Below are 144,179 nucleotides of genomic sequence, written 5' to 3'. Positions count from 1 at the left end.
CTCTTATATTGTAATCTAAGAAAATCTTTAGTGTGCATATGTTACCGGTAAAGTATGAAATCCGACATTGTATAGAATGACAAGGCATTGTATAGAATGCCTAAAATTAGCCGGCAAAGTATGAAATGATTTATATTTCACACATTGCCTAGGTATTCTATAGAATGCCAAATTAGAAACCGGCAAAGTATAAAATTCGTCTCCGATTCGTCAAAATGTTATTCAAAAATGACATATTCAAAACGTCATCCAATTTTATATTAATTTAGTCGTGGATATATTTACATTTATTCGTTATTTTAATACTTACTGACGATAGATTAGAAGAAACATCAGTGTTTGGAGTATCGGACAAATATATACCGGGCAATGGCACTTGACCTTAAAAAATATCAGTGTAAGGTATACCGGGCAGTGGCACTGAACCTTTAAAAAAACCCTCAGTGTAGGGTAAACCGGGCAAATGTATACCGGGCAATTGCACCGCACCGAACCTTAAAAAAACATCAGTGTAGGGTATACCGTGCAGTGGCACTTAACTAGACCTACTATATATTTCGGACATTTACCAAAGGCCTAGTCATACTAAGTCTAGTTAAGTGCAATTGCCCGGTATACATTTGCCCGGTATACCCTACACTGATGTTTTTTTAAGGTCAAGTGCCGCTGCCCGGTATACCCTACACTGGTGTTTTTTTAAGGTTCAGTGCCACTGCCCGGTATACATATGCCCAGTATACCCTACACTGATGTTTTTTTAAGACCAAGTGCCATTGCCCGGTTATATTTGCCCGATGCTCCAAACACTGATGTTTCTTCTAATCTATCGTCAGAAAGTATTAAAATATCGAATAAATGTAATTATATCCACGAATAAATTAATCTGAAATTGGATGTAATAAATATTTCCGACATTCACCAAAGCGACTATGCGATTGTCAACATTCACCGGAGAAAGTCAACAATCACCGATTTCGCTCATTCACAGTAACATGCACATCATTTACATAATAACCTCATCATGACGTTTATTTCATACTATGCTATTTAGGGCATCCAGCATTGTATAGAATGCCTAAGCATACTATCCAATGCCTAGGCAAAGTATGTAATACTTCTCACATTTCATACTTTGCCTAAAAACTTCAGGCATTCTATACAATGCCTAGTCATTCTATACAATGCCGGCGTTTCACACTTTGCCGATAACATGTACACTAAGATTCATTTTCACGTTAATTATTTTTTCATATTTTCTGTCTTTATTTAATTTTTTGCATTTGCTTTCATCTCTCTAATATGATGATAAAAAAGATCCCAATTTATTGCTTTCATAATTAAATTTGTTACAAATATTTTATATTGTAGCAAATCTAATTTTGCATCAAAATATAAATTAATGATATCGGAAACAATTTTCTTTTAACATTGACGTTCAACAATATCTCATGTATGATATTACTTATGGTGTTTTCCACACTAGAACGCTGCAAGCTCGGTACCGCCTAAATTTCCAGGTTACTGTTTCCGTTGTATTTTAAAGCCATTTGGCATCATTGTGTTTTGAGATTCTTGCAAACAATGTATTTGATTACTTATTACTTGTGTTTGCAATGCTTATGGAAAGAGGCCAAATCAAGACTGCCAAAAAAGCGAGTTATTCAAAATCTAGCAACCATGTCACCTTTTTTAACAATATATCTTTAAATAACTAAAATAAATTTTCACTTCAAACTCACCAGAATTACACAATAACATTAATATCTTATGAAATACGGCTGATTTGAGCTCAGAAATTATCTAATCCATTTCTTTTATTGAAAACAAAATTATCCGTTTGAAAATATCGCCTCGCAGAATAACATGTAGTAAGCAGCAGCAAACTTTCTAACCGGAACTAGAGCAGGCATACAGCTCGAGATTGTTATTGTTTACATTTCTACTGAAAACACCATCCATATGATTAGCATTGTGTTTATTGCATTTATTCTAAATTATACGGTTAAAATTTGAGACAAGAAATTGACACTCTAAAACATTGTGGAAAAGAACCACTATAGTCGAGGTAGTCTGATGTTCTTGGACACGATTCACGACTCGACTTTCATGCGTTCGATAGATGTACTCTGATATATAAGCGGTAAATGTGACGAGACTCTTTCCATCTGTATGAGACTTTTCGGTGAAGCATAGAGACAGAATTTCATCTTTATAAACGATGACGCCGTCTACACAGGGTTCAGTTGTCAGACAAATACCTCCATTCCGAAGATATTCAACATCTGGAGTTGTCTGCAATGTTCCCTGACTTTAATCCCATCGAAATTTTATGGGAAGCTCTTGGACACTCAATTGCAGCAGCTCTATAACCAGCTCCAATGACCATCGATAAGCTCAAGGGTACCTTGCTGAAAGAGTTGGTGTGGTTGCTACATGGATTGATGAAGACTATGGTAAACAGTATAAAACGCTAATGCGAGAGTCGTGTATACTAAACTGCAATGTTTCTTGACAATGGAGAAATATGCTGAGGGCAAACGAAGAAAATAGTTCCCGGCGCGATGTCTGTATTTCGAGGTAAATTACGCATTTCACAATAGAAATATGATAAGTTACCCACACATATATAGCGTTAATTTGCTATAATTTTCTTAAAATTTTATATATTTTCAAATTTACGAGCGGCGCATCGCGGAATGGTATCTTTATTTAGAATTGAAGGCATTAGCCAATGAGAGCTCACGATCAACAGATCCCGCCAAAGCGCTTTTAGGGAGAGCTTTTGGCGTGTAATTTCGCGCGTGCTTTATTGTATATTATCTTCAATCTTTTGCTGTGCTGTAGTTTATTTTTTATCGTTTGAGAAACCAGCTTTTTTAAAAGCTAATATATCGTTATTATTCTACCTATTCGTTATTAATAAAATAATGGAATCTACTCCTAAGTTGAACTACGTCTTTCAAATCCACAAGAAAGGCAGCGCTTTGAAAAGCTCTGAAAAGACAATTGTTATGAATGTATTTCATAAATTGCGAGAAGGGAATCCCAGCGATTCTATGAATGATGTGCTGTGTAAAACTTCGGACTTAACTGGCGTATCTACCAGCAGCATCTCACGGATGCAAAAAGAATATGGCGTTAATGGCTCATTTTCTACTCCTGGGAAAAAAAGACCTGCAAGAAAATGCAAAGGAACTAGACTACAAAAGTTTGATGACTTTACTTTGTGTGCCATTCGTCGGAAGGTGCATTTGTTTTTTAAAAGAAATGAAATTCCAACCGTGGCTAAAGTTATGAAAATAATCAATGAGGATTCTGACCTTCCGAACTTGACTGTTGACACAACCAGGAGGCTAATACTCGATTTAGGATTTGTATATAAGAAGCGATCCCGCAATTCAATGCTGATAGAAAGGGAAGATATATAAGTGTGGCGACGTCAATTTTTAAGACAAATTCGTCGGTACCGAAATGAAGGAAGGAACATAATTTACACCGATGAAACCTGGGTGAATTTTGGTCACACAAAAGAAGCAGTTTGGCAAGACACATTTATAAAGAGACCGAAAGATGCATTTATGTCAGGCCTCTCAACTGGACTAAAAGCGCCTTCCGGAAAAGGATCCAGGTTGATCATTACCCATGCTGGAGGTGAGAATGGTTTTGTCAAGGAAGCTGAAGATATCTTTAAAGGAAAAAAAGGTAAAGGTGATTACCATGAAGAAATAAATGGTGATTACTATGAAAATTGGTTTCAAAATAAGTTACTCCCCAACCTTGCTGCCAATAGCATTATTGTGATGGACAATGCATCATACCACAGTGTTTTTGTGGAAAACATTCCTAACTCTTCCACCAAAAAGGATGACATTCGACAATGGCTGACATCGAAAAACATTTCCTGGAGCTTTGACATGCTAAAAGCTGAACTTCTGCTCCTCGTGTCTAATGTCCGTAACAAATATGAGGGCTATCGGGTTGATAGACTAGCCGAGCTTCAAGGGCATACTGTTTTGAGACTGCCACCTTACCACTGTGAACTTAATCCAATTGAACATATTTGGAGTATTGTGAAAGGTAAAGTTGCAGCCGAAAATAAAACATTTAAAGAGAATGAAGTGAAACAGATCACGAAAGAAGCAATTCAAAATATTTCTACTGAAACATGGAAGAACTGTGTTAGCCATGTTATTAAAGAGGAAGAACTAATGTGGGAACTTGACGGAATGTGTGATTTTACCGTTGAAAGTTTGGTTATTAATGTTGATCCTGAATCAACTGAGACTGCTTCCGAAGGAGACACCAGTACTGATGAAGTTGTGTGTATGTCATCATAAATGATACATGAATTAATTTTTTTATTTTTAAGGAATAAATCTTGCAGTGTGTCATCCTTAATACCTACTAAGCTAAACAACTAACTACTAAGTTTAACAACTAAAAACACAATAAAAAGAGCTAGTAAATAACTTGTTTTTAATAGTATTAATCTGTAAAAAAAAACTATCGAAAAAAATAATTCCTTTAAGCATATTTTGTTTCAAGTGGACACATTTAAAAGTAAAAATAGGTACTATTTAGCTTTTTTTCTAAAGTGTAATAGAACAGTAACAATGTAAAGGGGAAATTTAAGAGACTGTGTATACAAAAATGAATTGGTCAAATAAGAATAGAATATTCTAATGTAAATATAAAGAAAGGTTGTGGTGTAAAAATACTGTTGAAAGGCTGAAGAAAATGATAGACTGTTGGGAGCTTAAATAAATATTTAAAAAAAAGATTTTTTTAAAATAAATAATTGAAATTGTGATTTTATTTAAAAAATACTTGAAATTGAGATTTTTTTAAAAGTGATATAAATCAAAAATTTTTTTTTAAAATCTATTTATTTAAATCATTGACACCCTGATATTTAGGTTGAGAAAAATATTGATCAATTGAAAAAAAAATTACACAATAATATCAGATTTATTTATTCAAACATTTGAGTATTGTTTTGAAATAATTTGTTAAAAATTAAATTTTTAAATATATAAAATTATGTAAAAATTAAAATAACAAACTCATAAATCGAATATATTAAAATTCTATATTTTTTAATTTATAAAATTTCAGAATATAAAGTTTACATATATTTATTATACTAGATTACTTAATTATGATTACGTAAAATGAATCTTTAAATTTATTATAAGTGTTTCTGATAATTTGACCAATGATTTTCTAACAATCAAAGCGCCAAACAAAATGCTTAATCCGATTATTGCGCCAAATTGGAAGCTAGAAGAGTGTGACGTCATTTCGATCCTGCTCCTTACAACCCTACGGCTAAACTTATTTCTCCTTCTTCCTTCGCCAGCCGTGACGTCATTGTCAAGAAACTTTGCATTCTAGTATAGCAGTGAGAAGCTACCACACACCCTATTAGGCATACTTTATTTGACTGACAGGGTATCGATTAACTGATGTGCTGGACAAATGACCAGTTTCTTTATTTAGGGTACATATTACACCCATTTCTGTTTTCCCATGTATTGGTCTAATATCGGATGGTATTTTGGCCAGATATGGTATTTCGGACGCTATCTTAATGGCTCAAGAGGGTGACCTCAAATAAGCTAATTATTAAATGCAGAAGATATTTTAAGTTACAAAATCAGACAAAAAAATGGATTTTCTCTGAATAAACATACCTACTTTTCGATGAATTCGGATTTCCGACTCCCAAAATATAGGGGGTAGCCACAATCTGGGAAATATGGTCCCAATAGTTTGGTCAGAATAGAACTCTAAAGTTTGAACCCCGTTATGTTAATTTCACTTTTTGTGCATTTCGCTATATTTCGAGAACTTTTTAAGCGAATTGAAACATTTTTGCACATATCTATAAAATTCGTTCATCCAAAGATAATTAAGCGCAAAAAATAATTTTTCGTGAATATTTATCATTGTTTATTTATTATTGTTTATTATTTTTAATAATGGTCGAAATTTTTTAAAATTTCGACCAAGTGTAGTGTGTCTACCACTACAAAAATACAATTCCAATCCAATAGTATATAAGACATGTTAACTCGAATCTTTGTTGGGGTATCTTTTCATACATGAAGGTTATAACTTACTCCCCACATTGGTGACCCGAATGTGATGTGAACATGCCTATCTCGACTCGACAGTAACACCCACTTCGATTTGAACAAGCCTACTTCGATGGATGGTTCACCTTGAACAGTTGATTTGCTACTTGCGACATTATCCACCTCCTCGAGCTGTTGCTACTCAGTCTCGATCAAACACAGCGTCGGCCTGCATACACTCGCCTGTTCCTGTTAATGTCAACATATGAGCAACGACGACAGTGAACTTAATACAGCTCTCACGGTCAACAAAAGTACGGTGATTTTAATACAGCTCTCCCGTATTCTCACAAAACAGCAATGAACCAACTAGTGGTATCGAATTCTATCACTGATATTAATTCTGGAGGAGGAGTACTGTAGTGTGTCTACCACTACAAAAATACAATTCCAATTCACTAATTTATAAGACATTTTAACTCAATCATATGCTGGGTACCTTTTCATAGAAGAAGGTTGAAATGGTCGATAACTCACTCCCCACAGTAAGGAATACAAATTTTTGCATCATTTCAAAGATTGGCGATCGAAATGGGCTGCAGGTGGCGTAGAGCAGAACTCTTTTCCTATGGCAACACTTCACATGCTTTCCCCATTAGCGTGTGGAAAGTCATAGAGGAAGGAAGTACGTTAGTTTCTCTCTTGATTTTCATATAGATTAAAATCTTTCAACTTGAAACACTATATGAAACTGAAAACTGCATTAAACATAGTTCTAAAGAAAAGTATCATGGAAATTTTAAAAAATAATTTGATTAAGGTGGTCCTAAAGCCGTATACCTGTAATGTTAAAAACCGCCGAACAGTTACACAGATTAAATAGCGTACTAAGGGTCTCGAAATTTTTCACGACATTTAAAAATCTTGTTCGCCAGAACCTAAAATGTTTATTTTTGGAAAATTAGGTTGTGAATTATTTTTAAAAGCATATAAAAATTTTGTTACATTTGATTTTGTAGTTCTGGTTCTGGAAATTAGATGGCGCTACAAGGCTACGAGAAATGTGAATTTACCGCTAGTGAGGACAATTTGCGAAAAAAAGCATGAAATACTTATTTATATTCTCATTAATTGCAAATTCTTTTTGTTTTAGGTATTAATACAGATTGTTAGCTTTATTCCAATAGCAGTTTTAAATCATTTTATTCAGTATTTAATTTGTTTAACTGTTCGGGAGAAAAGTCACTAATTAATAATTTTTCCAGCATCGAAAATCAGAATATTTTGTTTTTTCAGTTGTTTACGAACGCGCTTGAAAGAGAGTTATTCAGGATTTAGCGACTAGCATCAGCAATTTTAATGTTTACATTGATATCACGTATCATTTATGTTGTTTCTTCACATTTAAATTCGAAATAAACTTGAAAGTTGAACCAAAGAAAAATCGTTGGAAATCTAGATGCAAAGGTGTTAAAACATCGTATTTCTTATGTTAAAACTTAGAGACATAAGAATAATTTAATCTACATACTCTGTTGAAATTTCTGACAAATGTCTCAAAATAAAATTATCTGCTAGTTAGTTTTACTAATATTTATACGCTACTAAAATATTTCTATTAAAATCGTTATATTTTCTAAACGAATAAGAGCTCAATATTTTTTTGTTTTCTCAAGAATCGGAAGTTTAAAAAATTGTATTTAATGTTAGTACGTACACAAAAAATCAATTTCAATCTTGCATTATTTGGAAATTATTATTATCAAATAAAATAGATGATCCTGTTAATTAATGACCTATTATTAATAATTTTTTAAAAATATATATATAACGATTAAAGTGTTAAATTCACTTTTTGTGTATTAAGTGTTGATGGCACTGGAATTTCTCAAAAGAATTTTAAAATTTGCAAGCATTTTTTCTTCAAAAGCATCTACTAGAGTTTTTAGTACGGATAATTTAATTAAAAAATATAGCTTTACTTTTGAGTATTTTATTTATTCAAAAAGCAGTATTGTGATGGCAAATTTTTCAATTTGAGAGAACTAAAATTTACAAATTTTATAAATATGATCTTTCTTTTTTTTTCTTCTGAAAATAGCATATTGAACTTTTGCAATTTATTTTAACTGCAACTAATTTTAACTAGAACCTGGTTACAGTGGTTTCACTCTTTTTATTTATTTGTTTATTTTATAACATAATTTAAAGTTTATTATAATAATAAAGAGTTGTTACCTTATGCATACACATACATTTATTAATTTTTTGCCCATTTAAATTTTATTATATTTAAATTATATTATATAGATGAATATTGATAAAAATATAAGCAATTTTGCATTAATAAAAAATGCTTAATTTATGATTATCATAACAAAAACAATCAAACGACAGTATGCCATGCTCCTGTATACATTCCTACTGCACCCTATTAAAAGAAATTTTCTACATAAGCAAGGTATACACACTTCCTGTGAAATAATGGCATTGCACTGTGTGATTTTTGTTTTTTCAGCCCTTGGTTTTTCAAATTAACCATGTTTATGATTATAAAAAAATATTTGAAAGTATTTACATTTTTAAATGTAATATAGAAGATTTTTGTATTAGTATATCCTTCAAAATAAGTGACATTAAAGCAGTAGCATTTAATTGAATGTATTAAAAATTTCTGATTATTCTGTTTGCGCTTTTGAAATTCGAATAATACTTTTATTTTCGTCCAACTAAGATTATTAAAACCCTTTTATATAAGATAGGTTAAATTTAATTATGTCAAATTATAATTTGAATACCTTCAGTTTGAAAGCCTTTGTTTTTTATTAATATCAATTAATATTAAAACATGCAGTCTATAAATGTTGATTATTGCTTCACTTTTAAAATATCAGTTTTTAAAGGAAACACAATTGTCTAATAATGACTGATGTTTTATAGTTTTGCTAAATGGTAGAATAGAATTGTATTACCAGTGCTTTTGCAGATGACTTTTTTACCTTTTTTTTCATTCCATCTGATTAAGAAAATGTTTAAAAAAAGTTTATCTATTTTCGATAGTTTCGATTATATAACTTCAGTTTTATCCAGGATTGGCATGATTCTTTTTTTTCTTGAGACATTCATTTAAGAAAAAAGAAAAATTTTAATGCGGAATTTATCCCTATATTCACAGTGTTGTTAAGTTTTTTTAAATTTTGATTTTATCAATATTAAAAGTCGTATCTAAAGTAACAAAAAGGAAAGAAATGTATGTAAATTATTTGATGTCAAAAATTAACTGATAAGTGTAAAAAGATACTAGTATTTGTTAATAAAAGCTCCATGAAACCTTCAAATTGTACCATATATAAATAATAATGTTAAATAATTTGTTGTTTAATAACCATTATACATATTTAGTGTTGTTTATCTGATAGCAAAAACTTTAAAAATTCTGCAGCAGTTCGATCAAAGCCTAAGAGGTTTAAATTAACACTCTTTGCATTAGAATTCTGCAAATATTCTTTACTACTCTTTTCAAAGTAATTTTATATAGTGATATGGTTGAATGAAATGACCAATCTAAATCCTGTAAATGTTATTATACAAATAGTGACGAAAGTTAGGTTTTGTGTTCGAACTACGAAATTCTTTTTCAGTCTTCCTGTTTTTATATAATTTAAAATTTTACTTCCTTTGGCAATTTTTTTACGTTTTTATTTAAAAAAAAAAAAAACTTTATTCTTTTAAATGTAACAAAAGTTTTAAATGTAACCACTAATTAAGAAATGCAGTCCAGAAATATAGTTGACTTTTTTTTTTTTTTTGTATTAGCTCAATTGACCATCAGAAACATTTTATTAAAATTATTTGCCATGGTAGATTGTTTTTTCCTCTTATTCAAAATATTTACCTTATTTTTACCCAAAATGATGAGTTAAATTAAAATGTTTTCCTTAAATTAAAGGAATTGAGACCAAAAATATATGTTGGTTATGAAAATCATATTTCTAATCTCATTTCTTAGGATGTACTTTTTATGTCTTGATCAAAGTTGTAACAATTGAACTGAAATTGTTGAAATTTTTTTTTTTGATATTTAAATTGAATATTTTTTTTTTTTTTTTTTTTGTGAAATGATAATTTTTTAGCTTTGATGGATTCCCTCTCCATGAAATCTTCACTATATTAGGAAACTTTTCTCTATTTATATTTTTACCTTAGGTTATGCAATTTGGAACTAAAATTATAAATATTATTTTGGTGTGTTTAATAACAGACTTAAATCACAAAATTTATTAAAAACATGTGGTGTAACTACCAATATGATTATTAAACATCGATTCACTACACATAGTCATGAACTTAATACAACTCTCATGGCTAAAGCTCAAAACCTGGTGACCTTAATCCAGCTCTCCTGGTCTTTCACAAATACAGAGGGGATGAATTGTGGCGTAACTACCACTACTATTTTTTAACATCAATTCACTTATATATAAGACATGATAACTTGATTCAATTTTGAGATACCTTTTGATAGATGAAGGTTGGCATTGTCTAATGGCTCGTTCACTGCAAAGTCTCTCTTTTCTTTTCTTTATTTATGGGGTACTCAAACCCAGTAAAATTTTAGGATATGGTACAACTCTAATTCAAACATTCGTTACATCAGTAATAATCTTTTATTCCAGCTCAACATCGAAAATAAAAGTGGACCTCAAATTTATATTAATATAGTAATTATTAAGATAAGTTTTGACTTTGATACTTTTTATACAATCCAAAAAGAGTTTTATTTTATTTTTCTTTAAGTAAAGAAAAATTGGTACTTTAAAAAAAATTAGGACACGAAACAAACATATTGTTTTATTGATTTTCCGAATAATTTATTCCGTATTCGACGACATTTGCTGATCACCTAATTATTTATTTGGTTCACATAATTGTGAGTAGTAACTTGTTGCGAAATGAATCGTTTAAAATAAATTGAAGTTTAAAAAAAAAAAAGAGAAGATTTGTTAGTTTCACAAACTGATAATTTTTTCATATTTTAATATCTTTAATTTAATAATTTTTTAAGTTACTTTAATAGTGATGCTTTCTGTATTTATCTTTTAAATAATAAGTATAAAAAACAAAAAAACGAAATATTCATAATATTGAATAATGGAATATGCTGTTACAAGAAATAATAAGCAGCTTTCGTTAAAAATATGAAATAATACAGTAATGCATTAGCTTAATGTTTTAAAACATTTCTAATTTAATTGCTAATCTCCTAACAAAAAAAGAAAGAAACAGACTGGACATCATTTACCAAGGCCGGATTTACGTATAAGCTGTAGCTTGGGGCCCCGAGATGACAAGGGCCCTCAGAAGCCCAAAATGCTTCTTTTCTGCATTATCGGACATAATAAATATAAATAAATGACTGAATAAAACAAAAAACTTCATTGTCATTAGAATGAAACATATCATCTTTCAAGCAATTTAAGTATTAATAAATTATTTATAAATAAATTTTTTAGTTTAAAAGATAAAAAAGTTTTTTTTTTTAACCCCTTCATTCGATCATTAGACTATTTAATATCTGTTTCTAAGGATCAGAATTTTCCTTTTGTTTTACTTTAAAAGTGTACAAATTATATATTCAATGCTTTCATGTGATATGCAGCAGTTTTAAATAGCACTTAAAAATATCTAAAATGACTGAAATTGTCAATTCAAAAAACAATTACTTTTGAATATGAAATTAAATAACTACACACATTTGTTTTGCAATCTCATTTTATATAGCATTATTTAGAGGAGACAGTTGCGTGTGGATGTGATGATGACGTAATGAAAGAGGCATACAAAAAAAGCAAATTTCAGTTAAAATCCTCAATATTTTATTTTTAAACTCCTCGAAAAATGTAGTAAAAGAGGTATGCAAATTAACTGTCGCAATCATATTAATATTAAGTAAGAACGAAACAGAAATGATAATGTTGAATCACAAATGAGACAGGTGGTATGAAAGACATCGAAACCTATTTGATTGGTTTAGGCGTTTCTAAAATTCTGAAATCTATCAGGCTTTAATTTTTTTTTCTGTCACAAAATTTATCAGTAATTAAAAATAATACATTTATTCCCAATATTGGTTCTGTTTTTTCGTTGATTAAAATGTTTAACATTAACAGATAGTTGTCTTTTAAAACATTCCATTCCATAATAAAATTCATTCCATATTCTACAATTGTAATTATCTAAAACTAATTGATATAAAGCATTAGTGTGTTTCATTGATATGTTGAATGCTCGTTTTGACTGGATGCTGCTCTTGCACATCCTAGCCACTATACACAAAGAGACGAGCTGATACTTCAAACCCGTATTACATTTATTCTCTCTGATATTTAATAGACCCTTTAATAAATCCTTAAAAATATAAGCCAAAAATTTACATAAATAATGACAATTTTTATTCTTGCACTAAAATTTAACAAATGTACTTGAAACAATTAAAAAGAAAGCAAAAGTAATGAAGAAATATTTTTAATGTAAACATCAATTAAATAATATCAGCTTACGAAATGTTCTTTTTATTTTTACAAACAGTATTAATATAACGGCCCTCAACTGCTCCAGGGTGTAGGGACTGCTGGATTGGGAATTGACAAGGCTACTGATTTGAATATTAGTAGTCGTATCGTAAACTCGAAACTGGGTTGGCTGTGCAATGACTGTTATAAAATAAATTAAAAATGTGGGCGGGATAGCCTGGTTGATGGGGCTCTTGACTCGTGTTCGTGAGAATTGGAGTTTGAATCCAGCCGGCAAAAGAATACCCATGTATAAAATGGTGACTGACGCATTTTAAATCTGTTGGGGTCACAAAGTCCTCCAAGTTCTCATAAGAAATACCTCTGGGTACTGATCCAGCAGTTCCCTTGTCTTCTGGCTTCGGTTCAAAATTACAAGGCTACCGAGTTAAACATTGGTAGTCGTGAACAATTGAGAATCGTAAAGAAAAAACAATTGAGAAAAAATTAGCAAAAAATCATTAAAAATTGCAAATAAAATATATTCAAAATGAAATTTAAAAAAACTCTGTTAAATATATAGTGGCCCTTCCAGCATGCCAAATTTTTACTCTGTGCTTAAAATTTGTTTCTGTTGTAACTTTCTTCTATCGTTCAAAAAATATGTGCAATAAAAGAAAGGTTCTACATTATAGTCTCATCACAATTAATATATTTAACAATAAAGTAATATCAAATTTTAAAAAAAATTTAATGTTAATACTCAACAATAAAAAATAATGACAGTTTACTTTAGGTGTACAGAAATAGAATTGAACTTATAAGGGCTCCACCAAGCTTAAATCCGGACCTGTCATTTACTGATGAGATTTGAGATTAAACCTTACTAAACTGATGCCAAATGTTGATAATTACTTATTGAAGTATCAGGTTCATCCCTCCCTCTAAAAGCATTTATTTATTGCTTAGTTATTTTATATAACAGATAATAAATTTTAATTTGACTCGTTTTAATTTGAATTTAATTAATAAATGTATAAAATTAACATGTGTTTTTTCTTAAGTTTTTCACACTACTCTTCTCTACAGTTAAAAATTTATATCTGTCACAGTAAGAAGCACTATACCAGCTGTCAAAAATACATTTGAAGTTGATGAATTTACAAAAAATTAATATCAGGTAAGCAGGGGTCTACGAGACAAAAAAGTTTGGGAACCAATGATCTACTGGGAGATAACGCAGCTTGTTTTGTCAATAGAATAATGGTTGCATTTAGAGCACTTTGGTTCTCAGAAGGAGTTCAAGATATTTAGTGGTGATTGTTCTATTTGCGGATAAAATGGTAATAAACTCTGCTGTGATCAGGGAACGATTTGTGTTGTCAATTAGCTCAGGAGCTCCGGAAGAGATACGAGTACTGTAGCTAGTCGGAAAGTAGTATAAATTTCGATCGCAATTTAATTCAGTTATTAATAATAATAAACCTTTCGGTGATAAAAGAAAAGAGTTGTTTTTTTTTTCATTGATAATTAATTCCGTTTTTATACTTAATCGAGATTTTGTACGTTATTGTATTTTTTATAAAAATTCGATACTTTTTTTTAAAACATGAATATTAACTTCAAATCCACAATAAAAATATCTTTTTTACTTAATTTTTAGCAAACATTAGTACATTAGAAAACATCAAAGAACACCCAGAAAGTTTGAATAAAAATATATTTTACAGAATTTAAATGAAAATAACTTGTGAGCTAGAGATTTTCTTAAAAAATTAAACACTAGAATTGGCAAAATTATTTTAGCTCGGAAGCTAAGGATACATAATATGTGATTAGCGTTGAAAACTCTAAAGCAGTGTTTCTTAACCTTTTTGGTATAATGGACCCTTTTTAATAATTTTTAAGAAGTCACAGACCCTGTAAAAAAATTATTGCAAAAATCATTAATTATTTTTACTTTACTTTATTTTCAATTGAAATAAAATTCGAAGGCTACTTTGTGTTTTTGAAAATGTTAAATTTTTTTATGGTTTGCGAATGTTCTTATCCTCACATTATGGAGGATTGCTGGCATATCTAAGAGAAAAGAGCAAAGGGACGGCTCATAAAAAATGAGGGGTTGATAGAGGATTATAAAAATAACAAATCGGACGTAATCAGGGGGTTGCCCTGCTGCTGCAAACTGAAAGTCGGTTGGTGGAGAATGTTAAAAATATGACAGAGATATTAGAGGGTCCGCACTGAATTTGGGGTATCTCAATCACCTAGTTTCAAATATGTATGTATTTTCATCTTTTGGAAGAAAAAAAAAAGATCAATGTTATTTAAATATTACTGATCCAATCGTCTTAAAAATAGTCGGCGGACCCCCAAAGTATGACGCATGGACCCCTAAGGGGTCCATGAACCACAGGTTAAGAAACCCTGCTCTAAAGCGTTACATGAAAAATTAATTTCCATTACAGATTATTTGCAAAAACCGTTTAATTTGGCAGTTTATAAATTCATTTTTGTTAAATTTGCTTTAATTTAATTTTTAAAAATAGTGTGTACACACAGATATATATATAAATATTTGGATTGTAATTTTTACAGCAGCAAATAGCATTATTAAAATTTATAATAAAATAATGCCACGTCAAAAATTTAAATGCATTTTTAGCGTGAATGAAATAAAATTTTATTTATTATCTTTACTTCATGTAGAAATTACGGCTTGAGCAAAATTTGATTTTGTATCTTTTATTCCGAAAAATCTAAATACATAATAAAAGATTTTCTCGGCTGTACGCAAGCTAGTTTCAATGAGTCATATGATTTTGTGAAATTAATAAAATACCAGCGTATGAACTTTTACTAACTGGGCATCCAAGGCCAAATTAAGTTTTTGCTCTACTTATGGTTAAAACTTAAATAAAACACAATTGTAATTATTTTTTAAATTTTTCTTTGAATAAAATGTTGCAGCTTTACACAGTGATTCTTAAGTAACTTTATCAATTTTAATTCGATTTAGTTTAAAATTTAACAGTGTATATTATACTGATGTAGTTCTTATATTATACTTTGATATTTTTATTTTTTATTGAACGATATGCGGTTTTCCTAAAGACATTTTCCATTGAATATATTACCAATTTGTAAAAAATAATAATAGAAAATGCTCTTCATGCAAAATAAACATCAATAATAATAAACATCTTGTTCAATTTTTTGGTAAAGAAAATAGAAATTTGAAGAAGTTATGAGGCTTATAATTAGCAAATTAAACTTTTAAAAAAGAGCATTTTAGTCTATAATTTAATTTTAATCATTTTCAAGATATTGGTGCTCAGGGATAGGTGTCCTATCTTGTTCTCCACTAGTTAGTTACGCCACCGATTAGCATTGGAACTAAAAGACACAGAAACTTTAAGTTATATATCGATTTGAAAAATATTAGAAGTTCTAAATTATAAGGATTTGCAAAAAATTTTGTACTTGACTTATTAAAACCCTAACACTCAATTATTAAGATAGTTTATTTAATTGTTTTTACAAAAATTATTATATTTTCTATTAAAGTTTTATTGGAAAAAAATTGTGTAAAGAAAGAATCGTTTATTTATTGAAAACTTTCACGCGAATAATCTAAGTTCTAGGTACTTTTAGGTAGCTTTATGTTCAACACAGGAACGAAAAGAATATGAGCCTTGCTTGAGGTAAATTTCTTGGTAAGTAGCATCCTCGAGGTCAGAGGAAGTGGGGTGGAATGTCTGTAAAAAAACCTGTTTTTGAACAATAACACTGAGGGAGAAGTGTATTTAAATTCCATTCATAGACGATGTGTAATTATGTCCCTATTCCCTGAAACTAGAAATTATTCTTTCAACCCATTTGCACAATAAATTTAATTTGAAACGAATTATCCTATTTTTGTTTAATTTGAATGTAACGTATGATTTATTTGACAAGTTGTAATAGAGTGTGTTAATAGCGTCCATTGGCTCACAATTAGATGATTAAATAACAAATATTTTAGTGGTTGACGCGATTCCTTTAAATTATTCAGAAAAAAATTATAATTTCTTTAAGTTCTTTTAAGTTTTAGGAGCTCTAGCCGAAGCGATTACATTTCTACTTCCAAACTTAGCCTAATTAATCTATGTTTTCTATATATTTAGTAATAATCAGAACTGTGTTAGATTTTGAACAACTTTTCAATCAAACTAATGAGTTATAAAATTTCTAGAAGAGAATCCAAAAAAATAACTTAAAAATTTTAAATAAATAATTTACAACTTGGAAAATAAAGTAAATATCTTAAAAACAATTAGGCTAAAAATGGGAAAATATATTTAATCAGATCTAAAATAAAAAATGTGGGGCGAATCGTTTTTAAAAATTGTGGGATAAATGTTCGCCGTTAATAGAAATATATTACGAAAGTGGTTTGTTCGAAGTGAGTGACTAACGTCTAAAAGAATAAATTTTTTTCTTTCTTTTTTTTTGACTACTTGTACTACATAGTTTATAAAATTAATAAATGAGAAACATAACTTTTCATTTCTTTTATTTTTGTAGAAACTGATATGCACTTAATTCGGTGTCAGTTTTTAAATTGAAAATTTAAGGGTACAATTACGCATTAAAAATTAAAAAAAAAAAACATAATTTCTATTCAACTTATGTGCACACTAGGTTTAAAAGTACAACTATAAATCAATTTAATTTTTTGATTACAAATCAGTGTATCAATTTTAAGAAAAACCAAAAACCTGTAAAGAAGAACTTTTTTAAAGAACTGATAACGTGTACGCTTTTGCATATTTTATCTGTCAAAAGACTTATATATGGCTTCTCGCAATCGGAATTCCTATCACTTTCCCTGTAGCTAGAGTTCAGAAATTTTATTAGATGATAATACAAGTATTCTTCGTTTTCTGACCGTTACAATCAGAATCCTTCTCTCAGTTGATATTTATGGTAAATCGAAATTTAAGACCACACATTTAAGACAAGCTAAAATGCCCATATTGTATAATTATTTCAAAATGCCTCGAGCACAATTTATCTACATTCTGTTGTTAATTGAAATATAACCTATTTCCTTCATGAACGACCTATCAGATACAAAACTGAAAAAGAAATAAATAAAATATTCTTTAAAAAAGTTTTTTTTTTTTAAACCGAAGGAAATAATTCAATTTTTGGTACACAAAAAAACAGGGCGTACCACTTTCGTAAATAACTTTGATCTCCACCGAAAATCCCTCAACCTTACTTCTTTCGATAAACTTCATCAACGAACGTTCCTCGCATTTCTAATAATATATGTGGGAATTAAGTTTCTTATCTTACGAGGGTCAAAAATAGGCATTTATTCTACTTTTATGTCCACATGAAAATAAAATAGTATGAAATTAGAATGGTTTTTTATGATTAAACGAGGAAAATATTTTTTATTTAAGAAAAATCAGATTTTTTTTCATTTATAACAGTTTAATTACTTGAAATCTCTAAAACAGCCTCGTTGATTTGTTAATGACACCGACTGGAAAATATTAGTTTTATTAACCTAACTGATTTTAAGGGTTGAAAAACTTAATGATTTTTTGAGACAGTGTCCTTATACTTTCTATTATTTGAATAAATTTTAAAAATTTTCCTTTTTGAAACTCATATAGAGTTCGATTGTTAACTTATGTAATTTTCATTTTTTTTCTTCTTTTTTTGAAAGGGTGATTATTTTAGATTAAAATATGAAACTCTTTTATAAAAAAACCACAGGAAAAAAAGATGTTGAAGTTCACCACTTGTAATACTTGTGTACTTTTGTGATCAACAGATAGCCAACTAACTGAAAAATATGATTCTTTTTTTTTTCCATATCTTAAAAATTACTTTTTACAGATATGTGTAATGTAATCTTAATTTATTGTGTAATTAAATTTTTTTTTAGAATTTTTTTTTCTTCATCAAAATAAAGATGAATCTTATGAAATTTTGTCGATATGACTATGGCTTTAAAATTTTATTTAAATAACCCATATATCTTAGGAAAGGAGAGTGGTTACGGCATGAAACATAATTTTTTATGTAAATTTAATGTTATCTAGCTTAGTTTAAAAAATGCATCATTTGTTATTTATGCATGCAAGCGATTTTTCAAAAATAATCTATTAAGGTATTAGAGTATTTATACAGTTACAAAAAATAACATTATATTATTCATTTCAACCATTAAATGAACAAACTTGTGTTTTACATATTTATTACAAAAGCACCTAATAGATTTTTTTACATTTAATTACATTTTGTAAGGCTACTTTTTATTATATTCTTAAATTTAATTACATTCTATTAGGTTACTTAGGTGAAAAATTTATATTATTTATTAAATCTGTAACAAAGAAGTTTGATTAAAAAATATAAAAATATGTGTAATTGCCTGAAAAAATTAAAGGGTAATTATTTCTCAAATGCCATACATTTGGTCCTTAAGCCATAAATTTGTTGTCGAACAATGCTTAAAAGTAGTAGAACTAAAACCGCTTAAAAAGGAGACACTCTGTACTTAATATATTCCTTTACTTAACATGAGTACAAATACTTTTAAAGTTTATAACAAATGTTCAAAAAATAAATAAAAATTTATTGCATTGCATCATTTGGTTCATAAGATAGTTTTTTTCATTAAAAAGAAAGAAAATATAAGCAATTATCTACACAATCTATTTTAAAGAAATTTATTTTATAATTACCAAAGACTAAAATAATCAGCATATTTTATTCATTATGTGGTGCCCTAACACAAACATTAAGAAAAATATATTAGCATAAAGCTCTTTTTTCGTCAACTTTTATTTGCAAGATGCAATTTTATTTATTGCGCATTGATGTAGGGAGAGCAAGATTCTGTGCAGATGCATGGTTCAGAGCAGTATTGACCATATGAAGTTTTTACGGTTCTAGGAAAAACCATGTTTTCGTATAGTTTTTTCACTCTATAAAAAAGTAAGATTTCCCATAGTTTTTGTTGTTTTGTAAAATAAATCATTTTCTTATGGTTTTTACCATCTTCAGAACAAAGTCTTATTGTTTATGCCACTTTTGTGAACATCTCCTTGTATGTATCATTGGACACTATAACTTTATTGCAGCTGCACAATATACACAAAAACACTCAAATAGCAGAAAAGCTTTAATAAGCAGAATTTTTTTTAAAAAAACTAAATATCAAAAAATTTTCTTTTCATGAAAGACTGATAAGGACATGCAAAAATATTAAATAATATTACCAATAAATTGAGTAGTTATTTATTCAATAAATGATACGTAGAAAGAAATCATATCTACAATATAGAAATCATATATTCCAATCAGTTATAAATAACAAACCACTACCTGTCAATAAACATGGGTTAACAATATTTACCTAATTTTTATAGGGAAAAAACAGAGATCTTAAGTAATGTACTACAAGTAGTGAAACTATGTACAATAATTGCTACTTTTTGTGTACTTTGTAGCATAATGTGTTTTTTCAAAAGAAAAAAAAAAGAGTAGTGCAAAAAAAAAAAACAGTAGTCTGTAGAAATTCCGCAATTATTTTTAACAATTACTTTATATAGAATAGAAACGTTTGTTCTAAAGTTAAAAGATCTCTGTAGCTGCAGCTGAGCATAAACAAGAGTTATGTATTTATACTAGTCATTATGAATAAGAGATATCAATTTGACCATATATTCATGCCCAGACAATGTCAGCAATCAATTTAAACATATATTCAAGTGTGAATGTTCACTTATGAAAAACATTGAAGTTATTTCAAAGGAAAGAAACATATATCCGATGTATTTAATTTCTTAAGCACATAAAATTGCAAATATTAGATAACTTCCTCGCATTTTTCAAACTGAATATTTGTTGTCGAATAAAGCATAAAAAATTGTTGTTTTAGGATAATGTTTTACAATTACAAACTGGTTCATGCAAACATGAATAAATAATTACTAATAATTTATGGTGTTTCAGCTCATATTTTATTAAAAATAATTTTAAACTTAAGTGTAAATTAAATTCTCCAGTTAAATTCATTTCATTTATTAATCTAAGATTATTTGTTTTACGATACTAGAAGTCGTTCTTTACATATTTACATCAATATACATCATTGCGATACATTGATTTATTTACATCTAGAAACTGTTAAAAGGTAGAATAGCTCTTTTTGAGGTAGCCAATCAACTATGAGTTAGAATCTTTTTGGGAAAGGCTAAACTAGATCTTAGCCTGAGGCGGGGTGTGATTTTCAGCGCCATCTAGTTTTCAAGTTTGAGGCTAGAATCCACTTTAGGACCGCCTTAAATAAAAAGGAAAAATATTAAGAAAAGGGAAAATATCGTAGTACATTCCTATACAACTGAAAAGAGGAGGAGAGGGAAGGGAGAAGGGCTAAAAGCATGAAACCGGTCTCTCCCCAGATGGCGTATTCGAGTGTTGCGATCGCGAATTATAATTTTGCAATGCAAAATACAAAATTTGAGCGAAATCGGTTGAATGGTTCTTGAGAAATTGAATTTCAAAGAAGATATTTAAAATTTGATTCTCAGAAACGATTCCACAGATTTTGTATTTTGCCTTGTAAAATTATATTCTTTAAAATGATACAAAAATTTGTAATCCTTACAATTCAAAATTTTTTCGACCAATATTAAATAAAATAATAAATATTTGCTAAAGATTACTTTTAGCATGGAATTATCTTTGGATAAATGAATTTCATTTCCCAGAAAATTCCTACACTAACATAAAAAATTTTACGAGTTAAAAACTAGTAATATTTTAATATATCCATTTTTAACTGGTCCTAATTGCAACAGTAAGCTCATAGAATGTCAAGCACTTCTCTGAATACTTAGTAGAAACATAAAAGTTGGGTTAAAAACAAAAGAAACAGCCGTTATCCTATGTAATTATTAATACTTCGGATGACTAGTGATTTAAATTTAAAAAAATTACGTGATATAATTGATGTAAATCAGATGAACTTACATTATTCGTGAACGCAACGACCTATAGGGGACGTTGTTTTTTGAGGTGAATGACTGCTAGTAGAACAACACGATCATCAGTTGCACTGGAGATTTCTTCAGTATTGCATGGTAACGTTCCTGCCTTATTTTGGCTTATTAAATTTGAAAAAGAAAAATGTTTGATATTCTTTCTTATGCAAGCGAGTACAAAATGAATCGCTTTTTTTAGAGCAAAGAAAAAAGTTTATTGATACAATTTTTATCAAAAAATTTAAAGTTTCAATTAAAAAAATCATTATTTGTAAACCAAAAAACGTAAAATAAAAAATTCTTAAGATATGAAAAAGAAGAAAAAAAAATTCTAAAAATTCTCCATGATGAAATAAAAAATTTTCACGAGGATTTTTTTTTTTGTCTCTAAATTCTTAATCAGACGTAGAAAATCATTTTTTTAGACTTTCCTGAAATTAGAAAAAAAACAACAATTATTTACAATTAAATTTCTTATTATAAAAATCATAACATTTACCTCCTTCATAAATCCGAAGAACTCCAAAATAAAATGTTCTTCGTTTGAAAATTTTATTCTTAAATAATACATACATAGATTATCACTTCATTACTTTATTATTCACTATTTGGCCAGTTGGCAAGTGCCTATTATAAATGTCGCCAAACTGTTTAAAGAAAGGTAACCTTTTTGATATTGCCAACAGATAAAGTAGCATTTCACTTTCTCTCCGCTGGCTCTTATTTTCTATAAAATTTAAAAATGAAGCAAAAATAATTGGATTAAGTGAGCTATATGCTGAATTCTGTAAGCATCATAATCTTTTTACAGTGATAAACAATCACAACACATTTAATGAAAATTTCATTAACGGATTTATTTACGTTTAATTTTCTTATTTTCGAAATTTTTAATTGCGTATTGTATACTATATTACACTTAAAAGCATGGATGAAGAAGATTCAAATATCTCTATAAAAATGGAGAGTGATTTGAACTGCTTCGACTTCATCCGTGTAAAAAACGTTTATTCAGTAAGTTATCCAACAAGCTCCAAAAGTTCTTATGAAAATTCATCTGCTGATAGTGAATCAGGCAATAGCAATGACCACATTGTACACCAACAAATTGATCACGCAACTGTTTTGGATGAAATGAACTCTAATGATGACGATTTAAACATGGAGCATATCTTGACACCAATTCAAAGCATTTCTAGAAATAATACTAAATCTTATGACCTTGCTGATAAAAGCATGTCACGTTTCACAAATTTTGTAGAAAGTTCTGGACATATCGTTAAAATACGAAATGCTGAAACTACAGATAGTGGAAAAGAATGTTATGTTTGTGATGTATGTAGAAAGCAATTTACTTCTAAGAGTAGTTTAAGTGTTCATTATGGATGCCATCCTCAAACTAGTATTCATAAATGTTCAATATGTGATGAAACTTTCGTCCAAGCAGCAGATTTTGCAGATCATTATGCTCAACATTGCATACAAGAAGAATATGATTGCATCACATGCGATGAAACATTTACTGAAAAATCAGAATTTGATGCACATACACAAATTCATATAAGTGAAACAAAAGAGTTGGAATGTAATATGTGTCATTCAGTGTTTAAAACAAAATGTGAATTAGCTGAACATAATAAACAGCATACTGTGAAACCTTATCAGTGTGCAATTTGTGATAAAACATTTAGGCTAAAAAGCAGCTTAAATCGACATGTTTTAGTGCACGGAGATAAGAAACCTTTTCAGTGTGAGATTTGTCATAAAGGATTCACACAAAAAATTACACTCAATAAACATTATCTAAGTCATGAAAAAATTAAACCGTATAATTGTGAAATATGCCCAAGATCATTCACCTCTAAGCCTAGTTTAGAATTACATTATGTGAATCATACAGGAGAGAAGCCATTTATATGCCTTATTTGTGATCGGGGTTTCACGAGCAAAAGAAATTTGAAACGGCATGGTTTGGAGCATATGCCAGGCCAACAAAGTGCTTGTGACATATGCGGTAAAGTTTTCAACACAAAGACCAAGCTCAACCTTCACACATTAGTGCATACAAATGACCGTCCTTTTAAATGCAAAATTTGTAATCGGGGATTTACATACAGCAGCCACTTAAAGCGACATCTTATGTGGCACAATAATGAGCGTCCTTTTGTGTGTGAGATTTGTGGTGATGATTTTCCTTCTAGGTTTCGTCTCAAAGGTCATCTAGAAAAGCATAAAGCGAGGTTAAATCGTGAGCCTCTTGATAGAGAGAATTTCATTGATGTAGCAAATGTTGTTGACATTGTGGACAATTACGTGGTTGTTGAAGCGCCTGAAGGGGATAATATAGAATTAATATTAGATGGCGATGTGGAAGTGATATATACCGATAATGTGGAATAATAAAATGATAAATGTGTAGCAAATATGATTGTAATTAATTTAAAAGTTATTTTTTGTAAATATTTAATCATAACTTTGTTTTGAACCTGTTAAAAAAGATATGTAATTGTTTTTCATGTTGAAAGATTTTATTTTAATCAGAAATAAATAGATAAAACAAAAAAATTTTTTGTCTTATTAATAAATTGTCCTATTAATTTAAGGATGTTAAAAATTTTATTCTTTTACCCTTCCTTCTCGCTCCTGTGAAAATGACGGAGTAAGGTTTCGCCCTCTATCTCTCGCTTCCGCGATATTTCCGGGCTGAAGTATTAGTAGTAACACGCCAATACGAATAAAACTAATTCCTTTCTTTTGCTGGGAAACATTTTATTTCTCATTTTAGACACCAGATGGCAGTACAAGGATATCTTTAAGGTAATTGTAGATAGTTAGTTTATTTTAAACTAGATGTCAGCACTAATCAAATATGTGTATAACAAAAATAGGCACTTTTATGTTTTCTTGAAAATTAACTGATCGTTAAGGGGTTAAGAAATAAATTATTAGGTAAAAATCAGATAACTTTTTAGAAATCATGTATGATTTTTAAAAAGTTATCTGATTTTTACCTAATAATTTATTTATTACATTTTAGAAGATGATTTTAAAGCAACAATACAGTTTTTTGTAAATAGGTTTATTTAACAGATAGTCTTAGATAAGACGTAGAATTCATATATTTTACTGATATCTGTTTAGAGAGTCATATCTGCATCTGTTACAGCTGCATTTCTCCTATAACTCCAGTAGAGCTTATAACAGAATACAAGAGTTTCATTATTAATGGGTTTCACTATAAGTATGCAATTTATGTGGTGATCAATTGGCGATCAAAATGGGCTGCAGGTGGCGCTGAGCAGAACTCTTTTCCTATGGCAACACTTCACATGCTTTCTTCATTAGCGTGTGGAAAGTCATAGAGGAAGGAAGTACGTTAGTTTCTCTCTTGATTTTCATATAGATTAAAATCTTTCAACTTGAAACACTATATGAAACTGAAAACTGCATTAAACTTAGTTCTAAAGAAAAGTATCATGGAAATTTTAAAAAATATTTTGATTAAATAAAAAGGAAAAATATTAAGAAAAGGGAAAATATCGTAGTACATTCCTATACAACTGAAAAGAGGAGGAGAGGGAAGGGAGAAGGGCTAAAGGCATGAAACCGGTCTCTCCCCAGATGGCGTATTCGAGTGTTGCGATCGCGAATGGCCAGTAAAAAAAAATTGGTGATTACTGTCTGTGTAAAAGTAGAAAAATGTAATAATTTTGTTCTAAGAGAGAGAGAGAGTTAAAAATAAGTTTTATGAGTTTATAAAGAGATTTTTATTGTATAGAATATGATATCACTACTGTAGGTCTGATTTCAAAATGAAGAACATTTGTAACCAAGCAAATAACTATAACCTTTAAGAAACAAATATTATACACAGTAGTTATTACAAATAGGAATACAGTATTTTTTCTTTCAAAATTGCCTTAACATGGTAAATAATATTTTTAAAGGAAATAATTACCCATAAAAATACTTTTAGAACAAAAAAATTATACATAAAGCAAGATTTTAGAATTTTTTTTTTAACTTTCAGTTTTAGAATAAATGGTTAGTATGCTTAATTTTTGCATTCTATTCTATTAGACCTTGTTTTTTTTTGCATTTGATTTGTCATATAGCTTTTAGTCTTTTGTTTTAATTATTTGCATCTTTTTTTTGTATTATTATTATTTAGCTACCTTCCTTAGAAATTGAATTAGTAAATCTTATCATCAAAATAAGTAGAATGTATCTAAGGTCAAATGGATGTTCCTTTTTTTACTACTACTTTCTGCAAAGAAAACAAAACAATACATTATCCTCTTGGAGAAGTTTTTTTTTCAATTTATAGTTAATTAAACTTTACCGTGTCAGATTTAATTAAATTTGGAAATGTTTTTATAACTGTTGCAATGTTTATAAATAAATTGTTTGTCAAAGGTAAGTGGGAGCCGAGGGGCAATTCCATGGTTACTTTTGTTACTTGCATTTACTTAACTATGGTTACTTTTGTTACATAGATGTTTTTTAATTTTATTTTAGTACATAAATAAACAGAAAATAAATGAACTAAAATGCAGTTTCCATTAAAAGGAAAACTAAAATGTGCAAAAATAAATGTTGCGAATGGTTATCTGAGAAATGTATGTATTTCTTTATTATTGAATTTGGTTATTTTTATACGGTGTGAAATGCTTATGCAAAATTTCATAAATAAATATCCTTTTCATAATTCATTCAAAATATTTTTACCAGAAAAGACATTGTTTTGAATCTCTTTTCTTCACAAACATTTTAATTAAATAATTAACGGATAATAAATTTAATTACATGTTTCGGATATCATAACTAGTTAAAAAAAGGTGCTAAGTCTAGTAATCCATGTGACTTTTCCACCAAATGCTAGGGTTCTGCAGAACGCCATTTGGGTATTGCTGTTCTAAACCATGTAATAAAATCTTCTTATTTTAAAGGAAGGTCAAATTATTAAATAATAGCTATAAAAAAGTTTTAAATACAAACATATTATTTATTATGAAAAAAATTCCTGGTTGTTACATTTCTTTTAGAAAATTTGATAAGAAATTTGCAAAGGACATTATGAGAGTAAATAAGTTTATATTAGTATATTTATTTAGTTTCTTTAAAGCAAAAATGTTTTTTAGAATTAATAACAGATTGAAAACTGAATTTTTTTTTGCAATTTCATCTTTTTGTAAAATAAACTCATGTTTGTGAAAATTGCAACACCATGAAGGACTTACGCGAGTGAGCTGAAGTTTTCAGGAAATGCAAAGTAGAGCATGATATGCAAATGATTAGAGTTTCAGACCCGTAACGCATGCGTATGCTGAGCATCGCCCTCTGAACGGCGGATGGATCCGAATAAATAGACGGCTGTAGCGAAGCGTGTATGGTTATCGGTGGTTATCTGCTAGTTGTAAACGTTAGCTCAGACGTTACTTATGCCTCTTCGTCGAAAGAAAGCGAGATTTCAACAACTTACCGAGTTTGAAAGGGGGAGAATCATCAGCCTTCGTGAAGCTGGATTGTCTCATCGTGCAGTAGCCGCTCGTGTGCAGCGTAACAGCAGCACAGTGATGTGTGTTTGGAAGCAGTGGACGGACGAGTGTCAGACAACTCAAAAACCCGGGAGTGGACCCCGAAATGTCACGTCAACTCGCGATGATAGACACCTGGTCCGTATGGCGCTGACAGATCGTACGGCTCCCTCCAGACAACTGGCAGTACAGTGGTCCATAGCTACAGGTGTTTCATTGTGTGCTTCATCAATTCGTAGACGTCAACTGCAGCGTGAACTTCGCGCAAGGACTCCTTTATACAGGATCACCCTCACGCTAAACCATAGCCGCTTGCGGCTACAATGGGCCAATCAGCATGAGGACTGGCGTGCTGATTGGCAGCATATCGTGTTTTCTGACGAATCCCGCTTTAATTTGTGGTACCATAATGGCCGCATTCGTGTCAGACGCTATGCCTGCGAACGCCATCTTTCGGAGTGCATTATCGAAAGCCACAGTGGACAAACACCCTGAGTTATGGTCTGGGGTGCCATAGCATATCATGGACGATCTCAATTGCTACGAATTGTGGGTAATCTGAACAACAACCGGTAGATCAGTGAAGTTTTACAGCCCCAATCTGTTCCCTTCGTTCAAGCCTTGCCAGGGACTGAATTTCAACAAGACAATGCCCGCCCTCATATTGCTAGGACTGTTCAATCCTTCCTTGCATTGCGGCAGGTACAGCTTCTTCCTTGGCCTGCGTATTCCCCAGATACGTCACCAATTGAACATGTGTGTCATTTCGTTGGTCGGTGTCTCGCTCGTGATCCTCGTCCTGTTGCTTCTACAGACGAACTTTGGGTACGCATACTAACTATACGGAAAGTTCTTCCTCAGACAGACATTCAAAATTTACCTGACTCCTTACCACGTCGTGTAACAGCGCTTATTGCGGTGCGTGGTGGCTACACAAAATACTGATTTCGATCTCTTGTTATTGTTTGTTTGCTTTAAAAGTTTAATAATTTATTTTTACCACTACCACTCAACCCTGTAGTAAATTTCATTCAATTATGACGATTCCTTCATGGTGTTGCAATTTTCACAAACAGTAGTTTATTTCGTCTAGATTTTAAGACCATTTTCAGTATGTTTTCTGAAATCATTGCATTTACACAGTTTTCAAATTATAAAAAATTCGCATGTTTAAAATTTGTTTTTTCGTGAACTATTCTAGCAACTTCATTCAACTTTTGTATTTTGTGATATAAAATTACATTTTTTAAAACAATATAAAAATTTGTATTCTTCACAATTAAACTTTTTTCAGCTATTTTTAAATAAAATAACTGTAAGTAACCATTAAAGATTATTTTTTGCTTTGAAAATTAAATTCGACAATTGTATACAAAAATTTTTCGATTAGCTTAGAAACATCTCGAGATATGGGGAGTTACGCAAAAAGAAAAATTAACATTAAGGGGCCCAAATTTTCATTTACTCTCCTGAAAAACTATTGAAGCCATATTTTCCACAGTGCGACTACCCTTTATATTTTAAGGATCAAGAATCTAAATCTGTTGAAGAAAAAGTATGTTAACTCAGAGAAAAATAACTCTGTGTCTGATTTAGTTAATTAAAATAGTGACTGCACTAAGTAATTGGAATGTTTGGGGACACCCCTTTATATCATTAAGATTGAGTTTAAGTGTGTGAAGATACAATTACTATGCCAAAAACAATCACAATATCAAAAAATAGTTTGGGTGTAAAGTTTTGTTTTTGTTGACTGTACTTACCAAATTAAGTAGTTTGGTGCTTTTACATTTGCTTTTAGCGAAGAGTATTTCTATAAAATTATTATCTGCAGGATCCTGTTTTGTTCTGGTCTATAAATTTTGTTAATTTGATGAGATGTAGATTTACTGAGTTTGAGTTTAGCTATTTCAATAAAACTTTCAATCTTTTTGTTGTTATTGCCTGTTAGTTAAAGTGTCAAAATAATTCAATAAACAAAAAAGTTTGTAGTTATTTTTGTTACAAAATTTAATTTAAAATAACTGCAGATAAATTGTATGGATTAGTTTCAATAGATATTGTATAAATACACTGAATATTTGTTTTAAAAAAAATATTGCTTATCTAGGATAATAGGTTTTCGTTACTCTTGTTACATTTCAGAGAACAGTTTAATTAACTTTTTTTTTATCACAGGAGTTAGTACTTCTTAATAATTTTTTTTTAATATTTGTAACTAAAAAAGGAAATTTAAAAATTATGTAAAAATTATACTCCTAACAAAATTACTAAATGAATTGGTATTTAGAAATTTGAATCGAAATTCATAAATTTTTGGTTACTGCAAATAAATTGTAAGGATTAGTTTCAATAGATATTGTATAAATAAATTGAATATTGTGTAAATACAGGTAAGAAGCACATCCATATGGATATTTTTGATTTTAAAAAAATATTGCTGATTTAGGATAAATTTTTATAAGTTTTCATTACTTTTGTTACAACTCGGAGAACAATTTAATTGACCTTTTTTTTCACAGTGTAAGTACTTTTTATCATTTTTTTAAAAAAATATTTGTAACTAAATAAGGAAATTTAAAATTTTTGTAAAAAAATTATAAAAAGCAAACAAAGTTACTAAGTGAATTGGTATTTGGAAATTTACTAAAAATTTTTGAATAAAACAAATATTCTTTATATTTACCAAAAAAATAATAAATACCGAGAAATATGAAAAATTCCTCCAATTTAGTCTTCTTTGTACTTGTAATTAAAAAAAATATAGGATGCGTCAATTTAATATGGATAAAAAAATTCATCCACTATGTTTTACTTTCTATGGAATTACTCTGATCAAAACACTAACTATGGTAAAAAAAATCTTTAAAAAAAATTATTGAAACAAAAAAAATAAAAAATGTTTTCCAAATAAATATGAAGAAAGAAATTTTTTTTAAAAATATTAATGAACAGAGTCGCCTTGACCTCACAAACATTATCACTATTCAGCACATATTTTGTCCATTCGGCATATTTATGATAAGTCATTTTCTCTTAATTTAATTAGAAAACATATTAAATTATAAACAACGCGTGTTAATTTGATGTTTAATTTATTTGAAGTAATGAAAATGTGAAGCTCCGTGGATTGGTGAGCGATAAATAGAAGAGGGTATAACCTTTAATGTAATTAAAATAAACTATTAAAAAAATATCAAGGCATAAAAATAGGAGTATTAAATAAAACTTGGAAAAAGAATGAGAAGATTGCTCGTAAGGAACTGCATCAGAATTTCCGGGATTGGGAGCGATTAGTAATTTTAAAATAATAATTTTTATTTCATCTGTTTGTATGCTGGTTTTATTTTATTTAATGACTGGAAAAAAAAAATAGGCACAAAGTAACATTTTCTATATCTGTATCTACTTTTTTTTTTTTTTTTTTTTTTTTTTACTTTTGAAACTCAACACATAAATGAATTTTTAATAAGTTCAATAAATTTTTCTAAAATTTTTAACCGCTAAAACTATATTTTCATTTTAAAGCACGATTCATTTCTATCAGATATTTGACGAAATTTGCCGATTACTAAATTATTTATTATTCGTTTCGTGGGATAGAGAAAAATTATATCTTAATGTTAGCTGCAAATTATTTTCTTTCTTTTATTATACATATTTATCAAATGATTCATTATTTATTTATTTCGATTCAAATAAAATTAAAGCATTCCCACAAGAGCCCATTGTCCATGGAGGTTAAAGATTATAATCTCTTTTCAATGCCAACCCGATTGACATTCGCCATTCAGGTATCAGTAGGGCAGATTTATTGACCACTCTTTCAGGGGCACCATATTAGGTGGGTCAACGTTGCTCCCACAGTAAGGACAGATAGTTCTGAGGGGTCGCATTCTTTTCTGTGACAATCACTTCAGCGACAGATCATTTCAGCGACTAGGCCATTTCGTCGACAGGGTCGTTTCGTCGACGTGGTATTTTTTCGACAAAGTCGTTTCGTCGACGGGGTATTTTTTTCGACAAAGTCGTTTCGTCGACAATCACTACATCGACTAGTCATTTCCTCGGCACCACTTCTACCGATCATTTAATTGACAGAGTCATTTCATCGTAAGGCTGTTTCGTCAACAATACTATTTCGTCAATAGGGTTGTTTCGTCGACTGGGTATTTTCTCCGACAAAGTCTTTACGTCATCTGCATTTCTTCGTGATTTAGTAAATTTTTGCGAGTCTAAATTTTTTAAATTTAGCTTAAAGTAAACTTTGTGCCCTATGTTGTAATTGTCAGAAACTATGTATTTTTTAATTTGAAATGGATTACTGTTTTTGTTGTACTATGTTAGGTTGCAAAAACTGAGCCTTAGTTCAATTGGCATTTTAGTGGTATTTTATTCGTATTTGTTTCCAAGATTGTTTAAGTTTTGAAGATTATATATTGTAGATTAACACCACAAAGCAATTACTATAATTACTTTTAATGACTCTTGATATAGAAAGTAAAAGAAAGTACTCGGAGAAAAAAGGCTGAATTTTTCATTTCTCGGTCATTTTTCTTTTCAAAGAAACATTGAATCCTGTATTAATTGAGATTGAAGTAATTTTAGAGCTGAAAATTGTTTTTTAATTTCCCTTTTTTTACATAAATTGATAGTTAGTTGGATAGAGTTTAAGAGTGATCGGTTGAGGCACCAACATTTGCTTTTTTAATATCTAAATTGCAATCGAGCAATACGCAAGGATTATCCTCAAATAATTACTTAAGCATGATTTCTTGACCGTTGTCAACAACCTATTGCGGATCTAGTCAGATATTAGCAATCAAACTATGTTTAGAATCAAATTAAATAAAATATCATGAATTAAAAGTCATTAAAATATACTAAAGAGACGACCATTTTGGGGGGGGGGACTCTATTCTTCGTAGTAAATACATTTTAACTTTTCTTCATTACTCTTTAGCAAAATCATAGCTCCCACATCAATGAAAATACTTAAAAACCTTAAATAGCAGTACGTACATAAATAAAGTAAATATTATGGTAAACTGTGAATAAATTTTAAACTATTGTTTCAAATAACTTAATTTCAAAATTTCGTAAGCCAATTCAAAAAGAAACATCGGTTTCATATTTGTTATTTTTTTTTTTTTTTTGGTTGTAAATTTAAATATACTGTGTTGAATTTTTTTTTTTAATTTAAAAAAAATGAAAGCGTCAAAGGATTTCAGTTTTTTCCCTCTGTTCTCTCTCTCTTTTCTTTTTCTTCTTTTTTTTTTTACCTAAATAAAAATAAACAAATTAAAATGAAGCATCATTGGCAAGCAATAATTTTCCAGCTCTCATGGCGACACTAACTTCTTAATATAACCTAGCACGTGGAGAGATTATTTTTCTATTTTCTTTTATTGATTTATTTTTTTCATGAGTTGTTTCTACATCATTTCGGCAAGGTTACCATACAGCGCTTTTATCTGTTGATTTAGAGATAATACGAAATGTAAATAACACAAAAGATACAAAAAGAAATTACGCTACGACAAATTTATGGTAATTCGTGTGCCACTATTTAATGCGACATTACTACTGTAGAAATAGTTGAACAAAAGCCGATTTTAACTATTTTGTTTAAATCTCTTTCTATTTTTTAGGAATTTTTTTACTGTATTGCTTTCAGAATACCCATTTCTCTTTTTTGTTCTTAATAAAGGAAAGAATCATTATATAAAGAATCAGACTACAAAGGTTCAAAAATGTAAATTTGTAAATTTTTCTTCTTTTTGTTTTCCACTTACAACTGTAAGCCTCATGCTATACTTTATGGTGAAAGAGAAGTTTTAAGTCGTTTAAATAATAATAAAAAAAAGGGTTCAAAAAAGCTGGTGTAAAGTCATTATAAGCTTGCTATCACGTTTGTGCTTGCTTTTTCAGCAAATTTTATTTTTCGATGAGTAATAAATTTTCAATATGATAGAAAGATGTATAATAGATAAACATATGTAATTGATAGATATCTGCACTTGACACGTATTCTTACTTAACAGCAATCAATATTTGAATTCAGACAGTAAAATAAGGAAAAACAAAAGGAAAAAAAAACCTTTATAAAAAGTAAAGAAAAACATTACAATTAAAATTTCGACTAGTTTGAGTTACTTAAATTTTAAATGGTTCTCTGTATTAGAAAACAATAGCCTTTTCAAGTGTTTTCTCACCACTAAAAGCAAAATTTATCTCCACTTTGCTGCATAAATAAGCCAAGAGACTCAAAAGTAAAATGTAGAAAGTATAAAAATTATAATATATATATTTGAATTTTATAATTGTTTAGTTAACGAAAAATGAGATAATTAATCTAAATATACAATATATAAATATATAAAATATATTAATATACATTTTTAAATTTCTTAAATTCTACTTAAATTTATTTTTAACAACTGTCAAAACCTTATTGGCAAAAAATGTTCTTTACTGTAAGCATAACGGTTAAATGGATGGTGTAACTGCTGCCGGCTATTTTACCATAATTTTAGTGTAATTCTAACAGTGTACATGAAACCCTCATTACTTCTTAACTATTAGTTCTATGAAAACAATATTAATTCTATTCATATCATTCGATTCAGCATAAAAAAACATCAAAACAACACCAAACTTTTTCAAATAGGAAGACATATATCCTTTTAACTCCGTCGTCACTTCAGCATAACTTTCGGAGATAGAATATAAAGTAACCCAATAACTCGAAATTATGTTCATATCATGTAATCACAAAAATAAGGAATTTATTGTTTTTGTGAAAAATTATAATAAAATTTTATAATATATCGCTCCACTATCTTAACACTAGAAAGACTGAAACTATATGATATACCTGCATTGCCCAAAAGCAGTCAAAATGACTGGATTGTAAAAGAATAAATAATGTGGATAGAAATTTGTTTAAAATTAATTTTTAATATTTTTTAGATTATTTACAATTATATAACACGTTATTAGTAAATATTAACAATAAAAAAATTATATGTTGAACAAAATTCTAAGAAATTGTGTCATTATATACATTGTTTTTCTAATTGAAATTAAAAGCAGTCAAAATGACTTCCTTAGGCAATCTAGTGTTAACTACGTCAAAGTAATTTCAAGCTGATAACAAAAATCGCATTTAATTAGATACTTAAAAAATAAGAAGTATTATTCACATATAAAAATATATAAGATCATGAATTTATTAATGTTTTAGTTTCTTTCACATTTGCAACTTGTATACCTGTTACATAAACCAAGAGATCGAAATTCTAAAAAAAAATTTGATAATATTATAAATAAAATAAAGTTATGTACCCCGGTACTAATTTTTGTATTAACAAGTCGTCGCTGATATGTTATCGAAAATAAATAATTGCTTGCTCTCTGCAACAAATTCAAGATTTTGCAAACTTTTATTTTTACTAATCAGTAAATGTAATCACTTGTTTTTTGTTTAGCCCGATTCAATGCTTCGTTCAATATTTTTTTTTATACATTTCGTTCCTTTCCTTTCTCTTTTCTTCAACCGTATTTGATGAAACGAACCAAAAAATGACATAGTCGACGAAATAAACGAATTGCGAAAACTAGCTAGTACACTAAAAAAAAATTTCGCAAAATTACCCTGTTGACAAAAGGATTCATTATGCTTAGTTATCATCTGAGGATAATCCTTGTTCATAAATGAGTATTGCTTTATTAAAATTTGGGTCTCCGTTATACGTTCCTCGCCTAATTGTCAGTTTATTAAAAAAAAGAATTAAAAATACAATTTTCAGTTCTAAAAGTATTTCTGTATCCAACAATATCGGATTGATTTCATTGATTTATTAATTCAGTATATTTTTACCCTTGTTTACATCTTACTTTAGTTTCTATATAAAGAATCATTCAAAGTAGTTACTGCAAGTACCTTTACCAAACTAATCTATAAAAATCTATTATAAAATGAAATCGAAACAATCAAACTCAGAAATAAATATGCTTTAACGGCTTAAATACCAAATGTGCAAGTATTTCATTTCTGTAACGTGATGTAAAGCAAAAGAAGTAAGCAATTTAAAATTTTAAAAAATAATGCTTCTTTTCTGACAGTTGCAACATAGGATAATAATTTCGCTTTAGACTAAGTTTCAAAAATTTTCTAAATTATGAAGAAAGAGAAATGACGTAATCCGCAACCTAACAAACCATAAAAATAGTTTCAGAATTGCGAGTGACAATTAAATAACCCTATCGACGAAATGACTAGTTAATGAAATGTCACTGTCGACGAAACAACCCCACCGATGAAACAGCCCTGTCGATAAATAGACTAGTCGATAAAATTAACCTGTCAATGAAATGACCCAATCGATGAAGCAGCCCTGCCGACAAATAGACTTGTCGATAAAATTAACCTGTCGACGAAATGACCCAGTAGATGAAACGACCCTGTCAACGAAATGACCCAGTAGATGAAACGACCCTGTCGACGAAACAACCCTACCTAGAGCCCCTGAATTAGACAGGCCGACTTCTCATTTATCGTTGGAGCAAAGAGCTAACATAGGCACAGCGAATAAATATTTTCAAGTGGTAGTTTATTAATTGTAATTCTTGGTTTAATAAGTTCGATTTAGTAGATTTTAATCCATCACTATCTTTAAACAATGCGTACGCTTATATAATTCACCACTTTATAGTACTTATTACATGCTTTACATTTTAAAAAGCAAGCAAATATTGTCAACTATTTGCAAAATTTACTACGTAGATATTTAGAGTTTTTTAAATTATTTTGGCGTGTACGGCGCAGTTGGCATCTCTGTAATAACATAACTAATATTAACATAACGTTAACTTGCGAACTTGTTTGCTCCAATATTGCTTGATAGGTCAGCTCTGATACTATAGGAGCCTTAACCCTACCGATGAAGTGGTCCGTTGACGAAGCAGCCCTGTCGACAAATAGACTTATATATAAAATTAACTTGTCGCCGAATCTTATGTAATATTTCGTTCTTGTTTCGTATTTTGGCATGTTTAAACATAAAGCAAAACAAAATATTATACCTTATTATCATTTTTTTAATCATTATCAAATAAAATAATTTTAAAGTGTAAAAAGATAAGATTTATAATTGTAAGCAAACAATTTTTTTTTCATTTGAGAATACCTCGCATAAATCAAAAGTAGATAAAAATGTAAATATAATATAGATATCTAATATTTTGATTGCTCTTCTGAAATCGCTTAGGATAGAAATTTTTTTTTGTTCTATCGAATTTAAATAAAAGTTCATTATATAAGTAGTTTGTACGGCATTTGTAATAAAAATAAATGAAATTTGTAGACATACATAAATAAAATTTGTAGACATTTACTTTTTTTTAAAATAATGAATAAAAATCATTTTACTTCGTATATATATATTACTATTATCCTTACTGCAGGGAGGTGCCAAATATATTTTTGCTTACACATGAAAATCGACCCAAAGCAGCCCTGCATCCATGGCTTGTCCGGGATTTGAACTCAGGATCTTTCTGATCTGAGGTTTGCTCCCTGAGCGTCGAATGTAGCAATTGCTGATTGCGTACATGCAGCCGTTACTCTCCAGACAAATTAGTACCCGTCGGTCTGATGCTGAGTGGGCTTCAAGCCACCGCTGGGAATCGAAACCTAGTTCTTCACAGCAGTTCATTTCCTTATTCAATGTACAATCATTGAGTAGGATAATTAAGTTTAAAGTCGTTTAATTTGTAACATATTAGTGGAAAAAATTAACATATTGTGTGAAAGCATTAGCAATAAAATATTTTTTTATTGCTAATGAATTACGTTGTTATTTATGATACGTTCAAATTCGAAATTTCATTCGGCAAAAAGAGAATTTCCTGTTCCCAAAAATATAAGTTCGCACCGCCCCTGCTAATGAATTGAGAAAATGAATAAGTAAGAATTGTATTTTATTATGTTTTAATTTAGCTTATTTAATGATTCCCTGTGGGTAACTTATTAACACACAATTTACCAAATATTAAATTAAAAAATGAATTAGAAGTATCAGACTTACAAGCCATGTTTCTTAAATGTGTTAACTTCTATGTTACGATTTCAGTTTTTTATTAGTCTTTATGAAGATAACAGAAGTTTGTAAAATACGGTGATAGCGTTTCTAACAACTTATCCTCTCTTAAGAAAGGTTAGTAAATTGTGCTAAAAGCTACATTTGTGACCATTATTCGTTGTTCGATCATGCAATAAAACATTTTCTGATAAGATCGCGGTCACACCAACAATGTTTACCAGAAGCAAGGGTTAGTGCAGAGGATACGACATATAAGCGTACTTCCATTTTTTTTCGTCAATTACACAATTAATAATTAATAGTAACTTTTTATTCATAGTAAATTGTTTTTTACATCTGTAGTTTTAAAATAAAAACTATGTTTAAATCATATATATTTTTTCTTTAATTTTTAAGATGACAAGGGGCTTTCAAATTCTTGATTAGTATGAAAACTCCGTGGTCAAATTTTTAGTGTGACCAAATGCCACTGTCCGGTATCCCTACACTGATGCTTTTTTATTCTTTTAAGATTAAGTTTTATTTTCCAGGATACCCTGTGTCTTTTTTTTTTTTTTTTTTTTTAAATTTAAGAGCCACACCCCGTTTACATTTGTTCGGTATACCCAACACTGATTTTTTAAGTGCCAAACACATGCATAATATATAAATGCAATTCTACCTGCAAATGTATTCTAATTGTAAAACTAATCTAACTCCAATATTTCAAACTTAATCCTGGCATAATGTATTTTGATATATTATTGTTGGGCATGTAGAAACGTATCGCCAAGATAATGCTTGATTATTATAAATTGCACCCTCACATGCCGTTTAGAAGAGGATAGATGGTTGTCGCATGGCTACTAGAAGCGCAATTCGCCAAACTGTTAGGAATGGGGGATTTAATTGAAGTAATTACTGAGCGCAGTTTACCACTGTCCGTAATCCAAATGATAAACATGCCTCCTTTCTCCCTGATAGCTGTGCCACTGACAGATTCATCTGAGAGAAATAATTCTTTTTTTCCGTTGTTAAATCATATGGTTTAAATGGGAGATTTTGATTAGCTGTATTTTCAGTGTTTTTGTTTTTCGTCCATGAAAAATTATAAAATAGTGTCAAATTTCATTTCATCGTTTGCTATCATCTCCCAACGTTTAAAATAATTATCTTTGTATAATCAATCGAGAAAAAAAGTCCAACTTTATAAAATTCAAGTTTGGTCATTTTTTTAACAAAAATTAATGCAAATTTTAAAAAATGAAGTTCTTGGGGGCAATTTAGTGACAAATCAATATCTTAAGAAGACACTTTTACATTAAACTGCTACTTATAGTGTTGTTTCCAAATAGGTATTTTACTAATATCTTTGCTAAATAAAATCTAAAAGCACAATACTTAGAAACATATTATGGTTTGCATGAAAATTGTGAGGTTCACTAAAAATACTCTAAAAAATTGTTCGCTTGAAAATGCGGCTAACCCCTTTAAATCTATAGACGTACAGTATGTAAATAATGAATTTTTCATTATTATTCTAAAATTTCATCTAATCCATATTTTGCTGGGTAATATATAAAACTACCTGACTTGCCCTTTTGGAAACCGAATTTCCTTCCCCCTTTTATTCCAATTTTAAACCAGGTGCTACTTATGATAGATCACCCGCCCTAATGTCTTTCAATATTTACTTAGCGTTTGGTATCTAAACAATCACATTATTAAATTGACAGACTGCTCTCGAAAGGAGCGCTGATTATTTTACGAGATAATTCTTATCATCTTCAATTCTTTTTTTCAATGTTAAAATTCAGGGAATTTTCCCTTCGACTTATTATTCTTCAGTCAATGAAAAATGAGTAAACTTGTATATAACGTTTCGTTTACAAAGTTTCGCTAGTATACTATTTTCTTTTGTCAACTCAAATCAAACATGAATTTCGCCAACCTAATTTATTTGTTATTGTTCGAAGCTGTATCTTCAACGTCATCGCATGTAGTATTTGAAGGTAAATTAGAACAATTTCATATTTTTTTTACCCTATACAACTGATAATGTTTTGTTTATCAACGTAATATTCCAATTATGCTTGTTATTCTAATTCCTTTGAACTTAAGCTGGTTGTTGAATAATTTTAAATCCAATTTTTTCTTTTAAATTATTCATATATTATAATACAAAATATCTTACCTCTGCTAGATTCATTATAATAAAAGTGTAATACAATTCCATCATTATTATTACTAAATTTTTTCAACCTTCTATTCCATAATTTTTTTTTTTTTTTAATAATCTTGGCATCTAGAATTTTTGCATTTTGAAGACCCGCCGCTTATTATTATAATTGTTATTATAATTATTGTTGTTATTATTATTTTGGTCATTAATATTATTGTTATTAATATTATTGTTAATATTGTGGGGGGGGGGCTAGAGGCCCAGGAGTATAGCTCTAATAGATCGCCTCTCTGTCTGCGAGATTTTTTCTTTAATTTTTTTAATCTACTAATTTCAACGCTTATGCTTTTTTGTGGAAGATTGTAACTAAAATAATAATTTAATTTGTTTAATTTACCCGAAAATTGTTTATTTTATTAACAGCACCATTAGAGTATCAGACGAAATTGTTCAAAGCTTAGGAATTGCCATTAAAAATGTGTTGCTTTAGGTAATGTGAAAAACTCTATATTAAGAATAGTATCAACTCAAATTTTTATTTCGAATTTTTTTTCGATAATTATTAAATAAATATTAAATTAATATTAATATTTTTTTGTCATATGAAGTAATTATTAATTATATGAAATAAATAATTATAATAATGCGAAATATTTATTAATAATGTGAAATAATTATTAATAATATGAAATAAATAATAATATGAAATAATTAATAATTTTCTGTCACAAATATGGGCCTTACCATCAATGAGGATAAAACTAAATTTATGGAATCTCCAGCCACAACTGTAAATCATGATCCTTTATTTATAAATGGTTATACCTTTGAAAAGGTTAATGAATTCAAATACCTTGGAACAATGATCAATGACCAAAACAGCATAAAAACAGAAATAGACAACAGAATTAAAATGGCAAATAAGTGTTTTTTTGGACTAAGAAAGCAATTAAGATCAAGCCTAATCAGTCGAAAAACTAAAATTAAAATTTATAAGACTCTTATTCTATCTGTATTGCTCTATGCAAGTGAAACATGGACACTAAACGCAGACACTCAGCGTACTCTTAGTGTTTTTGAAAGGAAAATTCTTAGCAATATTTTTGGCTCAGTTCAGGAAAGAGGCTGTTGGCGAATCAGATACAACTTTGAATTATATAGACTCTACGGACAGCCACAGATAGTGCAGGTCATCCGAAGCAATAGATTAAGATGGCTCAGCCATATCTGGAGAGGTCCAGAAAACAATGTAGTACGTCCAGAAAACAATGTTATTCATGAATGTTATCAATAATATTAATGAATAATTATAATTAATAGTTATTTCACATGATGAAAAATATGAAAGTAAATTATATTAGACGACACCTTTAGACCAACTGTCTTGCTAATTATTAAAATCATATGATTCAGATTGTGATAATCTTCTTCTTGAGGATTTAGAATATGTATCTATAGAATAAATAAACCTGCTACTAATTTCACTACTTAATTCATCCATTATTCATCACTTATATAGCCCTTTAAACAATTTTGATCACATCTTAATTTTTGAAAACTGATCAACAAAAGTTAATTAAAAGTATTAAATCAGTTGTGGCTAAAAGTTAAGAAAAGGGTATAGCAGCCTTAGAATCCATAGTCTAAGGCAGTATTTCGTGCTGAGCCCCACATAAAAGTGTCCTTTATTTTATAACCGTTGTTGAACAGCCGACCCAATTTTGAGTTTACGATTATCAATGTTCAACTCTATACTCTTCTAATTTTGAACCTAATCCAGAAGACAAGGGAACTCCTAGATCAAGTATTGGGAGAAATTTGCCTTCCTGGAGGACTTTTGATGAAACTTACTCGCATTTGCTTTACATGCAGACGAAAACCTTCCTTGGTTAGCCTGACGATAAAGGGACTATAGCCCATGATCCGTCTACCACTGAGGATATTTTACGTCAGTACTGTGGTCGGTGAAAGCCGGGTGAGGAATTCGAATTCCAGCCATCGCTGAGATTTGAATTCGGTTCAGCTCATTGGAAGGCGATTGCTCTACCTCCTGAGCCACCACGGGTCCCTTTATTTCGATAGAATATTTTCAATAATAAATGAATATATAAATGAATTTTATTCAATAAAGTTGATATTTATACTAAAGAGCTCCAGCTCGCTTCGCTCATCAATCCCCACAATTGCTGCACTCATTTTTTTTTCAATAAATAGATTGTTGCTTTAAAATTAAAAACTTTTCCGTTGAAAAATCTCAAAATGTATTATTATATTAAAACAGATTTAGTTTAGATTTTGTTTCCTATTTTTTTAAAAATAAAATTTAGATTAAAAACTTCAGCTACTATTTTGTTTTTGAAATTCCTATTAAAATTTCAGTTACAATAAAAGAATACTACTGATTCTCACCAAAGCAATTATTTGATAAGAATTTAATAGAATTATTTAGTTTTAAAGTAAAATTTAAGTCAAGTATTAGTTGTTTTGTTAGCTTTTAGTATAAATTTGCTACCACTATTTAATGTTTTAGGACATTGCCATGACTGCCTAAGAAAAAAAAAATTAAAGAAGTCGAACAATATATAGAATATCGAATTACAAATTGGTAACCCTTTGACGCAGAATTTTTAGTAAACACACTTTTTATACTTTTTTCATTATTTTGTATTAATTTAGGTGAAAATGCGTGAAACATGTTACATTTAGCATTTAAATAATTTATGATTATGAAATATAGCATTAAACACCGGTGTCCTTTTTCTGCGTCACTTTCAAGTAATAATTTTTCTAAATTGCACTTATTTGTAGTTATTTATATCAAAGCGAAATTGCAATTCATCAAATTTCTTCATTTTTATTGATAAATTTTGAATCTGAATGAAATTTTTTCTTCAAACTACTTTTTTCGGATTTTATATTTCGGTGCAAATATAATTCCGATACTCTAATAAATTATTTTGGTAAAACTGTCAGACTGGTTTTTTTAATAATTTAAAAATACAAAATATATTTTTATTTGTAATAAGAGAGCCAGAAAAAATATATAAAAGGAATATCAGTGTCCCATCTGCTCCAAAGGGATAATGAATAATTTTTAAGTAATTTTTAGAAGACGATCAGAACAAAAAAGATATTATATGATTATCGGAAAACAATTATATAAAAATCATATAAATCTTTTTTCTAAGAAATCAAAATTCGTAATTGTTCAATAAGTAAATAAAACTATTTGACTAAAATGATTTTGTTCTTTTGTGCTCAATTAAACAAAGACTTGCTATTCACTATCTTATGTTAATCAATAATTTCTGCTTTCGTTTTCGTTTGCGAAATTTTCAAGTAGTGTATAACCATTGTATACAACTTTCTAAATAGAAAAGAGATTTTCCTTATCTCTTTTCCGAAACTCTTCTCTGTTATTCTGATAAAGTAAAGAAAAGTATGCCCTTTAAAATGTATAATCTATTCTCAGCATTAAACAGATACGACAAAGTATCAGAAAGTTTTATTCTTTTTTTTAAAAAAAAAATGCAAGTTTTATCTTAAAGAATTCAAAAATGTATATTCTGTACAGAAAAGCAATGGTAGAAAGCACTAAACTAAACTATAAAATTATAAAACCGTAGAATAAATAAATTTCTATGATGGAAAAAATATCATTAATACACTGCTTAAAATTTTGTTAAGTGTTAAATCATAATGAAGTAGCTATAATCTATACCAGGGTTTTCCAACTCACATGAGGCCGGGGGCCGCAATTAAAAACACCAGTCAAATGGCGGGCCGCAACTTTATCAAAATTTTATATAGGACTCTTTTATGTTTGAAGGAACATTAAATAATACTGTCAGATTTTTATTAAGTTGTACAAAACAAAAGAATTGAATTACGAATTAAAATAAGAAGTAGATTTTTAAAAACATTTTATTACATATTAAAAAATTCTGGCCACAAAATTCACAAATGTAAATAATTTCGTCCAAAATGAGTGGTTTCAAAAAGTTAAATCGGAGAATCTGTTCGAGAAAATTTCTGAAACGCGCATGCTAAATTATATTCACAAAATATAAAAAAACGAGATAAAAAAGAGCAACATAAGCGATTATTTTTGTATTTGAATAAATAATTTCTTGGATGCCAAACCTGAGAAAAATTTTTTTTTGCCCCGTTGGTATGTTAAATTTCACAGCAACGAAGAAATTAGTTTTTTTTTTTTTTAACGAAGGAAAAGTATTTTAAACCCATATAAAGTTTTTTACGAAAATAGTCCGCAAAAATGACAAATAATATATTTTAGTTCGTGGGCCTCAAAAAAAGGCTTCGTGGGCCGCCAGTTGGTAACCACTGATCTATATCTACAATAAAATAAAGAATTTATGCGTCGGATTGTGGGTACACCGTAAGCTCTAAAAATATGACATTGAACATGAAGCTAACTGAGTACAATTGTAATTAAAATACGACGACATTAAAAAGAATTTTTTTTTCTCATTGACTTAACGGAAGCTATTGTTTAAAAATAGCTTTCGTTTAAACGATTAGAATGATAGACAGATAATTTAATAAGTATAAGCATATATAGAATAATATATTTATAAATTAAATATATTTAGAATTATAGGCGATTCAGTTTTGCCACATTTTTTAAAGATAACGTCACTGATGTTTGCTGTATTATAGCTTAAAAAAAGTTGTTTTTAACTATTTTTTTTATTTGTTATGCCAGATTATCTGAATGAGCAACGTGATCGAGGTATCAAAGGTGGATTACGTCAACAAATTACTATTTCTAAAATAGTATGAAACACGTGTTTATTTTGTTTATAGTTATGCTTCTAAAACGTATTACTATAAAACTAAACAATTTGAGATCAACGGTAATTAAAATTTAAAAAAAGAAGCTTTGTATTGAAAAACTGAATTAAAGGAGAAAAGGGACTTCGTTGAGGAGAAAAATAAAAAAAATAAAACACCAATATTATTATTGATGCTAACGATAACTAGTTTTGGTAAAGTTACTAATTGAAGTAAAATAATAAGCTATGCACTAAAAGGCAAACTTATTGTGGAAATGTTACTAAATCGTTTAGAAGAGTGTAAAAAATCGGCAAGATGTTGCTGACGCCAATGATGCTTAATTAATTTCGATAATAGGTACTAATTGAAATAAAAATAAGCTATGAACTAAGAAACAGAATTAATTGAGAAAATGTACTTATTCATTATCGGGAACCATACAAAGTTACTATACTATTATTAACACCAATGATGCTTAATTTTGGTAATAGGCACTATTGGCATCATGATGCAATTGTAATAGGTACCATATGTACTCATAGATATAAATACAAAGTATTTTATATGTGAATTTGATGCTTCACCAATACTGTAAATTTTTATGAAAGATTTTTTACTGTGTCCGCCAAAGTACACAGTCAACAGTTGAACGTGGCTTGATTAGGGAAAATGTTTAATATCTGGCCTCGAGCAACAGCGTTAAACCGAATGATACCGAAAACACTTAATTTTCATTTTGGTGGGATAAGCTACTAAATGCGTGTTTTTCTTGAACTAATAATGTTAAGCCATCGAGAAAGGTAACAAATGATAATAAAAAATAAAACGTTGGAATTATTTTGACTTTATATTTGTGTCAGATTTTGCATTTCAGTTTTGTGCACGATTTTGGATAGTTGTTCACTATTGATGTTTATTTTTTCACCTCGTATGTAGAACTGGTATTCAGATTGTCTGATAAGATAGGTAGCCGGAATATAGAAAATATGGTCCCATGGTTTAGGCAGAAAGCAGTTTAAAGTTTCGACTCTTATAGGTTAATTTCATTCATAAGCGAATCAAAAAAGTTTTTCCCGCAATTAAAAAATTCGTTAACACAGAGATAATTTCATGTAGAAAATTATTTTTTCCTTTCTTAGTTAAGTTTCGAGGTGCAAAATATATGAATAGTTAATAAGTTTTGAGTTGTAAAATATACGAATTTTTACATAATTTTAAAATTTGTGCATAAATGACGTAATACGAAGTTCTATCGAACGAAATCGGTCGAATAAGTCTCAAGGAATCAAATTTTTAAATATGCGACCTTTTAAGATGGGAAAACTAGGAAACTGTTAGATCGATTTCGTTTAAATTTTGTATTTTGTCATTCATAATTCTTACTTTGAAATAATGTAAACATTTTTACATTTTTAATAATGTAAACATTTTTTTTTCTTTTACTATTATTGAATGAAATAATCGAAGCCAAACTTTCCCTTGCTGTCCTGCATAGCTATTTGGACCATATTTTCCAGATTTCAGCTATCCGCCATGTTTTAAGGCTTAAGAATCTGAATTCGTCGAAAAATACAAATGTTTATTCAGAGAAAGTAAGTTTTTATGTATGATTTCGTAATATAAATTATCTTATATAAGGTTAGGCCCCCGAATCATTAAGATTGAGTCTTAGTACGTGAAAATCTGTTCATTAGATCAAAAGTTATTCAGGGTGTTGATTTCTCATGCTTACTGTATTTTACATAAAACTCATAAATGCAATTAAAAGATTTTCAACGACGTCACCTTCCGAAGGTTTCGGGTTGCCGCAACTTTTGTTTACCGTTATGTGATTGGTTCTTGGTTTACTTTCATACCAGCTGAATACCCGTTCTTCGTGAAGGGTGGAAAAAAGTTGGTTATCAATATATTTGTACTGAGCAACCCTACGAAATCCTACACAAAACTAAAAGATATATACCAACAAAATTAATAAAGCTGAAATGATCCCATTTTTTAAATTCATTATTATTTTGTCCTTCCCGGTAGCTTTATGTTATTAGTTTAAGCGAAACAGATTTTCAGTAGTTCATAACATCAAAATAAACTAACATCAACGAAAGCAAAAAACAACTTTCACAACATCAAATAAAGTGAAAAAAAAAAAACGTGATAAAAGCACAAATGAAAGTACATTTGTGCTTTAATCACGTTTTTTTTTTGCTGGACAAAGAAAAACTGAATTCTGAATCATTCGGCACGATACTGTTGCTCGTAGTCAACTCATGATAGTTTAAATTTACAACAATCATGCGATTTTCTCCGTACTTATTCCTTTAGAGCAGGGGTTACCAACTTACATGAGGCCGGGGGCCACAATTAAAAACACAAATCAAATGGCGAGCCGCAACTTTATCAAAATTTTACGTAGGACTCTTTTATGTTTGAAGGAACATTAAATATTACTGTCAGATTTTTACCAAGTTGTACAAAACAAAAGTATTGAATTACAAATTAAAATAAGAAGTAGATTTTTAAAAATATTTAATTGCATATTAAAAAATCGGGCTACAATAACTTTAATGTGCACTCATGTATTAAACAATTAATGTACAACAGATATCTAATTGTTGAGATATAAAACTTTAAAAAGGTTGGTGTTAAAACTTACATAGTAGCACACAAAATGTTCAATGACAAAATTGAGGTTTGTCTGCTGCAACCACCAGAGAATAGATATTCACATTTCAAATTTACAAATGTGTGTGCAAATATTTTCGTCCAAGATGAGTGGTTTTAAAAAGTTAAATCGGAGAATTTCTTCGAGAAAATTTCTGATACACAAATGCTAAATTATATTCCCAAAATGCAAAAAAAAAAAAAAAAAAAAAAAAAAAAAAAAAAAAAATTAAATAAAAAAGAGCAACATACACGCTTATTTTTGTAATTGAATAAATGTTTTCTTGGATGCAAAACCTGAGAAATAATTTTTTTTTTGTTGCACCGTTGGTACGATAAATTTCACAGAAACGAAGAAATTAGGTTTTTATTAACGAGAAAAGCATTTTAAACCCACATAGATTTTTTACGAAAATTGTCAGCAAAAAAAAATGACAGCTAATATATTTTAGTTCGTGGGCCGCAAAAAAAGGCTTCGCGGGCCGGATGCGAACTGCTTTAGAGTGACTGCGAAAAACCTCTTTTCACAGTATTTATATTAAAGTTTCATAATATTGACGCAGTTTTAATGGGTATCAAATATACTAATATAATACATCGCACCGATATTTGTACATTTAATGCCTAATAAAGCTGCACCAATTACCATAATATCAGTAGTACATATTATCAAAATGAATTAAGTATCATTGGCATCCATAATAATTTGGCAGCTTTTTGCTTTTCTCTTCTAAATGAATTAGCTCCCCCTCTCTTTCTCTCTTAATTTTGCTTTATTTAAAGTATATAGCTTTTTTCTTCTTTTTTTTGTTTCAGTTGATACCAAATTGTACTTGATACCGAAATTAATTAAGCATCAATAATAATATGGAGATTAATAAAGTTTTTCCTAAACGATGTAAGTCCCAGATAGCAAAATAAGATTTATTTTTACTCAGCAAAAAACCATTTAATGTAAACCTAAAAAGGTTTGTTACACGGTTTACGTGTAAACCTTTTAGCCTTAAAACGAGATATATGACAACCTGCTCTATTCTACTTACTTTATCCTGATCCGAAACCTTGGAAAACAACCTTCTATGTAAAAACCTTAGATCGAGGTTGACGTAGGGCTTTCAAGCGTGAAGAAATCTCAAGGTGAAAATGATCTTAAATCTAGGTGATTATAAGGTTTCTTTTCGCAAAGTTTTGTATGCTCATCTAAAATCCACCTTGTCATGAAATTTTAATACACAATACAATTTGATCTAATCACTAGTGTGACGTCAGTTATAACGTCATTATAGATCTAAGTGACCATTTTACCTTAAGTGACAATACTTTTTTTAAAAAGCTTTAAAAAATAATTTTTAATCCTTTTAAGATGAAAGGTTTGAAACTGCAATATTTTTGCTTTACTGAAAAAAGGTTTTTAGTACAAACATTTTCTTGACAATACAAAGAAAATTCCGACGCAAGGTTGACGTAAGGTCACATGCTTTCTGGGAGTGAAACCCCGGTTTTACGTTATCCGTTTCGTACTTTATTCCCCTTTCGGCATTTTCGGCAGGTCCATGAAAATCTTCTATACCAATTATGCTTAATTATCCTAGATTTTACGTTACAATTTTTTAAGAAAACCTCGTTTAATATGATTTTCAAACAAATTTTTTCTCTTCGAAGCTCGCACAAGTTTTTTACAAATTTCGCCGATTGTATGTTTTCACCTTTCGTGCTTTTTTTAACTCTAGTTCGACGGAAAACGTTAAATCAGGGTTCCACTGTAGTACCAGTTCTTTATTATTTATTTATTTTGCTTTATGGTAGATAACACATTTTTTTTACATTTCATTTAGTATTTATTATCAAAATTAATTAAGCATCATTAGCGTCTAAAAACGTTTAATTTTAATGTTTCTCTTAAACAAATTAGTACCGTTTCTCCATTAATTTTTTTTAGTGCATAGATTATTTTTAATTTTAATCTGTACATATTACCAAAATTAATTAATAGCATGGTAATTTTTTCACGGTTCCCCTGAAAGAATAAGTAACTCCATTAATTTTGTGTTTTAGAACATATATATTTTTTATTTCAATTAAAACCTATTACCAAATGTAATTAAGCATCATTGGCGTCGAAAACATAAAGGCTGTTTTTTTTATTCTCCTACACAAATTAGTATATTATTTCTCCGTTAATTTGGCTCTAAAATAATAATAAGTTATGTATTGAGCATAATAAGTTATGTATGAACTTTTTTTTTATTTCAATTACTGTTGGTTTTAAATTATCCAGTTCTATAGATTCACGTTTAAAAACATAACTATATATACAAAATAAATACGTGGTTTCAAGTAACTTTAGAAATACTAATTTGGTGATGTAGTCGGCAATTGCTATCATGTTCATTCAAATCATTGAGTTTATCTGACTTAATTAATAAAAATTACTTAAATATTAAAGAATGAGCAAGAAACTCCTTTTTTAATTAGAACTAAGTTGCACTAGAGTTGCACAATGGGCTATTGATGACGGTCTGGGAAACATATTCGTGAGGAAGATCCGAAGACATGCCATCACAATTTTGATCCTTTGCTGCGGGAATGGCTCCTCCGTTTTGGTAACCAGACGATTTGCGCTAGAAATCGAGCACTTTACGGTAGAACAGTTTAACGTGGACCAGTACCACACATACTCGGTCCCTACCCTGGCTGATCAAAGTGGTCACCCACCCACTTATTACTGCAATCAGTAATGCTTGAATTGGGTGTTCTGCTGAAAACCATGTCTTTACGATCAGTCCACAGCGGGTAAATCGTCTACAGCAGTCTCATTTTTATCAATATCGTTCTAAGCCAATTTTATAAATATAGCTCTAAGCCAGAGGTCGCCAAAGTGGTCTATATAGACCCCCAGGGGTCTATTTAACAAAAGTGGGGATTGATCTGAGCCAGGGGGTCGAATGGGGGTCAAAGAAAAACAGTTCTTAATACGTAAATTCCAAATATCTAATTGAGTATGTAAAATTTGTGATTTTTTTTATAATTGACTTAATATCAGTTTCTTTATGGAACATAAATTAATAAACGCATCATCAAAAACATGGACATCAACCTGCAAGATGAGTTTGCTGAATTATTATCGGATCTTGAAGCAAAGACGCTTTTTAAAAATTTAAAAATAAGTAAATTTTGAACAAATATAAATATAATGCAAAAATATGTAGAACTTGATGAAATAGCTCATCCTTTTTATGCTAGCTTTTCCAAGTTCCTATATGGTTGAAGCCGGTTTCAGTCACGTAAATTCAATTTTAACTAAGCACAGAAATAAATTAAATGTGGAGTTACGAGGGGACTTAAAATTAAAATTGACCAACTTTGATCCCAATATGGTGAACCTTGCAAAAAAACACCAGGCACACTCATCTCATTGGTTAAGAAGCAATAAATCTGTAGTTACTTTACTTATTATTTCTACTTATTTATAATTACTTATTATTTAATAAATATTAAGGTATTTCAATTTCAACATTAATATATTTTTCATAAAACTACTGTTACACAATGTATTATTACTTTAATAAATGTTTAAATCATAAAATAAATGTACAAACACAGTATCTAATAGAGTTTTATCTTAATTAACGGAAAATTACTTTTATGGGGGTCGATGGAGATTTCGAAAAATTATCTAGGGGTCGATGATGAAAAAAGTTTGGCGACCCATGCTCTAAGCCAGTGTTTCTTAACCTTTTTGATACAATGGACCCCTTTTAAAAATCACGAACCACCCCCCTGAGAAAAAATATTGCAAAAAACATCAATTTTTAGTGTTTAATTTATTTTAGCATTTAATTTTATGATTTCAATAGAATACAAAATATTTAAAATTAAAGTTTTTAGTCTGAAGGTTGTTGCTGCTTTTCCTTAATAAATTGAATAGAGGAAGGGTTTTCTACAAAGCAACGTGCATAACATGTTCAACATTCAACCGATAACGATGTTTTGTTTTTATTGTCAAAACTGTGGAAAGTCCGGCTTCGTTAAGATACGCTGTAGCTAACGGAATTATAGCTGAAATAGCTCGCTTTACAAGGTAGGCTTCTTTCACAGAAGACCAGAACTCTCCGAGTGTTTTTGAATCGAAATCCATTTTTAGCAAGGACTTTGTTCTAAGATCAATAAGCTCATCTTTGGCAAGGTTCATATTATCGATACAGTCAATATCACAAGGAAAAGGATGACGAATCCACAACTCATCTTTTATCTTTATCTCATTCAAATTAAAACATTTTTTCAATGAAACTTGAAGTACTTCCAGGTGTTCACAGATTTTATTTTTTAAGTAATTCAGTAACAAATTATCTTGCCAAGATCCATTTTGAGAAAGCACTTCGTCCAACATTTAAAAGTTTGCATTTTGAATTCTATTTTTTTCAAAGTGGCATCTTCAATTAGAATGCTTGTAATTTCTCAGTTGCATCCATAATGGTGATATCGAGTCATTGAATTAAAAGACTTATATTGTTCATGTGGTTAAAATTATCTGCCAGGTAAGCCAATTTATAGGTAAAATCTTTTTTGTTTAAATATTCGAAGAATGAGTTATCTTTTTCTTCTAGAACAAGTGATAATTCGATCTTCAACATGAAAAATTATTTCAAAACCTGCCCTCGTGACAGCCAGCGCAATTCCGTGTGGTACAGAAGTACCTCATGTTCTGCGTCCATTTCTTGACACACCGTTTTAAAGAGACGATGATTAAGACCTCTACGTCTAATAAAATTTACAGTTTTAATAACTTTTGATAATGCTTCTTTTAAGCTGGTTGGAAGAGTTTTTGTAGCCAGCGCATGTTTATGTAAAAACCAATGAGTAACAAGAACATCAGGAAACTTTTTTTTACCAACAGGGCAAAACCAGATTTATTTCCAAGCATCACATGTGCTCCATCTGTACGAAGTGAATGAAGTTTTTCTTTCCAGCCGAAGTCTTGTTTGGTAAAGAAAACATTTAACATTGCTAAAACATCAACTGCCTTTGTAGTTTGCAAAAGAGACTCACAAAATAAGAATTCTTCTTTGATAGTATCAAGAGACACGTAACGAACAAAAACAAGAAGTTGACTATAATTCGAGATATCTGTAGTTTCATCCAGTTGCATACTAAAGGGAAATGGCGATACTTTCAATTCATCGATGATCTTTTCCAAGAAATTGCAAGAAATTTCAACTATTCTTGAATGTGTCACATCATTTGAAAATGGAATTGCCTCAATTTTTTTCTATCTGTTCCAATCTACAAACTAATACAACCATCTCCAGCGCACATGGCTTAATTAACGTCTCTCCAATAGTATGCGGTTTCTTGCTTTTAGCAATATGATATGCAACTTTGAGAGATGCCTCAACCAGAGGCTTTTGTGAAATACCAAATCCAAGTTTGTCTAATATTCCAGATTTCAAAAAACTGAGCTTTCTTCTTAGTAAAAAAATTCAAGATCTAGTAACCTGAGTGGTGAGTAGATCTAGTAACAAGGTGTCAAATGTATGTAGCTTGATAGGGGATAATAAAAATAGTGCAGCTGGCGTCATCAGGGGGGTTGCCCCTGATGGTGCAAACTGAAAGCTGGTTAGTGGAGGATGTTAAAATATGACAGGGATATTAGAGGGCTGTGTGCAGTCCGTACTGAATTTGGGGTATCTCGATCGCCTAGTTTCAATATGTATGTATTTTCACCTTTTAGAAAAGAAAAAAAAAGATCAATGTTATTTAAATATTATTGATCCAAACGTTTTAAAAATTAGGAGTAGTCGGTGGACACCCAAAATATGACCCATGGACCCCTAAGGGTCAGTGAACCGCAGGTTAAGAAACCCTGCTCTAAGCCAATGAAAGCATTTCATTTCTCATATATAATGGTTTATTTTCAAATCGCCAATATTAGAGGGACTCCCGATTGTAAACTATTACTCGTATTGCTTTTTTTCTTTCCTTTTTTTTTTGTTGAATAATCTAAGCATATATATTTTAAAACAATCGCTTTGTCAAGGCTTATAAAAATAGTCTTAAATTATTTTTAAAAAAAAATCTTGATTTATTATTAAGTGATGCAATTGTACCAAATGTAGCCTAATATATTAGACGCTGGGGTCTCAAGAGTCATGGAGTTACTATTGGATAGGTAAATTGTCGGAAAAAGGTACATTTTTTCTTACCCAGTAGTCAACCAAAGTAGGGGTAAATTTTGATTTTCATAAAAATTTGGTTTTATGCTTTTGTAAATTTACATGTTGGTGTTGAAAATCGAAATCGTTGCTGTGTTATCGAAATACTATAAGCACACTTCAAGATATTTTAACTCTCGAGAATTAAATAATGAGATAAATGAAATTAATGATAAATGAAATTAATGATTATAATAAATAGTTATAATTATTAGAATTGTCAATTATTACTAGATCATTTGAAGATTTTTTAACTCTGTAAACTTTTAACTATACCACCTGTAATAGAAAATTAAAAGAAGTACGAAGAATATTATTAAATATGTAATTTATTTTTCTCTCTTCTATTTAATTTATAAAATATATTTAATTAAAAAAAACAACAACGTTATCAAGTCCATATTGTGGAAGTTGTCTCATCAGATAGCTTCAAACGTTATTGTCCGTGGTATATAAATGAATTATAATAATGCAAATAACTTCACTTTTGATACTGAAAGTTTGCCTGTAAGTTTTTTTAAAATTAAAAATACCGTACTTTTATTTGCGAATATCATACTTTATTTTTAAATCACTCTTTGAAAAGAACTTCAAAAATAAGGATGAAAATAATGATCATTTGGATTTTACATAATTTTTGTTTCTTTCATGCGATTTTTCAATTTCGTTGACTGTAGTAATTCCGTAGATCTTTTTGCTGACGTTTTAAATTCGGTAAATGCAAATGAAATCAAGAAAACGAAATTTTCTTAAAGCTAACTTCTTTTAATAGCGTCTGTAAAATTACAATCATAACAGATGGAGTGAAAATAATCATAGAAATAGTTAGGATTTCTTAATCTTTGCACTTGCTGGGTTTTATTTCATTAAAAACAACATTTAAAAATCACAAACAGTGAAATTTTTATTAAAATACGTACGTGTTTCGGATACAAATTGGTGCACCTTCATCAGTAGGGCAAATGGCAGGATGGCAAAACAGAGGTCATGTAATTACTAATGAGGTTATACGTCACATTACAGAGAAAATTAATGAAAATGATTTTTGATGAAGTTTCCACATCATATTTAATTGTATTTTTTATATCTTATTGAGACGTAAACTCTGTCGAATTACATTATCTCTGCTTTGCCATAACTGTCATTTATCACGAAACGCGTATAGATTTCAATAAAAATGTTACTTTTTTTTTAAGTATTGTCTTAACCCCTTCCCTCTTGCTCTCATCAAAATCACGGAGTGAACTTTCGTCTCCTTTTTCTCGTGGCCGTGATATTTCGGGCTAGAGCGTTAAAAGTAATGCACCAAAAATGTTTAAATATATCCATCTCTTTTACCTGGAAGTTTTTTTATTTCTTGTTTTACACACTCCTGCACCAGTCTATTTTTAATGTTACTGGAAATAGTTAGTTTATTTTAAACTGGATGTCAGCTCTATCCAAATATATTATATTCTGATATGTATTTCGTATTTTCAAATCAGCTACTTATGCTCTTTGTGAATACACGGTTTGTTTTATATATATATATATATATATATAATATTATATATATATAGGGTTATTCATAATTCCCTCTGCCTCTAACCGCCATTTTTCTTTACTACAACTGGCTTCAGTGGTACATGTACTGCCATCCATATATGGCAGTACTTTTACTTTCGTTACTTTCACCGCCGGTACAAGTGAAAAGTACGTACTTTTACTTGTACTTCGTTACTTTTTAAATTTAGTACTTTTACTTGTACTTTCGTTACTTTTTTAGGGAAAAAGTACAAGTACAGTGAATTCGCGATAACTCGAATCTGATAGGAACTGACGAAAAACTTCGACATATCGGAAGTTCGACTTACCGTTAGTTTCGGTTTTAGACTTTCAAAATATTGTCGGATTATTTAATTAATGCTTATTAATTACAAATCTTCTAATTGCTTACAATTATTAAAGATCATTTTTCTGAAAAGCCATTTACGATAACACTGTTTGAAGCTTTTTATGATACCCTGGTCCATCGGCTGCAACTTTGCTGTTGTGTTTGGTGGGAGAAACTGCAAGTTTACTGCTTTCAAATTAGGTAGATCACTATGTGCTGTGCATTTATCAATAAAGAGTATCACTTTTCTTTTTTTAGCGAAGAATTTCCGATCTAATTTTCTTACGTAGTCTTCAAATAAAACTGATGTCATCTAAAACTTTTTGTTAGACTTGTAATCCAAAGGACACGTTTTTATATTCTTGAACATCGGGGATTTCTGTTTTTTCCGATAACAAGTAAGGGCAATTTCTCTGTCCCAGACGCATTTCCTCCAACTAGGACAGTCAATCGTTCTTGCTCATTTTACCCCCTGAGCAGTTTTCATCCTTAAACATCAGAGTCTTATTTGGAAGACATTTAAAAAATAAACCCATTTCATCAATATTGAAAACATCATTTTAACTGTATCCTTGAAGTAAATTTGGTAACGTTTCATTTAACCACTGTTCACATACTTCAAGAGGGACAGCTTTAGCTTCTCCATGAAGAGTGCGAAAGACATTGTTCCTGTGTTGCAAAGGAAGGGGCAAAATGTCCGCTCCTAGGTTTTTTTCTTGCTTTAAAAGATCCAAAAAAAAAAAATCGAGTTAAAGGAGTAAAATTCGAGTAATCGAGATATAATTAACATGAAATTGAAGATAAAAGGGTCGGGACCTCATAAAAAAATCGAGTTATAGTAATATTCGAGTTATCGTACTTCGAGTTATAGCGAATTGACTGTATTTGTAACGGAAATGTCGAATGAAATCGTTACTTTTTTCTAAAACTCGGTAAGCTTTCTAAAGAAAAAAAAATGCTTCGAAATGCAATTATTTTGCAAAATGAATAAAAATATTAATTATCAAGTTATTTTCATTCATTTCGAGTTTTATGCATTTGTTTAATACATTTTAAATAAAAAATGTTGGATTTTGTTATGATGTTTTTCAATTTTCTTTTTGAACTCACTAATAATGCATTTTTGTCTAATATATTTTTACCTAGTAAATTTTTTACTAAAATTATGTTTATGCCCGACCTTGTTAAAAAACGCCCAGTCAAATCTCTAAGAACTTCAGAGCTATTTGTTGCTATTGAAAACAATTATAATTACTTTTATAACGCTTGAAAACTCGAAGGTATTAATTTAGCCGCTGATACTAAAACTCGTTTACAAATTTTAATTATTCCGTTAGGCAGAAATGTTCGGAAAATGATTTTCTCGCATGACTTCAGCATTGGCCATTGTTACAAATAAAACTGTAAACTGTTCTGTTTCAACTTATACTGCACATTCAATTATTTTTTACTAGCTCAAAGATCACAAAGCTATCTGAAACCCCGTGTTTGCTTTGTTTATGTTTGTGCTTTAAAAGCGCGTTTCTATAGAGTAAAACAATTTTAAATCAATGGTAATTTAAATAAATAAAAATAATAAACTAAAAATTAAAATCAATAGATAAATTTCTTTTTCGTGCAAATCCATATATTTGATTTCAAAATTATATTATACGATTATATTACAAAATTATATTATAATATTCTTCCGAATTAAAAAATAAATTAATGTCCATAACTTTCAAAATTAAAAATAATTAAACAAATAACAAAAATTTTGCAAAAACATTAAAGAACATAAGAATATGATTCAATAAAATTTTAGGTTACTTTGAATTTTCGATTTCCTAGAAATGTACTTTTAAATCGTTACTTTTTTTGTTTAGTATTTGTACTTTTACTTGTACTTTTTACTCGTTGCTTTTTAAAATAAGAACTTTTTACTTTTTACTCGTTACTTTTTTAAAAATACTTGTACTTTTACTCGTTACTTTTTAAAAGTAACGTTGCCATATATGCTGCCATCTACCGGCAACTGCTTAAACTTAACTTGAATACGTCCGGAATAATTTCATATGCTCTTTTTTGCCATATTCGTATACAATATCTTTTTATACAATTATCTTGAATTAAAAATTGCCAGTTGCATGACCGTTTTTTTTTTTTTTTTTTTTTCTCTTGAAAATAACTAGATCGTTAAGGGGTGAATGAAATTCAATTTTATCACAAAGGATTAAAGTTGTTATTTTACAGAACTGTATTTATTTTAATTTTTTTATTACGTAATTAAAAAGATTTTAAAATCTGTATGTATAAGTTGCTGTCATTTTGCAACATCCTGCCTATTTATGAAAACGGAAATTTTTAAATTACTAATTGCTTTTTGTTTCTTTCTTTCAGAAATAAATCTCTTTGTAATCCAAACCCTTGTGGAAAAGGGAATTGTGTTGATTTAGAGAATACTTTTGAGTGCGTTTGCCCCCCGGATGGATTTACTTACGTCGATAATTGCAGTAAGTATTATTTTTACTTTTTACTTTTAAAGTTCTATTAAACTTACTTTACTGCATTATACATTTCTGATTGTTTTAGCTTTTACTTTTTGTGAAACCAGATGAATTGTAACAAAGTTTGTTTGTTATTGATTAAAAGTGACTAATAAAATAACATTTTTCTTACTCGTTATTTGTTTAAATTTCTACGAAATTACTAGCTTAAATAACGAGTTAAATTTGAAATGATTATAAGGCAATGTTTTGATTGTTCAACCTCGCACCTAATTTTGATGGAGGCTAAAGCAGCAAAGTAAAAAACGGATCGTACTTGTAACCTTTTAATTATTAGTTGGATTTAATGGAAATAAAAGTTGGATAGTATAAAGCGCTATAAATATCTCGAAAGGCTTTTTTAAAATACGTATAACAGTTATCTGTGACAGTGGTAGAATGGGATGAGCGAGGACTGGGATTCTAACGTTTTGATGCCCTTTTTATAGAACGATTTGTCTTTGCTCTCAAAATAAGGCCTCCGTTTCATAAATAACTACTTCGTTTGAGCCGAATTTCGTCCCCTGGAGCATCTTTTTGAGATCTACAAAGATCCAGTAGTTGCTATGGGACATATCTGGAAAGTATTTTATTTTATTTTATAACCGTCGTTGAACAGCCGACCCAATTTCATGGGTTTACGACTACTTACGTTCAACTCCGTAGCCTTGTAATTTTGGACCAATCCAGAAGACAAGGAAACTCCTGGATCAGTACCCCCAGAGGTATTGATTTGTTGTGGGAACATGGAGGATTTTGAGACTCGACAGATTTAACGTGCATCAGTCACCATTTACGACACGGGGAGTCTTCGGCCGGCGAGGATCGAACCCACGACCTCTTGGATATGGGCCCAGCGCCCTACCGACCAGGCTATCCCGGCCCTTCTGGAAAGTATTGTGGATGGGAAAGCAATTCAAAGCGTAATTCATCCAATTTAACCATTGTTTTCACCGACTTCTGACTAGGAGCGGCGATTTCCTCGCTCAGTCGATCCAATAATGCCATATAATATTCGCTATTGATAGTTTTATCTTTTTCAAGATAGTTGATGAACAAAATACCATGGCGTCCCAAAATACGGAGGCCATAACATTGCCTGCTGACATTTGAGTTTTCGGTCGCCTTGGACGACTTTCACCGGCTGCTGCCCACTCAGCTGAAGATCTTTTTGATTCAAGAGTGTAGTAGTGGATCCATGTTTCAAATATTGTCACATACCGAGGAAAGAAAACTTTTTTTATCAGTTTTTAAAGGTTCCAAACAGCGTTCTGAATCGTCGACACGTTGTTCTTATTAGTTCGGCATGAGTACACGCAGCACTCATTTCAAAAGTATCCTGCTCATCCTCAAATTTTTATGGAAAATTGTAAACACACTACCTTCTGATATCCTGCAGTTGTCTGCTATCTCACGCAACTTTCATCTCACTTTTCAAAACTTTTTTCTGAACTTTTTTGATATTTTCTGGAACAGCAGTTAATTTTGGACCACTAGAGCGTCATCAATGCCCTTACGACAGAGCTAAAATTCACAATACCAGTCAATAATGGGTGATTTTCCTGGTTCAGAGTCACCATAAAACTTATTAAAATACTCTGTTTAGCATCAGCAGTATTTCACCATAGCCACCGAGAGTCAAGGCCTCTGAGTAACTTTGTGACGTCATCCTCGGAAGTGCAGATTTGTATTAAGAGAAAACTATAATAAATAGTAAAAATCTTTGATGAGAGAAGTAAAATATTTTTGATTTAGCTAATTTACTGCCACTTAAATATATTTAAGTGGTGAATTTTCAGTTTTTATTAGAATAACTCAATATTATGTATCTTGTTATAACTGAATGAACTATGCATGTAGGACTATTGATGTTGTTATAAAATAATATTATTTGCCTTTCATAATAGAAAAGGATCTTATAAAAAAATTCTTACAAATAAAATTCCAGAACTCATCTAAATCTAATTTAACTAATCAATGATTAAGGGGTTAAATTATTTTCATAACAATTATCTTTTTTAATAAAAATAAACTAATCATCTTTTCCGTCGCTGCATGACGTGCGCACTTTAATGAAAATCAATCAATTTTCAAAAGTTAATAATATGGTTCAGATTTTTTTTAAATTTTAAAAAATGCATCAAAATTTTTTAGGTCCTTAAAGCTGCAAGTTTCTGCAATATTTTTCAAAAAAAAAAAACATAATTTTTTTTTTAGCATTATGGTTTATGCTTTAAATCTGCGCATTCATTTGCTTATAAACCGGGGATAATAATTTCCATGGTTCCCTTTATGAAAAATTGAAAAGAAAAAAATTCACAAAAATATCAAATACACAGATATAAATAACATGCTTCAAAAATTTTTAGAATTTCTGAAACGCTTATTCAATACACAATTTTATTTTAGGTTTATTGTGAAAAAAACAACAACCTTAAAGTTCCATCTCCAGAAAAAAAATCCTTAGGGATTAAAATAACATCTAAACATCAAAAAAGCCTGCACGTGAAAATCTTTTGTTTTTGCAGGAAAAACCACAGCCTTTTTTTTTCTTCAAAAAACGCTCAAAACTTTGTAAATAATGCAGATAGGGAAGTGAATTTTTTTCATTGTGCTTGGAATTATTTGAAAATTTAAAAAAAACAATAAATTATTTTTTAGTTCTTTTGCCTATGTTTGGTTAATATGAAGCCTTAAAATTAAATTATGAAATCTAATAACTAATTTCAAAGTCATAAAAAACCATTTACGCCTCCATGACAAGATACACTAAAGCAATTTATCTATGTAGGAAGTAATCATGTTATATGAAGCATGAACAACAGTTTCATTAAAACTAATTTAAAATTATTATCCAAAACAATTTAAGGGACTCACAATGACTTAAATTCTTATTTTTCATTATTATCATTGAATACACAGGAATTTTTCTGCATTCAAGTAAAATATTCGTGACATTTAAATCATATAATAGTATTCTATCATCAAGAATAAATAAACTTCAAGTGCCAATCAACATTGTAAATTAATTTTTTCTTTCTTTTATAAATAAAACTAAACTGTTTATTTTACTAGTTTTCCTTTAAGTAAGAAAAGTTTAAGCTCTTTAATGACATCTTAAATTTATTTTCGAGGATAGTTTTATATTTGGTCCGAATTCAAAAATATTTTTTAAAAAATTATGTATAAATTTGTTTTTTTTTTCACTACTTAAAGTTTCACAAAAGTATCAATGTTTTTTCAATTTTATATCATAATATCCGCTAACAAACCATATATAGTACCCGAAACATTGTAATTCTTAAATACGGCTCCTTTTATTATGTAATTAAGAAGGTTATTATAAAATCTGCTAAAACGAATATGAAAAAGTGAAAGATAAATAACACTTATTTGACTATTAGTTGCCATTTGAGAATTGTCGCGTTATCCATTTTCGAAAAAATCAAGGATCGTATCATGGGGAATTTGTAAACTAAAACTTTACGACAATTTTTGTAATTATCTTTACATTTCAGTTCTGTACTTATATATGGCATGCTTAAAATTTATATAATAATAGATATAAGCACGAGTACAACCAAACGGACGAACGAAGCTGTTGTTCATTGAAAAGCGGGAAAGATAAAAATAATAATAATAAAAATAATAAATATCCAAAAGAAAAAAAGTTCGGAAAAAAGGGGGGAATTAATAATAATCCGGAAAATAAAAGATATAATCTTTTCATCTGTTCACACGATTATATTAGCAAAAAGGAGTGCTTTCTAATTTTGTATCAATATAGCCAAAGCAAAATATATCAATACAATAGTGTGAGGAGCACTCAAAAAATTTTTTTACAAAAATTTACAACAAACAAAATATATCACATTAAGTAAAAATATCACGTAAAAACAGAAAATAAAATGTAAAGAAAAAAACAGAATAAAACATAAAACGAAATCTGTAAAGCGAGTAGCGAATTCAAATGAACTTACATGAACGGGAAATTTTTCAAAAATGATTTAAAATATTTTCGTAACATGATTGCCAGATTGCAAAATATTAAAACAGAAGCGCTAGAATACTTAGAGGAATTTTTGATGCAGTCCATGAGAATAGCAAACGGCGCACCCTTTACAATCATGAATTATACAAAAAGTACAAACAACCGCGCATAGTTCATGTTATTAAGGCCAATCGCATTCGATGGCTGGGACACCTTTATAGATCTGAAGACTAAAATAAACCAGCAAAAAAGGTACCTTTTCTTTAAGCTAATCTGGCAAAATTGATACTAAAATATTTGAAATCATTTTTGCAAGATACCTGTAAGTGGAAGTACATTTGAGCTCGCTTTATATGCTACATTTTGTGTTTTATTCTGTATTCCTCTTGAATTTTTTTCCTCTATATTTACTTGATGTGTTTAATTTTGTATTAATTACCTTATATGTTTTATTCTTATTTCAGTTATCTTCGTGTTCCTCACATTATTGTATTGATATATTTTTTGTCTATGTTAACACAATATTAGAAAGCACTATTTTTGCGGATATAATCGTGTGATGTGATGACGAGATTATACCTTTTCCTTATTCGTTTTCTGGCTTTCAATTTCTTTTTTAAATTTAAAAAACATCTTTTTTATTAATAAATTTTCTTCTTATCTTTAAAAATATAAAATATTTTTTCCTTGTTTTCTTTTTAATTTAGCTTACATTAATGGGTTTATATATATATATATATATATATATATATATATATATATATATATATATATATATATATATATATATATATATATATATATATATATATATATATATATATATATATATATATATATATATATATATATATATATATATATATATATATATATATATATATATATATATATATTGTAAGTTGTCAATGTCTTTACATTCTGAACTCTAAATGATTATATATATATGTGTGTGTGTGTATGCGCGTGTGTGTTTGGTTGATTTGAGTCTTTAGGTTATCAAAATCAATTCAAACAAATTTAAGTCAATAAACAAAATAAAATTTATAAATTGTCTTTATCACTTTAAATATAAAAAGAAAATATTTTGGACAATATGTAATGATTGGCACCTCTGTAAAAGTATCTCTGTTCCACAGTATCTCTGTAGGATACAATAACATATGATACAATTGTGTATAACCAGTATCAAGGCTATGACTTTTATTAAGTCGTGATTGTTACGCGTAATTTACACCTCTCAAAACAAGCTAACAATGAAAAATTGTTTAAACACTTTTCCGAAAAAGTTTTAAGGCGGAAATACATACCCTCGAACTACTAAAGAATTTTCTTAGTCTTAGAAAATGTTTTTTTTTTTTTTTTTTTTTTTTTTTTTTTTTTTTTTTAGTGGTAGAAAATGCTATGTATTGATATTTTAATGCATTAGAATTTAAATAATTTTATGCATCGCTACATATAAATAATTGAAACCTGTATGTCCAATGTTAGATTCGACTTTATTTCTAGTTGTGACAAAAGTTTTCTAAAAATTCTAGTTGTTTCTAAAATTTCTGCTTTAGTTCCCTACCAGTGGAAAAAGATTTTCACAAAAACCATAAATGTTGGATGGTATGGAAATAAGTTAAGCTCAATTTTAAACCAGTATAATTTTACGGTGGATTTACTTGATAAGCAAATTTTGTTTTATCCTAAGAATTTGTAGTTATTATTTCAATAAACTTCATAATTCTTGTTTTTGCATGTTGAGAGTTTCTGTTGTCATTATCATATCATTTAAAACAATTTTATTATTTTATAATTCCAGTTCCAAAAAACTGCTTTCCGAATCCATGCAAAAATAATGGTACTTGTGAACCTGCAACTATATATGACCTTTCGTATAAATGTGCATGTCAGAAAGGATTTCATGGAAAAAACTGTGAAGCAGGTAATGTTATGCTCCACTCATAAGATGGAAAAATTAACAATATAAAATTATCTTCTGAGCTAAACCTTTTTAAAGGTGTATTTTGATAATCAATTTAATGCTAAACGTTTTTAAAGCTTTAGATTTCTTGTAGCTCCTGCAGCCTATCAGAAAAATAGCCATATCTTATTAAGTCAAGGAATGTGATGAAAATTAAAGAACAAATTGATTCAAAAACTGTTACAGAATTAATTGGTAACAAATATCATAATTTAGTTGTAAATCTGAAAAAGGTTTTTAAAATCTATTGAATTGTCAAGTGAGAAATTTAAACAGATTAGTAGCGTAATCAGCTAAACGTTCTTTCAATAGGTTTTAAATTAAATTAGAAAGTAGGAAATAGATTTTCTTAATAATTATAAATAGGTAGTAAAATAACTTTCTAGTGATATTCTATCACACCTTTACATAAGAATAACTTTAGAATTTAACTTGGGAAAAACTTAATCAATGCTCATTAAAATCAAATTTATTAAAATCATTTTGAAATAATTTTATGAATGCATTACTCGGTGTCAACTACATTAGATTCTCTTTTTTTGCTTTTCCTAGAAACAAATAATCCTTGCAAACTGAATCCGTGCAAAAATAATGGCAAATGTAGTTCTAATGGAGATAAATTCAATTGCATCTGCATGGAAAACTTTAGAGGACCTACTTGTGAAGAACGTAAACATCAACTTTTATGTTTATTAAAATTAATTTGAAATATTTTTATGAATCTCTTTTATGAAATCATTTGATTATTGTTTCTATTATCTAAAGATCCTTGCAGTCAAAATCCGTGCAAAAATAATGGGACTTGTGGATTTGATGGAGATAATTACTTCTGTACCTGCAAGCAAAACTTTAAAGGGCCAACTTGTGAAGAAGGTAAACTTTATTTTTTATTATTTTAAAAACTCAGTTAAAAAATTTTATGATTGTATTACTTGAGCCCCTTACTTTAGATTTTTTAAATGATTTTCTCAGCAAAAAAGGATCTTTGCAGCCTACTGAATCATCGCAAAAATTACGCTAGATATTGTTATTGATGGATAAAATTCTTAGCAGTTACACTAAGTAGGCTTTGGTTATTCACCTTTTTCCAAAAAAATATATATATTTAATATTTATAGTGCAAATTATAAATCTATATATAATTTTCAATATATATATTTAAAATTCATATTGAAAACTATAAATATTAAATATATATATTTAATATTTATAGTGTAAACTATAAATCAATATATAATTTTCAATATATACACTTGATATTTATATTGAAAACTATAAATATTAAATTTATATATTTAATATTTATAGTTTTCAATATATATATTTAATTTTTATAGTGTAAACTATAAATCAATATATACACTTAATATTTAAATTGAAAACTATAAATATTAAATATATATATTTAATATTTATAGTTTTCAATATATATATTTAATATTTATAGTGTAAACTATAAATCAAGATATAATTTTCAATATATATATTTAATATTTATAGTTTTCAAAAAAAATATATATTTAATATTTATAGTTTTCAAAATATATATATATTCAAATGAGAGATAACAAAGATAAAAACGACCTCTTATAAAGAAAGAAATATATTATAAGAGATTATTTTGACGATCGTCGGCTTCAGTAAGAAACTTCTCAGATATTGTTCTATGCACACACATCTCCTTCGTGTTTGCAAAAGCAACTGTTGGGAGAAGGAGATGCTAAATTAACTTATCAGTCCATGGCTATCTTACAGGTCATTGGTTACTAATTAGGTTTTGATAAAGCCATTCGATTCGTTATTCTTAGTTTCAATACGATGTCCGTTTTGTGTATTTGCATTTTAAATTTGTCATTTAAAATATTTAGGGAAAAAACAGCTCTCTTGAGAGCTTACTCCTTTAAGGAAGAGTATTTAAAGCTATAAGGGAAAACGCTGGAAACATAATTAAATTTTTTAAACCTTAAGTTTATAATACAACATGTCATAAAATAATAAAACAATAACATTATTAATATCAATACTTAAAAAAAAAAGAAGTTTAAAATTATGCTTAGTTTTGCAGACAACTTCTGATACTATTAGATGTGAGAAAAACTGTTTATTTAAAATGTAATTTGCTTGGTATAAATTATGCCTACGTATAAAAAATATTTTTATTTTATTTATGCATTTTTTCTTTATACAATTGGCCATTTTTACGGATATACTTGCCACTTTGCACAAATTTATATTGGGTAGAACATGAGTTTATATACTTTTTGAATTGAGTAGTTGAATCAAAAGCATTTCTGTATTTCTAGAATGGAACAATCTGAGCAGCTGAAAGGAAGCCCACCAAATTCCCTTCCTTAAACCTTGATTAGTCTTATTAGCTATTACTTTTAGCGTACATGGTTCCCGAATTAATAATTAAAGAATAAAGACATAATAATAATAAAAAATAAAGAAAAAATAAATTTTGGCTACTTTTTATCTCCAAGAATCAATCGGAGAACAATAGTTCGGAAAAGGGATAGCGCTAGAATTTAGGGACTTCATGTTTCTTATTCTCCACCAACATGGATTTCAAATTTGAAGCATTTAAGTAACAGTTCACATACTTTGTACAGACCAATACTACTCCAACCCCTGCTCTCTTCTGATTGCTCCTAAAAAAAACACAAGATGTCCCAGGATTATTAGGAGAAACTTTAAGGGGAGATAGGGGACATTACAAGGATTCTGAATTGCATAGCAACCCACGGTTGAAAACGTCCTTGTAAAATAGTATGACAGGTTCAAGAAACCAAGAGACACAAAACTGAGATCACCTAAAATATATTTAATCGTCAAAGATATTACATGTGCTATGGTAGATGGTATGTGAAAATGTCATAAAAGATGTAAGTTTCCACCATTGCTATCAATACCTGCGTTATATCTGCGTCAGGCCATGTCTTGACGGACTTGCTTAAATATACCTGGATTTTGTTTGATATCCGCAGCAGCACAGACGATTCTTGCCACCAGATCCACTTCGGAATCCACAAGTGTTGCGTACACAACACTTTTCATTACACCCCAAAGAAAGAAATTCATATTACGCAAATCAGGAGACCGTGGTGGCCAAAGAACCACCATATTTATCACCACGCCCAATTCACCTGGAGAACAACGCAACGCCTATCTGTGAACGCATACATTTCCGATCATGGGTTGCTATGTAAATCTGAATCCTTATTATGTCCCCTACCTCCCCTAAAAGATTGCACCAAGAATCCTGGGACACCTTGTATAATTATCTTATTTTACAGTCAGTTTTTGTTTTCTTCTTTCAGCAAATAATTTTTGTGTTCCAAACCCTTGTGGAGAAGGAATTTGCGTTGAATCAAATAATACCTTCTCGTGCATTTGTCCCTTGAATGAAATTTCTTACCTCGAATATTGCAGTAAGTATTTCTTTCTATTTAGCTTAAAAGTTTTGCCTCAAAACCACTCTTCTAATACTATTTTTTCTAACTGCGTTTTAAGTTTTAATTGGTTAAATAATCTTAAGTTGAATAACAAAGATGGCTTTAAGAAGTCATGCGGAAATGTTTTGACTGCTCAGGTCAGTAATTTTTACGATAAAATTTTTTTTAAAAAAAGATGTAATTAGTTTTTGTTTTTGTGTGAGAACAATAGAAAAATTGTATGTGCCCTAACGTTTAAATTTACTTTCATTTCATATTTGCAACCGAAACCAACAAAGACTCACCTTGTACGAAGGGAAACAACATGACTTGTCTGCAAGGACCTTGTTATTTTGCTAACTCAAAGTGTTTACGAAAATTTTAAAAGAATTTTGTTGCAGAAGATTCAGTATTATTTATTTATCTTTCAAATAGATTAAATCTAAAATCTTTTGATAAATTAAATTAAAATGAAAGTAGTTGAGTGGTTGGAAACGATAAATAAAAAAAAAATGAAGGAAAAGATGGAAATGAAAACAGAAGCGCGTTAGCCATTACCTGGAGAATTAAGCTGATTACTGGCCGGGGATGCCACAGGCGACTAAAAATGTAAAAATGATTGAAACTCAATTCCTATTCATTTATTTATGATCTCTTTGATTGTTCAACAGTACCAGGGGTCTGTCTAGGTTTTTCTGGGAGGTACCTATTTTGTAAAAATTGTCATAATTTGTGAAAAATAAAAATTTCATAAAACAAATCAACACAAAAATAGGAATGTATCGTTTCTTACGGGATACAAAAATTAAAAAAAAAGTATTTTGTGAAACTACCGTTTTTCCGAAAGTTGAATTTGCGAAGGTACCGCTAAACAGTAGTAAATTTGTCCTAGAAAGACCGCTGAGTACATACCACTTTTAATAGAACTTTAAAAAAAATGCTACAGAAAGAAGCTAATTGTAGTCTCTTATACTCTATTATCAGCCACCACGTTTTGCATTTTTAATCGCTCGTGACAACCCAGAAGGCAACCTATCGCTTTCTATGGTGATATATGTATAATACATTTTCCAATAGAGTAAGTTCCCGAATTGAAGATTGAAATTTCTTAAATGTAAATTAAGTGAAGAACTAATTGATAAATACACAAGAAATTTGTGTAAATCATTATTACGAAAGTTAGATTGGAAAATTAATCATTTCATTTGTTCTCATATATCTCGATGAATAAAGTTACCCTGTCCAACCGTAATATTCTAATATTAAATTTTTATATGTAGATATCATAGTTACCTCGAGCAATTAAAAAATATTAAAGTGCAAGCTTTATTGCAACAATATTAATTTAATTTAAGGTGTAAATATATTATATGTTTTTTTTTTAATATGAAGACTTTCAGTAACGATATATTTTCTTTTTAAAATACAATAAGTATTAATGCAAATTAAAATTAAGAAAAAATATTAAAATTGGTAGCAAAATTGATTCATTACTAGTTTTTTTCCTAGTTACAAAACAAAACATACGTGTTCACTGCGATATAGTAATTTACGTTAAACCTCTAGTTTTGAAACTGGAATTTTGAATTAATAAAGTCGGAAATCAAATGGCAAGCATTTGGCAACAACAGACAATTTTTAGGATCATTATTACCTTTTCTTTCATTTGTCTAATTCTTTTTCCACTCATGCATTCACAAAACTTTATGGTTTCAGTTCCAAAAAACTGTTCTCCGAATCCTTGCGTAAATGGTGGCATTTGTGAGCCTTTGACGCAAAATGACCCTCCATATAAGTGTGTATGTCAGATGGGATTTCAAGGAAAAAACTGTGAATCAGGTAACTTTATTTTCGGTTTAACATGTTTGTGAAAATACAGAAAATTTTTCATTTGTATGCATATTTTCTTGTAGTAAAATAAAAATAATAAGAAAAAAACATATTTTTCAAATAAACAATGAGGAAAAAATAATATTTGTCCGTGTTAAAACAGAAGTTTTCGAAACTGACGTCAAAATTAAACATATCTGAGATTTGATCTCTCTGGGAAGAATTATAACTTGCAATCAGGCTCAAACTCCAAACTCTTGTTGCATCAGGATCAAAACTCCTTAATATAGCTATTTGGAAAGTGATCAAAATTTTGAATGACAATTCTAATAGTGATAAATTTAAAAAATGATGAGATAAATTTTGCTTTTAGCTTTTAAGAAATCGATTGAAATTTGTATTGTTATTCAGCTTAGTGCTTCAATTTTAACACTCGTAACTGGTCGGGAAGTCTTTCAAATTTGGATTAATTTCTTTTAATTTTTTTTTGTTGACTTCAGGCAATGATAGAATTTTTTATTAATACCAACAGGCATAGATAGCTTTAGTTACAATTTAAGCACTTTTTTCCTATCAAGTAATGAGCGGAATTTTGATTGGTGATCAGTTTCTTTTGTTGATAATAAGGGGAGAAATCCAGCTTAGAAATTCTTTGCTGCTGACACATTTTCGGATAATTCATAACATCCATAACAGATATTGTTATCCATAACAGACATGAAGATGATGTTTAAGCATTTTTGTTCACATGAAAGTGGAAAGAATTTTTATTGGTGGTAATTTTGTAGGAAACTTAAATTGTTGTCAAACGTAATGCGCAGTACATATGTAACTGCTTTAGCTGAACTGAAATTCGCCTAAGTTTTGATACAAAGGAGAACTTAGTTATAACAATATGTTATATAACAATATTCTAAATATTCGGGATCACAACACTCGAATACGCCATCTAAGAAGACCAGCTCCATGTCAAGAGAGTACCTCATTTCCTCTCCCTGCTTAAATGTTTGGAAATGTATTGTGCGATGACCCCATCCATAATATTTTCGGACTTACTATATCAAGATATTAAACACAATTGAATCATTGAAAATAACGTAATTAATGAATTACTAACAGTTGACAGTTCTTTACATCAGATTTTTTAAATCCTTTTTACAAAAAGTAAATATCCTTGAATCCCAAACCCCTGCAAAAATAATGGAAATCGCAGTTCTTATGGAAATAAATACTCTTGTACATGCAAAGACAACTTTAGACGAACTAACTGCTATATTTTTGTAAAAATATTTTTTACAAAACTGTCGAAAACAATTTTATGAATATTAATGACTATCCCTTACATCAGATTTTTAATTACTTTACCCAGATAATAAAAATCCTTGCATCTCTAATCCCTGCAAAAATAACGATATTTGCAGATTATTGAAACGTAATCATTGCTTATCATTGTATACATAATCATTGCTCATTATAATTAAATTTATTAAACTCATATTGAAATACTAATTTTATGAATGTATTACTCCATGTAAACCACATTAGACTCTTTTATTTATTTATTTTGATTTTACAAGAAACTAAAAATCCTTGCATCTCTAATCCCTGCCAAAATAATGGAATTTGCAGTTCTGATGGAGACAAATACAATTGTACATGCAAAGAGAATTTTAGTGGAACTAACTGTGAAGAGCGTAAGTAATATTTTTTTTTTTAATTATTGAAAAGAATTGAAAAGAATTTTATGAGCATATGAGTGACATTCCCTTACATCAGATTTTTAATTGCTTTTAGCACAAACTAAAAATCCTTGCATCTCTAATCCCTGCCAAAATAATGGAATTTGCAGTTCTGATGGAGACAAATACAATTGTACATGTAAAGAGAACTTTAATGGAACTAATTGTGAAGAACGTAAGCAATATATTTTATATTTATTGCAAAACATTTAAAATTATTTTATGAATATATCATTGGCATTTCCTTACATCATACTTTTACTACCAGAAACTAAAAATCCATGCATCTCTAATCCCTGCCAAAATAATGGAATTTGCAGTTCTGATGGAGACAAATACAATTGTACATGTAAAGAGAACTTTAGTGGAGCTAATTGTGAAGAACGTAAGCAATATATTTTATATTTATTGCAAAACAATTAAAATTATTTTATGAATATATCACTGGCATTTCCTTACGTCATATTTTTACTTGCTTCTACCAGAAACTAAAAATCCATGCATCCCTGATCCCTGCAAAAATAAAGGAATTTGCAATTCTTATGGAGACAAATACAATTGTACATGCAGAGAGAATTTTAGTGGAACTAACTGTGAAGAGCGTAAGTAATATTTTTTTTAAATTATTGAAAAGAATTGAAAATAATTTTATGAATATATGAGTGACATTCCCTTACATCAGATTTTTAATTGCTTTTAGCACAAACTAAAAATCATTGCATCTCTAATCCCTGCAAAAATAATGGAATTTGCAGTTCTGATGGAGACAAATACAATTGTACATGTAAAGAGAACTTTAGTGGAGCTAATTGTGAAGAACGTAAGCAATATATTTTATATTTATTGCGAAACATTTAAAATTATTTTATGAATATATCACTGGCATTTCCTTACATCAGATTTTTAATTGTTTCTACCAGAAACTAAAAATCCTTGCATCTCTAATCCCTGCCAAAATAACGGAATATGCAGTTCTGAGGGAGACAAATACAATTGTACATGTAAAGAGGACTTTAGTGGAACTAATTGTGAAGAACGTAAGCGATATATTTTATATTTATTGCAAAACGTTTAAAATTATTTTATGAATATATCACTGGCATTCCCTTACATCAGATTTTTAATTGCTTTTACCAGAAACTAAGAATCCATGCATCCCTGATCCTTGTAGAAATAATGGAATTTGCAATTCTTATGGAGACAAATACAATTGTACATGCAGAGAGAATTTTAGTGGAACTAACTGTGAAGAGCGTAAGTAATATTTTTTTCAAATTATTGAAAAGAATTGAAAATAATTTTATGAATATATGAGTGACATTCCCTTACATCAGATTTTTAATTGCTTTTAGCACAAACTAAAAATCATTGCATCTCTAATCCCTGCAAAAATAATGGAATTTGCAGTTCTGATGGAGACAAATACAATTGTACATGTAAAGAGAACTTTAGTGGAGCTAATTGTGAAGAACGTAAGCAATATATTTTATATTTATTGCGAAACATTTAAAATTATTTTATGAATATATCACTGGCATTTCCTTACATCAGATTTTTAATTGCTTTTACCAGAAACTAAAAATCCATGCATCCCTGATCCCTGCAAAAATAATGGAATTTGTAGCTCTGATGGAGACAAATACAATTGTATATGTAAAGAGGACTTTAGTGGAACTAATTGTGAAGAACGTAAGTGATATATTTTATATTTATTGCAAAACGTTTAAAATTATTTTATGAATATATCACTGGCATTCCCTTACATCAGATTTTTAATTGCTTTTACCAGAAACTAAGAATCCATGCATCCCTGATCCTTGTAGAAATAATGGAATTTGCAATTCTGATGGAGACAAATACAATTGTACATGCAGAGAGAATTTTAGTGGAACTAACTGTGAAGAGCGTAAGTAATATTTTTTTTAAATTATTGAAAAGAATTGAAAATAATTTTATGAATATATGAGTGACATTCCCTTACATCAGATTTTTAATTGCTTTTAGCACAAACTAAAAATCATTGCATCTCTAATCCCTGCAAAAATAATGGAATTTGCAGTTCTGATGGAGACAAATACAATTGTACATGTAAAGAGAACTTTAGAGGAGCTAATTGTGAAGAACGTAAGCAATATATTTTATATTTATTGCGAAACATTTAAAATTATTTTATGAATATATCACTGGCATTTCCTTACATCAGATTTTTAATTGTTTCTACCAGAAACTAAAAATCCTTGCATCTCTAATCCCTGCCAAAATAACGGAATATGCAGTTCTGAGGGAGACAAATACAATTGTACATGTAAAGAGAACTTTAGAGGAACTAATTGTGAAGAACGTAAGCAATATATTTTATATTTATTGCAAAACATTTAAAATTATTTTATGAATATATCATTGGCATTTCCTTACATCATACTTTTACTACCAGAAACTAAAAATCTATGCATCCCTGATCCCTGCAAAAATAATGGAATTTGCAGTTCTTATGGAGACAAATACAATTGTACATGTAAAGAGAACTTTAGTGGAACTAATTGTGAAGAACGTAAGCAATGTATTTTATATTTATTGCAAAACATTTAAAATTATTTTATGAATATATCACTGGCATTTCCTTACATCAGATTTTAAATTGTTTTTACCAGAGACTAAAAATCCATGCATCCCTGATTGGTTAACATTTATATTCTGCTAATGTTTGTTTTGTTGCAAGTTTATTCATTTGACATCTATCTTCCGTTTTGAGAACATGTTTTTTCGTCTCTGAAAGGTTAAGAGAATTTTTAATTAAAATAAATTTGAAGAAACTAGAAATTCGTAGACACTGAAATAAAATAGAAATATCTTTGTCTTTATATGAAGGTATGTGAATTAATATGAATTAATTCACATACTTAGAGATGTATGTAAATTAGCTTATCTTTTTTTTATTTTTATCTTTTAGCTTGTTTTTGTGAATTAACTTATTTATTATCTTTTGCGTCAGATATGCTGTATTTTTTTTAAGCTAAAACATTAGCATCGAGTTAAAGATTAGTACCCTACCACACTATTTAACATTAAAGTAAAAGATGCTAGGCCTATTTTACAACCAAAACTTTCGGAGAGACCTTATATCTGCGTGAAATAAACAAATATGTAGTATTACTTATTTCTGTAGGTTTTATTATACTATACCACTAATTGCGCCTAAGCATTATTAAATTGCCTTTTAATACTTATTTTTCAAAAAAAAAATTTGGTAGCATGATCAATTCATATATTAATATCCACCGTGATAATTTTCATACTTCACATTTCTCTGTCCCGATTTTCCTTTTTTAAACAGTTTTACTAGTTGTTTAATTATTTATTGTTGTTTACTTATGGTTTAATTATTGCTCGATTTTTAATTCATTATAACTTTACATTTCATTATTACTCGTATATTTTTAAATTTATCATCACTTTTTGTTTAGCTTATCAATTTATTTATTTTCTCATTCATGTATTCATAAGACTATAGTTCCATTTTCAGTGAACTGTTTTCCGAATCCTTGCAAAAACAATGGCAGTTGTGAATCTATGAGGGGAAATGACCGTCCATATGCATGTTCATGTCAGAACGGGTTTTATGGAAAGAACTGTGAATTGAGTAATTTTATTCTCAATTCACCTTTTTTGTGAAATTCTTGATTAAAATTTTAATATTAATTTGCCCTGACTGTAAAATCCAAGGACATATTTTCTAAGAAAATAATAATACAGGGTTATTCATAATTCCCTCCGGGGTTTCGAAGCGTTATAGTAAAAAAACGAAGACGAATATGGCAAAAAAGAACATATCAAATTATTCCGAAAGTATTCAAGTTTTAATTTAAGCAGTTGCCGGTAGATTGCAGTAACATGTAGCACTGAAGCCAGTTGTAGTAAAGAAAAATGGCGTTTACAGGCGGAGGGAATTATGAATAACCCTGTATTATTAGGTAGCTATTTCAGTAACTGGAATTTAAAAGTAACTTAAGTCTATTTATTTAATATGTCTAAATGTTTAGTATAACTGCTTCGATTGATGCAAGAAACAGGCAAAAATGTAAACTCCGTTATCTTCCCTACGGTAAATAATGGGGGGGGGGGGACAAGTTTGGAACTAGGAGGCCGTTCAATTACACTGGTTATCATAAATTAAGGAAAAATCACAAAAATAGCGATAACTCTTTCAAAAGTAAGCCAAACCGTGCAAAATTTGCATATGTTGTCCACTAAGAGTAGCTGAGTAAAATTGCAATATGCAAATTAGTGGCGCTGCACTCGGCTTACGTCATCTGCCTGGAGCATAAAAGTCCAAGTTTGAGAGAAAGCACACAAATTTTACTGTGATTGCGACATTGAAAATCTGAGATAGCCAATTCGTAATAATGACCTCTAGGCATCATTTGCCTGAAGAACTACGATGGAGAGCCATCGGGAGACTAGAGGCAGGGCAGAGTCAATCAGAAGTGGCCAGATGGCTAAATGTGAGTCCATCTGTGGTTCATAGACTTTGGAGGCAATTTCAAACCACAGATTCGGCATCTAGGAGGTTCAGTCAAGGACGGCCAACTGTTACGACCAGTGCCGATGACCGATATTTGACATTAAGTGCACGCAGGAATAGAACCGCTACTCCGACACATCTTAGATCCTCTCTTGCTGCAGCCACCGGAAGGTTGGTGTCAACGTCAACTGTGCGCAGAAGGCTCCACGAAGGTGGTCTGTATGCGAGACGACCAGCCATTTGCGTGCCGCTCACATCACGCCATAGGAGAGACCGTTTGCAGTGGGCCCGACAACATGTCCACTGGACGTCAGATCAATGGAGGCCTGTTCTCTTTACGGATGAGTCCAGGTTTAGTCTAGAAAGTGACAGTAGACGTTATTTGATATGGAGAGAACCTGGGACCCGTTATCATCCATCAAACATCCGTGAAAGAGATGCATACGGAAGAGGCAGTGTCTGTGTTTGGGGAGGCATATCCTTAGGAGGGCGCACATACCTCCATGTCTTTCCAAGGGGAACCGTGAATGCTCAGGTTTATCGAGACAACATCCTTGATGCTTATGTGCGCCCATATGCCGGGGCAATTGGTGATTGCTTCCTGTTACAGGACGATAATGCAAGACCACACAGAGCTCGCATTGTTGATGATTATCTTCAACAGGAAACAATTACTCGCATGGAGTGGCCAGCTCGATCCCCGGACTTGAATCCTATCGAGCACGTTTGGGATGCTCTAGGGAGGCGTGTATCTGCCATCAATCCGCCCCCTCAGACCCTTGCCACGCTTGCAACTGCTTTACAAGAGCAATGGCTCTCACTTCCTATTGAACTGATAGACCGCATAATTGAAAGCATCACACATCGCTGTTTGTGCTGTATTGCTTCTAGAGGCAATCATATTCCATATTAAAGGTACTTTTTCTATTGCAAACCGATACTTCCAATTTGTTTATTTTATACATGTGCTAATTTCTATACTACTATTAATGTCTGATAATTTCTTTTTATGTTGTTTAATACCTTACTATGTGTTGTATATTGTGGGTAAGTTTCATAAAATTCCATGTGTAATTTCTTGAGTTATCGCGATTTTTGTGAATTTTCCTTAATTTATGATAACCAGTGTATTTTAAAAGCACCTACAGGGTTCCCACGATTTTGAAAAAATAAATAAGTGGTAGCTAAGATTTTTCAATATTACTGAAAAATGATTATATTTATCTTTCTATCCCCGAGTTTTTTTTAATTAATTATTTATTTATTTTGCGCCCATGTATACTTCCTTTAAATTTAATATTCATTGAATGCTTTAAACAAATAGACTTATCTCACTTTTAATACCATTTTAAAAAATTTTCCTGTCCATGGGAATTCTGACTGAATGAGTTTTGTTATTTACTTGTTTTTGGAGACAAGAGTGGAGGAGAGGTACGAACAATGCTTACGTAAGACATAAAAAAATCTATATATTTTTCAATTTCTTTTTTTTTTTTCTTTTTTTAAAAGTTTTAAAAAATTGCAATTGGAAAAATTTCAAATTTAATATTCAATTCGGGGAAAGAAGGAATTGGAAAAAATTTCTCGTAAAAGTTTCAGAGTCAAGAGGTTTGAAAACAAAAAGGAAATTCAAAAGATTCTTAAGGAATATTCCACTCAAAATTCAATAAAACGAATAAAAAACATAAATTTTATTTTCTGTGAAGTTACATCTTTTATTTGAATTTTATCCTAAAATAAGATTTCCACAATAATAGTCAAAATTAAAGTTAAGACATACGTGAGCAAACTTGAAGGTGACGGCTTGCTTACTTTTGCTGACATAAGAGAGTACAATTTGTCATAATTATGCTTACGTAATATTTAGCAAGGGGACCTTTTTTGACATTAATTATTAGACCCCCAAAATATTTAGGATCTCCTCTCCCCACTTAAAGGCTCTAAAATATGTAGGAATAAAACTATTTTTTGTGATTTATTTTTAAAATTTTTAAAATTGCCTTTAGTATTTTGAGCGTATATTTTTCAAATTAACTTTGATCACATTCATTTTAGAGATATGACTTCAACGATGACGTGATAAGTTAATTTTAATCCTCCTAAGCCTTTAATTTTTATCGAATATTATCTTTTGTTTCAAGTTACAGACATTTGTTCTTTTTAGCTAACACCCTGGAACAACGAATGGGGCAAATTTGCCCCACCTCGTTTTTTGTTGCTTAGTAATTCAAATAACTTTCTGAATGTGTTGAGTATTTCTGACTTTTCAGAATTTGATCTAATTTAAGTGCTTATTTAATCATTCATGTTTAAAAAAGTTAATTCAAGTTTCATGTTTAAAAGTGCTTAATTAATTATTCATGTTAGTTAGAAAATTTTATATCAAACCTTATACTTGGAAATACCGGAAGAGTCAGATTGGCCCCTTAGGTATTCTAGTATTAGGTATTCCATAACTCCAGGTAGGTTTGGGTATAAGGTAAGTATAAGGTTCCCCTGTTTCATTGAAAAAACAAAATTATTTCAATGTATGCATAATTATTTAATTATTAGTAATTGAAAAAAGGGAACTCAATTATCCAAGAAACTAAGATATAAATATAATTCAAAAGTGTTTAATTTAATCAAATATATAATATATTCATTTAATCAAATTCGGTTCATTAACGAAATCGAGTAAAATGCTATAGAATTTTGATAATCAAGTCTACAATTGGTTTTTAATAAACTAATTATGATTATATTTTAAGTATTTGATGATTAATTGAGCTACATACAATCTGGGAAGAACCAAACTGACTCCTTCAGTCCTCCTAGAGTGTCGGTCTTTCTAGTGCTACTTACGAAGCAAATAAACTTTTCTGGGGGTACAAAGACTACTAGTAAACATCTGGCAATACTAACCATTTTTCGAAGTTTGTCTTCCTTTTTCCAACCGACGTACCATTCCTCAGTTCTTTGTTTCTGATAACCGCTGAAATCTATCACTGCTCCTTTGAAGATTTTTTTAAATTTGCTTTTATGAATATTTCCATTTAATTTTAACTGATATAGATATTTTAATTAACTATGTGATAAATTTTATTATGTTTTCTTTTTTGTTTATTTTTTGTGTTTGTATTTTAGATCGCATTAATTATTTTAAAATGACAGAAGTATAAACTGTAAAAATTCCAATTTGATAAGTAAAAAACGCATTTAATATTTGTAATTTTATGCGTTTAGTTTTTTCCCCACCTCGATCCAGCTCTTTTTCGAAATCTATGTTAAACTATTAAATTTTTAAATTTCAACAATTAGTGAATCTAAACTTACTTTATTGCCTCGAGTGCAACAATTTAAAATTGATTTATTAAAATTTAACTGAAATATTTTTATAAATGTATTACTAATCCCTTTCATCAGATTCTTTAATCGCTTCTTACAGAAATTAAAGATCCTTGCATCCTTAATCCTTGCAAAAATAACGGCAGTTGTAATTCTGATGGAGATAAATACTCTTGTACATGCAAGGAAAACTTTAGAGGAACTAATTGTGAAGAACGTAAATAATATTTTTGTATTTAAATTAACGTGATTGTTACTGATAGCCATTTACATCATATTTTTTAATTGCTTTTCGTTGTAGTCAAAGATCCTTGCATGCAAAATCCTTGCAAAAATAATGGTATTTGTAGTTCTCAAGGAGATAAATATCACTGTACGTGTTCAGAAAACTTCAGAGGACCTGCATGTGAAGAACGTAATTATTAAATCTTAATTTTTCTCAAAATTAAATTGAATTGAATTTATGAGTGTATTATTGACATTTCTTCAGAATAGACTTTTTAATTGCATTCCTCAGGATATGAAGATTTTTGTAGTCTAAATCCTTGCAAAAATGGCGGTATTTGCAGTTCAGATGGAAATACTTACTACTGCACTTGTTTGGAAAAATTTAAGGGACTGAATTGCGAAGAATGTAAGTATTTATAGTATTCTCTTTTTAAAATTAAATGCTGTCATTTTATTTTGTTATTTAAAATAATTTTTCGAGCCTTATTATGTTTCTTTATTAATATATGTAGACAATACATAGTTATAATTTTCAACATTTATAGGTAGTGAGGTAGGTACTAGGTAATTTATAGGTACTAGGTAGCTGTTTCAGTTTTTTTCTTTCCCGTAATGTTTTGATAGTTATGATATTATGTTTCGCTAAATATAGGTTAGTTAATAATAAATTTTAAACTTTTTTCATATCCAATAATAGAAAAAACTAATAAAAAAAAAATGTCGTCCCGTATTCTAAGTCATTCAAAATTTTCGCGAAGTAAAGTTTGAGTTGTAACTTTTTCCATGCTGGTATAATGGAGATATATAAGGTGATTAAAAAATAACTTTGTTTACATACGACCTTCAGGTCAACATATTTTTATTTTATTTTATAACTGTCATTGAACAGCCGACCCAATTTTTTGGGTTTACGACAACTAATGTTCAACTCCGTAGCCTTGTAATTTTGAATCCAATCCAGAAAACAAGGGAACTTCTGGATCAATTTTTGGGATAAATCTGCCATCATGGAGGACGTTTTGATGGAACTAACCCGCATTTGCGTTACATGGAGAGGTGAACCACGAAAACCTCTCACGGTTAGCCTGACAGCAGGGGAACTCGATCCCATGATCCGTCTACCACTGAAGATATTTTACGTCAGCATTGTGGTAGGTGCAAGCCGGATGCAGAGTTCGTATCGACCAGCCATTGCTGGGATTCGAACCCGGTTCACCTCATTGGAAGGCGAACTCTCTATCCCCTGAGCCATCGCGGCTCCAGGCCTGCATATTCTCTAAAAGAATGGAATGGAAGAAAAGAAGAAAGCATTCAAATAGTTACAGGTCGAAATTTTATAAAATAATAATTTTCTTTATTCCTGCCTTGAACCGCCATTTTGTATGTCATAATAATTTTAAGTTTTTACAGTGAAGATCTCGATTCGATGAAAAAAATAGATGTTGCAATTGAAAATCTCTGAACTCTCTCATTCTCGTAATTCCGAGAGCGAGATTATTGTTTTTAACATTATTCTTAAGCGTATATTCATTTAAAAATAATTATATTCTGTTCACGAGAACGGTATATTTTCCAAAAGAACATATTTTCAAAAAGAGGCATTTTACCTTAAAATATCAAAGTATGGAAAACCGGGCAAAGATTTTAAATCTTTAAAAAAACATAAGAGTTGTGATTATCGGTTATAATCCTGCAGGATTTTGGTTATATACCTGCGTGATATTCGCAACACTCGTGTTTTCCTAATCTATTCTTATCGGATATTTAAATATTAAATAAATACTTAAAAATCAATCGATAAAATAATATCAAATCAGATCTGGTATAAATTTCGGAAATTTATCAAATGGATTATTTAATTGTTGACATTTATCAGTGAAAGTCGTCACACTAATTTCGGTCATTCACGATGAAATATATACTATTACAGACGTGCCAACTCTCCCGCATTTTGCGGGAGTCTCCCGAATTTTGAGTTATTCTCCCGCCCTCCGGAATTGATTTGAAAAACTCCCGAATTTTACTGCGATCGACGGCCAAACTCAAAATTACCTAATTTTTCCGCGAGTGCGAAGGTAAGTTTTTCTTTCAGCTTGAATTCCATCCCCTCTTATCAAACTACCATCTGCCTGAAGCGTAACTGAACATGCTTTATTTTTCCCCCTCTTCAACGTTACCTCTTAACACTCCTATTTCACCCGCCCCCTTACACTGGGGGCGGGTGAAATCTTCCTCTTCTTTCGTGTGGAGTTGAATGCAATGACGTCACATGTCGTTATCGAGTGACGTCCGTTCAGGAGTGGGGAAACTCGTACTCTCGATAGTTGGAATTGATATTGTATCTTGCTGTTTTTATAGTTTTTAATGCGTATTTTTCCACGGTTGGCAACAAGCTCGTAAACTAGCAACGTGATATCAATTATTCGTTTAGTCTTCGTATATTTAAAAAAAAAAGAAATTTCAAGGATGTCTTAAGTCGAAACGGAAGTATGGATCAATTTCAACAAATCATGTACCAATGACTTTAGCAAGACTTAATTGCGGAGAGCTAAGTCTGCAACTCTTTTTTTCATGCATACAGTAGAGAACCATTTATCTGGTATCCAGATAATCCGGAAAAAAAAATTTGCTCGGTTCTCCCGCCATTTTGAACTAAAACGATATGAAAAAAAAAGCGGAAACTGGACTAATCCTTGAAGTTGAGTAGAGGAAAATGTGAGGAAGGGAAGAATTTTTTTCCCCGTTTACCCAGAGAAACGTCATTTCTTCCGCGACCTTGAAGATTTTAGATCTTTATTCTCTTTTAGGTCGTTACTCAAAGGTCGTTACGTTAAACTCAAAGGAGTGGCATGATGATTTCGTTTGCTAGTTTGATTTACGAGGGGGTGGGGAAAATGCATTGCACATGCATATCAGTGAACAGAAGATGAAAGAGAAAAATATATTTATCTATTTGACATCGATTAATAAAAATAAAATGTTTTTCTTTTGAATAAATTCTGATTCTTTGGAAGTGCGGTATCATTCGCAAGTTTTTCTTGATGTGGAATCACACCTGCTTTAATTAAAAATCGCGTTTTTATATATATAAAAAAAAGGAGAATTGTTTATTAATTTAAGCATACAATTATTTTATGAAGCAGATTGCAGTTTCGTTTTTCTGATTCCACTACGTTTTTTTTTTTTTTTTTTTCTTTTTCATGATAAATTTTGCACTCAATAAAATTATTTGTATTACCAAATTTTTTCATTAGTTTTTTTTTTTTTTTTTAAAGTCCGTTGATCTTGCCTTGTTCTAGGTTTTAATATTTATGCTAGTGCCGTTTTTTAACTATCGTTTCGGTTCGATAATTTTCAAGTGTTGTTTTTATTTAGATTAATAGGTTTTCCTTTTATTTTCGCCCCCCCCCCCATGAAATATATTGCGTTATTTAATCATTGGTTTTATTTATTAGTTGATTTAGGAATCGTAATTATTTTTTAAACTTGTTTTTCTTGTCTAAACTTGCAAATTTTTTTATTCTTTTAAATTTTATTTTTCTACAATTTTTTTCCTTTTTAGATTTAAGAGAGCTTTTCTTTTTTCTCTTACTTTAAAATGTGTTTACATTTTTTCCTTGTAATTTGGGTTTGATAAAACATCGATTAACGACACTTTTTTGTCGATCCAGGAAACCGGGAAATTAAGACATCCGGGATAGCGATGGTCCCGAGCATCCCGGATAATTGGTTCTTTATTGTACAGACATTAGTATTGAATTGGTTTTTTAAAATAAAATACTTATTCAATTTGTTTATTTTTTAAAAGTTTCTGTGTATTTTTATTACAGTGTCAAGGGTTTTTGAATAATGTTTTATTAAGGAAATGGTATTTATTTAAAAAGTATCTACCTAATATAGTTTTGTGTTGCTAAATCTGTGTTTAATTATTTTATTTCCATTTAATATTTTTAAACAATTATTGCTCTATTAGTGTGTAAAATTTCTTGCATTCTTATATTTAATAAATTTTTTACTTAAAATTCCTTAGAAGTGCCAAATGTTGCATATCATGCACCTTTTTTTACCCCTCCTGAAATCTCCTGAATTCTTGTTAGGGAAACTCCGGAATGTTAATTTTGCTAGGTTGGCACGTCTGCTATTATTTCCAATATGTACGAAATTCCAGCTTAACTTCTTAACTTAAGATATTGATTTTATCAGTTGTATCATGTTTAATTTTTTTTTCCAGCTCAAGATCCTTGCTTGCAAGATCCATGCAATAATGCAAGCTGTTTTAGAGATTCAGAAAGTTTTAGATGCGAGTGTAATATATCGTATGCCGGAAAAAGGTGTAAAGAAGGTAATACAGAATTAATATTAATATTCCTCTTAAATCATCAGATAACACCCAAGACTTCTAGATAAAAAATACTTCAGAACAGAGAAAAGATTTAAAAAAAGGAAAAAGAGAATCTTTAGTAATTAACTAGAAAAATAAACCTAAACACGTCAAATGTTCATGATATGTATGATACATGTGAGTTCGCGCTTTAATCTCAGCTCTATTCAATTGCGTTTGCATCTTTCTCGCCCAAACATTTGAAATGGGCTCTGCTTCCAAACTTTATACAGGGGGCTTTATAATGCCCACTTTCAAAATAACTTTTTTTTAATCATTTTCAAATTATCATCCTAAGTATTAATAAGGTTTTTTAGAATCCTTGTCGAAAATGACCTCATTAAAATATACATATTAGAAGTAGCAAATTAATATAATAAGAAGCAAAGAAAAAAAACGCTATCAAAACCAGTCAAATCATTGAGGAAAACAGGACTGAAAGCATCTAAAGCTGTTTGATTACCTGTTGAAGTAAATAAGAATTGAAAAGCTATATAAAGAAATAACTCCCAAGAAACCTTTTATTTCCAAGGAGTACGTCGGTGTGTTTTGAAATCTGGACACGGCACAAAATGCGAACTTAAAATATGGGCACAGCTCGAAAAGCGTTTTTAAGAAAAGTGGACACAGCGCTTTTTCAGTTTTCAACCTAAATATAACAACTAGTTAAAAATTAATATTATTTTTTGAAACCCTTTCCTGCTATCACTGAGAAACATGTAAAAAGACGGGCTTTGTTTTTTTTATAGATGTGCAAAAAAAATGCAACTATCTGCCCCAAACGGTTTTACCGTAACTTTATAGCAAAATACTTATTTATCAGTTAGATTAATGAGTTTTTTTATTCTATTTTTTGAAATTGAATTTATTAAGTTCTGTATAATTGTTTGGTCATGAATCACAGCATACGAGTAACATTCTGTGATTGGCCCTGAGTTAAAATTCACAGAGATAAAACGAAACAAGCTTTTTTTCGTAGAATTAACATAGAATGAGGAAATACGTGCTTGCTTTTCCGTACTCATTAAAATGCTATTGTAACCATTACGAGGCCTAAGTCCTGCCCTTCCAATTCGGCGTGGATTTTGCAGTTGTAACTTGTTGTAACAGTCTTTACTTTTCAGAACTCTAAACGATAGAGTGAGTTTCAAAACCTTAAATTTCTACATCATTAACTAGCTACCACTATTTTAACTTTATAGCACTTCTGGCAACATCGTATAAACGACTTTTGACATTTAAAGTCTTTTCAACAACAGACTAATTTAATAAAATGTACCAAGTGCTTTATGCGAGTGGACGATATCACATTGCGAATTTATTCGTATTGATTATTCTTCGAAAAAAGATCATTATTCATTAAAGAAATATATATATATATATATATATATATATATATATATATATGTAAGAAGCGAGACAGCAACCTCTATGTTATCCCGCCAGATGTCGCTCGTCTGAACGAAAGGCATAGAACTTTCTTGATGTAAATGAAGAGAGGCAGTTGGAATTGTCTGTCGGAGTAGTTTCTAAGTGAAACTGATAATCTTAGTGATTAAGACTCTAAGTGACTATAAAATTAGTTAATTGAAATATGTTTCTGTGTGAAACTGGAACCTGTTTGGTTCGATCTCAATTGTTTAAGAGTCTGTGTGACTCATGTTATCATTAAAGAATAAGCATAATCATTAAATGTCTTGATTGACTTTATTAATGTAACCAAGGCATTTACATATATATATATATATATATATGTCACGGGCAATGTAAATAATTGGGCATTGTTTATGTGCCCAAAAGGATATGACAAAATGATAAATTATGTTGCAATTATTACATTGCCCGGTCATTATGTATAATGCTCAAGTGAGCAATTTGTGTCACACATAGCCACAAGGTGTCTTGGGATATTCACCCACTTTTAAATGCACCTGGATAATTTTTTTTTAAAATTTTTTCCCGCACATGCGCTGTATAAAGCAACTACTTCAATTACTCTTATCTGGCGCAGTTTTTATTATTTTTTTTTAAATTTTAAAGCAATAATTTCGGTATCAGTTTAAAATTGATTCAAACGCTTTGTTTAATTTTTTTTGAATATTTAAGCTATAGCTAAGCTATGTTGTGAGAAATTATCGTAAAGAAATTTAAATTTATCAAATTGCCCAATTTTAATGGTCATTATTCATAATAACTAAGCATTACGAATACTGACCTAAATAATTACATTGCCCGTAACATATATATGCTAAATTATCGATAAATCGTGGTGTTATTCAGGAAAAAACCAGAAAAAAAAACTCACCTCAATAATTTGAAAATTTGGGAGATTACTTTGTTTTTCTTGTTCCAAGCTCTTCCTATGTAACATACTTATGAATTTTTCATTTATTATAATAACACCTAACATTTTGATGATCATTGTAGTTAAGTAATTTTAAAGAAAAGTTTGCATGTATTAGTTAAGTGTATCCGGAGTTTGAGTATTTATTTTCTTCTTTTATGCAATACCCTTTCGAAATAAAAAATCAGTTTGAAGTTTTTTTTATTACTAAACGTTTATTGTAATAGGATATGTTCGAGTATAATTAAAATGTCCAGTTACTGAAAAAAAAGAAAGACAGAGTCTGGTGAAAAAATATGTATAAAACATTGAATTTAAAACGATTAAAAAATGTATACAAATTTTTTTAAATCAGCATATATCCCTAAATCGAAAAAAGAATAGACAATAATAATTCATATTCTTAGTTAACTTTAAGTAGCTTTGAATAACTTCTTTTTTCATTTTAGATTTGCAAAGCGGAGCTGGAGATACTGTAGACACAATTATTTATGCGAGTGGTGGTGCTGGATTTTTGCTTCTTGCTGTATTAGGAATTTTGATTCTTTTACGCATGAAAAGGTAAAAGACATAATACCTAATATCTAAAACTTAAAATAATTTGTGATTGTTTATATTTTAAATTATAAAATCTATGATTTTTTAACATTAAAGTGGCATACAATAGTTTCAATTCATATTTTAAAATTTGAGAGTACTGAAGTTAAGGAGGTACGATTTAATCGTGCGCAAAGAAAATTATAAGAATCGATTATTGCTGATTTAATATGCGATAGTTATTATAAATTTCTATCACATTCAAAAACTATTTTAATTGTTTTTTGTAGGAACTCTTTATTCATTTAGTTATTATAAATGGGTATTTATAACAGGTGTGTTAAGTTGCGGCGTTTATAAAAGGGCGACTTACCTTTGCAAAAGCATTGCACATTGTGTAATAGTCATTGACTAGTTAGTTCTGAGAATGACTTACATGCCGAATAAGCACAAAATAATATAATGGGGCCGGGATAGCCTTGTTGGTACGGCACGGGGCCCATGTCCAAGGGGTCGTTGGTTCGATCCCTGCCGGCCCCGAAAACTCCCCGTGTAGTAAACGTTGACTGATGCACGCTAAATCTGTCGATTCTCAAAGTCCTCCATGTTCCCATTACAAATCAATACCTCTGGGGGTACTAATCCAGGAGTTTCCTTGTCTTCGGGATTGGTTCAAAATTACAAGGTTACGGAGTTGAACATTAGTAGTCGTAAACCCAAAATTGGGTCGTCTGTTCAACGACGGTTATAAAAAAGTAATAATAATAATAAAATAAGTCAAAAGTGGATGGTTTTCTAACGTAACAAGTCGAATAGTTATCCTGAAAATACGACATTTTTATTCCAATAAGCCTAAGCTTAATATTAAAATTAAGTAACAAAATATTAAATTTTGAAATTCAAATTTCAATATAGAGTCTACAAAACCCACCCTTCATCGAGTTTGATTTATTTTAGCATTCCTTTTCAATTGTTGGTTGTACTTTTACCATAAATAACACACCATTCTGAAAGAACTCCTTTCTACGGCATCGTGAATCCCTTTCTAATCCATCCCTCACCTTTAACCAGTTTACTAATTTATGACTGTTTTTTGGAATATTTTTTAACTAATTAAGAAATTATTTGATTCTAAAATTAATTAACAAAATTTATTCCAATTAATTTGGCATAAAACACTATTCATACGATACTATTTCATACACGCCTCTTTAAATCCCGTTATTCGTTTTGTATTTCTGAATATTTCTAAGAGTTAGTGCAACTGGTCCCACTTTCTTCACAATTGTAGCAGTGAAGTTTCCCGCCTTTCATTATAATCAAAATCACTTTTACTTTCTTTAATTTCGCTTTCTTTAGTATTACCACTTTTACTTTCTTTAATTTCGCTTTCTTTAGTATTACAGTTGTATGCCAAAATAGTTCTGATAGTTTAGTGATAAATATGATTTTTACATTCTGATGCCCAAGACTGATTGTAAAACTGTTATAACGGTAGGGTCAGTGTTTTTTATTAAAGATAAAACTTGGGTGTATTGCAGGGAAAACTGGAGATTAGTGGATGGAACATCATATATTTCTCCATTGATATGTCAAGCAAAAAAAATGCTTTCTGACAAAAATATTTTGAATTTTCAAATTTAGGATAGAATATATATTAATTTTCAGCAATAAAAAGATATGCTTTTTTGGGTCGGAAATTCGAAAAATAAAATCCGACAAAGATGGGTTTAACATAGGGACGTTTCTTAATTTCCAAAATAAGAAAAAGGATATTTCATTTATAGGCCAACGCGAATGAATGACGTAGACTTTGAAGTACTGCAATTTGGTGATATAATCAGAAAATGGAGTGAAATTAACTAAAATTTTTGCTTTTCTTTTTTCAGGAAACGGAGATCTGAGATAAATTATATTCAAAGTAAGTTAATCTTTCTTAATTCTCAACTACGCACATCGCATTTGCCATCTTAATTGTTTTCATTTAAGCAGGTTTATTGGGTAGGGCTTGATGAGGTTTACTACGCTACAGAATTCAAAAAAACGCCTATGAGGAATTAATGATATGGCTTTTCATCCACATAATAACAATTGTCAGATTAAAAATTTAAAAAATTATAATAACAGGAGGTAGCAATGAACTATTTACTGCATTTTGTTTAGGAAACAAAGTGTTATTTAATTTATAATTAGTTAGAAGTTCATTAACAGATGGCGCTGCTGACTATAAAAGAATATTTCCTGTTGCAAATCAGAACACATGAAGAAAAAAGAATTGCGGAGGTATAGTGAATTTTGTCTTCAAATGAATTTTTATTTTATCGCAGTTAGCAGTGCCAGCTGCTAAAAAATTTCGTTCCTAATTTTGAAATTAAGTAATGAGAAATTAATTGATTCCTTTCGCAAAGTACAACAAACCATTTATTTTTATAATTGTATATGAAAAACCTTGTTAGCAGTTTCATATTTACTAACAAGTAGATATATCGCCTCCCCCCTTCTCCATTATATTAGGATTATTCATTTCTTCTATTTTTTTCATCAAGGTTCCCACGGGTCAGGGAGAACAGGGAAATCCTGGAATTGTCAGGGAACTTTATTTCAACTCCAAAAATCAGGGAATGGTCAAGGAAAGTTGCAATTTTTTTACAAAACCTGGAAAATTCCTTCATTATACCTGGAAAAAAACCAGTCTTAAAATTGTCAGTAACAGTATTCAGTTGTTGAGATTTTAGTTAAATAATTCCAACATCTATTACAATTATTTATTGTAAAAATTTCACATTTTAGACAAACTGAAATGCTTCATTCCTCATATAATATTTATTTTACATAGAAAATCTAATACTTGGCATTACAAATAAAAGAATTAAAATTTTCTGATGAAAAATTTCGTAACATAAGTAAAATATGGTATTGATTTTCATTGAAATTTACCTGGAAAGTCAGGGAATTTTTTTTTCTCAAATTGAGTGGGAACCCTGTTTCTCCTTCCGTTTTCTCATTGATTTTTTTACATCAGCGGTCATTACATTATGAAACCCAGTATATTACTAAAGACTAATGTTAGTAAGAAACAATTAGAATGTATAGTAATTGCTTTCCTTTTAATCAAAAAATATCTCTGATTGATTCATTTGATATAAAACTTTTAATCAAATGTTACTTTAAAATCTCTACAATCTGTGCAGTGTATTAGTACAACGTTGGAGCACGCCTGCAAGTGTTTAGTTGTCTAGCTACACGGTTCATCGCTGTCAGCTATGTAGAATCAATTTTCATCTGTGAAAAGCATTTATTATTCCCTTGAAAGGCAACAGAAAGGTGTCGAGTAGCAGTTATTTAGTTTTTGTTCGCACAATTTTGGGCAGTTCTACTTTCTTAATCATAAAATATTTTTTATTTATTAATGTAAAAAATTGAATTTTGTGGGAAATTAAAAACAAGATGTGTTTTAACTTTCCAGTTGTTAAAGAAATTTGCTCATCAAGGTGGAGGGGTTTGAACCCCAAACCCTCTCATTGCATACGCTACTGGGAACTTGTGAAATTAAAATTAATTTCAGCACTTTTTTTAAAAAAATTTAAAGAAAACCGAAAAAGAAAAAAATAATAATCTTCCTAAAGACTAGGGACATTTGGCACTTACTATTGTATATAAATTGTTGTAAATCATTTTACAAATTACAATACATTTTACAGCTTGAGTTTTCAAATTTTTTAGTTCAATTAACTTGAACAAATTTATAAAACATCCCAATAGAATATAAAACGCACTTGTGAAAAATAAAGTATTGCATGCTTGAAAAACAAGTAAATCGATAAAAAAAAAGTCTGTTAAAATATTTTATGCTAAAGCTAAATATTTTATTTCATGAATTTTAGATTCAAAAAGCAGAACATACATACTTAGAGTACTTGTTTTTAGCAAAAAGATAAAGAAAATCCATTATCCCTAGGGGCTTTCTGAGTTGAACTGCATTCAGTGTACTTTCACCAGAAAAAAAGATTTTTTTACAAAGAAAAAACCATGAAGAAAAATCCCATACACAGAGAAAATCAAAGAATTTTATCCAACGTTTATCAATACATAGCAATAGCGAGAGATTTGGAGAAAACAATAGACTTAAATCAAAATTCAGTTTCATTAAAAACAGAAAATAGCTAAAATTAAAGAAAAAATTAAATTGAAAAAATGAATATATACTTTACGTATTGCCTACATTGACAAACAGTCATTAAGCAAAGTATGGAAGGTTTAGCAAATTTAAATCAGAGAATGAAACAGCATATTATTCTCCCTTCCCCTTTTCTTAATATTACTAAAATGAACAAAGAAAAATAAAAAAATTTCCTATTCAATAAATCAATCTTTTTTTTAATCACATATTTTACTTTAACCCACTTACTTGGGTATTAGGAATATTTGATTGGGAAAAACTTTAGTGTAAGGAATACTGGACGACCGGATACTGAGAACTGGTTCACAGCCTTAAAATAACATTAATATAGGGAACACAGGGCTAAGGCTCGCACATCCCTGCTGTGTGAATATGAAACGATATTTCATACTTAACCAGTTTTTAATTTTATAAAATGTCTAAGCAATATGAGAAACTTTTGATAATTTCATTTTTACAAAGCTGAAAACTTTGATAGTCCATTTTCAACATTGCAAGCAATGCACATTTCTAAATTAACCAGTAGCATGTGCAAATTTTCCAGATATGCATTAACAAGATATTTTGAGTACAGTAATTAAAAAAATCAATGTGATTTATTTTAGGTTAGTGCATATGTAATTTATCTTTTGTATGTTTGCAGACATTGATGCTTCAAGTGTTGGAAGTGACACCAGTGGCACAAACATGATGGCGTAAATAAGAGAAATAATGCAAAAAATTACCCTCATAGCTTTTAGGGAAAATTAGACAACTGATACTATCAAGCTAAAGAGAAAATCAAGTTTTGAAATAAATTGTTAGTTGTCTTAATTTTTTCCTAAAACCAGATAAAAAGATCACATGTGAACTCATATTTTTGACATCTCACGTATTTCATGGCTATGCTTAAATGACCTTCATGCTATATCATTCAACTTAATAGTCAATTTCTACATATTTATTAACCATTCATGTCATTTTCTTTTATAAAACTTTTGAAAATAAAGTTTTTTTTAAAAAAAAAATTGTGATATTTCAATCAAAAATGTGAAATTTAATGAAGGGCACAATACATTCAAGTATAAAATAAATTAAACAAAATTAAATGTTCAGAATCAGTGCAGAAAAAAGAACAAAATTCAAGTAGTAGATTAATTTATTAAATTTTCTCTAATTAGTAAAGTCAACTGAGTTTATTCAAGCACAAATAATTTCTTTTAGATTTAGTGTGCTTTTACTGCTAAAGCTTTCAAATCATCTATACACTTCTGTAATGCTTCTTTCTCCTAGAATATGAAACAAAAATTAATACATTTCTAAAAGCAAAGATACATATTTCTAAAAGAAAATTTATGAGCAGAGTTAGGTTATTTAGTATTTTGACATTGCAATAACAATATTTTAAAAAGTACTTGTGCTATATCATGAATATAACATGTTCCTATGAATAATGAATGATGTTGCGAGTATTACCAATAAAAACAATTATTGAATACATAAATACAATAATGCGTAATTAGAAATAATGAATATAGTAACATCCTGATTATGATTGATAATGATAATTATTAAATTTGATTATGAGTGTCAATAAATTTTGTTACAGAAATTAAAAACGTGAATCAGTTTGATTACCCAATTAATCAACCTGTATTGTTCAGGGGTGATTGTGAGTCCACGTCAAAATTCCGGAAAATTTCTTAAGTAAAAAAAAAAAAAAAGAAAAAAAGAAGAAAAAAACAGTTTATATTGAAAAATTAGAAAAAAATTTAAACAAGTTTTTTTTCCCTTTTTCTAAACATTTCTTAGTTTCCTTAAAATATATTTAAAATTTTACACATACCTATACCATTTACACATACCAATGATGATCTGGAGAAGTAATTAAAATTTACAAACATGTCTTTCTTTCTTGAGTTTATGATTATAACAACTATTTACTGATAAAAAATGAATATTAATCATGAATATAAGCCTATAAAGTATCTCATTGGCTCTCCCTTACAAACAAATAAAATAAATTGTGATTTTAAGTTCCACCTTTGAAAATTTGATTTCCAGAAACTTCTGTGATCAATGATTTTTTGAAACATCTGGACCTTCGATCTCCGGAAACTTCCGGATCACTGTTAGCGAAAATTCCGGAAATCCGGATTTTTTCCGGAGCACAATCAGCCCTGATTGTTAACCAATAAATTACAAAAATTAGTTATATTAGCAGAATATTGTAATATATCATTAGATATTTGCAGATATTCTGATACCAAATTTATAAAATTATATAATTTTCTCAAGAATATTATTACTTGTTGAGGTGTAATGCTCTTAACAACACTATTTACAATCCAGTCCACCATGTGCTTCTGTTCAAGTTTCCTACGAGTGTTGACAAGCTCCAATTGATAATCCTAAAAATAGAAACAGAAAATCACAATGGTATATATTTTCTATTAAAACATTGCCAAAATTTATGTTTATAGATATTTAGTAAATTAAAATCTTAGATTGATTTTAGTGCTAACTTTATATAAAAAAATATTTTAGGATTTTAAATCAGGGATTACAAAATTTTTATAAAAAGAATAAATAAAATTTACAGAAAATTATTTTTTTTTTCTGTTTACTAGACAAAATTCGCCATTATGATATAGAATCTGAGATAGATTCTTGTCTGGAGCTCAACTAAAGAAAGGGTATAAAAGAAAGACATAAATAAAAATAAATTGTAACTTACTTCAAAGATAATAACTAATGTTTAATTGACTGATACTGACTTAAAAAAGTTTGAGTAAGAAAAACCACATAATAATTAATTTAATAATGTAATTAAATCTAGCAATATTTTATTAACACTATTAGCAACATTACGTGTCTTTCATAAATTTACTCTAACCAATTTTAGCAATGACATGGATTGCTTTTAATTTTTTGATGACACAGCATAGGACTTTAGAATATTTAAGACAAGTTATACGTGCAAAAGTATACAAGAATTGCAAATTTCTAAGATACCATTAAATTAGATTATTTGATCTCTGGAAATACAAAGTAGAAAATAAAAATTTAAAGGTAAAAAAATACAAATTAAAACTTGCCAATCGTCTTTTAACTTGCTCAAAGACATGCATCAACCGTCGTCGATATTCTGTTTCCAATTGCATTTGCACATTTTCCTAAGAAAAAAACATATCAAGGAATGAAATCAGAATTTAAGATACAAAAGAATTAACAGCAAATTGAGAATCTCATAATACAAATTAAATAGTAATTTTTTACCTATACATTACAGTCTTATTGTTAATACACTAGAGCTTAACAAGAGTGAATGTGACATATGGGGATTTATCCTTAGTGACTATACCCTACTACAATTTAGATTAGAAGGCATACGGTGGTAACTAGGGTTTTCGATCACCCACAAAAAAAAAACAGTGTGGATATTTAAAAAAACCTGGGATCAACTGGTTTTATTTTTTAATAAAAATAATCAAAATCTGCTTTATATCGTTATTTTTTATTCAACTTTTTATCATTATTTTTTATTAAAGAGTAATACATAGTATACAAATATACATAAGTTTACTTTCAAAACTTAGTGTACTTTGATATATGTGTATGCATGATTTATTATAAGAATTTTTCTTGCTTCAACATTAAGAAAAATCTTTTTTTAAGCTATAATTTAAGCTTTTTTAATGCTATTTATTTTGAACTGAACAGATGCAGAGTACAGGCTGGAATAACTTTGTCTTTCTTCTATCTCTTAATAAATAAGTTTTCAAATATGAGTAAAATAAGCAGACAACAAGTATTGTAACAAAATATTAAAAATTGAATTTTTAAATTCTTTTTAAAAGAATATTTTTGTTTTGTAAAATATAAAAGCTGCATTTTAATGATACAAAAATAATGATTTAAATATAAAAAATTCATTAAATTTCAAACCATAATAAAATACTGAATAATATAAAGTTAAATTACACATTTTATTTAATATAAGTCTACATTAAACAGCAATTCAAAAAACCATTAAGAAAATTGTTAAATAAACATAGTTATGTAATTAGTTGGCTTGTAAAAAGCTTACTTTATTTTAACCAAAAAAAAATAAAATAAAAAAAATAATAAACTATTACTTTAGTATCAGAATATACAAATAAAACAGAATATTTTTTTGACACCAATACAATGATTTTATTTCTAGTCACAGAAGGAATTAATTTAAGAGCCTTTTATTAATACTAGCATGAAAAAATGGTACTGCATTAAAATTAAAGACATTTTTTTTAAAATTTTAATTCATTATTTAATTATTTTCTTACGAAAAATTATTTTCAACTTAAATTGCACTCTTTTGAATTAAACCCAAAAAGTATTAAAACTGGGCAACATTTTAAAAAACCCATTCAAGTAGATTTTTAAGAAAAGAAAAAAAAAAAGCTTTAAAACCTGGTAGTAACTGCAAAACCAATATGCATCAAGACTATGCATATTTCACACATCAAATTTGAATTTTATTTCTCAAACGTTTGACAGGGAATAGAAATACTCCCTGTACAATTTTTGTAAAACTATTAGGTTTCTTTTTATCCATGCTGTTTAAAAAGAATACCCCTTCAAAAGTCATTAGATTTAATTTTTCTTCAAAAACGCATGAGGATGAAAGACTTCTGCAAATAAATCAATAAGGAATGTAGAAAAGGTGAATCTTAAATTCAGGAAATTGGTTGTTATTGCTCATTACTGCGAATATAATCACTGGAACTACTAAGGAAAAAGGGTTTGCAACAAAAAATAAAAAATATGAGCTATGCTGTAGAATAAGCATTTGAATTGACCTTTTCAGTTTGCCTTGGGAAGGTGACGCCAGCAATGAAGGTATTAATTTTGGACGTACTATAGAATTTTAATGCAATATATTTTATTAATAAATTTTTTCTTTCTTTTAGAAACCTTACTTTACTAAACCAGCAGATATATAGTGTTAAAAACCTAAAAAATAATGTGGAATAATGTTTTAGATAAAATATCCATTCAATTTCTATAGGGCTTACTTTGCTTAAGTAATATGTCAGTTATAAAATAATCTGTGTAAACAGTGGTAACTTACAAATTCAATATCTATTTTGAAATTCCCTCTTCAATTTTAAACTTATTTTCTCAAAAATTAATCGAAAAGTAAAATTACTCTCTAAAAACATTTCTTTTGGATAACACTGTGAGTAAAAATAAATTTATTTTTTGGGCTTTCAAACCATTATAGACAAAACATTACATTACAGTGGATTCCAAACCTTTAACACACAATCTGAGAGCGTGAAATCTGATCTAACACCCAGATATTAGTAAAGAAAATTAAACCTAGGCCAAGTCGAGGCATGCAAAAACTAAACCCACCAAACTATCTGAAACTACAATCTGAGTATTTTCCATCCTATGACTGGAATTTGTTTACCAGAAATTCAATAAACAATTTTTTTCTTCCCCCCCCTTAAAAAAATCACTTTTTTATTTCTTATTTATCTTCTTGCCTTTAGGATAGCTAAACATGAATACTGCTTTGTTAAGCAAGTTCAAATAAGATGGGACTTGTTTTAGTTTAAACTATAAATGTTTTCATTCAAAAAGCCTACTTAATTCCATTCCTGTTTAAAATTACGTTTTTTATTTTATTTTATTGAATAGAATTGATTTTCCTTTCCAATTTGAAGCCCTTTTTTATAGGCATTTTATCTGATTATCTACACTGGTAATTCTTTACACTAGATTGAAATAGAAAAATAAAATGAAGAAAAATGTGCCTTTTTTTTATGAAAGAGAAATTAAATGAAGTTGGTTAAATAAATGTCATTTAACCAACAATCAAATGTTATCTTACCTGTCAACATAGGAGAAATAAAATAACAAAGATTTACAAGCAACATTTTTTAGGTTATGAGTTAAGTTTTGATATATCATTCAAGTCAAAATTGGAAATAATATGAGCACTTACATTTAGCGAAGTAAAAAATATGAATAAAAATCTTAATCTAAAGAAAAAAATTTTAAACCATTATTTATAATTACTTAAACAATAAACACTCTACATACTGCAATACAGGGAAGTATTTTTAAAGAAAAGAGAAGTATTTTTGCCATTAGCTGATATTTTATCGTTAATTTTTTTTTTTTTTTTAAATTTCTTCCAACAAATACAAAGAAATTTGAGAATATACGGGTAAACAGGAAACAGTCATAAAATACAAGGGTCTTTCTTAAAAAGCAGGAGACCTGGCAGATATGTGTTATTGAACGAAAATTGATAAAAATTATCAGTTATTTTTTTATTGATTTGCGTATGCTATGTTTAATGTAAGATCTATTATATGGAAAAATCTATTCTTCGGACTTGCCAAAGTTTTAAACCACTTTGAAAATGGGACTTTATACTATAATAATAATACTTTATACTATAATACTCTATAATAATAAAAGTAAAAAAATGAAAGAAAGAAATTGTTACATACTCGTTTAGAGTTCATCAGGATCTTCTGTCCTTCCATTTGCCAAACACCCTTCTTAGTGCCTTCAATTGACTGCACAAGATCATCCATAGCTTTCTTTTTTTCATTCTCGAACTTATCTTCTTCTTCCTTAGGAGAAAAAAATAAACAAACTATAAAAATAAGCACATGCCACAAGCACACCTCACTTAACAATCAATCAAATTTAATCTATCAAGTTTGATTAAATCGGAGATCTGTTAATGCCAATACAAGTAACAATTGTTTGCTAAATGGAGGTAGTAAAAATTTATTATCATCAGAAATTTAGAAATACTCCCACATAAAAAGATACAAAACCAGAAAGAAAAAAATAACTACTTTCTTACTATTAAGTCTACTCAAATTTAAACTGGAGCTCTGGGAGAGGCAATACAAGTAACAATTGTTTCTTAAATGCTGCTAACAAAATCAATGGAAATTTTCACATATAACACATAAACAGACACAAAACTATATAAGAAAAACAATCACTTTCTTACGATCTGGTATATTCAAATTTAAACAGGAGCTCTGTGGATACCAATACAAGTAACAATTGTTTCTTAAAAGGTGGTAGGAAAAATTCATAATCGATGAAAATTTAGAAATATTCCCATATAAATAAGACACAAAACCAAAAAGAAAATAATAACCACTCTTTTGCTATTAAGCCTACTCAAATTTAAACAGATGCTCTGGGGAAGATAATACAAGTACAAGTAACAATTGTTTCCTAAATGGTGCTGGCAAAAAATTATTAATAAAAATTTCAACATATTTCAGACATTAACTGATGCAAAAATTAATAAGGAAAAAAATAAAGTTTTAAAAATTATCTACTTTTTTGTAGGTTTGAAAACAGATTTTTTTTGTTGTTGATAGACTTAAAACATAAAAAAAAGGGCTCAACACTCTCATAATAAGCTTCTATGACAACCGAAAATATTTCTACATCTTTCAATCTCGTCACTTGGAAAACAAAGATTCTAAAATGTTTTAATTTTTCAATAAAAATAATACTTATATTTTACCATTAATAATTGAAATAAATAAACTCATTTTTTTAAAAATAAATAACAAATGGTGAAATAGTCAATAGTGAAAATAAGAAGGTACACAAAGTACAATAGGATTGGAATTTTTCAGAATTTTTTCCGTAACATTTGATACACAAAGAATTAATTATGGTTTATAAAGACAAAAAAAAAAAGTGGACCTCATTTCTAAATTAGGAAGGAAAATACATTACAAGCTAAATCTTTTAAAGTTAAATTTATAAATTTGAGACACAAACAAAAAAAAAAAAACATTCAATATAGATGCCTAAACTAGCCTGTTTAATTTTTTAAGCATCACATTTATAGTGAAAAACTAACATTGTGTGGGGCATTTTTGAAACTTTTTTTTTTGGAAATTATTAAAAAAAAGTGGAACATTGATTGTTTGAACTTCCTTTTTCCAAACACTTTTTTTTCTTTTATTTAAAAACAAAGTAAATTTCAAATTTATTATTTTACACATGCACTTAAGCAATTACGTGTGAAATTAGTGTCATTGGCTTCGGTAAAAACAATCTGATAATTATAATTTTCATCTTTTAACCTGCTTTTTTTGTTGTTATGATCAATCTAGATGACTATCATATTTTACATTTCAATTATAGGAAAATGCTATGTTATTTGAGCAAAAATGGAATGCAGAAGTATGAAAATATGTAAACTTGATTTTTTAAAGTTAATAAGTGAAAATTGATGTCCATTTGTAGTCTGAATATTTCAATTATTTAAAGCAGAAGCAGTCACAATTACTTTAAATAAATAATTTTATTACTTTAAGTTCTAATTAATTTAACATCAATGCAACATAACATAAAAGATAAGGCAAAGCAAGTACATAATTAAAAAAATTCATTAAACAAAATAAAGTATTTTACCTGAACACATTTTTCAGCAAAAGCGCTTACACTAGGACCAAATTTCTTTAGAGCAATGTAAAACAGAATGAAGATTGATAAACCAGTAGAAAATTCATCTTCAATGACGTAAAATTCTTTAGACAAAAGAAATGTCAACAATCCAGTGCCGAAAACATAAGGTCCAGTTACACCAGTTTTCTTGTAAAAGAACTATAAGAAAACAACATTTCTATTGAGAAATTAATCTTAAACAACTGCAATCTGTTCTTTTAATAATAACACAATACAGTTTCTAAATAATAAAAAATTATGTGGTTATAAAAGATATTTAATACTTTTAAAAGATTACAATTTGATTTAATAATTTTAAGAAATGTAAAAAATTGTACAATTTAGTAACTGACAAAATGAAACTTCATGACAAACTTTTAAATTTAATAGTGACTAAAATTTTCATGATATTTTTTTTGTAATAATTCATTTTGCAAACCAGTAGATAAAATAATTTTATTCTTTCTTAGAAATTATTTATTACTACAATTGATGACCTGGAAAAATATTAACTGATGTCTTCCTATGAGTGATTTGTCAAAAATGGTTTTTGGTCATTCAATTCGGACAAGCAATACGACAACATTATGAGATTTTTTTAATTAAAAAGCTTTTAAGTTTTTAGTTGAAAAGCATGAATATTTTATACCATCATGTAATAAGTAAAATAATTTGGAATGGCACATTTAATTATGATAATGCAAATACTGAACACATATTTATTTTGGCACAATTTCAATAAAATTATTACAAATCTAAATATTTTTCCTTAAAAGGGTGAGAATAAAATAAAGGATATTTGCCAAAATATTCATCATTTTATTAGGTATTAGTCAACTGAGATAAAACTATATGCATTCATAAAAAAAAGAATTATAATCTCATGACTTATCAATAGTTATCTAACAAATTTAAATCTCTAATATCTTAGTCACATTTTTTTAATAATAAGTTTTTTACACTTTGCCTCTAAGATTCAACATTGACAGATAAAACAACAATAAATGTAACAGAAACAATACACTAACAATATTAAGCATAATAACAGCAATTAGTATACTTGAAAGACTTATAAAAATACAGAACAAATTTACGTACAGTAAACCATTCATCTGGAAGAAAACCCATTCTGACTTTTCCAATATCAATAGCTCTTTTACGTTTAGGGAAATTTACAAGATCTCGTTCAGGTCCATCATACGGTTTCGGCAACTCCTCCGTCAACAATTTTTCAAGGTGAGCACGCTGTTCAGCATAAGTAGTAGGGACCGTACTCTCTGCTCGATAGAAGCTAAAATAAAAAACTTGGTAAGAAAATGGCAATTATCTTAACGGTTAAACAATTAAAGGCGTGAGGGTCTGCAAAGTCTTAGACAGACTTCTGAAGTACAAATAAAAACAATGGTTTTTACTTCCCCAAAGAGAAGATTTGTTAGGACTAGTTCAGGTAGCTTGGAGTCAACCTCACTAGTCTCTGACCTACTAACCTAGTGAGCTACCTACCTAAATTTAATGAGGGAAAATGTTTGTAATTAAAACAAACTCGTACATTAACTCAGTGATTCTTGTATGTCTTATTATTGCGATTTAAATTAATTATTAATATGATCAAATTTGTAATTCATACATTGGTTAACAGATAAATGTAGAGTGAAACTTCTGGAAAGACCATCTCTGCGTACCGACCTTCTCTATTTACGACCACCTTTGAGAAGCATGGAATTTTTTCCATAGATTTTATAATGAAAAAACCTTTAGCAGAGACCATCAATATCTCCCCCAGCGACTGGGCAAACCTCTACACCAAATGCGGAAAAGGTCAAATAAGGAAACACAAAAAAATATCATACCAAATAATATTAACAAAATAATTAAGTAGTTTCAAATGTATTCAAAATATCTGACAGTTGCTCTTATTTGTAGAACTCTTTTTGGCTATCTCTGAAAATGATCAACAACCTCATGTTGTAGTCAGAGTGCACTAAAGAGAATGCTATCAATGATTTATTTTTAGAGTTGAAAGTGAAAGAAAGTAGGAACAAAAAGTTTGTTTAGAAGAAACTAAGCATCTCAAGCTGCTTAATAATTACGCACTGGAAAAATGATCTGTGTTTATCGGTTTAATTCTGATTACCATTACAAATATTTGCTTTGTTAAGATAATTTTCAACTGGTTAAATTTTTACAAGTTTCTTTTTTTTTCGAGCCCTTCCCCCTTGTATGATAAAATAATTTTTTTTAAAGTGATTTTAAATAAAAAAATTACTTTTTTTTTTAAATGCACCTTTAAATGCTCATTTTTTTCATAATTTTCAGTTTCAAAATATATAAAAAAGCTTTCAAGTTGTTTATCAATTAATAATTTTTTAAGTTTACTTTTTTTGAAAAAAAAATTATGCTCCGAGATTGTCTTTTAGCATGCTTTCAATTATTTTAAACAAACAACAATTTTTTTCATGTTTTGATGTGTTAAGAATTACTTTTTGAAATACATAGAATAGTATAAAAGGGCACAAAGGGTTTTAAAAATTGCTGAGGTTAAATTCAATTATTACATAATATTACACAGTTTGATAAATTTTTACAGTGTTATGTGAGTGCCCTTTCGAAACTCAAAGTACCCATTTTCTGTGAGGAAGCACTCTGCCCCTTTTTATTTCTAGAGAGAACTCTGTTTTTACGATATGAAACTAAATGCAAACTTAAAACATAATATTTTTATTTATTTAAAAATAGTACTATCATTCATAGTTGGTTTATTTATCTTTACAGATAATTATATCAGCAAAGAAATTTTTTTATTGATACTAAATTTTATCCGTCGATTTGATGTCATTGATCAACATTTTTTAATGAAATTAAGCAAATTATCTTTTTAACAAATACGAAAATCTGCATAATTAAATATATTTAGCTGTTTTTTAGTTACTGGAAATGTTTACTAATAATATTTGTAAACAAATATTATAATAAATTATTTATGAGTTGTAGTTATGTTTCATAAAAATTAGTACATAATTTTTATTTCATTATTTATGAATAAGAAATGAAATCTCTACTTGAGATTACTGGTGATTACTTATTTCAATATTCTATTTTTTAATTTTTTATATTAAAATAAATTTAAGCATTATTTTAAGAAATATACATAATAATTGATAGAAAATGAATCCTTTAAGTCATTTCTTTAAATTACTATTTGTAATTTGAAAAGGAAAATATATTTTTTGTCAATTTTTCTCTTTAAAGACATTAAAAATATATATATAACTTGCACGTAATCAAGTACTCATACTCATATTTTATATTGAAATTTTTTTTAGAAAAAACAAAACATAAGAAAAGAGTATTCGATTATGTACAAGAAAACTATTTTTCTTTCTTTCCTTGTATTTTGTTTCTCAGAACTTCTGCTAACGCTCAAAGGGGAGGACCTAACGAAATAATTTTTCTTTAATCAACCTGGGGTGTTGGCCAAATATTCATGCCAAGCCAGGACATTTATCCTAAGAAACCAAGCCTTAGTTTAAAAAAAAAAAAAAAAAAACATTGTCTAAAGCTCTCTTCTCAACATTCTGAAGCTCTCTCCTCAACATTCGAAAGCTATTCTGTTGATGGCTAGATTTTTTAGAAGTTTAAAATCAACACAAAAATTTAGAGAAAATAGTAATAAAATATAATCAGGGTGATTGTGATTCAAAGTGAAAGGTAGGTTGCTAAACAATAAGATTTTTCAGGGGATATATACCCTTTAGAGTTGGTATCCTCCTCTGAAAGTGATTTTTTTTCTAAAGTTTTTCGCGGGCAAATAGGAAATCTTAAATTGATTGACTTCAGTTTCTAGTAATTAAAGTCCTACAAACAATTATGCCAGGCCAGATTTTAAACCTGAAAGATAAAATGAAATGTTACACAGAATACCAAAAACACAAGTTTCTTACCTTTTAGGCCCAAGCATACGAACAGCAACTGCATTGACAAAACCTAGAAGATAACACAAATATAATGCTTGCAATTAATACTTAGATGTCAAAATAATTTTAGATACAGTACAGAAATAAATTTCGGATTTATTTGAAAATTAATAAAAAAACGTATAGGAGAGTATGAGGCATATTGATACTCAATAAATAAAAATTAATATTAAATTTATAAGCAATTTAATAATGTGCAGCTCATATAAACAAGAGCATGCAATTACAAAGATAAAACATAAAAAAAGAAACTAAAGTAACAAGCACAATTAGGAAAAACAGATACTGTGGTTTTTTTACAGGAATACTTACTTTTATTTGCAATTAATGAACGTACAGGAATCATTTTGAAAACTTTCAGTTTCAGCTACTTAGCTAACACCGATCTTGTAAAATCACCTTGATCCTTGATGACAAAGTTATGATGCCACCTTTTATTTTATAAGTTTATTTCAGTCATTCAAAACATATTCAAATCTTGAATAATTAGATAGAATCTCTATTTTTTTATTGAAAGTTTATCCATTTAATAAATTATTGAGATATTCTACAAACAAAAATTCTACAGTTATTAAATAAAAATTTTGTCATTGTAATTCAACTGTAACTGTACTGTTATTTAAAGCCCCGTTGACAGACGAAATACATTTCCTTGGTTTTGAAATAGATTTAATATTAATTTTCAATTTGCTTAACTTGTATAACTATTATTGTTTGTTAGTATGAAATTATGCATTTCTTTTTTTTATTTTTAAAAACAATCTCTTGAAGTGATGTTATTATTTTGTATTACAGATCGTAAGTATGGTGGACGATGGCACTAGAAAAACTTTGAGTAAAATTCCTCTTTTAAAAACTAAAGCTGGTCCACGGGACAAAGAATTGTGGCCTATTCGTTTAAAAGAGGAATATCAAGCACTAATTCAAGTGAGCTGTTTTTGCTTTAATTTTTCTTTCTGAGCATTAGAGTGTTGTACTTAATTTTCAACTAAAACCAATTCGGTGAAACTTAGTACCAATTCGCACATATTTTTTGCTTGCAATATAAATATTGACAGTCTGGAAAGCTACTTGAGGATACTTCTGTGTCGTGATCTTCCACGCCAACTACAATCGCCAAGGTGATTTTGATGGTGATTGTAAACGGGAAATTTAAAACAAAACATATAGAGGTTTGCATGGGGGTGGTTACGAGGGGGTTATTTCGGTGTCTGTCGCGCCAACTGCAATCGCCTGGGTGCCAAATAAATTTTAAACTTGCAAGTTTTTTTAAAAATAAACATATGGATGTTTGCTTGTGGGTGGCTATGAGTTATACCTTCCGAGTTGGTCCTTATGTTTTTTTTTTAGTTTCTCTCGGGCCGCTACCCGGAAGTTGCAAGGACTTTGCAATTGTTCTGCTGCAAATCACAATACGAAAATCTTCCTGTTACGAGTTACACCCATCAGATTGTTCCCTTTCTGTGAATTTTTTTTCCAGTTTTTCGTTGCCTCTGCCCGGAAGTTGCCGAAACTCGGTGGTTATTCTGCCACAGAAATTTTCCTTACTCCTTTTCAGTGGTTGTAATGTACCTACTAATTTCTATTTTTTAAAACATTTCATTTTATTCTCCAAAAAATAGTATAATTCTTTTATTCATTTAAAGGTATATAATTACCTAATTATTGAGATTAATTCCATATCTGCTTTTATTCTACTGTCATTACCAAGACACCAAAATGTGTTTTGTAATTGAAAATTTATCTATATGTGGTCATGAATCAGGGGGGTCCAGATCTCCTCAATATTTGGGAAGTCGAAACCCAAAATTTTGAGAAAAAAATTATTTCTGTTTTATTTTCCATAAAAAATAATTATGTTTTTTACATAAAAGAAAATATTATGTAAAATTATTTATTATATATAAAAAACCAAAAATATTGAGCTAATTCAATAGATTTAAAGCTTTCAGTTTCATTAAAACAAATGGCTAGTTTCCTTTGCATTTTTTTACAAAAGCATATTTTGCAGAAAAAACGTATATGTATGTTTAATAGCACTATAAGGTAGTCCATCCCCCAATATATTTTGTCTGGCGACGCCGATAGCGGTGGCCACTAATTATACCTTCCAAGTATACCTGTTATTTATTTTAGTTTCTCAAATACCCCTAGCCTGTGAGGCATGTTTTAAATTGCTCAATCTTTTAAAATGTTAACAATCTTCTGACAACCGACTCTTTGAACAATGCAGCTCATAGTTTTCAACTGATATTATTACTCTTTATTTAATAGTAATAAATCTTTTATCAATATTTTTAATTCTGAAAGAAAAACGAGATAAATGGAACAAATTAAAAGTTTGTCTAATAATCAGATTCGATTTATCATATGTAAAAACTTAAGAATCTAATTAAATTTGAATTAAAATATTTTACTTCGCATAATCTTTTAATTAAAGGATTGTTTTAAATGTATTGGTATGATTATGATTTTTTATTATTTGATAATTTATTTATCTAATCCAGCAATAGTGGTGGTCTCTGTATAATTACATATAATTTAGTTTAATAAGAAAAAAACTATATTCAATTTAGTAATTTAATTTTAGTATACTGACAAAAAATGTAGATTTTGCTATTTTTTATGATTATTATTCAATTTATACTTTGCTTATTATACCTATATTTTTTATTCTAGTATGTACAAAATAACAAAGACAATGATAATGATTGGTTCAGATTAGAATCAAACAAAGATGGAACACAGTGGTTTGGAAAATGTTGGCATATTCATGAATTGATGAAGTATGAGTTTGCCATTGAGTTTGATGTAAGATGTTTATATTTTTGTCCTTCTACTTGATTTTGATTGAAGTTTTTCATTTTTATTAGAAATGTCTTAATTTATTATGAATAGCAATGTTTCTTTTTATTATTTATTTTTACGTTATACAAACAGAGTAACAATCTCAGAATAGATAATTTCCTTGATATTTCTAACACTTTGAATAAAATGTTACTGTAAGATGGAACACTTTAAATGAAATGTTGCTACAACCTTATTATTTTTAGAAATTGCATATTTCATAATTTCTGTTTTGACTGATATTGTAAAAATAGTAAATTTATTTAAATAAATAATTTTCAGGTCAAATTTTGTATTGAAAAGTAGTAGTATGATTATATTTATATAGATAGTGTGTGTAGTATGGTTATTGCTTGTCTTTAAAAAAAAAAATTTTTTTTTTTCCTTATGTAAAAAAATCTGTTTTAAGTTCAAATAGTTTTTTTATTTATCACTAATGACTTAAGTGATCAAAGAAAGTATTCATAGATAAGAGTGTTTATTAAAAATTAGTTTAGACTCTAAAAAGGCTACATGTGAAAAAAAAATTCTTTTCGTAATTGACTTTTGATTTATCTTTTAAAATTTAACTATCCTTTTTTTTTTTTTTTCCTTCCTCTTATGAATAAAAAAAAAAAAATTCTTATCTTACTAAAAATACAATTGATTATCAAATTAATTTAAACTGAATCTAAGTGTCTTTACAATTAAATATTGAGCATCTATAAAAATCAAAGATTTAGCTTAGTTTTTAAAACTCATATAATTTTCTTGCCTATTCTATTTGAAAATTATTGATTTAGTAAATGTTATTTACAATTAAATTTTTATATTTAGATTCCAGTAACATATCCAACTACTGCTCCTGAAATAGCAATTCCTGAGCTGGATGGAAAAACTGCAAAAATGTATAGGTAATACAAAAATCTATGGGGCACACATCTATGCCGTACTTAATAAATACAAGCTAGTCAATGTGTATTCGAATATGGCAATTTTTTTTTTTTATTTAAAATTCAAATTCCATATTTTTTTTGCTTGCTAAGAGTTATTTTTTTATGATAATGAATTTATATATTTTACTTGTATGATCACATATTTCCTAGTTAACAAATGATATATCTCTGACGTATGTTTTAATAATATACCTTTTTTAAAAATAAAGTAAATAAATGAAACATAGAGCACTATTATGGCTTTGTAAAGTTCAATCAAATTAGCCCATTAAAATTGTTGTTGAAAAGTTTTTTAAGGGTTAAAAAAAAGTTGGGAACTGTAAATAATTTAAAAAATATAGCTTTCTAGTCTACTTTTGTATACTGTTTGCTTCTACTGTAATTAAATAAAATAATAAATATCAAAAATACAATTTCCAAGAAACAGTTGAAAATGCTATTTTTCTCTAATAATTAAATAAAATAATAAATATCAAAAATACAATTTCCAAGAAACAGTTGAAAATGCTATTTTTCTCTTAACTTAATTCAAAAAAAATTTTCAAGAATTCTAGTTAAAATTAATGAGAGTATTTTCCTTTTTAACTTTCTAAGTGTACAGATAAACTTACTATGTTTATCAAGTTCTAAAGACAAGATTAAGATTTCAAGTAACAAAATATTTTTCTTGTGTAGTTTAAAATGGAGGATAGAAAAAGTGAAGCAAGATTTTTCATAATATTTTTTATAAATATTCCACTGTGCATAATGATTTCATATTTTCATAAGAATTTTTTTATGTATATTTTTTTCTTCATTTGTTTATAGTGTTTTAATTTGAAATATTGTTGGGAATTAACAGACTTGCAATTTATGAATTTAAGTTTTTGAAGTAAAGAAAATGCATATATAAATTTTTAGTTACTGTTTTAAAGCTGTGGATGGCTTTTAAACTTTTAAATACATATATTAAAGAGATGTTGCCATATTCTTTAAAATTTCTTTATAGATACTGTAAATAACTATGCAACTGATTTCTTCAATCATGATGTGAATAGTTTTTAAGCAATTTCCTGTGAATCGGTCTTAACGATAATGTCTAAATCAAAATAATTCTTATTTTAAATGAAGATGTAAGGCAGTTCAAAAAAAAGTATAATTTTTTAAAAATTTCTTTGGTGCCATTTTATTAAATATTTGTTTGCATAACTGCATCTGAAAAAAAATTTGCCTATGAGAGTCTTTCTTTTATGATTTTGTGATCCACTTAAAATTACTAAAAGATAGAATTGAATGAATAATGTTCTAATGAAAAGTTTGGTTTCAGATTTTATTTTTTTATTTATTTTGTTTTATAAAAATATGTACCTATTACATTGTATTAGCCTCTGTAGTAAGGAATAAATTTTAAACAATAAATTGAAAAATATTTTGTCCTGATTCTTAGCTTTTTGTTCTGGTGTTCCTGATTTATATATGTCAATGGAACTCAACATTTTTGGCAAATACAAATGCAGATATTAAAATTATTGATTTGAAATTTTCAATGATTTAGATTTTCTTTCCAACAGCTTTTTATTTTATGGTGATGAATGAATCTACTTTATTTTTATGGTGATGAATGGGGATGTCACAGGTCATTTATTATTCTCAGTAAATGAATAAATGTAGAGTGAAATTTGGTTTCAACTATGGATTCATTTTCTTCCTTATCTAATTTGAAAAATTATTAAATTCAATCAATGATGCGATAATCATATCATAGAATATTGAAATGTCAAGTTAATGGATCATCAAGTAAATTACTTTTGCATAAAACTGTTAAGGATCATATTAACTGTTTTTTTTTTTGTTTTTTTTTTGTCTCAAGATTATTGAAACTACTGATCAGTGTGCTCCTTTAATAAAATGGTAAAAGAAACTGTTAAAAATTTGTTCTACACTAAGTAATTCTGAAATTGAAAATATATTTTATTATTCTTTGGCAATAAAATTAGCCTTTAATAGAGAAAATTATACTTTTTATTTTGTTGCTTGTCTTTCTTGAAAGTAGTCTGGTTTATGTCTACTGTTCCAAAAAATATCCTGATTTTTTTTTATTGCTCTGTTAAGCCTGGATGTGTTTTCTATTAGTCTTCATCTTAAATTGCTTTATTTAGTATAACAGTTAGTTCATTTTGTATTTAACTGAAAAGAAAATTCTGATCTTTATAATCTTTAGTAGGGACTCAGATTTGTGTTTCAAAGTTCTGTATATTAAAAAAAAGTATGAAAGGTGAAGTAAAAAAAAGTTAAGAATACAATGAAATGTTTATGTTGAAAGTTGAAGTACTTTGTGAATGGGTAAACAAGTCACAGAAATCCTAAACTATTAGATGAATGCATAAAAAGTGGTTTTTCCAAATGATGGACCTTGACTTAGACTTGTAACTTTTTCTGGTTGATAAAAAAAAAAAAAATTAGACTTTTAGCTAAAATTTTCAGGGAGATAATTTAATGTTATTAGTTTTTATATTTTTAAAAAATTGATTGTTATGCCATTTTGTTTTGTTTTTGAAAGAGCCATTTTCAAGACCAAGAAAAGACCATTTGACACTACTTTTGGCAGAGTTTAATTTTATTCTTATTTTGTGGAGAAAATACTGAAAAAATTTTAAAATACTATGTGCCATTTCTTCCTTCGCAATAAAATGAGGATAGGTAATTTTTTGTTAGCAATTTATTGTTTGTTAAAGCTATTGTGTCATAGAATAATACTCTATCATCAAAGATTTATCAAGAGAAAAAATTAATAAAAGGAAACAAATGTGAGAGAAAGGACTCTTTAATAGCAAATATCCAATAACATTTGATTCTTTTTGTAAAAACAAATCTTTTCTAAAATTTTCTAAAGACTAAATTTTGTAGTAAAAATGTATTTATTTGGGTGAGTCCACTTCTTTTAGAACCCTTGATCTTAATAAATATCATTTTATAAAATATAGACTTGTAAGTTTTAGTAAATGAATGCTATTTTGTAATGATCAATATCATAAAATTTATTTAAGTAGTAGAATTTTTATTTTTACAATTTACTGTATTAGAGGTTAATATAAGAAAGAGTCAATATTATTTTTTTCTTTTTTTCAAATATTTTAATAAATTTCAAGGAACAAAATATGAAATTCAGGAATGTTAGTTTGAATTAAATCAGATAAAATTTTAAAATTGTGATGACCCAGTTTAATTTTTATAGTTATTTTGATGGGTTTAAACTTAGTAATAATATTATACACTTTTCTATCATCTGAATTCTCAAAATCATTATTAATATTCATGCCAAATGTATAGCTGTTTCTTTTATCTCTTTTTTAGAGGTGGTAAAATATGTTTAACTGATCATTTCAAACCACTTTGGGGAAGAAATGTTCCTAAATTCGGAATAGCTCATGCGATGGCCTTAGGAGTAAGTTGCATTTATCAATTTCTGTTGTATTTACATTTCCCCCCTTTATTTGTACATAATAAGTTCTGAATGATGTAAAAATATTTTTAAAGATATTGCTTTAGTTTTTTCCCTATCTATATACTTACACGAAAAATATTTTATGTTTTTACAGATGTTAGAAAAGGATTCTAAAAAATTCATTAATCTAAATCTAATAACCTTGGCAACAATTTTACCTTAGCCCCAATTGAGCTCAAAGTGAGTCCTATAAGAACATGTACCGAGAGACCAATATTGGGATACCTAGTTTCTTTAATATTGGTCCTAAAATGGCTTATATAAACCAATGTAGGGCCTATATTGGCTGAATAATGAATATAAAAGTTCAGGTTAATCTGACAATTCTATATAGGGCCGATATTGGTTGTAAAGTGACTGTAAAACATAGTAATTCGGACAATTCTATATAGGGCCGATACTGGTTGTAAAGTGGTTGTAAAACATAGGTTAAATCAGACAATTCTATATAGGGCCGATATTGGTTGTAAAGTGGCTTTAAAACATAGGGTGAGGGGCCGGGATAGCCTGGTCGGTAGGGTGCTGGGCCCATATCCAAGAGGTCGTGGGTTCGATCCTCGCCGGCCGAAGACTCCCCGTGTAGTAAATGGTGACTGATGCACGTTAAATCTGTCGAGTCTCAAAGTCCTCCATGTTCCCACAACAAATCAATACCTCTGGGGGTACTGATCCAGGAGTTTCCTTGTCTTCTGGATTGGTTCAAAATTACAAGGCTACGGAGTTGAACGTAAGTAGTCGTAAACCCATGAAATTGGGTCGGCTGTTCAACGACGGTTATAAAATAAAATAAAATAAAAAAAAACATAGGGTGAATCAGACTATTCTATATAGGGTCGATGTTGGTTGTAAAGTGGCTGTAAAACATAGGGTGAGTCGGAGAATTCTATATAGGGCCAATATCAGAAAAATAACAGCCCTTTGAACCCTTAATGAACCAAAATTAATGAATAGTGGTCCAATGAGGGCCCAAGTTAATTTGCGGCTAAGGAATATTTGACTATTTTTGTCTTTCTAAGTGTGCTTTTAAATCTTATTAGTTATATTAAGTTTTTTATTTTACTTTATTTATTTTATTAGCGGCGTTATTTTAAAATATGATACAAAATTATTAAAATGGTTTTATAGTAATGTTCTAAATGCATTTAACATTTATCGTTAATAAAAAATTTAAATTGACTTGTTGATTTTCTTATTTCAGTTGGGACCATGGTTAGCTGTTGAAATTCCAGATTTGATACAGAAAGGCATCATTGTTCACAAAGAAGGAGCTTCATCTACATGAAACTATTTATATGTATATGTTTATAGTCTGTGAATTTCTTGGGGGCTATTTTTTAATAAAATCAGTTGTTTCATTATTTATAATTTTCTTCATTATAAAATATAAACACATCTGATGATAATTTAAAAAAAAAACAACATGAATTACACATTGAAAAAAGATTTTAGTTCTAGCAATACCCCAAATTTTTCATTGTCTGCAAATTGAGATATAAAAAAGCTTAGAAACCACTTTGTTAAATAAATAATTTATGTTTTCGATCACTCTTAAAATACAGTAGATAACCTGTTTCCATAGCTGTACTCAAAACATGTCAACTGTATGAGACTTTTTTCGTAGCAGTATTACTGTTCATTGTTAAAGTGTCATCATATAATTTTATAAAATGTTAGTTTTGGTAATTATATTATTAACAGGAGTTAGCAAAAATAAAGAAACAATACATATTTGCTTCCTAAAAAGGTTGAACTTTGTTAATTATGGCTTGTCTATAAGTGGGACATCAAGAATTTATTAAGTAACATTTACATAGCAACATTATTTACCTAAGCAATTATAGATTAGGATTGATAACAGTCATAATCTTTTTTTGATTTCCAAAATTAAATCACGAAGATTGTAAATATGTTGGAATTTAAAATGTTCCTGTATAAAAGTTCTGTGGTAGTTGTTAAATAATTTTCTTGTCAATTCATGTATTTTTTAAAACTATGATGCATCAGCAAAACTCACAATTTTAGCCTCAGATATAAAGCTTCTCTGGAAAAAAAAATCAATTGCTAAAAAAATTTCGCTCTGAATTTGATGCTTTAGTATTTTACATACTTTATTCTGTATTGCAGAACGATGTGCCATGGTACTGTTACACAGTTCTGTAAAAAATCTTAACTGTTAGTTACATGAATGTGTCACACAAAACCATATCAAATCACAGCATCAACTGGTTCTGTAAACCATGCAGAACAATGAACATAGTAATAAATTTATAAAATAGAAATATTAGACTGCAATGCATGCATTGTCAAACTATCCCATGTACATTATGCAAAATTAAAAAACAAAATACTACCCTGAATAACTTTTGATCTAATAATCGGATTTTCACTTAATAGGACTCCACCGTAATGGTTTGATGGAGTGACTTCGAATATGCTATTAGCAACGAACCCAGGCACAAAAATTTTTTTCTCAGAATAAACGTACCTTTTTTGACGAATTCCTGACTCCCAAAGTATGGAGAGTAGCCGTAATCTGGGAAATATGGTTCCAATAGTTTTGTCAGGAGAGCGGTCGAAAGTTTGAAATCCCTTAATGTTAATTTTATTGTTTTTCGTACTTTGCATATTTCGAGAACTTTTCAGCGAATTGAAAAATTTTTGCACATAATAATGATATTCGTTTATAGAAAGATAATTCAAAGCAAAAAATAATTTTTAATAATTATTTATTACTTCATTCAATAATAATAGTCGAAAATACTTTGAATTGTAATATATAGAAATTTTTACATAAATTTAAAGAATGTAATTTTCTGAGGAAAAATACAAAATAGTTCCTGAGACATTGAATTTTAAATATTTGACTTTTTATTTTATCAACAAAAAAAAAGTCATAAATGAAAATAAAACAATAAACATGTATTATTTTTTTACTATATTTTTAGCAAATTAGTAAATGCAATAATATATTTTTATTATATGGGTTTGTAAACTGAGAATTTTATAGAAGCATAATGAACTGCAGTTGCAAATAAAACATAAATATTACATTTTATAATTTAGTTTATAATTAATAAACACATTACTAATTGAAAATTGCAACAACGCATTACTAATATAAACATCACAGAAGATTAAAGTCCTTGTAAATAAAAGCAAATGGTAAAACCGAACTAAGTATTTAAACAAAAAAATTTTAATTATTTTTTTGAGGGTAGTTTTTGTTTTTAAAAAAAACAAACCTTTTTATTTTTATATAACAAAGGAAGAAAAAATTCATTTGGAAACATTTTATTACATTTTCAATATATGTTGCGAGTATATTGAAAAAAAGCATGCATGTCTAAAATCGGACACCAGTAACTTTCAACTGATTGTTTACTAGATAATTTTTTTTCATAATTGGCTTAAAAAATTCGATTTTTAACCAGTTTGGTTAACAGTTCTCATAACTATATCTTACTGTGTAATGTAAATACGCGTGCAAGTAAATTTCGTTAATAGTTATCGAATGATTAAAAATTAAATCTTGATAGTTAAATCATATTTCCTTTATTATACCGTCATTTTAATAAAATATTTTTTAAATATTCTACGTTTAACTGAAGTTCTATTAATAAATATTATTAAAAAGCTAAGCTTTACATTAATCATTATATATCTGATCAATTGTCTCAAATTAATTTTAGAAACCTTTTTAAAATTTCGTTTAAAGAAATATAAAAATAAAAGCATGTTTTTATTTATCAACAATTATTATCTATTTAACAATATTTTGTTCGGTAGCTAATTATCGGATTCTTATTTATTTATTTATTTTTTTTTTTGCATTGTTACAGCATTTTTCAAAATAGTATTTTTAGTTTAGTTTGTCTCATGGTACAAATTTATAAAGAACATATAGGTTTACATATATTTGAGCTTAACCCATCGCGTCAGAATTGACGTCAAGGGAACTCTAAGCCATGGTCCGTCTACCATTGAGGATAATTTACAACAGCACTGTGATCGGTGCGAGCCGGGTGCGGAATTCGTATTAACCAGTTATCAATGGGATTCAAACTCGGGTCACCTCATTGGATTGCGAACGCTCTATTTCCTGAACCACTGTGGCTCTACTAAAGTGAATTTAGTATTTTGTAACCGTCGTTGAACAGCATACCCAAATTTGAGTTTACGAGTACCAATGTTTAACTCCGCAGCATTGTAACTTTGAACCCAATCCAAAAGACAAGGGAACTCCTGGAGGCATTGATTTGTTATGGGAGGACTTTGTGACTCTGACAAATTTAACGTGCAATTGGCATCATTTAATACATGGGGATTCCTCGGCCGGCTGGATTTGAACTCTCGTTCTCAGGAACGCCAGTCCAACGCCCTACCAACCAGGCTATTCCGGCTCCAATGAAGTAAATTGTATTTCATTTCATAACCGTCGTTGAACAGTTGACCTAATTTTTTGTTTTTACAGCTACTAATGTTGAACTCCGAAGTCTTGTAATTTTGAACCCAATCCGGTGGACAAGAGAACTCCTGGATTAAGTGTACGGAGAAATTTGCCTTCGTGAAGGACTTTTTGATGGAACTAACCCGCATTTGCGTTACATGGAGAGGAAAACCTCCCACTATTAGCCTGACGACAAGAAGACTCTAAGCCATGATCCGTCTACCACTGAGGATATTTTTGCGTCAGAACTGTGGTCGGTGCAAGCAAGATGCGGAATTTGTATCGACCAGCCATCGCTGGGATTCGAACCCGGCTCACCTCATAGAAAGCGAACGCTCTATCCCCTGCCCTAAGCCATCGAGGCTCACTGAAGTGAATTTTTAAAATCCTAGTTAGGAATTTGTTTATAAATTGCATAAAAACTGTTTCTTGTTGAGAGAATTCGATTGCAGATTTGTAATCGGCCACACTTAAATGTCCAAGATTCGTGCAAAAATCTCTTGCAACCGGAATTTTTTTTCTTAACCCTGCACAGTGGGACAAAATCAAAAAAATGCGGCCAAAATTAGAAAATTAACTTCAATGTTCTAAAAATTGACCACCTTCAGGTTTTTTGGGTAGCTGATTTCAAATATGAAGTCAAAATTTCAAAAAAACCAAATTGGCGGATCCAAAATGGCAGATGATTATAGAAAAAATTGTAAATAAATAAATAAAAATTACTTGCTAGTAGTTTTTGAGATCTTTGATTACAAATTTGTGGTTAATAATTTTCATAAATAAAGTAATGGATGTAAAATCGCAAATATTTATCAAAACAAATTTAAACTAAATAAATTGAATCAAAATATTTAAGATTGTTAATTACAAATTCGATTATCGAATTTAAAAAAAATAATGAATCTATTTTGCTAGATATAAAAAATTTTGAAAATGTTGTAACATAAATATTAATCTCAAGTTTATTTTTATAATTTTTTCATTAATTTTATCATTATTATAAAAATCAGCTAATTTTTTTTAATTCTTGAGTATATATACCAAACAAATGTACACATTTTTTTTTACCTCGGCAACGTAAGGCTTTTTTTATAGAGCACCCTAAAGTTACAATTTCATTGTACAGGGCAGAAATATGTAAATGGCTCTGGTATTAATAGTATTTTTATAAAATAATGAATTCATATATATCTTAGAAATAAATTTATCTATAAATCATGCATGGTTTTAATATTTTTATTTACTATAAGGATTTATCATATTAATAAAAATTTAACTGAAAAATTAAATTTTTTTGTTTCGACTTTGTTTTAATTTAATTGCTATGTCCATTAATAAACTAAAAAAACAAAATACACCGTCATATTCCTTGGACAATTTACTACAAAAAACCATGTTGATATTTTTTTTCTTCTTATAAATTAATTTTTTTATTTTTGACCACGAAAAATGATTTTTGTTCCACAGTGCCCTGTGTAATTCTAGATACATATAATTTTGGAGAGTAAAAGAGTATTGTAACCGAAATGCATATAAAATTGCATCTAAACCTCTACACAATGCTATCACTGCCTTTTTTCGATAAATTATTTCATTTAACTTAGTATGACATATTACCATGGTAGAGGGGTTGGACAAAATAATCGAAAAAATTTTTTTGAAACTTTTTTTGTTATCGCGGGCAGGGCTCCAGTTAAAAATAGAGCTGATAAACAAGTCCGAAAGTTACTTAAAAAAAATAATTTTTTTTTGTTTTGTTTAAGATAATTTCAATTTAGCAAATATATAGAAATAAATTTCGTTCGCACAAATAAGGGAGTAACTGCTACAGATATTGTTATTGGTCGAAGTTGAAAGCTTCATTGGAAATTTGAGAACTCAACTGAATTTAAAATCCCTGCAATGATATAAAGCCAATTAATTTTTCTAATAACAGTCAAAAAACAATTGACCCTTGTATTTTTTTTTTTGTTTTTTTGTTTTTTTTGCAATAGAGCACAACAGCAGAGCATCAGTTCTGGTTTGAGCACTCTAATTGTTGGCTAAAGGACTGAATTTTAATTTATAATAAACTCTACTTGGCGATAAAATTTTAATAAATACTGCTAGTAGCGATCACGCGAGCACGTTAGCATTAGCAAATACAATAGAAAAAAATACTAAGTTAGACTATTAGACGCCCTTGCTCTTTCCAGATTTATTAATAAATCACTTTCATTGTTAATATATTTTAATTTTTATGTAATAAAATTAATACAGGGTGTGCAGCCGAGAATTGACTGATTTCAAAGTTAAAAATCTTGGAAACTGAAGATGATAGAGGAATAAAACAATTTATTGTGAAATTAACTGTGAATGGACTGTGACTTTTATTTTTAAGTTACAAAAATTGCCAATAGACGGCGTTGCAATCCATCGATGATCAGTGTGCTCAGTTTCAGCACTGAAACGTGAAAGAAAGGACGGATTAGGAGGTACTCTGTTTCTGGTGATGGAATGAATATCTCAGATAAAATAACAGTCCTGTAGCACTTGTATTCTTTTCAAGAGCTTTTGTAATAAGATTTGTAATAATTTTCCCAGTTATTACAATGAATTTACCGTTTGTTTCATTCCTCTATCATCCATTGTTTTTGAGTTTTTTAATTTCAAAATCAGTCAGTCCTCTTTTGGGCAGCTTGTATATACTAACTATTATTTGAAAAATTAGAAAAAACGAAGAAAATTAATAAGTTTTATTAGCTGAGCGTAAGTTGCAAGTATATAGAACTCATAAAATAAGTTAAAATATTGAGAAAATATTGAAAATAATAAAGATTAATGACAAGAGAAGAAGAAAAATTATTAAAATGATATTATTTTTAAAAATATTTAATTTTTTTAATTTATTCGTAAAAAAACTTATTAAAGATCCGGAAAACAAAATAAAGAAAAGATATAATCTCTTCATCAGCTCACACGATTATATCCGCAAAAAGAAGTGCTTTCTAATATTGTATCAATATAGCTAAAGCAATACATATCAATACAATAGTGTGCGGAGTACTCAAAAGAAATTAAAATGAAAATAGAACACATTAAGCCAAAAAAAAAAAAAATATATATATATATATATATATATATTATAATAATAATAATAATAAAATAACAAAAAGTGTTCTTATTCAACAGCAACTAACAACAATAATACATACCTCTGAACGAAAAAAAAGTCAGTTTCGTTGTGGCAACGTGGAAAACAGCAAAAGCTGTAGGCTATGTTGGTATTGGCTGAACCCTACACTAAGAATAATAACATGAAAAAGGAAAGATTTCTTAAAATATGAAACCGATATTTTTTTTTTTTAAATAACTAAACTCGACACTTTTTTCGTTCAAAGGTATGTATAATGATTGCCGATGGCTGTCGATAAGTTATAATATTATATTTTTAATATATTATCTTTTTATCATATTTTTATTACATTATTTTCATTACATTATTTATATCTTTTTGTTATAATATATAATATATATAGACTTTTCGAATTCATTCCTTTATTTTTACATTTCCCCCCCCCCAACATTTTGGTGCTTTTGATGTCTACAACTATCTACTTACAAAGATTTATACATTTTTCAGAAGGTACTGTTATCATTAACCCCTTAACGCACAAAGTTTTTGAAAGAAAAAACCGGCCAAAAAAAGAAAGAAATGTAAAAAAACACACTTTAAAACAAGGTTTCCATTTGTTGCCGCTCCTGGTTCAACTTTTCTTTTGGTGAACAATTTCAATATACTGCGCTTTTGTTCCATGGGAAAAGGCTATATTTTATTCTTGAATAAATAAGTGTTGTCGCTTACAATCCTATGCAAATGATGAATATCAATAAAACGATTTTTTTTTCTTAGCTTTCACATTGTTATTTTCAATTATCGATTTTATTTGGGTGTGAAAAATTATAGCAGCATAAAATACAACGCAGCTCGAATTATCTCGAATGTGCACAGTTTGGCCTTTTTTTGCGAGCTCGAATTAACTCGAGCGCACCAGTTAAGGGGTTAAGTTTATGAAGATTTCTAGATTTGATTGAACATTTCTAGATAATACTAAACTTTGACATTCGAAACTATCTACACGTAGAAATAAAGGTACGGAAAAGAAACAATGTTAAATAAATTGATGCAAACTTAAAAGATTGCTCAGAAAAATTTATTAACAGTTTTACTTTAACGGGGTTCGTGCAGTAATGCCCGAAAGAATAAAAAGCAGTAACAAGTTTATGATTACGCTGAGCAAAATTTTTTTGTTCTAACTATTGTCTCAATGTTAAAACATCGGGAAAACTGATCTTATTTTAAGTGCTTTGTTATAAATATGCTGTGAGAACGCCAAATGAGTTAAATAATTTTTTTTCATCTCCCGAATACTGCTTAAAAGCGAATAAATTTCCTTGTAACTTTTTATTTTTTAATGACGGTAATTACCTTGTTCAAAACTGCTTTGTTCATTCTTATTACTTTGTCTGCATTTTTTCGTTTTATTTATTATTCCATTCACCTGGAAATAGTAATTGTATGAATGGTTTGATACGATACAAAAATAAGAATTGAAGCTGAAAATAAGAGTTGAAATGTATTCAAGTACCAAATCGAAAGTCTAATCGTAATAGTAATCAAGTACCAAATCTACATAAAAATTCCATACTGTAAGCAGAGGTCGAAGTCCTCGATTAAAATTTTAATAATGGTAAGAGAGTTATGATATTTTTCGTTTATTTTTGGATGAAGCGAGATATTTTAAATATCACGTTATGTTGATAACATATAAGTAATAATATTTGAAACTGAAAATGATTGTGGTGTTATTTATGTAAGTAAAATGAAAGTTAAATATTTTTTAAGCTTAAATATAAATTAAAAATATTTTTTTTATTTTATATTTTTAACCAATTTTTTAAATTTTTTATAGGAATCTTCGATCCCTGTGCATTTAGCAAATGTTAGAACAAGTTAATCTCAATCTTTGTACACTTAATGGTGTTGGAACTGAATTTATTTCGCCAATTATGATAAGTTGAACAATTTTAGGAAAAGTAATTCCCTGTACAACTTTAACTCTCTCCGGTCCAGTCTGGCAACACTTGTTCTAAAAAAAATTTTAAATCACTAAAATTTATTTCTAAACATCCACCGCTTCTTAAAAATCACCATTTTTTAAACAACATAGAATTTAAGTATATCATTTGAATTTTATTTAATTTTTAACCGTCGTTGAACAACCTACCCAATTTTGAGTTTATGAGTAGCAATGTTCAATTCCGTAATCTTGCAATTTTGAACCCATGCCAGAACACAAGGGTAACTTCTGGATCAAGTATTGGGAGAAAGTTGCCTTTGTGGATTACTTTTTGATGAAACTAATCGGCATTTGCGTAAAGTAGAGCGAAAAATTACGAAAACCTCCCATGGTTAGCACTCCCATGACGACTAGGGGACTGTAACCCATGATCCGTATACCACTGAGGATATTCTACGGCAATACTGCGGTTGGTGCGAGCCGGCTGTAGTTTTCAAATCAACCTGCAATTTGAACCTGGGACACCTCATTGGGAAGCGAGTTCTCTATCCCCTGAGCAACCACGTTTAATATCTCTCGAATTAGGATTACTTATTCTCTAATTTTAATATATTTGTGACAAGTTAACATAGGATTAAAATATTTCGGTCAATGACGCTTCACGCAAGTACAACCGAGATATGCGTAATTTCCAATGTTTCAATATTCTACGGTCGCACTTGGCAATAAGCTCCCCAGACTAAAATTTCCAATCAAAATTTTCTTTTATGGACGGAAAGGGTTAAAAAATGACCTTTAATTACAACAGAACAACACTATCAATTTTTCAGTTTAAACATTACACATTTTAAATGTTGCCATAATAAGAAAATGATATAATCGATATAAAATTTGTAAGAAACTTTTTTATAAGTACATAAAAGGATTCTAAGTTTGCTGCAACAAATTAGCCAATCATCTGCTTAATTTTCTTCCATTGACGTTTGAATTTAATTTCTTCCATTTACGGGAAAAATAAGCAATTTTAGAAGAAAAAAAAGCCTTTATTGCCCTTTTAGTTGCTTTATTTCAATTTTAAATTGGTACATTTAGGAAATAATCATGAATATTTAATTACGAACAATTTGGTTTCAATACATCCCCTAATACAGAATCTTAATTAGGAAAATACATGTCTTTCAATACATGTGATTGACAAATTAATTCATTGTATGAAATGTAAATCAGCTTCTAAATATTGTAGCGCCATTCAAACTTAAAATAAAGCCATTCCTAGTTTATTAATGGGTTTTCCTTTATTTGGGAACATTTATTCCTCCCTTCTGCCAGAACAAATTCGACCGCTTTTACTAATTTGAATCGAACAATTTACCATTCTCCAACTTGTGTGTCGAACAACAGTTGTGGAACATTCGTTTTGTTTTCCATTCCAAAGAGGCATGACACAAAGGCTCTTAAACCAGGGCTCATTTCCATTGCCTGGTTTCCAAAACCCTCGGCCTTTGAAGGTGCGGTTCGCATAAACGCGACGGAGCCCTTCAACTAAAATGGAAATAAACGCGGCGGGCTTTCCGCTAAATTCGTTACCAACGACGTGCGAGGGCCCTAATTTATTCAAATACATTCGACCCTGTCGAAATTTGCGCGAGGACTCTTTACTAGCCTCATTATCATTAAGTCGAATGTGTTTGGCAACAGTGTATGTCGTGTTTCCCGGCATGCATCTCGCTCAGCTTTGTATTCGATTGTAAATGCGAAAGAACTGTTCTTTTGAAGTTATCTTGTCCCTTGGTCTTTTCCTTTGCGAGACCTTTTGATCTAAGACGCTGTTGAAAGAGGACTCCACAAAGCTTCTTGTGAATTATTAGAACTGGGTTGTTGTCTTCTTATTTAACAGACTTTGAATTTGTTATTTTTACTTGGTCTCAAACTTTTGAAAAGAAAAGATGTAAGAGATTTGAAAAGGAACATTTTCTTCCAACAATTCACTTACTGCTATATTACTATAATTACAGTCGACATAGCAAAGTACGGTAAAAGAAATATTTTTACCAATCGTCTATTCAACAGTTTTTATCATTTGTCAGGCATAAATAATAGGAGCATAAAAACAAACTTATTTGTTTACGGTTTCCCAGGGTCTTATAATTTTCAAACAGCGATGAAGAAAATTAAACAAGCTTAGGTTTATAAATGTATTTGAGATCGCCATTTACCTAACAATTTTAAAGGATCAATATTTATTTAAGAAGTTCAAGATGTCGGGATTCGTACCTTTAAAGTGGTAGCTTAAAAAAATTGCTTAATAGGAGAGAGGGGCTAATATGAATATGGGGCTAGTGTAGAGAAATGAAATATTTCTGTCATTTATCTCACAAAATTTCACTGCTAATTTTGGCAGATAAGAATAAGTTTCATGATTAATTAGTAAATTAAAATAGAAAGTTTGTATTGGTGAAAAAGTAAATTCGAAACTTGCTTTTTAATTGCCATTTTGGACCATTTTTATTTATTGTTTTTGATAATAGGGGTTATGATATGAATGAATGGGCTTATTACTTATTTTAACTGGTCCCATTTAATTTACTCTCTTCTTTCTTCCTTTTTTTTTTCTTTTTCGGACCCACGTTCTATGAGATACAGCTAAAGTAGACGAAAACACCTTTAAAATGTTCATTAAAAAGTATGCATCCAAATTAGTTCATGTATCAGTCAAAATAAAAATAAGCGTTCAAATTTTAAGGAAAAAATACTATATTCAAAATAGTGATTAGTAAGCTTTTTTTCATTCACTCTAGCAACCCTCTTCCCCATTAACGTAAACTTACAACCACAAATTTTAAATTTGAAAGACTCTAGGGTAACCTGTTATTTTCAAACTGATTTTCACATTCACATTCATTAATTTACTAATTCATAAATACATCTATTCACCAATTATACTATTTACTGACTTAATAACTCACTTATTGGAACACTTTACCTCATTTTTCTTTTTTTTTTCTCCCCTTGTTAACTCGCTATCTCAAGAATCATTCATGGTAATGGATGCCATGGGGTGCACTGTCCATAAAAATATTAAATGGCGCTAGCTATTTTTTTTTTCATTAACAATTTTTTTGCAGACAAATATAGATTTATAAGCCCAATACTTGATCCAAGAGTTCCCTTGTCTTCTGGATTGGGTTAAAAATTACAAGGCTACGATGTTGAACATTAGTAGTCGTGAACAAAAAAAATAGGGTCGGTTGTTCAATGATGGTTATAAAATAAAATTCATTTTTGAAACATTTGTTAGATATAACTTATTATTTTTAATAAACAGAACAATAGTATTCACCAAATTATATTAATATAAATATTTTTTATTTCGATATAAAATTAAATATTGACAATTTTTACTTATTTATTTATTTGCGAAAAAGCTACTCACGTCAAAAATTATCATCTTAGCTTAAATGATAATTCCCTAAAAAAAATTTTTAACAATGTATTTTTTACAAAGTGTTGCGTAAGCTGATATCGGGGAAAGTCGTACTTTGCATAGGACACACAAGCCTGATTATATGGTTGTGCTTATAATAAATAAAATAATAAATATTAGCGAGGAATAATGTAAGTATTTGCTTTCACGCTAAATTGCTGGTCGTATAGAACAATATTAACCTATTAATTCTCGGCAACAGATATTTTCATTGGTGTAAAAATTAAGTTTACGAAGTAAATGGTAGTAAATAGATATTTTTCTTCTTTTTGTTGTTGCTATTGATTACTTTTGGAAAAGCACTGTAAGCTTATTTGCTTTTCGTTATGCATGCACATGTGATCTTATGTGCTCATTGCAAAGCAAAGTTTTTAAGTCCTTCTCAAGTAAAAAAACAGATAGTACAATTTAAGGAAAGACTGCGCAAAGGTACATCCAAGTAGCGGTGGGATTCGAACCCGCAAACTCCACGCAAGTAAAAATAGTCTAATGTTTGCAAAATTTACTTGTTATTTACCGTTTTTTGTAATTATTTCGGCGTGTTCGGAGCAGTTGGCATCTCTGTTAATATACTATGGTAGGTAGTAGGAGATATTTAATTTCTTTAAAATAAATGCTAATAATAAAGCATTTGTGAAATCGTTCTCTATACTTTATTTATTTTTTTGAATAAAAAAGGTATTATTTTTTTTGAAGGTTGCTAAATGATCGTGCATCTTTGTATTTATTTCGGGATTGCAGAACCGAGTTTCTGAATTATACGATCTGTGAACACGACAACTTGCATAGCATAAAATGCATGCTAAATTCTCATTATTTATGAAGGGGAGTGAGTGACTTGTGTTTCTTATTCCCTGAAGACTCTTTATTTGCATACAAAGAAGGTTGATTAAAAGGATTATCACCCCCTCGTTTGCTAGCAAAAGGAACAACCGTTTATTCTTGTTTGCATAAGTTTCTTTGACAAAAAAATTACTTTTATTGGTCTTTTCCGTATGCTTCACTATAATTACCAATTTGTGCGGTAGTTGAGGCAAAGTTTTCTTCGTGGAAAATTCTTATACTGTATAAATACTGGTTTTTAAAATTTGAAACAAGAGAAATTTGTTTTATCCCCTAAGACACATCAATAATTCTTACATGCGTTTGCGAACCCTGTTAGGCGTTTGTCATGGGCGAGCATTTTTCATTTAACCCGTTTTATCCCGACTTTTTATATTGAAGTGGCTTTATGAAAAAAGTGGTATAATATGTAATTCAACTAAATGGCTAATATCAACTATTTGTCACCATTTCAGTTCGAAATGTCCCTGCACCTTATAGTTATACATCCAGTGATAGAAACTTAAATCACTAATAAATTATGGTGGAAAGGAAACTTTAAATTCTCCGAGATAAAAGACAAAATTGAAATGATTGTCCTACCACAATATATGTTTTCGAAAAAGGAAACTGTCCTATATACATGACGCTGGGCACTAACAGGTTAATACGCTATTTGACAAACGTAAAATTTAAACGTTAACTGCAACGCTCGCTTTGATTTCCGTAAAGAAATTAGTGCGAACGCTAGTAATTATAGCCTTATAAACTTCGTTTTTCATCAAATTAATAGAAATTTTATTTTTTATAAAAAAAGAATAGAAAAAAAACTGGTAATCTAAATATTTCTTTCTTAGAATTTATCAAGACATAGATAGGTATTTTGTTTCTGTAAAGTGTTTGTTCAAAATCAAATCGACTGCATTCGTGCCAACTTTTAATCCTTTCGAGAATGATTTTCCCCAGTGGTTATAAAATGGAATTTAAATTACAATTTTAGGCAGTATACGCTTATTTTGGAAAAGCTTATGCGGACTACTACAACCTATACCTATATGAGCTCTTTATCTGAGTATACAAGCCTATTTAAGGGATTTGACTCATACATCTGATTGAAAAATTAATATATGTTGCGGAGCGTATATGTTGGGAAGGACTACCACCTTTAAACTTAAACTGTATAAAATATCTGGGCACCTGAGGCAACGCCTCCTATAACTGAAAGTCTCTACACGGTTTTTCGGAGGTAGTCCGATCAGACCGCTACGAAGGTAAACCAATTAGTGAAAGAACCATTTAATATAAAATCTATTAAGAATTAGAAAGTGGTAGCAAATATATGTCTAGAAATTTGTTTAATTCATGAATATAATTGGTTTGTTTTATTTACTTGTCAACCTATACAGATTCAATTCTCAAATATATATATATATATATATATATATATATATATATATATATATATATATATATATATATATATATATATATATATATATATATATATATATATATATATATATATATATATATATATATATATATATTTATATATATATATATATATATATATATATATATATATATATATATATATATTTATATATATATATATATATATATATATATATATATATATATATATATATATATATATATATATATATATATATATATATATATTTATATATATATATATATATATATATATATATATATATATATATATATATATATATATATATATATATATATATATATATATATATTTATATATATATATATATATATATATATATATATATATATTTATATATATATAAACTGCTGTTTGTAGAAAATGCAACACCATGAAAGAATCATCAGAATCAAATGAAATTTAATGCAGAAACGACTTGTACTGATACAAATAAATGATGAAATTTTCAAAACAAAAGAAACAAATTAAGCGTCCGAAATCAGTATTTGGTGCAGCCACCACGCGCTGCAATAAGTGCTGCTATACGACGTGGCATGGAGTCAAACAGATGTTGAATATCTGCTTGAGGAAGAGAATTCCATATCGCTTGTATGCGCAACCAAAGTTCGTCTTTGGAAACTGCAGGACGCGGATCACGAGTGAGACGCCGACCAACCATATCCCACACGTGCTCAATAGGCGACATATCCGGCGAATAAGCAGGCCAAGGAAGAAGTTGCATGCGTTGTGCTGAACAGAAGTCTCTAACAGTCCGCGCAACATGTGGGCGTGCATTATCCTGCTGAAAGATAGCTCCAGGGATGCCTTGAAGGAAAGGAACGACTTCGGGCTGTAGCACTTCACGGACGTATCTGTTGCTATTGAGATTACCCTCAATTCGTATCAAATTGGATCGTCCATGATACGAAATCGCACCCCATACCATAACTCCGGGTGTTCGACCACTATGTCGTTCAATAATACACTCAGGAAGGCAGCGTTGACCGGCATAACGTCTAACACGAACACGGCCATCATGGGTCCACAAATTGAAGCGTGATTCATCTGAAAAGACAACTTGGTGCCAATCAGCTCGCCAGTCTCTGTGCTCAAGAGCCCACTGCCGACGCAGCCGTCGATGATCCGCCGTGAGGGGAATCCTGTATAATGGCACCCTTGCACGCAATCCACGGCGCAGCAGACGACGACGAATTGACGAAGCCGACAATTGTACACCTGTAGCAGTAGACCAATGTGCTGCCAGCTGCCTGGAGGAAGCTGTGCGATCATTCACCGCCATGCGGAGCAGGTGTCGATCATCGCGCTCTGACGTCACCTTCTGTCGTCCAGTGCCTGTTTTTCGAGTTGTTCGGTGCTCGTCGGTCCACTGCTTCCAAACTCGCATCACTGTGGAACTGTTCCGCTGCATACGAGCTGCTATTGCGCGATCCTCCTTCTCGAAGGCCGATTATCCTCCCTCGTTCAAACTCCGTAAGTTGCTTGAATTTCTTATTCTTCCGTCGTGGAGGCATACTCAGGTCTCACTAAACGTTTGCCACTAACAAATAATCATAGACTATTTTCAACGTCTCGCTACAGCACTTTATTTATACGCTTTCAGCATCAATTCAGAGGGCGCTGCGCGCGCCACGCACGCGCGATGGCTCTGAAACTTTATTAATTTGCATAATATCCTATAATTGACATTTGCTGCGAATTTCATTTGATTCTGATGATTCCTTCATGGTGTTGCATTTTCTACAAACAGCAGTTTATATATATTTATATATATATATATATATATATATATATATATATATATATATATATATATATATATATATATATATATATATATATATATATATATATATATATATATATATATATATATATATATATATATATATATATATATATATATATATATATGATAAATTTCTCCCAAGTACTTTTAATGTAGATGGGTTCATGCGCTCAAGTGATTCGCTTTTTGAGTAATCTGCGCAGACTACTTATGAGAAACTGTGTGGAGGCTTGCGGCCCTTTTCCCATTCATCTTGAGCTTGATCTTTGTGGTGCTTCGATGAGGTTGTGGAATACAAATGAAGTAAAGGAGTATTCATGTGGATCATTGAGGTTCTGACTGAGTAATTATATGCAGTAGGGAGATAAGACTATATTGTAAAAGTATGAACTTTAGCCAAGCTGATATGATGACAATGAGGGTATGTATGTGCTATTGATGTCGGGAATATGATGCATCACTGCATTAGTATGCTGCTATTGGTCTGATGTTCTTGTCTTCAGTCAAATTTTCAAATTGGAATATTTCATTGAAATTTGCTGTAGAGCAAGAGGTGGCTTTTTCGTATAATTTATTATTTAATTTAGCTATATGTTTGTCAATTGCATCGATTTTGAAGTCATGGTGTATTGTGTACGAACCATCTGGATTTTGTTATCCTTCTTTATATTTTATTCTGGCAGACTATTAATTTATTTAGCTGAGTTTGTATTATATTTGTCAAGACTGGTGAAGCATATGTAAAAGAATGGGGCGGATCATGGATAAATAGAGCAATCTTTTGAGTTCTAGTGCCATGTTGGATTGATAGAGTAGTACCTGGAGTTTACAACAGGCTGCTTGTGCATTTGATGTGATCATTCCTGTTGAATTTCTTATTAAAGATGAGTCAAAGGTATTTGGCTTTGTCAACTATTGGTATTGTTTCATTAAATAGAATTAACTTGTTTTGTGTTAGTATTTTTTTATTCTTTTTATTTCGGATGATTAAAAGTTGTGATTTTTGGCCGTTTGCTAGAACTTTTTTATGTCTTGTATCTTTTCTTGCAGTTTACTCAGGGCTATGTAGAATTACCTCAAAAGTACTACACATTAATATTCATGCTGAAATTTTTTAAAAATAGTTACTTCACTCGCGCCAATAGGGAAGGGGAGGAATACCCACTCCTTCTTGTTTCTAACTCTATGACCAATATCATTAAAACCTTCCTACGATCATATTGGTCGATCCGAAAGGTTAAAATGGTATGATTACTATAAAGCAGTGGCTACCAAGGCCACATTCGGACTGAGAAGCCTTTTTTTGTGGCCCGCGAACTAAAATATATTAGTCGTCATTTTTTGCGGACAATTTTCGTAAAAAATCTACATGGATTTAAAATACTTTTCTTTTGTTTAAAAAAAAAGAAACGAATTTCTTCGTTTCTATGAAATTTAGCATACCAACAGTAAATTTCTCAGGTAAAAATCTACTTATTTTAATTTGTAATTTAATACTTTTGTTTTGGACAACTTGATAAAAGTCTGACAGCAATATTTAATGTTTCTTCAAACATAAAAGAGTCCGATATAAAATTTTGATAAAGTTGCTGCCCGCCATTTGACTGTTGTTTTTAATTGCGGCCTCCGGCCTCGTGTATGTTGGAAACCCCTGCTATAAAACTTCAAGCATAATCTTTTAAATTGTACCAAAAGTTTTGCCATCAAAATCTTTCAATGCATTTGCTGCTAAAATAAAAATTGTTTTGCATAGAGTTCGTGTAGAAGCGTTTCCATTATTTTACTAATGTTTCTGTTATTTTACCAGCGACAAAACTGTATCTTTTATTCATAAAAACTTTAATAACTTTTGAACTATTAATCCTTTCGACTTTAATTTTGTTTCATTCCATTTAAAGGAAAGTACACTGGTGTTCAAAATTAAGGTCGCAAACACAAAACTTGGGAAGAGAACTTCATCCAAAAAGCGTGTTAACAGTACTTTACAGATTTTAAATCCAACCATTTAGTTCAAAGGCTATAATGGCGAGTCCTTTTATTTTCTGGTTAGTATACGCTGATGATGAAAATTTTCCTTAAAACAAAACATTTAATGATGAGGCATGATTTAAAATTGTTCCCAAGAACATGTTGAAGGCTCGTCCTCACCTCAAAACATTACGAATTTCTTCGCTATAGCTTTTGCTTAAAAATTAATAACAAAGCTTCGCAGCATTTGTGTCTATTAATATGCACTTAGAGTTATTAAAATATAGTGGTAGATGCAAATATGATGAAATATACAGAGATGCCAACTTGCTCCGGACAGCAAATATATATTTTAAAGTGATAGTTTATCAATTGTGATTCTTGTTTTAATAAATTCAATTTAGTAGATTTTTATCCGCCACTATTTCTAAATAATTTGTAGGCTTATATAATTGACTACTTTATGGTACTTATACATGAAAAGAGGATCCAATTTCCGATTCCTGATCCCGACTGATATGGTCAAGAAACCGGTTAGAGCTTCTTGATTCCGGCATAATACAAATCCTGCCTGACCCGTGGCATTCAAAGGTGATGCTCTACTGATGTCCTCTTCTCCCTTGTGATGCCGGTTATGTTGAATTGATGCTGATTATCCTGAACTTTACAAGGTGAGTGATACTGATTTTGATCTCGTCAGATTCTGGAGTAGGGAGAGATAATACTGTCAACTAGCCATTTTGATGTCTGGATTTTGAGCCCGCCATTTTGTTTTTTCAAGTCATGCCGTATCATAAAACAGCTCGTGGTGGAAAGGTCTCATTCTCTGGTCGTAATTCACCGTCGCATTGCAAAGAATCCACGTCATTAGAAGAAATCATTGCTATCTGTGGGATATCAAAAAAATACTTTCCACCAGTTGAACATGAACATATTGACGATCTCGTAGAGTTTTACACTCAGTTTGATACAGAGGAGCTGATTCGTTTAGATAAATTATTTAGCAAACTGCTCATTCAAATAAGATCAAGTTACCCTGGAGACTACGAATACAATTACTTCCTAAAACTGACAAATGCAGCTTATCACGTCAGATGGAAGAGGAAAATTCAAGCAGAAGAAAACAAGGAGATGAATAAAAAATCCATTCAAGTCGAATCAATAATGACTGAAACTAATCCAAGCACACGCGACATAACCAATAAAGATGAAAACCTGAATACAACACCAAATACAGAAACTGACAAGGACATCAATATTAACAATAATACAGAACCACCAGCAAAGAAAAGAAAAAAGAAGAAGAAAAAGCAAAATACAGTCCAAACAATTGTAGATAACTCTACACTCATGTCTACAAACAGCTGTCCTTCTTCTAGCCAACATAATCCAACACATGACGTCACTATCTTGCCGACAACAAAACCTAAGGAGGATACCGACAAACAACGGGATCCGCCCAGCAAACCTGAAATAACACCGCAAGCTAGATTTATTAAGGTTTTGGTCCGTGGCCTGCCTGTGGACTTTGATACAGATGCCATCAATACAGAATTACAGAAAAACAACGTTGAAACCTTTAAAATAGTGCAGTTTAAGAAGAGAATGGGAGAGGCCTATCGGCTCCTTCCACTCTTTCTCATAATCCTAACATCAACGGCGAATCACCAAAGAATATTCGAAGTCAACAACATACAGCAGATTCCGATCAAAATCGAAAGATTTCGAGGAGGTCGACGACCTACACAATGTTACAACTGCCAAAATTATGGACATACGCAAAGCCACTGCAATGCGCCTGCAAGGTGTGTAAAATGCGCTGAAAACCACAGGTCTCATGAATGCAACAAAGACAGAACAACACCTCCAAAATGCTGTAATTGTTACAAAAACCACACAGCCAAATATACTGGGTGCGAGACCCGCCCCAGCAGAAGGAGCCCTCGAGCAACATCAAATTCAACGCCTAAACTTGCTAACCGATTAGTGTCATTAATCAAAGAATTACAGGAATTGCTCAAAAATGAAGAAGTGCTACGTGTTCTGCGGGATATCATCGGGGAAACATCTCAATCACAGTGAGTTCTATTTTTATTTCCAAGACTCTCAAGTTAAATTCACTGAACTTTTCACAGTAGACTTTTACTTATGTTTAATTAAATTACATCAAATTTTATTTTCTGAAAATATAGCCAATTAATGCATATGTATTTATCAACTTATGCACGTTAAATTCTTTTGCAAATTCTATTGTATTTAAGGAACAATATTTCTCTAATAAAATATATTTACTGCATTTTCTCCAAATATGTTATTTTATCATGAATCAAGGTATAATTTATCTATATTCATCAATTATGTTCTTCATTTTTCAAAAATCAATTATTGTACATATCAAATCATGTTATATCTTTATTTTAAATTAAAGTCTACAATCAATATTTCTAATGTTATGTAAAAACGTCAATTTGTCATATTGAATTTTTCATTGTTTTATTATTTCACAAGCAAACGGCTTGATTTTTTTTTATGGCTACCACAATGTATTCGAATAAACTTCAATGTGTGTCATAATTAAATATGTGCTAGTTAAAATATAGAAATTTAATTAGTGAAATATGTATCAATTTATGTTAATATTTATTTATGTCAACTTACGTATATATATGTCAAATTATGTTTATATTTATATATGTCAACTTAGATTCGATGAATCAGATATTCAAATGTTATATTTACTCAAGCAAAGTGCTTGTTTTTCTATTAGCTACCACATCGACTGCTAAATTCAAAATGTTATTACTATAAATTTTCTGTAAATTTCTAGATGTATGGGATAGGGGCCGCTAAGAGGCCCAGGTGCCCAATTTTTGTAAATAAAAGTAAAAAAGTACTTATACATGCTATACCTTTTAAAAAAGCAAACAAAAATAGTCAAATATTTGCAAAATTTTCTTCGTAGTTATTTACCGTTTGTTTTAATTATTTTGGCTTGTCCGGAGCAGTAGGCATCTCTGAATATATGATTTCATCTTTTTAATATTGCACCTTTTAAAAATTTTCCAATTGAGTACGAATCCTAAACATTTTTACACCAACCAAACACGAATTTTCCAGAGATGCCAACTTGCTCCGGACAGCAAAGAAATATTTTCTAGTGGTAGTTTATTAATGTGTGATTCTTGGTTTAGTAAAGTCAATTTATTAGGTTTTTACGCACCACTATTTCTAAATAACTCAAATGGCTGTAAAATTTGCCACTTTGTGAAATGTTATATACCTGCCAACTATTCCGGATTTACCGGAAGATTTTATTTTCATATTTAAAGTGGTAGTAATTATATACTATTTTTTCTGTTATAATCTTAATTTTTAAATGATATTGAACACCACTATTCTTACAAAAATTAAGCACATATAACAATATGCGTTACTATCATGGTTGTCAACTTGAGTTTTCTCAAATACAACGTATTTGTTTGCTTAAAATTGAAGTTTTAATTCCATTTTAACACCACTGGGAAAAATGATAATGGAAGGGATTAAAAGTTGGCAGGTATGCAGTACTGTTCAAAAAGTAAGCAATATTAGTCAAATATTGACAAATTTTATTTTGAAATTGGTAGCCGTTTTTGAAATTATTATGGTGCGGCCGGAGCAGTTGGCATCTCTGATTTTCATGCTTAGCAACTTCTTCCACATTTGATGGTGAGAATGGGACACGTTCCAAAAATTAAATATTAACGTTTAAAGAGCGTACCACTAAACCCAGACTTTAAAATGTTTTATATATGCTAGTTACAAGTTTTCGCATGTGCTGTGTGAATAAATTTGAAAATATCACAAATTTATCTGATATTTAAACTATTAATACATGTGATTTTGGAGTTAAATATTTTCTCGCTTGTTTAAAAGTAATGTAAATACTAAAATTTTATATTTTATCAGCCCCTATCAAACGGAAAATGCTTGAAGCTTTTGACTATGGCACTATTTCCGTATCAGGAAATGCACGCAAGCTTATATCGATTTACTTGAAATCGTTTTCAATTCAAATTCAATTCCGCGTTAAACTCCCTCATAACAATTCTCAGTTGCAAAAGATTTGTTAAGCCCCCTTTTTCAAAAATATATCTTTTCAACTAAAGTTTATTTTCAAATTTAAATATGAAAACAGATATTTTTGTGCTTATATCTTCTTCAATGATTTTTTTCCCCTTCATAATTTCTATCCGCTTTCGATTTTCTTTTTACAATTAGCAATGAAATCGGATAGAAAATGCAGACACATATGGTATTTCGTAGTTACTGCTCATAATATATATTTTTAAAATATTTAAAAAAAAAAATGAAGAGAAAGAAACATACACCTTAAGAGGCGCAAATTAATATTAAAATAAAGAAAAAGGGGAGGGAAGGGAGAAATCTGAGGAATGACCATTCAGCAAGCTTTGCTTTTCCCAAAAATGATTTTCCGAAGTGGTAGTAAAATGTAAATTGAAACCTTTGACTGACAACATGTTACGTTTTACCAATGTGACCACCACGGGCGAAAATTTTCAAAGAAATTACTCATTCATTATTACTACTAAGGGGCCGTTCAAAAAGTACGTACATCCCGAAGGGGGGGGAGGGGATTTGCTATTATGTACGGTTTTGTACGATGGGGAGGGGGGGAGGTATTATACAAAGTACGTACTTTATAAACATACACCAAATTTAAATTTGACTTTATCCTACACCCTCCTTAAGTAAATATTTAATTTTATATAAAAAATAATTATTTTAATTTTTATGAAAAAGGGGGGTAGACTAATAAAATGTACGTACTCTAAGGTGGGGGGGGAGTAAGACCTTATGTACGGTAATGTACGAAGGGGGGGGAGGGGTTTAAAATTTCTCCATTTTTGTGTACGTACTTTTTGAACGGCCCCTAATATAGATAACTCAAAAAATATATAAATTGTATTTTAATAAAACTTTCAACTTTACCGACCAGTCATGGGTGAAAGCCCTTATATAGCAAGACGGAAAAGAGAAAAACCTGGTACGTAAAACATTTCATTCCAGCATTTTTTTCGAAAAAAATGAAATATCTGTAACTATCAAGATTTCTTTTATAATTCTAGCATATATATAAAACTGCTTCTTTTCCAAGATAAAGTAGATATTGTTGACAAATTTAAAAAAAGAATAAGTAAACTCCACCCCGAAACTAGCTATAACTGCAAAGGTTTCACTACCAGCCTTTCCTCGTTTCCGTCTCGCTTTCACCCCTGCGACAAGTTAACACCATACCTGCCAACTTTCACTCTTTCCGAAAATGGGTTTTCCAAGTGGTAGTATAGCCATACCCTCCAACTGCTACGGAATTTCCGTAGTTCCAGAAATTTTCTTTTCAGACGGTAGCAAAATTAATGTCTTAATATTTTAAAAAAATTAATTTTAGCGTAACTTGTCCACTATTATTTATAAAAGTGCAGGCCATATGGCTAGATTCTTAAGTTCTGATAAAAGTTCTATGAGAGATCCATTTGCTTTAAAAATTCCCACTTTGGTTCGCTACCACTAGAAAGAATTATTTTCAGAATCCTCATAAGTTGGAGGGTATGATTATAGCAATGAACGAAAAACATTCTGACTCAAAAATATATGTATATTTTGACCACGTTGAAATTCGCTTTTGTGTGTATCATTATGCTTTTATATATTTATTGTAATTATTTATATGTAGTGGTTGTCAATCATTTTTATAATTATCCTTATAATTCAAAAAGTTAATTGGAATAACATGAGTCGTGTTACCACTTTAAATATGAAAATAAAATCTTCCGGAAAATCCGGAAGAGTTGGCAGTTATGTAACACTAGTTTACATAAGTGTTACCAACCAATGCGTAACATTTCAACAATTCTATAACAATGGAGTTATGTTTTTCTGGAATGTACCTGCAATGCAGAGATGCCAACTTGCTCCGGACAGCAAATAAGTATTTTAAAGTGGTACTTTATCAATTGTGATTTTTGATTTAATAAATTTGATTTAGTAGATTTTTATCCACCACTATTTCTAAATAATTCGTAGGCTTACATAATTTACCACTTTATTGCAGTTATGTCATACTATATCTCTTTCAAAAAAACGAAAATAGTCAAATATTTGCAAAAAAAAATGTTTGCTGTTATTTACCGTTTTTTAATTATTTTGGCGTGTCCGGAGCAGTTGGCATCTCTGGCAAATGCATTAAGATCTGAGTTGCTAACCTTTACGCTCTCAGCAAAATATTTTATAAAGCAGAGTAGTAGACTATCAAGAGGTAAAGCTTTTTTTGTTATTCTGCGAAAGTTTTGAAAATCGCCTCGAAAAGCAACAAATTAGCTTTATTATGAACTTTTGAATCATTTACGTATACAAACTTTAAATCAAATTTACTAAACAAAGAATCATGCATTAGAACATAAACTTTGCTATCACTAATGGAAATTCTCCAACAAAGGTTAGAAAGTTTCCTAGTTAATGTTATTGAGAATACGATAGTCGAAGGGCTGTCAATAACTCGTTTGTTTATGAGGAAAGCCCCTTCTACCATATTTGAAAAGCCCCGAGTATATGGGCGATCTCTTTCCTTCCTGATTCTGTGAACGAGATTCGACAGGGAAGAAAATCATCTACTGTCCTATCGTCTTTATTCGACTTTTGAATCTCCTTTCTTTTCAATCTCTCATTATTACTCTCCGTTCTCCCGTTTCCTGGATGTCGCTCGTTACTCCCTCACCCCCTTTCGATCCCTGTTTGAGGGATTCCCGAATCCTTCAGGATAAAGCAGAAAAGAAACCGCGCTCCGTGTAGCGAATGGATAAATAGAAGAATACCGAAAACTACTCTCTATTCATCGTCTGCATTTGATCTCTGTCGTCGTCTGCTTCGAAGTTTCGATTATTTTTCTCCTTCTATTTCTTTCATGAGAGTGGCATCAGAGGTGAGGCGATAACGTCTATTTTTTTATATACGTTTTCAAAAGCAGTGATGTATTGCTTATAAATATTTCTCTTCATTGCTTCTGCAAAATAATAATAATGATGAAAACTGGACAAGGAAGAAAAAAAAGAGTTACAAACACAAATGCAACAGATGAATATAAAAGTTATTGTTTATTATTATTACAATATTATACAGAGGAATTAAAAGTTATTGTTGTCTCCGGAGTTTTTAAATGAATTTTTGTTATTGTTCATTTTTTGTAATGGAAATATTGAAGTCACTTAAGGTATGAATTTTGCATTTCTTTACAACTATGTAAAGTTTTACAACATAATGACAAAAATAACACTAATAAAATAACAAAAAAATGCTAATAAATAAAAGAATACAAAAAGAAAAAAAATCGCTCCCTTGAACTGAAAGCCAATACACGATTTCTTCAAGGTAGTCCGATCAGACCACTATGAAAGTAAACCTGTTTGCAAAATAGCCATTTTATAGAAAAGACATTAAAACAAAAATATGGCACAAATATATCTGTCTTAAAATCTGTTTAATTAATGAATGCAATTTATTTGTCTTAATTCCTTGTCAACCATCACATATTAATTCATAAAATATATAAATATAAAAGTAAGATAAGTATAAAGTAAGATAAATAATATACGTATAAAGTAAGATAAATTTCTTTCATCTATTTTTATATCTGAAAGAAATTAGAATTCCCTCCATCCCAAAAATGAGTTCATACATTTAGGTGGAAAGTTTTGTTCCAAATTAGTTGCCACATTTTAAGTATGTGGAGTCTTAAATTACTTCCAATAGAGTTTAACACGTTCACCCCGGGGTGACCCACCGGTGGGTCACACTAGATTGTCTCATCGGGCGGCGCAATTGAGTAAAAACTGGTAAGAAATTAATTTCATTTTTTAGTTTTTCTCCGGGAATTATAAAAATCCATAACTACCAATTGTTTTTAACGGATGCAATTTTAATATTGAATTGCTTCCTTAATAATGAATAAATATTTAATAATAAATGTTTATTATTAATAACTAAATATAATAATAATAATAATAAATACCTTAATAATAAATATTTAAATAAATTTCCTTACAGTGAATTGTTATTGTTGAGAATAGATTAACTCCTCTCGAATATTATCTAATATTGAAATAGTTCTTCTACCAGTATTTTCTCTTTTCCGTCCCGCTTTCAGGCGCAACCACCCGGCGTGAACATGTTAATAGCATCAATAAAGTAATACTACTACAATGCATCTAATGTGATATATTGTTTGTTTTCAATGACACTTTGTTAAGTCAAGCTCGCAAACCGTTGGCCTTTTGCGAATTAAGGCAAGTCAGGAAGGTGGGCCATATACAAGAACGTTCCAAGGGTGAAAGTACGTCTTAGCTTAGAACCCCACTGATAGATGGCAGCACCACTCTTTCGCGAGGCTACTTCCTCGATTTAAAAATACTAGCTCTGAAGCGAAAGGAAATTTTTTCGAAATCCCTCTACCCATGGTACTGATCAGCAACCATCCTCAGATTTTTCGATTCCACCAGTTTTTCGAGCATGTATATTGCATGTACTCGGTAGCTTTGTGGAGGCCAGGATCGAACCCAGGACCGAAGTACGATTGGTGGTAGTTCCACTGGACTACCACGACTCTCGGGATGCACTAGGTGTGGGCATCTGATGTTGCAATGGTCATTGCAACATCAGATGCCCCAAAGAATACTAAGAACTTGACTGATGTTCTTCAAAGTCGCTTTTCAAAAAATAAAAGTCAAAAAGCTTGTCAATTTATTTTTAACTTTACAAACATACGAGTAAAAAGTGGTTGGTTCTCAATTTATTTTTGTTTACTTATTATCTCTTAATTATTTAAAATGTCTGCCTAATACAATCATAAAACGTGTTGCCACTTTTTCCATACTTTCAAGCATTGGAGAAGTAGCTTAATTTATAGAATATTTGCCCTACTTTTAATTTTTATTTTACTACCATTTCGTAAAATCTCTCACAGGGACCCTATAAGTAGAAAGCGATGCAAAGAACAACCCGAGTCTCATACCAAAGTAAATAGTGCCCTCTCCTTGTTAGTATAAAGAACATTTTTGTCGAAACAAAATCCCAAGCTTGCTTTAAGCTATCCATGCTTCAATTTATATCCTAACGATTGCCGAAGCAAACCTGATACTTACCAAACTTCTGCAAAATTTCGAAATTCTTTCACTATAAAAAAAATCTGAGCAGTTGGAATCCCTGAAATTGGTCACATTTTTAAGCATAATTGGTAGCTTAAAGAATAAGATGTCTGTCTAAAACAATCAAAAAACGTGTTGCCACTTTTTCCATACTTTCAAGCATTGGAGAATTAGCTTAATTTATAGAATATTTGCCCTACTTTTAATTTTTATTTTACTACCATTTCGTAAAATCTCTCACAGGGACCCTATAAGTAGAAAGCGATGCAAAGAACAACCCGAGTCTCATACCAAAGTAAATAGTGCCCTCTCCTTGTTAGTATAAAGAACATTTTTGTCGAAACAAAATCCCAAGCTTGCTTTAAGCTATCCATGCTTCAATTTATATCCTAACGATTGTCGAAGCAAACCTGATACTTACCAAACTTCTGCAAAATTTCGAAATTCTTTCACTATAAAAAAAATCTGAGCAGTTGGAATCCCTGAAATTGGTCACATTTTTAAGCATAATTGGTAGCTTAAAGAATAAGATGTCTGTCTAAAACAATCAAAAAACGTGTTGCCACTTTTTCCATACTTTCAAGCATTGGAGAATTAGCTTAATTTATAGAATATTTGCCCTACTTTTAATTTTTATTTTACTACCATTTCGTAAAATCTCTCACAGGGACCCTATAAGTAGAAAGCGATGCAAAGAACAACCCGAGTCTCATACCAAAGTAAATAGTGCCCTCTCCTTGTTAGTATAAAGAACATTTTTGTCGAAACAAAATCCCAAGCTTGCTTTAAGCTATCCATGCTTCAATTTATATCCTAACGATTGCCGAAGCAAACCTGATACTCACCAAACTTCTGCAAAATTTCGAAATTCTTTCACTATAAAAAAATCTGAGCAGTTGGAATCCCTGAAATTGGTCACATTTTTAAGCATAATTGGTAGCTTAAAGAATAAGATGTCTGTCTAAAACAATCATAAAACGTGTTGCCACTTTTTCCATACTTTCAAGCATTGGAGAATTAGCTTAATTTATAGAATATTTGCCCTACTTTTAATTTTTATTTTACTACCATTTCGTAAAATCTCTCACAGGGACCCTATAAGTAGAAAGCGATGCAAAGAACAACCCGAGTCTCATACCAAAGTAAATAGTGCCCTCTCCTTGTTAGTATAAAGAACATTTTTGTCGAAACAAAATCCCAAGCTTGCTTTAAGCTATCCATGCTTCAATTTATATCCTAACGATTGTCGAAGCAAACCTGATACTTACCAAACTTCTGCAAAATTTCGAAATTCTTTCACTATAAAAAAAAATCTGAGCAGTTGGAATCCCTGAAATTGGTCACATTTTTAAGCATAATTGGTAGCTTAAAGAATAAGATGTCTGTCTAAAACAATCAAAAAACGTGTTGCCACTTTTTCCATACTTTCAAGCATTGGAGAAGTAGCTTAATTTATAGAATATTTGCCCTACTTTTAATTTTTATTTTACTACCATTTCGTAAAATCTCTCACAGGGACCCTATAAGTAGAAAGCGATGCAAAGAACAACCCGAGTCTCATACCAAAGTAAATAGTGCCCTCTCCTTGTTAGTATAAAGAACATTTTTGTCGAAACAAAATCCCAAGCTTGCTTTAAGCTATCCATGCTTCAATTTATATCCTAACGATTGCCGAAGCAAACCTGATACTTACCAAACTTCTGCAAAATTTCGAAATTCTTTCACTATAAAAAAAATCTGAGCAGTTGGAATCCCTGAAATTGGTCACATTTTTAAGCATAATTGGTAGCTTAAAGAATAAGATGTCTGTCTAAAACAATCAAAAAACATGTTGCCACTTTTTCCATACTTTCAAGCATTGGTAAAGTAGCTTAATTTATAGAATATTTGCCCTGCTTTAATTTTTATTTTACTACCACTTCGTAAAATCTCTCTCAGTGACCCTATAAGTTGAAAGCGATGCAATGAACAACCAGAGTCTCATACCAAAGTAAATAGTGCCCTCTCCTTGTTAGTATAGAGAACATTTTTGTCGAAACAAAATCCCAAGCTTGCTTTAAGCAATCCATGCTTCAATTTATATCCTAACGAACGCCAAAGCATTTAATGATGCATTTTTTGAATGATATAAGCCGAATGACGGTACACACGAATCACAAAATGATGAAGATAAAATACGGGCGTTCATCTCGGGGGATTCCGAAATCGAAAGGGACAACCGGAGCGGATAAGCGGAAAATGACAATGACAGCGGTCGCAGCGGTAATTATTAAAATCAGGAAACGTATCCCTAATGATGTCCCCGGTATGGGATCAGGAGGGCACAGATGAGCTAGAAGCTTGCAACAAAGTTTAAAAAAGAATCGACACCCCATTGGAACATTGGTTTGGATGAGTTGATAAATTAACGGTCAATTAGTGGCTTGTATGATAAATACTTTAATTAAACATGTTTGCTTGTTAAATAGATGGCAGTTTTCTTAATAATAGTTTGATTTGAATTAAGAATTTTTTTATTAAATAAATTGTAATAATATGCTTTTATTAGTATTAACCATATTCATTTGGTAGCGATGTTTTAATTTTCATTTGAAATTTTATTCTCAAATTACTATACTTTGCATTTATATTATTGCATTTGCGTTTATAATTCTAAGAGCTCAGCGCCAATTGAAAAATTAGAAAGCCGTATCTTTAAAACTGACTAAATATTCAAGTTCCATCATTCTCGTTGTTTTAAAAATAACGCATTCGCAGTTTTAGAAATAAATATGCAAAATTAGAATATTAAAATACTATTCCTATTCTGATACTCATTCGCACAATTAAAGTTGAAAAATGTCATAATTCTTTTGTCATTTTATTTCTTTGATTATTAAATAAAATTGAATTAGACTTTGCAACTACTGCAATTTTTGAAGCGTCAAATCTAAAAGAGATTATCCATTGCTCAGAGGCAGCAAAATATTTGTTTTAACACCATGTTGAGACAATATTGATTGGTATAAATTTTAGAAATTAAGTCGCCTCTAATCTGGCCATCTAAAATTTTAAGTTAAATATTTAATTTGGATTTCCTAAAAAACTATTTCTACTTAACAAACTTTCGATGATATATAGTATTATTACAATCCCGTGTAACCCGTAAAAATGCGGACGCATTTGTAAAATTTTATTTACATGCATTTTTCTGCAAAACTTTTTTAGGTCCCATTCTACATTGGTGTTTCTGTTTTTTTTTCTATTCTCATTAAACCACGAAACTACAACAACTAGTTGGACTGAAGTTACAGTCTTTATTTAAGAGAACGCTGTACAGGTGGGAAAACTTTTCATGAGAAACTATTTTTCCTCTGCATTAGCAAATTTAAAATTTCAAACTTAGAGTAAATCAAAAAGTTTGAAATACTGAAAAAAGTCTTCAAAATGTCAAAATGCAAACAAATAATGACAGAATTACTTAGAATTACGCAATGTGAAAGTTATCCCATTGCGTAATATATATCTGCTAATTTCCGATTCGTTATATATACATATATATATATATATATATATATATATATATATATATATATATATATATATATATATATATATATATATATATATATATATATATATATATATATATTATATATATATATATATATATATATATATATATATATATATATATATATATATATATATATATATATATATATATATATATATATATATATTATATATATTATATATATATATATATATATATATATATATATATATATATATATATATATATATATATATATATATATATATATATATATATATATATATATATCCAGGTCTCGTCTCGAGGTATACATGCTCTCACTTTTCACTTAACTTTAAAATTTAAAACACAAATTGAGGTGAAAGAGTGTTTGTCATGAGTTTTTTTTTTTTTTTTTTGCGGTTTAGTGTCCTCTTAACGAGATTGAGTTCGGTTAAGATTATTGCAAGATTAAGTTAGGCTGAAAAATAAACCTCAGGCTGCCTTTTCTCCTGTAAAGAATTAAATCAACAAAATATTCGACACGAAAAACTTTTAAAATAGCAAGTAAATTCAAATATTTAGTGTCTGCTTCATTTATTGGGTGGATTAGTAACTTTTAACAACTTTCTTTTACAGAGTTTATCAATACATTGAATACAGCAATTAATCATTGAGATTGAGTCCGGCCAAAGAGATAACACATTAGCTTAATGGAAGTTACGGTACCGAAGAAATCTCTTCCCAAAATAAAGAGAAGAAAAAAATCTGAATCAATCTCATTAGCTCTCTTTACTCGAGTATCGTCAATATTTGGATCACGAATGTTGTTTTGAACCTTCATCATTGGTCTCTATAGAAGTTTCTCTGGATTGTTGATAGGATGCAATCCGAACGACAGAAATAAAACCCATCGAACTCGCTTCGTAATCCTTAGTTTAGGCTTAGCCATTGCTACGGGCTTTAACGTCAGTGAACGCGTCTGAATTTTAAATCTGCTCTATCGTTCCAATTGTAAAAACAATCAGTTTTCTGGTACTTTTTTTATTATCTGGTTTTCGAATACTTACACTATTAAACGAAATTATAATTTGCTTTTTTAACGTTTAGTTGATATAAGTTCTTGGCCATAGATGGCGCCACTGGAAAACAAGAACAATCGCAGCCCTCTGCCTAAACAGGCATACGTGAAAAACAACAGTTGATACAAGACATGCATTTTGGTTAAGAAATGAATTTTCCAGTTTTTGGTTATTGCTACGAATTAAAAGGACGCCATACCTCGGGAGAAACTTTTCATCAAAAATTTTGTTGCTTTTTCTATTCTTTAAATTTTTAATTAGTTGTGTAAGTGGACGAGAAGGGTTTTTATGCGGGTATGGCCATCACCTCCTACATCAAAAAGCCTCCACACGGTCTCTGATAAGTAGTCCGCGCAAACTATTTAAAAAGTGACCCAGTTGTGCGCATGAACCCAAAACCTTTTATAAAAGTAATTGAGAGAAATTCATCATACATATTTGAGAATTGAATCTGTAGTGGTTGACAAGTGAATAAAGCAAACCAATAATATTCATAAATAAAACAAATTTTTAGTCATATATTTGCTACCACTTTCTTATTTTAACTAGATTTTGTATTATGTGACTCGTTCGGAAAGTGGAAATTCTTCGCAGTAGTCTGATCAAACAACCCATAAAAAAGCGTGTGGAGGCTTTCAGTTATCGGAGACGTTGGTGTAGCGTTCTCTTAATGTCAGTGAGCATGTTTAAAAATCTATTTCAAAATTGCCAAGTTATTCTAATTATTAAAACAGCTGAATAACATGTATTTTTAGCGGATTTTCAAGTGTTTACTCTATTAAACGAAATTATGGTTTAATTTCTATTGAATATACGAAATAAATTTTGATTAAGAAACTTATTTTCCAGTTTATTGTTAATGCTGAGAATTAAGGAGTGAACAAATTAGCAAAACGCTTAAAGGAGTGATAGAACAAGAAATCTGGGTATCGCTTTACTTGCATCCTTTGCCCGCTAACTTTTGTTTTTTACAAGATTAAATTACCATAATGGAAAGAAATAGTTTTAGATCTTTTGTATTAGTCCTAGGATGCCAACTGCTCCACTTTCTGCAAAAGTTTCGATAAATTGGTAGCGACTTAACATGTTCACGCCGGGGTGAACCACCGCTTGGTCACGCTAGATTGTCTCATCGGGCGGCGCACCGGAGTAAAAACTGGTAACAAATAAATTTCATTTTTTTTTCGGGAATAATAAAAATCCATAACTACCAATTGTTTTTAACGGATGCAATTTTTATATTGAATTGCTTCTTTGCCGTGATAAATTAAAAAAGAAGCTATGTCCAACTGAAGGTAAATTTTTACGCGCAATGACTGGCGCCCGAAGGACGATTAGCAATAGATTACTCAGAAAAGACTTAAACATTGATGATATCAATTGCTTTATAGCTAAATTGACCAAAACAATTTTATAGCGATGCAAAAACATGCACCACATCAGATTTCAATAAGTTGTTCGATATTGATATAATCCGTGAAAATTCGAATTTCAGCCCAATTACCGCCTTTTTATGCTCAGACTGCATATTATCAAAATACTATTAACTTTATCATACAACTCTACTCAAGGGGATCTCCCCATTCCAAAGATGATTTTCACTTCAAAACTAAAGATTTACTTCTTTAAGGACT

The 144,179-nt window shown here is 29.6% G+C and overlaps 5 protein-coding genes across 6 annotated transcripts; 4 read left to right on the top strand and 1 right to left on the bottom strand.

Moving 5' to 3' along the window:
* The first annotated feature begins 3,578 nt into the window (after positions 1 to 3,578).
* LOC147809033 (uncharacterized) lies at positions 3,579 to 4,337 on the top strand. Its single transcript, XM_087162752.1, has one exon. It carries the CDS (start codon positions 3,579 to 3,581, stop codon positions 4,335 to 4,337), a length of 759 nt encoding a protein of 252 aa, XP_087018878.1.
* Positions 4,338 to 22,391: 18,054 nt separating this feature from the next.
* Positions 22,392 to 25,158, top strand: LOC107443506 (uncharacterized). Its single transcript, XM_016057402.5, has one exon. The coding sequence runs from the start codon at positions 22,567 to 22,569 to the stop codon at positions 24,037 to 24,039; it is 1,473 nt and encodes a 490-aa protein (XP_015912888.2). The 5' UTR covers positions 22,392 to 22,566; the 3' UTR covers positions 24,040 to 25,158.
* A 13,934-nt stretch (positions 25,159 to 39,092) lies between these two features.
* LOC107452196 (uncharacterized) lies at positions 39,093 to 90,997 on the top strand. Of its 2 annotated transcripts, XM_087163768.1 has the most exons (27): positions 39,093 to 39,273; positions 57,363 to 57,475; positions 63,307 to 63,429; positions 64,021 to 64,137; positions 64,234 to 64,341; positions 66,789 to 66,899; positions 68,619 to 68,741; positions 70,310 to 70,426; positions 70,527 to 70,646; positions 70,740 to 70,856; positions 70,957 to 71,073; positions 71,172 to 71,291; positions 71,392 to 71,508; positions 71,609 to 71,725; positions 71,824 to 71,943; positions 72,044 to 72,160; positions 72,261 to 72,377; positions 72,476 to 72,595; positions 72,696 to 72,812; positions 72,906 to 73,022; positions 78,421 to 78,537; positions 78,622 to 78,735; positions 78,838 to 78,954; positions 82,780 to 82,890; positions 85,723 to 85,834; positions 87,700 to 87,731; positions 90,634 to 90,997. In XM_087163768.1, the coding sequence occupies exons 4-27, from the start codon at positions 64,104 to 64,106 to the stop codon at positions 90,687 to 90,689; spliced, it is 2,568 nt and encodes an 855-aa protein (XP_087019894.1). In that variant the 5' UTR covers positions 39,093 to 39,273; positions 57,363 to 57,475; positions 63,307 to 63,429; positions 64,021 to 64,103; the 3' UTR covers positions 90,690 to 90,997. The 2 variants fall into 2 exon arrangements, with proteins under 2 accessions (XP_087019894.1, XP_087019895.1); XM_087163769.1 differs by lacking the exon at positions 78,421 to 78,537.
* A 113-nt stretch (positions 90,998 to 91,110) lies between these two features.
* Positions 91,111 to 102,867, bottom strand: ATPsynB (ATP synthase subunit b, mitochondrial). Its single transcript, XM_043048158.3, has 8 exons — positions 102,749 to 102,867; positions 102,404 to 102,446; positions 99,561 to 99,753; positions 98,430 to 98,621; positions 96,479 to 96,604; positions 93,068 to 93,145; positions 92,279 to 92,380; positions 91,111 to 91,258 (listed from the first exon to the last, which is right to left on the bottom strand). The coding sequence occupies exons 1-8, from the start codon at positions 102,780 to 102,782 to the stop codon at positions 91,196 to 91,198; spliced, it is 831 nt and encodes a 276-aa protein (XP_042904092.1). The 5' UTR covers positions 102,783 to 102,867; the 3' UTR covers positions 91,111 to 91,195.
* Positions 102,868 to 103,013: 146 nt separating this feature from the next.
* Ufc1 (Ubiquitin-fold modifier conjugating enzyme 1) lies at positions 103,014 to 111,060 on the top strand. The gene is made up of 6 exons (XM_016068524.4): positions 103,014 to 103,152; positions 103,232 to 103,363; positions 105,116 to 105,247; positions 106,100 to 106,176; positions 109,552 to 109,642; positions 110,901 to 111,060. Exons 2-6 carry the CDS (start codon positions 103,241 to 103,243, stop codon positions 110,982 to 110,984), a joined length of 507 nt encoding a protein of 168 aa, XP_015924010.1. The 5' UTR covers positions 103,014 to 103,152; positions 103,232 to 103,240; the 3' UTR covers positions 110,985 to 111,060.
* The last annotated feature ends 33,119 nt before the right edge of the window (positions 111,061 to 144,179 follow it).

Source organism: Parasteatoda tepidariorum, chromosome 5 (assembly GCF_982258835.1).
Source record: "Parasteatoda tepidariorum strain Cologne lab strain chromosome 5, Ptep-v5.0, whole genome shotgun sequence".
Lineage (NCBI taxonomy): Eukaryota > Metazoa > Arthropoda > Arachnida > Araneae > Theridiidae > Parasteatoda > Parasteatoda tepidariorum.
This window is presented reverse-complemented; position numbering and strand designations above follow the sequence as displayed.

What these genes read in the sequence shown, in the direction of transcription:
- LOC147809033 (XM_087162752.1), top strand. Translation starts at nt 3,579, where the DNA reads ATGTCAGGCCTCTCAACTGGACTAAAAGCGCCTTCCGGAAAAGGATCC.
- LOC107443506 (XM_016057402.5), top strand. Translation starts at nt 22,567, where the DNA reads ATGGATGAAGAAGATTCAAATATCTCTATAAAAATGGAGAGTGATTTG.
- LOC107452196 (XM_087163768.1), top strand. Translation starts at nt 64,104, where the DNA reads ATGGAAAACTTTAGAGGACCTACTTGTGAAGAAC. An exon ending in AGGGCCAACTTGTGAAGAAG is followed by an intron (nt 64,342 to 66,788) that starts GTAAACTTTATT and finishes TTCTTCTTTCAG; the next exon opens with CAAATAATTTTTGTGTTCCA. An exon ending in TGGAACTAATTGTGAAGAAC is followed by an intron (nt 72,161 to 72,260) that starts GTAAGTGATATA and finishes TGCTTTTACCAG; the next exon opens with AAACTAAGAATCCATGCATC.
- ATPsynB (XM_043048158.3), bottom strand. Translation starts at nt 102,782, where the DNA reads ATGATTCCTGTACGTTCATTAATTGCAAATAAAA. An exon ending in TTCATTAATTGCAAATAAAA is followed by an intron (nt 102,447 to 102,748) that starts GTAAGTATTCCT and finishes GTTATCTTCTAG; the next exon opens with GTTTTGTCAATGCAGTTGCT. An exon ending in TCCTGATGAACTCTAAACGA is followed by an intron (nt 93,146 to 96,478) that starts GTATGTAACAAT and finishes TTTTTTTCTTAG; the next exon opens with GAAAATGTGCAAATGCAATT.
- Ufc1 (XM_016068524.4), top strand. Translation starts at nt 103,241, where the DNA reads ATGGTGGACGATGGCACTAGAAAAACTTTGAGTAAAATTCCTCTTTTA. An exon ending in AAAACTGCAAAAATGTATAG is followed by an intron (nt 106,177 to 109,551) that starts GTAATACAAAAA and finishes TCTCTTTTTTAG; the next exon opens with AGGTGGTAAAATATGTTTAA. An exon ending in CTCATGCGATGGCCTTAGGA is followed by an intron (nt 109,643 to 110,900) that starts GTAAGTTGCATT and finishes TTCTTATTTCAG; the next exon opens with TTGGGACCATGGTTAGCTGT.